This window comes from Lepeophtheirus salmonis, chromosome 8 (genome assembly GCF_016086655.4).
Source record: "Lepeophtheirus salmonis chromosome 8, UVic_Lsal_1.4, whole genome shotgun sequence".
Lineage (NCBI taxonomy): Eukaryota > Metazoa > Arthropoda > Copepoda > Siphonostomatoida > Caligidae > Lepeophtheirus > Lepeophtheirus salmonis.
In genome coordinates this window covers 29,460,852-29,605,030 of record NC_052138.2, presented here as the reverse complement: position 1 = coordinate 29,605,030, position 144,179 = coordinate 29,460,852, and the positions used below count along the sequence as shown (strand labels likewise).

At 31.4% G+C, this 144,179-nt stretch overlaps 1 protein-coding gene across 3 annotated transcripts; it reads left to right on the top strand.

Moving 5' to 3' along the window:
- The first annotated feature begins 42,814 nt into the window (after positions 1 to 42,814).
- Positions 42,815 to 139,258, top strand: LOC121123445 (uncharacterized). 3 transcript variants are annotated; one of them, XM_071890500.1, is made up of 4 exons: positions 42,815 to 43,275; positions 120,628 to 120,832; positions 134,654 to 134,811; positions 137,401 to 139,258. In XM_071890500.1, the coding sequence occupies exon 4, from the start codon at positions 137,620 to 137,622 to the stop codon at positions 138,928 to 138,930; it is 1,311 nt and encodes a 436-aa protein (XP_071746601.1). In that variant the 5' UTR covers positions 42,815 to 43,275; positions 120,628 to 120,832; positions 134,654 to 134,811; positions 137,401 to 137,619; the 3' UTR covers positions 138,931 to 139,258. The 3 variants fall into 3 exon arrangements, with proteins under 3 accessions (XP_071746601.1, XP_040574497.1, XP_071746602.1); XM_071890501.1 differs by having other exon boundaries at positions 42,900 to 43,275; positions 120,628 to 121,047; XM_040718563.2 differs by lacking the exon at positions 120,628 to 120,832.
- Positions 139,259 to 144,179: the final 4,921 nt, after the last annotated feature.

Here is a 144,179-nt window from a genome sequence, read left to right as displayed (position 1 = left end):
ATGAATGTCCTAAATTTATGATTGAGAGGACACAGCTTTTAGACAATATTCAACCTTTTCAAGGAAATCCCGTCTCCAGCCTCTTCAGTTTTTAATGAATTCTGATATTATTGGCTGGCTGAATAATGCACCATCCCTAGCACACGTTCAAGACGGACTGCATTAGGGTACCGGCAGACTATTGTGAGGGCACCAAAAGTTAAAGTTATTTTTACATGTGCTCGTACTGATTGTATGTTTTATTTGAAGTCTAGCAATAAATGTTCTATTATTATTATTACACCTTATTTGTGATTTTAAAGGCCAATATAAGATGACTTATTTATCAGAGAATAATGGGATTAAACAAATCAATGGATCGAGAAAAAAAAATTAAACTAGGAGAAGGATTTAGAATTTATCTACGTTAAATAAAAGGTGATTTTTTAAGAGTTAAGTTTTTCAGTTGGCAGCACTGCTTGATAATGGCGTCCTTACGTCAGCTGTTAAAGTGGAAAGTTTTCAGTATACTCTGCTATTTTATCATGGAAAGACTTACAAATGAGCAACGATTGCAAATTGTTGAAATTTATTATCAAAATTCGTGCTCTGTGAAAAATGTGCATCGTTTGTTACGACCATATTATGGTCGTCATAATCGACCTTGTGAATCGACAATTCGTGCTGTTATCACCAAATTTCGCACGAAATTTACTTTGCTGGACATTAAACCATCGACTCGCATGCGTACAGTGCGTACTGAAGAGAATATTGCAGCCGTAGCATCCAGTGTTAATGAGAATCGTGAAATGTCAATTCGTCGCCGTTCTCAGCAATTGGGCTTGTGTTACTCAACCACATGGAAAACATTTAAATGAAGTTATCTTTAAAACGTAAATGGCAAAGGCTAATTTATTGATTTCAATAAAATTTTTGATTCTATGCTGCAAATTTAAGTGTTTTATTCGATTCTTAAAAAACAGCTCTTAAAAATCACCCTTTATAAGTGATGTCAAATTGATTTCTCAATTTATGTAATAAATATTTCTAGGGTGAGCCCCAACAAACTTCTAGTTTTCCACGCACGCCTCATGCAAGTTTTTCTTGCACTGTAAATTGGTATCTTGTAACATAACTTGCTTACCACTTTAGGATGAAGAATCTTCAAGTTTTATAGTAGTATTAGTTGAGGGAAAATATTGTAAAACTACATATAAACTTACAGAGTATGGACCCAAAACTATTAAAACAAATATTTACGATTTCATACACATTATTTGTTATTTTGGAGCCTTATGACGCAATAAAACGATAGCTAAAACAAAGTTAAGCAATTTTTTTTTTTGATACCATGTCTCAATGTCATTACTTTTTTGCAGTAAAAAGAAAAAAAGTATGCGTGTGTTATCTCATCTGTGCTGGTGTAAGTGCGAAGAAGGCTGCAGACATCGTTAATATCTCCATCCGGGCTGCCTACAACATCAAGAAATCTACTAAAGCCCTATGCAGCTAAAATGAACCAAAATATCTAGATTAACAATATGGTAACTACTGGCCTGCCTCCATCCCTGACCTGGACACCTTCGACTTTACATTTTGAAGTATCTTGTATAAAAAATTATACCACACCTCTCATCCAAATTTGGATTGGATTTGAGCTGAGTCATTATGACAGTATTGTACGCCAAAGATCGTTCAAAGATGCCAATCTGTTCACCAGTGGTTGTTTCGAAGCTGTTATTGCTTGTGAAGGAGATGAGATTGAATGAAAATCATGGCTTAATATAGTATTTAAACCTATCGCAAATTTGGTTTTTAGTTGTCTTTTCTTGATTCCATAAAGATCCCATTCTTCTTAATTTTATCACGCAGAGGCATGTTTTAGGTCCTTACTCTGTATACATACATTTTTGTGGATTTACTTGATTATTATACCGTATAAATTGGTCAATCTGACATTTGAGGATCAAAAAATGAAGTTGATATCTTTTCTAGGAAAAAAGATATGGTACTTACAAGTTGTGTCCTTTCACTTATTTTCAAAAAAAAGAATTTAAACTTCCTATCAAAATATTTAACTTTTTCTTTTATGAATTCTTTCGGAATAATTCTCAAATAAGTATTTATGTGTCAATGATAAATTTCTTCATTTTCATAAATGAGGATATTAGTAATAAATACTCCGATGGCTTACAACCCTGCAACAACTCCTCAAGGCTACTCTTCGTCTTTAAGTGTACATAACATATGATAATGTTCAATAAAATTTTCAATTTAATTTGAATGTATTAGGAAAGGAAGTTCACTACTCAGGAGTTAAATAATAATAAAATATTCATTCTTCAGATTATTATCAATTAAAAAAACAACAACGGAGAGCTAATAAATACACTAGATTCACATCACTAGTTATAAACCTATCAACCTAAACATATGGGGAAAAACAAATGAGCAATAGAATGCTCAATAGAAGCAAATAATGCTTCTTAACGTTGAATAAATATGAATTACTTCATATAAAAGAAAGTTACAACATCTTGTCTCATCTTTGGAATATAAAGATACATATTGAAAGCGTTTAACGAACTTTTATCCGTTTTTTTTTTCTTCATTTTCTTGTGTAGATATTACGTATAATTTGATTTTTTTTTTTTGTTTCCATTAGAGAGGATTACATCAAATCAATCAATAGATATTAATTCTAACATATCATTAGTTTTATGTTAAAGCCTTTATCCTAAGAGATACAGATTTGAAAGGATGTAATGCCCTGTATGTAATGTATCCTTGACAAGTTTGAGTGAAACTGATGGCCCTACATATTTTTTTGTTTTTGTTTCTCTTATAGATGTATGTATGAATGTATATGGTAAAGACGTCATCAAAATTGATATAATCATAGAAAAATGGATGCATAGCTGTCAAGTACATGGTGTACAGTATTTGATTTTTACTTTTTCCTATTTTTCTAAAAACATTCTTCATAGTGGGATTGAAATATATATATATATATATACGGTAAGTTACGCATCGTTGGACGTTTCAAATTGTCAGACACTTAACAGTTAAGTCACAAAACAATTATTAGTACTTCAACCAAGGATATCAAAAGAGATTGCAATGTAGTCAGAAGACATTTCTAAATAATCCTGTAAAATTTCGAATTCATTGATTACAAACGATAATTATATATTATAACAAAGTGGCAAATTGTAATTTCCAAGTTTCTTAATCCTGTAGGAGCTCAGCGTCGTTTTGTATTCTTAAAAAAACATTAAGAGTTATCGAGGTGTTAGGTAGTACATTAACTTCCTTGCTTATTGATAAGTCAAACAAAATCAAACATAATCTTCCCAGTAAATGAATGAAGTCTTTCTCAACAAAGAGGATAACTTGGGTTTTGTAAAATGGTAATGCACAGATGTCTAAAGGAGATAGTGTTGCAGTAATTAATATTGATAAATAGAACCAAAGAATGTAAAAAGCAACAAAGGCATCAACAACATCATCTGTTGGAATACAAATGATAGCTCTTGATTGTTGAAGTGAATGAAGGATTTAGAGTTGTAGACAATTCCTCTTCGTAATTAATCCAACATAATATATCCCCAAGAGAATATAAAGTGAAGTTGACGAAATGAGCAAACAAAACACGAGAATTATAGCACATCTTTGCAAAGTTGATTACTTCCCGAGGTTCCGTGTGTTGAAGTGAAGCGACTCTGACTCCGAAAGAATCCATAGATACTTGACTAGAGTAAGAATCGGAGTAGATATTTAACAGTGAATCGGATATTGGAGGTATCCATGGAATAAATGGCATCATATCGTAGAACTGGGTCCATTATATTCCTTCCCGAGACGGAGTTGGTAACACAGACATGAACCTTTATAAATTATATTAGTTATTAATACGACAAAAGGAGGAGTAGTGATGATTTCTTCTTTTTCTTTTTCTAATTTCTTCTTCTAATTTATATACCGTGTTCTCATAAAATAAAATGAAATCCTCTATCTCAAGGATTGCAAATATTTAAACAGTATTTGCACTCTTATGTATATTCATCTCCTATATTTTTACAATTTCATGGTGTCTGAAATTAAGAAACATGATTCTAATAACGTCTGAAATTAAATTTTTTGATTTGAAACTTGTCCGAATTTATGAATTTTCGGCATTTTTTGATAGTGTTTTTAAATCTTTAATAACCTCTTTATTCGATCTTTTAATGAAAATATTTTGATACAAAACTTCTTATAAAAATATTTATCAATGTGTCAATTTAAAAAAATCTCATATATAACGCAAGATGCCTAGATAAAATATATGCACATAAACACCTCTTCGATATGTCTGTTATCTATTGTTATGAAAAATGATTGTACTTGAATGTAAACTGTTTTCTCAAATATCATTTTCTGCAATGGTGGTATTAGTTTACTACTCACTGCTGCACAGATAAGGAGACATTGGAGGGGCTTTATATCCTCAACATTTTTTAGAATGCAAGTTTTGTTGTTGTTGGACATTTAAACAACTTTTTATCTATATTAATGAAGCAAAGATTATGTTTATTCATAAAAATCAGTCAGAGGGTGCACTGTACAAGGATGTGCAGGTAAATTGGGACATTTTTTAAGTGCAATAACATAGAAAATTTAAATTTTACATAATTTTTTTTTAAAGTAATGTGAGGTTTGGTGTCTAGTTTAAGCACAAAATGTTTCGCTGAAATAGGTAAAAAAAAAAAAAGCAAGAGAAAAAGTTGTAAATATCGTCCGCTGTCGAAATGATTCGAGCAGGAAACAAGGCTCCCTCGATCGGCAAGACGCTATCGTACCCGAGGTCTACGGTCTATAGGATCTGCGACAAGTGAAAGCTAACTGGGCAGTCTGAACAGAAGTAACACAAAGCAAGAGACGACAAGAAGATTAACCCTACGTTTCTGACGTTCCACAAACGATCTCTTGAAGCGAACCCGGCAACACCGATGACCGTGTCTGCAAAAAACTGTGGAGTCGGCATGCAGACTGTCCAGAGGGCGGGGAAGACCGACCTGAAGTTGAGCATCTACCAGCACTCGAAGAAGTACATATTGACAAAAAAAGATGAAGGAAGTGCTGTTGACCAGGAGCCACGGATAAGCGTCGTTCTGTAACTTTCTTCAGCTAACAGAAGAAGTGGACTGTAAACATGGTATACAACCACCAAAACAAACGCTTCTTGGCTAACTAGAAGGAAAAGGTCTCCATGGACTACACAACCAAGTTTCCGGTCTTGGTCATAACGTTGGGGATCATCAGGGCTAACAGAACGGTGATGCCGCCGATCTTCTTCAACCAAAAAGAGAGGGTAGGTGTTGAAAAGTACTATGAGGTACTGAGGGACGAAGTCATCACGTGGATGAAAACCAATGATGGGGGCAACGGGTTCACCTTCCAGTAGGACTCAGGCCCCGCTCATAAGGACAAGAATACCTTCGACTTGCTCAAGAAGGAAAATGTGCATTTAACATGGCTGTGGCTAAAGTTTTTTGACATCCTACTGAAGATATTGTATTGTAGTAACAGGAAATGACATACCAAATACCAGTATCATATAATGGAAAAATGAAAGCTATGAGATGTACAGTCTTAAGTACTCTCTTAAAACGAAATTCGAAATATCTACTTACGAAGAAAAAATGAAAATTCTAGCTCTAGCTCCCCAGTCATGGAATTTAGTAGAAATTCAAGCTTTTTTTTGGCTGCACAGAGCAAGAAAAGCAAGATATCTTGAAGAAAAGGATGGGCCACTTACTGGATACCAAATAAAAGTTCGAGATGGTATTTCTGAAGAATTGATAAATGAAGTTATTGTCACGTACGAAGATGATGAAAACTCTAGAATCATGCCAAGCTGCAAATATCATAAATGTAGTATGCCAAAACGCCTAATACTTTGTACTGTGACAGAATTGTACAACACAAATGTTGATGCTAAGATAAGCTCTAGTAAATTTGCACAACTAAGACGTAAATGGTGTGTTCTGCCTGGAACCTCAGGAGTACACATTGTAAGTGTTTGTACCATTCACCAGAATGTTGTATTCATGACCTCAGCGTGTGGATTTGATTACAAAAAGCTTATGAAAGATGTTGCTTGTGATATCGACAACCAACTCTGCTCCATAAAACGAATAAAAAAATTACATAAGGTAATTTAGAACGAAAAAAATAAATTGTTTTCTTTGTATAGTATTCACAGATGTATAGAGATAGGATTTGTGCAAGGAGAAGGTAGGAGCAAGACATATGGTATTACTGAATTAAGAACATTGTTAATATCTGCTGCTTTTTATATGATTTTGGGGAAGACAATGAATTATTGCTATAAGGAAAAGAACATTCCAAATTTAATATATTATTAGTACAGGGGAAGATAATTACTATATTTAAATTAATATATTTTTATTTTATGATGCCTTTTTAAAGCAATTTTAACCAAAGATAGGATAGGATTCTTCTTTTAGCCGGAGATGTTAACACACCCACGACTTATTAATAATGAACAGAAAAGAAGATACAGCACACACATCAACCATCCGTTTTTCCTTTTCTAGTAGTAAACTTAGTTTTTTCTTTACACAGATCCCATCTTTAATGATTTACAAATACAGTATAAAGAAAAAGAAGGAGTATAACAGAGGGAGCACCGTTTAAAATGAATTAAATATCGAAGGCTCAACTCAAATTAAAAAAGAAAAAATGTAGGAAGTACTTTATAAAGATCTAAAAAAAATAAATGATTTTGACTTTAGATGACGTTTAGTAACGAGCTGAAGTACACACTGACTCTTTAAATCATATTAAATGAAAATCAAGGACAAGATTAGAGTTTGAATTTAAAAAAAAAAGAAGGTCAAAAACACTTAATCAAACATCACGTTTGAATAAACTGAGATACAACGATAAAATCATGTCCTTGTGGCACACAAAGACATATATTAAAGTAAGAATGTAATTGGTATTAAATTTCATTAAATTCAACATTGAACAATTTTGACTTTAACATAGAGAAGAAATTATATTTAATTTAGGAAAATGAACAAAGGTGGAGGTTTGCACTCTTAGAATTAACCATTCTAGTCATTATGTGGGTGCCTAAAATAATATATATGTATTGAAAAATCATCAATTACTTTGTACATTGATTATCTTCTTTAAAATGTCTCAGAGCACACCATTCGCAAATCACTCGACTATGGGGTAGTCGTGCATGAAATATAAATTTTAGGCTAGGGAAGAGTGCAATTTTAAATCCGTTTCTTATTTTTATTTTTATTGCTTAATGTTTAATTGAAATCCGGATTTTCTTACAGAAAGATAGTGAATATAGTGTAAATCGAGTAAATTTAAGGGTAATAAATAAGGTTTTGATATTAAAAAATTGCAGCGAGAATACAGACTGTCACAACAACTTACGGATATCTTTTTTTAGTTTGCTCATGCCCTATTTTCCTGGACAATTCTAGCACTTAATTTGTAGTGTAGGGTGGGGTTCCATCCAACTTGTTGCAAGTTGTCTGACTTGGTTAACAACATTTCTAAAAATAATACTAATAATTTAATAACGTTACAGTTAATTAATTTTAATTCTGCATAAAGATGTGACAGATCTACGATCATATCGGTTTGGATCTTTAAACGTAAATATTTGGATCCATATCCGAAACTCAAATTAAACGGATACTACTCTCGAATTTTAGGAGCATTTAACCCAAACTATACATCTTAATAAATTAAATCCCGATTAGAGTTACAATTTTACTCAATACTGATTCCGAAACAGTGAACAACCTATTGTTATTACTATTATAATATAATTAATAGTTATTATGTGACGTCGTTACCTTTATTGTATCTCGCAACTTCACATCCGAAAACAAACAGAAAAAAGTGTGAAAATCAGTTTATAGTTAGCCAATTCTTCCAACTATGGAGCTATTATTAAATAAAAGCTTAAAAAGAGTTAATTCTAATTCAATTGATCAACATTCAGAACATCGGTTAAGGGAAAGAAGGAAAAACATAAACAGCTGACAAAAAATGTAAAGTATATTGTTTTCTCAACTCTTTATGAATAACACAGGTGTACAATTAGGGGGAATTGTGTACAAATCCATTGAAGACATAATCGAATTTATCTACGAGTGCCAAATCCAAAACTGATCTCCGTTTTTCCCTCAGTCATCTGAATTATGAAATCTCTGGGATTATAGTATGTCAGGACTATTAGCCGTCTTTGTCATTTTTTACTCTCAAAACAATCCCAAAATTAAAATTAGGATTAATAAAACTTATGTAAAATGGTTTTTATGATTAAAAATTGTTACTAGTGATTCTGTATCTTGTTCTGAACTTGATATATTTCCATTTTTAGATTGAGAAATGAGGAAAAACAACACTCTTCTTTATACCCTTATAACTTATTCATAGTACATGTGAAAAATATCATAGCTTTAATGATATGAATGAATATTCAATGTATAATCTATAAAAAGATACATTTAAAAAATCTGCATCTCCAAGGATTTTTGTTCCATTTTGTATTTTTTTTAAGTGATTCCACATTTGATAGTGGTGAACTGTCCAATATTCAATGTTTGAATTCGGAATCCAAATTAATAATAATAATAATCAACAACATTAACCTCTATTCCATACTTCATATATATATATATAAAATTTAGCAAATAAAAAGGAACTCATACTAACTATTATAGCCCTTATATGAATATTAAAACATTTATATAATAAATATATCCCAAACTATTATTAATGTTATCAAAAGATGGGGAAAAGAAGACTATCATTTTATGGTTGAGAAATTTGTGAAAGAGAAATAAAAAGCAAGACGGCAAATTTTGTAAATCAGAAGTATGGCTAGGGGTAGCAATTTTTATACATGGTCCCTTTTTGTGAAAGTTGAGCCAAACTGCTACTTAGGTAGTGCTGTTTTAGTCTTGATTAAGGACTGAAAACTGTAGTTCCGTCCAGTTCGAGACTGGTCCCAAGGTCTGATTGGATAATTCCCAAGGACTGAACCAACACTACTGTCAAAAAGTAACTTTTTCAAATTGTAGAAGCTATGTGATAAATCACATCAACAATTATTCTTTGTGAAAATGCACCAATAAATATTTTGAAACGAGAGTTGCAAATAATGTGCTTATAAATTTAAATTTTATTGATGTTTTCTCTTCTCTCATTCTAAGTCAAGCTTACAGAATCTCTTTACTTTTTCTCAAGGATAACTTTTTAACGTTTAAAGATTATCATTTACAGTGCTACTAGAACAAGGTTCGGCAACAAGAAAATGGCTGGACAAGTGCAGCAGATTTATTAAATAAATTTCTCTCTCTTTCTATTTCTGGTGACGTCATTGGGACGAGCCATAGTTATTAATACTAAATAAATTTAACAAGTAAAAATATAAATAAATGATATCATTATCAAAGATACTCTAAAAATATACTTTTAAGCAATATTTTACTAAATATAATGTCAAAAATAAGTTTTTAAATATAATAAATCATCAAACACAAAAGATCAAAATGATGAGTACAAATTCTGGCTTTATCAGTATTGATTTTGTCTATTCGTCGAAAAGCCAAAATACAAGCCTTCCCTCTTGCAAGGCCTTTCGGGAATCGGTGGAATGAAACGCCTCTCGGGGGTTTACAAATAGTCAAAACACAGACTCTTTTAGTTTTATTTAACTTTTTCAATTAAATATATGAAACCTCAAAAATATTATGAGATATAATTTAGGTATTTTCTTGTTGCCTACCTTTGTCCTAGTAATTTTGCTACAAGCAATAGTCAAAATAAATAGTTATGCTACGTTTAATACTGATAATGTTTTTTATAAACTAGGATTGAGTAATACTTTAAGCTTTTTAAGATCAGAAAAATCCTTGGATCTGTGTCAGCGACCTGTTCTACCTATATCTAATTCCAAGTTACCCTCTATAAATGTAAAGTAATTGACGTAAAACGTCATGGAAATTAAAATATGTTATAAAAGTGCATGACGTGTTATAGTATCAAAATTGAAATTAAAAAAAGCCAATTTTATAAGCAATGTGCGTGTACACTAAGTACGTGTATAGAAAATTTATCTCAAAGATCTTTGCATATTATAATTTTCAAATCTCAACAGCTCTCTTATTCAAAAGTAAAGAGGTTTTATGATTTAAAATGTGTCTTGATTGCAGGAATAAAAATACCACGAACAATTAAGTTTTGGAAACACAAAAATAACTAATGTCGCATTTTCCCTCCCCTGAGCAAGAAACATCTTCAAACATAAAACCTTTTCATATTGAAAGGAGAAGTTGCTTAGGTTTAAGGATTATAATTTGCAAAAACCTGCGCACGGACAAAAGGTCAACCGACAGAACGTCAACTGAAAAACGTCGAATGGACAAAATGTCGACCAGGCATAACGTTGACCGTAAAATATAAAATAAGGGGCTTCTTCAAATGGTGTTGCGATATATCCCCTTCAACATTTACTGCCTGAAAAATAACCCCACGTCCCTTATACAACCCGAATGTTGGGTCTGTTTGGGGTACCCACCGTGTTCCCAAAATGGGATGAAACCCACCGCCACTATTTAAGTAACCATTAAGAGCCCCTCACAACTCCTCACTTATACCCCAAATTTTGGGGCTGTTTTAGGGTGCCCACACGATCCGAAATGAGATAAAACCCACCGCCGCTACTTACATCTACCCTCCCCCATTTACACCCAAAAGGGCCACCGCAGTTTGAGGCGGTTTCAGGTTTCATCTCGTTTTGGGAACCGGCGGTACTAAAAAGCAGCCCCAACTTCCGGGATATATATTGAGGCGTTGGGAGTGGCTTTGAAGGTAACTTATCTGACGGTGGTGGGTTTCATCACTTTTTGGTAACTTAATTTTAGTTTTATACATTCATACTGACATATATGGGAGTAATATTTATCCATTGATTAGTGTTAATATTCATGCAGATTCCTTTAAACAATATTTTTTAAATATATTGAATGCATACTGCATATTTATCTATGAATATTTAGCGAATTTGCTTTTTGAAGGCAAATTAATTAAAACTGTAATGTATTTTTTATTATTTAGTTATTTATTTACATTAATTATGCTATGAATTGCATAGACTATATTTGATAAGGGTAACATGTTTTCTATCGAAAGCCAACAAAATTATAAGGATTTATATTTGCCATTAAGGAAAGCAACTCACTCATCTGAATAATCTGAGAGCTGGCTCAGAATGTCGGATTGTTGAAAGTTTTAAATCGTGGTGAACTCCAATTTAGGCTCAGCAATCGTCAACATTCAGAGTCCCTTATTTTGTGAAGAATATTGCCCAGGAATATGTTTTCATCTATTATGATTACTGTTGGATCTGCCTAAAAAGACTATAGTCCTATCGGTCTAGTCCTAATAAATTAGTTATTCGTAGGCATGGTTCTTATCGGTCTTCTATGTTAACTACGACAGTAGAAATGACGTAGTTACTAATCGTTTCAGCTGTTCAATATAACCTCTTTCTAAGAAACAAGATAACTGAAGCTTGAAGTAGGAGGTGCGGGGCTAGAACTTATTATTATATATTCTAGCTATCATTAATTATTTCTTAGTTTTTATATTCTTCAATCCTAGCTAGAAGAGTAGAAATTAAAAAGATAGCTAGGACTAAAAGAGCGATGTATCGGTCTTTAGGACTGTTGAATAGTAAAAAAAGGAAATCAGTCCTAAAACTGATCCAATACTGAAATACATGCGTGCATGGGATTGAGAATTTTACACCAAATTGAGTTATCTTTAGTTTAATGTTATTTTTTTTTTACATAAACTTTCTGGATATTTTAGTGAATAACGTTTTTTACGTACTTAAAATAACTTTCCTTTTTTATAAAAAGTCGTTTCTTTTTATTATTTATACTCTTTTTGCAAAAATATTCCTTTGGTGTACATAATTAAAATTCTACCGAGTTCATGATCACTTGCCCCCAAGGGCCCCATAAAACAGGCCCTGTTATATAGAAGAGAGAAAATATATAATGTTCCATCTACATTTGCATGCACAATGTATATTGTACATATATTTATATTTTAAAGTTGAAGACCATTAATACTTAGGCATAAAAAAATATATTAATAGAATGTTAAATTTATATTAAAGCAAATAACAGGGGGGTGGGAGGGATTATTGAAGAAGGCTCAAGGATAGGTACTTATGCAACAAAAGGTAAATAAAAGATGTCGGTATATTCTTTAATTAATTTGCAATCAATTTCTGCGTGACCGGAAGTTACGCCCTTTGCAGTTTCATCCTCATACACATATTGTAGGATAAATGTATCTTCCAAATATAATTTAAGGTCTTCCTTTACTTCAACTTGAAGTCCTTTGTATTTAACTATGAAATAATGGCATTTGAGTAATTCATATGAAATAATTGTTGTTTCTTACTACATATAATTAATTCGAACAGTTTAATATGTTCTATTTTCAAATATATTAAAATTGAAATAAATGAACTAATTTTACACTACTGAATGCAAAAATATATTACAAATGATTTCAATAGGAGGGAGACTAATTTTAAATCTGAAATTATATGCAGAAGATAGATTTATGCTTTTAAAACTCTTTAGGTTACAACTGTATAGTTCTGCACAATTTGGGTGGTATGTATTAGGCACCATCTTGCCTGAATATGTATCTTACCTTCCATAACTTCTTTGTAATCTTGAAAACTTAGAAGAATACTTTTTCATTCAAAATTATTATGGAGTTAGCTAATATTAGCCCTTAACCTGTTTTGAACCAGATTGGTAACATCTTTTATACAGTAGAGACCAGTACTTCATGCAATAATACTGAAGCTGGATACACGTTATTCGTGACATTTCGGTTCTCAATATATATATTAGGCGTTAAAATACTTTTTAAAAGCCCAGAATACATATTAGGTGAAATTTCTTCATTTGATGGTGAAAGTCTTTTTATCAAACGCTTTTTTAACATTTAGGAGTTGCTCCACAAAAAGCAGGTGCTACAGGAAAATAATGTAATGTTAGCCGGAAAATTCGGATTATTTATGTAATGACTTAAAATAAATTGGAATATTATTGCTTAATAAAAAATGTTAATTCTGAGTACGAAAAAAAAAAATAGAAATTACTTTAAAAAAAAAAAAATTTTTTTTTACAAGAAAAGGCATCCTTATAAATATAAGTAAACTTTCATTAAACGTTTGTTCTTGCTGAAATAACACATATTTTAAAACTGACCCCTAATTCAGAAGATTTCATTTATATTGTTAATTAATTATGTGAAATCTTTTTATTCCCGAATGGACTCCATAGAATTGTCTCATGGAAACAAGTTACAAGTACAAGAAAACTCATTCGTAAAGGATAATTGTCAATTAATATTTTTTGGGAGACTATAATTTATAATTAGTTCAAAATAATATATGATAAAAGTGCAGTTTTGGTCAGAATTTTTTGAAAAAAGATGGTTCCAGAGTGTCAAACAATGATATTAAAATAAATTTTTGAAGGCAGAGTTAAAGGACAGTTTAATAATTAATTTAAACAAAGGATATTTGATTTTAAAGAAAAATCAAAATCATCAACAGTATTTTGAGTTAATAATATTTAATGAAATGGTTAAAAAAAAAACAGCCAGAGACTCTTTAACTCTGGCTTCATTTATTTGAATATCATTTAGATAAGAGCAAGACCATTTTTTTAAAAAATCACCAAAACTGGGGTTGGGTATAAATGCTTTTTGAACCAGGCATTATAAACCCTTTAGCTAATCATTTTATACATTTTGGTATATTATAAAATCGTTACCTAAATCTTGTTTCCTGGTAGTGTGTATGAGAACACAAATAAAGAACGAATTTGCTTCTTTTGTTAAGCATCAAGATAAACAAATAATAAGGATTTTTTATTTGAATTTGATCATTTTGCATATGTTTGGGATCTGTTAAGGTGTGTTTTTTATTTGAAGTTTAAAATATAATAAAATACTAAAAATTTCACATATTTTTATATTTACTCATATAAAAACTAATTTTACTAAAACAAAAGTTCAGAGCATCTTATACTAATTCAAATCCACAAGAACACAAGTGCCTGATATTTAGATCCAAAAAAAAAATGAGAATACCATTTCTTTTTTATTTTGTTATGTTTCAAAGTATTAAGTGCAAGTTTCAAACCAAATTCTAAGTAATTTATGATGTAATCATAAGTTGAAATACTTGAGTACAAAAAAAAAGAAAAAAAAAAGACTTTCATTATATGTCATTAACAAAAAAATGTATTTTATAAAAAATCTTGTAAATTTGATAATCAGATTTAGTAATACTTAACAAGCTAATCATAAATCTGTGATTTGTTTTTCCTATTAAATCTGGACTTAGGTAAGTTTATTTGTATTTTAATCCGGTTATTAGGCTTAAGTTATCTTTTGAATTTAAAAATTAAAATCAATGATCCAAATAAAATGAAATTTATTTCTTGTAAAATTGTATTCTGATTTCAAATAAGAGCTTATATTTCAAATGCAAACCTCCAATCCTGAAAGAAAATGTTATTTTATGGTTAAAAAACCACAATATCGAAAGGGTTTAGTTCAAAAAGAAATAACTTCAAAGGAACTTATTGGAAGTGTAAATAATTAGGGTTTCATTTAAAAAACAAAAAAGAATGCGGGTTTAGAAGGCTTTTTTCAGCAGTTAAATTGATTTAATTTTAAAAGAGAAATAATCAATATTTTTGATGTTTTTTTTTTTTCTTCTTAATAGAATCAAAATTGTTTCTCGGAGATATAAAAATTATATTAACCAAGACAAATTTTCGCTTTAAAAAAATTAATTAAAATCAACATTATAAACAAATTAAACCTTTTAGAATCAGATGTTCTTTTGTGAATGAATCTCTAATTATTTAATCTTAAAAAAATTCAAATAAAAAATTATGAAATACCAAATTTTAAGGAAAAAAAAATATATAATTAAAAATTAGTGTTTAGTTAGTCAAGTACTCATATAATTAAATATGGAATAGTAAATAATTTTTTTAAATTGTGTTTAGTTGTGTTAATATGTAAGAACATTTTTTAAATTTTATGGCATTGTTTAGTTAAGTAAATCAACTTAAAAAAGTACCGCTCAGTAATAACTTTTAATTATGAAGCCAAGACAAAAGTCTTAAAATGAGAGATTAAAATATGAAAAATGATATTTTAAATTGTTTAGTTGAACTAATAATGAAAATATTTGGTTAAATGAATGAAATTTCTCATAGAAAAGATGTGATTAGGATTTAGAATTTAACAGTACCAATGAAATTGAGTTCCCCTTGAAGCTTAAGCAAGAAGTTTATGTTAGCATGTCCGAATCTTTAATCTATATCCACATTCATGTCGCCTATAATGATACATGGAAGTATATCACACATAAAATTTTATAACATTAACTGTGATCTTATATTTGATCTGTAAATATTTATTAAAGAAAAGCTTAATCCATAGTAATTCTTGTCAATAGTGTGTCTTTGATGAATACTCTTTGCACAAATAAGAGCACTCCAGATTCTTAGAAACCAATGATAGAATGTATTTAGAACAAGCAGACCCAGTTAAAAATAATCAAAATCATGAAGAAGGTAGAACCCCCAAAAACTTTTACAAGTTAAAAAATGTTGACTCTTACGTCATGTAAACAAATTATATAAGGATTAAGGTTCATAACACTTTTAATTAAAGCATATCACATCTGTCTGTCTCTTCCGCCTTTTGTGTTTAGTGAAAGTTTTTTGAATGTTTCTATGAAAGTAAATATTAATCATTTAGTATTTTTCCAGAATTTTCCTTTTTTTGAGGGGAATTATCATTGTTTTTTGTAATTTATCCCTACTTTACATCTGAGGTCAAAGTGTGTTCTACATCAATAAGGGTTTATTTTTCTAAGTCGGTTTACCGCTTTCATTCGAGTCCAATGAAATATCTTGGAATGGTTAGGAGTGGTTGGGTTCATTCTCGAGTGAGAGTGAAGGCACCTGTCTTTGACTTATTTCTGCCTTCGATATCTCGTTTTCTTCTAAACACACTTTCGTGAATTCTCCCAGTGTTCAAATTTTAAAACAATTTGTTGCCAATAATGTAAAAGAACTGAATGAACTTGAATCAAAATTCACGAAAGCACTGGTTTTGTATTGAATTTCAAAATGAAAGGAATCCCCAGGACAGAAAAATGAGTTGTTGAATTGCAAAGCTCTAATTATCACAGAAATTACGAATTATGATACCTTAGTTGCGTAGGGAATAAGAGCTGTTATCATATAAGCTATTGCAAGATTACTGAACTTCCATTGATATTCCAGACTCATCTGGATAGAAAGTTGACTTTGATGTTATTCGGTATTGCCCCTTAGAAAAATATTCGGACTATTTAAACGGGGTTGTATGATCTTACAAAGCTTTTAATCAGAAATGATTTTACTATAGGGACTACCAGTTTTTTTAATGGTGAATTACTTATTTCATTTGATTCTAATTCACTCATTTTTCTGTTCTAGTTGTATAGTTGATGTCATGTGTCTTTTGAATTATATATATTGGCCAGATTTATTTAGTAATTTTTCCTTTACTAAGGAATTATGCAGGTTTTTAGGAGAGGAATAATTATATACTAAAATGTATATTTATGTTATTTTTTTACGTGGTTCTTCCTCCTACATTTATGGTATACACTGACAAGAAAAAGTTTGGAAAATATGGAGTTATACTTATTTTTCTAACTAGCTATGACTTTATAATCAGGTAATACAGTAATTAGGCTATTAATATGAAGAAAAATAATGAGCCAATATGGTTATAAACATTTATTTTTAAAAAGAAATCTAAGTATTCTTGGTTAAATTTTAGCTTCATCAAAAATTCCTCCCTTTGCCTGTCACAGATTTTGGCATTCTTGCTCTTACTTTTTCAAAATAAGCTGATGTTATATATTTCCAAGCATTCTTCAAAATGCCCCACATATAATTCTTACTTGTGGTATACTTTGTCCGAACTTTTCTGTCTAGGTGTTCCCACAATATGTTCAAATCAGTTCAATTGGATGCAAATCAGGAGATTAAGCTGGTTATTGTATAATAGATAAGATGTGAGAGGCGTCTATCTTTTCCAAGAAGTTTTACAAAGATTAGATGTATCTTTTGGGCCATTGTCTTCTTGAAAAACAAACTTCCTTCCAATTAATCTCTGTCTAGAAGGAAGGGCTTGCGTCTTCAGGATAGAATGATAACTATTCTGTTTTAGTATTCCTTAGATCTGAAAAATGTTTCCAACTCTGTAATTCCCAAAACAACCCCAAATCACCACATTTCAACCTCCAAAAACAGCTGTTTTTTAAAGAAAAATAACTAAGTAATATTTTATCGATCTATTTTTTCAACATAATTTTTCTTCAGGTTAAAGTAAAAAATATTGATAAAGTCATTAACATAAACTTTGATGAAAATGACAAAAAACTATGTTTTTTCCAAACATTTTCTTATGTCATCTGTAAATATAAAATGATAACCTATAATAAAACTAATATAACCAAAAATAAAATAAAAAATATTGCGTGTTAATCACGGTACATATATACTTTATATATTGCCCTTCTAGAACTGTCATTCTACCATAATGGCAAAATTACATTTTATAACAAAATTGCAAAAATAATTTTTTCATATTATTTTTCAACTAACAAAAGCTATATAAAAATTACATCTTTTGTGAAGTCCATACACAATATGATATATATATATATGTCAGTAGTGAGAAACTGTCCATGAAATTGGGTATTTTATTAATAAGCAAGCCATTTGACTACTTTATTCAATTTAAAATACACTCTAATACTGTATCTTACTTTATACTAAAAGTAATGCATATATAATTTTTGGTTGTACAAGGGGAGAGGAAAACTATCTTTCATTACTCTATGGACTCTTACCTATTGCTCTTATCGTTTTTAGTTGAGTTTTTAAGGAAGAAGTCGAGAGATTATAAGGGTTAAAGTCCAGAGAGAGGAACAAACAGATTGATTAATTTGATTGATGACATATCAGCCTATGCTTTGCCAAGACGTTATCATAGACCAAGGACGTCCACAGGGGTGGACTGGAGGTTTGGTAGCCCCCTCCCTCCTTTTTACTAGAAAATCATACATTTGATTTAATTTTCAAGTCTATTCTCCTAATAATTTAATTTTTTAATTTTTTTTTTAGAAAAAGTTCAATTTTTTATGAATAACTATAGACTTTTGAAAAAAAAAATTCAAGAATTTAACATTTTAATTTATTTTTCCATTAATTTAATATATTAATTTTTTTTCCAAAAAATTAATTTTTCAAATTTTTTTCTAAAAAATACAATTTGCTGTGAATACCAATATATTTTTCAATTTTTTTTCAAATATAATGACAGTGTCTGTCATGCAAACACCGAGGCACTTAAGGCCACTATCAGCTAGCACTGTGACTCTATGAAAGAAAACTTCATCCGCAGCGGGTGCTAGGCCTTCCTCCACCGCCTGGAATACAATGATAAAAGTAATTCTACATTTTATGGCCCAAACATATTTTCACTCTAGAATAAAATTGTGCTATGGTGTCGATAGGGCTTAGAGAATGAATGAATTATAAATATTATACCAATTGAAATTAATAATACTTTTAAAAAAATAATACAAAAATGTAGGATAAAAAGTACACTTGGCCCATGGGGGGATCGAACCTGCGACTTTCGCGTTATTAGCACGACGCTCTCACCAACTAATCACCAAAAATTTAAATATATATACTTTTAAGTAACTCCTTTTCAGTTATTTATAGAATGTTTCTAGGGTTTTTGGACATTGGAAGATATTTTAAATGGTAGTAATCACCATATAAACATTAATTATTGATTATGAAATGAAACACTTCAAAAACACGTCTCAGTTGTAGTAATAGCTTTATGAATTTTTTCCCAAAAAAAAAAGGAAAATTCAGAACATAACTAATTATAACTTGTGTTTGCATGTGTTGAAAAATTTAAATTGTTCTCAGGTACAAAGCATATTTTTTACATCTCTTTACTTATTTAAGATACAGGTTAACACATGGACCAGAATTATGTAATAATTTTGGAGGCGCGCTCAGACATATTTAAACAAGTTATTTGTAGTTTTCTTCAGTGTTTTTTTTATCTTTCCTACAGATGTCAGAGTTTTAATCAAGTTCCTATTGAGACTGTTTCACAAAATTGAGAAACTGCTTTTTTAATGAGACCTACGCATATTTCAACACTGGAATTTCTCCTTTTTCCCCCCTCCTGTTTAAAAAAAAAAAATAATAAAAACCCAGGATTTCCTTGATGTCATAATAAGACAAGCTTTTTTATCCCCTCTTATCGGCGACTGACTCAAGGAATAGGAACAATTTGACAAAAAAACATCTGGTAACTACAAGTGATGAGACTTGGTCCAGCACCGAATGTTTTTTCGGTTCGGTCTTAAGTTTAGATTAGGACCGATTTTTCGGTCCAGACCACGGTCTCAGACACACACAATACAAACAATTGCTCAGGCCTAAAATCATTCTTAATTCATTAACACCGGAGGAAGTGCACGTTGGTGTTTTCCAAGAGTTAAGAGTCAAGAAGATAGAAGGAATCGAAGGAAGGAATATACTTCAAACTTGATCATCCATCTCAAGAGATGTTCGCATTCCGTATTCCACGAGAGACGACTGGATTATTATTCATTTGGTCTATCTCTCTTTAAAAATCGTATGACGTCATTGTACTTCAAAATACATATGATGTCATTTTATAAAAAAATTATATGTAAATTTTGTCCAGACAGATTTTAGTGGGATTGAAACTAAACCAAATTTTTCCTAGTAACGTATCTAGATCGAGCTTTTTGTTGGATCCATCTAGACCGAATTTTTCTATGAGACCAGTCCAGACCGAGCTTTTTGTTGGACAGAAATACATATATAAAAATCTCATTTCTTTGTGATTATTCCAAATTCGTTTTTTATTTCTTGCAATTGGAGTTTCCAAGGACCCCCAAAGGAAAGTAACAAAGAATGCAGATGAAAAATATAATAATATTTGAAATTTAACTTTTAACATTTTTGTACAAAGAATTTTACTTTAGATTTAAAAAAAAACAAATATAAGATCCTGCAGACGTCCCTGTAGACTTGGGCATGACTCACTTAACACTATTTATCTTTTACTTTTAAGGCTGTTTCATCTCCTTGTGAATAATTAAAAGTAGATAATTTACGGATTGCAAACTGGAAAATCATCATTTATTCAAATGAGAAACAATGGACTATCGACAGATACCACAACATCCAGAACAAAAAATGGTTAGCTACAGAAGGAGTTAATGTCCCCACGTTTTTAAAAACAAGTTTCCAGGCAGCAACATGTCCTTTAGAGTCATTGGGAGCAACACCACTGTCCCCACCCATATCTTCTTTGATAGAAAGGTGAGGGTAGGTGCTGACAGATACTGTGATCTCCTGTCTGACTAAGTAATAGCTTGAATGAAAGCTGAAGCCAATGGTGCTCATGTTTCAAAAAGACTCGAATCCCTCTCATAGGCCTGCAAGACTCAAAACTTTAAAAAAAAAAGAAGGTGTCATATTGACACCCATACACATGTCCCTCTAACTTCCCCTATATGAATCCACTGAATAAGTTCTTTTTGAGGGAATTAGAAGGGAAGGTATCTGACAATTCACAAAACAGCATCCACTCCTTCAATGCCTCCATCATCCAAAACTGGAGAAAAGTATCCCTTAAGACGTGGTCAAACCTGCTAATCCTTTAGGCCTCATATCGAGCGAATGATTTATGAAAATGGCTAACAAATTCAACAATTTTTTTTTACGTTCTAAATAAAAATTCAAACCTTTGCTTGCTTCCCTTATGATCAGGATGAAGTTAAAGGTGGTACAGATGTACCTAAAGGCCCCTGTACTTATGTGTCCCTTTACTCCGTTCTACAGCTGAGAAGGCTAAGACAAATCCAAATCAAAAAGAAAATCATGGAATATCATCAAACAGCTCAACCAATTTTATTGGTATGGAAACGCCTAGAAAACTTAACAGTAGATGACGAAGAGATTGTGAAAGAGGTCTGGAAAACAATAATGAGCAATAATTGTACAAACTAGAAAGGAAAATAATTTCGCTATAGACTGGTAACGTTTTGAACATGAATCAAAACTCATCCTGAGTGATAAGGTTTGTACCTTCTTTAAATTGTTGGATGAGGCTTACATCCAGCTGTTCTGTAAATACCTTTAATTATACAAATATATGATAAAATTGGTTATATTACAATTAAATTAATTAGAATAATACTACAATTATGTCTCGTCGCTTAGATGAGGTGGCAGTGAGGAGTAAAGGAGACACTAGGCAAGGGATAAACATAAAATGTGACTACATTCTCTTGAGCTCTACAAGACTGTTTTAACACAAATGTGTACATACACAAAAGGTGAAACAATAAAAAGGTCGATTACTTAAAAGTATAGCATTAATACATAAGGTTAACACGGGTTTAGATTTACCAGTCATTTAATTAAAATAGACGACATCAGCCCCCAATCAAAAAGACTGTCGAGGACGAAGCTGATTCACATGGCGTATTAGTTCGCCGTCGACTATTTTAACAAACCAGACAATTTTTCCTAGCTGTCGAACCAATCGATCAGGGATCCATTTAGGGAGATGCTTTTTAAAACATTTAGGCCATACATTAATAAAGGGTAACTATTTATTTGACATTATCTTTTTAGACGCCCTTTGTTTTGTTTTGGGCATAGTCCATCCAAACGGGTACGCATGAGTCGAGCCATTAATAGCTCGGCTGGAGATTGTCCATTAGTCAGCAGTGTCGATCTGTAACCGAACAATAATTCGTCCAACGATAATGTAGTGTTTTTTCTCAGAAGATTTTTGATAATTCCAACAGCTCTTTCAGCTTGTCCATTGGACTGAGGGTCATATGTCGGAGACAATGAGAGAATCCCCCCACCCCCCCCCATTCAGACAATTTTAACCTGAATACTCTGTTTGTAAATTGTGGACTGTTGTCAAAGTGTATGACTCTAGGGAAACCAAAACGTGTGGACGATTTTTCGGTCCAGACCACGGTCTCAGACTTTGGACAGATTTTTTTTCGGTCTCGATGTATGGGTCTTTTTTTCGATCTTACCCTCTGGACTGATTTTTCATTTATTTTTTCAAAAAATAAATGAAAACTACACAATACAAACAATTGCTCAGGCCTAAAATCATTCTTAATTCATTAACACCGGAGGAAGTGCACGTTTGTGTTTTCCAAGAGTTAGAACCAAAGGAAGATAGAAGGAATCGAAGGAAGGAAGATACTTCAAACTTGATCATCCATCTCAAGAGATGTTCGCATTCCGTATTCCACGAGAGACGACTGGATTATTATTCATTCGGTCGATCTCTGTTTAAAAATCGTATGGCGTCATTGTACTTCAAAATACATATGATGCCATTTTATGAAAAATTATATGTAAATTTTGTCCAGACAGATTTTATTGGGATTGAAACTAAACCGAATTTTTCCTAGTAACGGATCTAGATCGGGCTTTTTGTTGGATCCATCTAGACCGAATTTTTCTATGAGACCGGTCCAGAACGAGCTTTTTGTTGGACAGAAATACATATATAAAAATCTCATTTCTTTGTGATTATTCCAAATTCGTTTTTTCTTTCTTGCAATTGGAGTTTCCAAGGACCCCCAAAGGAAAGTAACAAAGAATGCAGATGAAAAATATAATAATATTTGAAATTTAACTTTTAACATTTTTGTACAAAGAATTTTACTTTAGATTTTTTTTTTCAAAACAAATATAAGATCCTGCAGACGTCCCTGTAGACTTGGGCATGACTCACTTAACACTATTTATCTTTTACTTTTAAGGCTGTTTCATCTCCTTGTGAATAATTAAAAGTAGATAATTTACGGATTGCAAACTTTAAACTGAATACTCTGTTTGTAAATTGTGGACTGTTGTCAGAGTGTATGACTCTAGGGAAACCAAAACGTGTGGACCATTTGAACAGCTGTCTCAGCGTCGCTAATGTGGACGTATATTTCATATAGTCGTCTTTAATCCATTTGGATCCTGCATCTTTCATAAACGAAATGAACCGACCTTTAAATTGAGCTTAGTTGATATGTACTCTTTGCCACCCAGAGGCCAGAGGGAACATAGAAAACTCGGACGGAGGATTTGAACTGAGTTCTTGTTACACTTGGCATGCTTGGACAAAGTCCTCAGTATCTTGGCCCATTCCTGGTCACCACATATCATTGCGTGTTATAGTTTTCATTTTCACCATTGCACTGTGATTCAGGTGGAGTTGGTCTAGGTACATTTTACGGAGTGACTTTAGTACCCCGAGTCTTAGGGATAAACAATACTGTTTACAAACATAAGCCATCTCAGTCACTACAGACCAATTTCCAGTTTTTGAAACCTCAATTGCTCTTCACAGTTCCTGATCCCCTTCAACACCCGCCAGTATTGCCACCTCTGGAGAACTCATTATCGATAGAGTTCTCACCATCGTTACGTTGGTATAGTCTTTCACTTCTATAGGATCATTAATAGGGAGACGTGACAACGCATCTGCTTGTGAATTATCCACCTCCTTCACATGTTCAATCATGTAGTCAAATGACGATAGGGTCCTCACATAGCGCGACAGTCTTGCCGACACGACAATTGCAAGTTCTTTCCTAGGATCCAGTATGAATTTTAACAGTTTGTAGTCCTTTCAAATTGTGAATTTTCGTCCCAGGAGATACCGTTCAAACTTCTTGAGACCATATATAACGCCAATTGCTTCTTTGTCAATTTGAAAATAGTTCACTTCAGTTTCACTTTCAGTTTCCTCGACGCAAAGGCCACTATACATTCCATTTTACCTTCCTTTTGTGAAAGGACGGCTAGTAGACCAACAGGAGTAGCATCCGTCGACAAGAACTATGGTTGAGACGGATGATAATGCATAGGAGTAGGTGCATTAGAGACTGCATTTTTAATATGATTAGACCTGTATTTCCTTCGTCCACTCAAAGGTTGCACCTTTCCTCGACAATTCATGAAGTCAAGCCGCCTCAGTAGAGAGGTTGGGAAAAAAGTGAGCGTAGTATTGAACCATACCCAGGAAGGATTTGACTTCCATACATGATGACGGTACATGGAAATTCAAGACGGTACGAATAAGTTCCTGATCCAGCGACCTGCCTTGCTTTGACATCATAAAACCCAAATACGTCAGTTTGTTCTTCAGTATGCTACACTTCTGTGCTTTCAGACGAGCACTAGCCTTACAAATTAGATGGTACACTTCCTTTAATGTTTTCAGGTGTTCATTTATTGACTTTGAAAAGATGAGGACGTCATCAATGTAGACTTTCACCCCTGTGATTCCCTCAAAAAGCTTCTCTTGTGCGGCCTGCACAATACTAGGAGACGACGAGAGTCCATATTATAGGACATTGTATCTGAAGATCCTTAATATGGTTGTTAATGACCAAACATCTCTTTGACTCACCGTCCAATGCATACTAATCATAGCAGTGGGCGATGTCCAACTTCGAAAAATATTTAGACCCGGTGACATCTGCAAATAACTCATCAGGGAGAGGGATAGGGTATAAATGCTAATCCACAATGGGAAGATCGTGTGTATGAAGTCAGCACAAATCCACACTTTGTCATTAGGCTTTAACACAGAGACTATAGGAGACATCCACTCTGTGTCCCTATCCACCATGTCCTGAAGTTCATCAGCAACTTGCTCAGACAGAGCTAGAGGGACGGGGCGCGCACGTATGTAACACAGGTGTGCGTTGTCGTTAAGGTGGACTCTCACCTTTATGTGTTTCATATGACAACACGATTCTTCAAAAATAGCTTTGTACTTCTTTCTTAGATGTACCATTCTTTCCATGTCTTCTTGTAGGGTACGGCATATATTAGCCTGGTTGGGTAAAGTAACAAAACCAAAACTCAGGCAGCTACAAAACCCCAGTGTTGGTTTACACACCTCTGTAATCACAAAGCGTCTCGTCATGGGATTTGCAACATCAGTTCACATGCTAAGGTAGATAGAGCCAATAATGTTGATCTTTCCACCCCAAAAACCTGAATAGGCCCTGTATTTTTGTCCAATTTTTTTCCAGTAACGTAATGACTCGGAAGGATGTTTACATTGGATCCCAGATCCAGTCGAAACTTTATCCTTTGACCATAAACATAGAAATGTGCATACCCCCTCTCATCCTATACCTTTGAAAGTTGGAATGACATCGTCGATCTGGGGGACTTACAAAAATGGCCAAGTGACCTGTTTTGCCACACCAGTTACAGTTGTATCCTGTTGCAGAACACTCATACTTAATAAATACCTCTCTACCGTTGCATAAGCGACTCTCACGTTCTTTAGGTATGGAGCTTGACTTATATACTGACTTTTTCTTGAAGGGCTAGTGTAGACCTTTAGGTCCCCTTTACTCCGACAATAAAACACTGTCCTTTGTCTCCATCTCTTTGGAGTGATTAATGGAAGTTTTTATTGCCTATTTTAATTACTTCTTCAAGACTTGAGGAACCTTTTTCGAACACATTTTGAGGAAGTTTCGGGTTAAAAGTGTTCTTTAGTACATTACCTAAAATGATTTGTCTTCAAATGGCAAAGAACACCCCATACATTTGAATTTCCCGAACTAAGCTTGGCTTCTTAGCCTGATAATAAAGTCATCAATAGGTTCCCCTATTACCTGTTTTATTTCGGACAGCCTAAACTGCTCAAACATGAATGACTCTGCAGGACAGAAGTACATTGAAATCACCCTAATTGCCACTTTCCACTCATATTCCTCCATCTCCGGGGACGCACTGAGGGCCTTGAACCATTGTTCACTCCAAAAAGTGTGGTATACATGTGAAATTCGTCCATCCAGGACCCCCATCGGTGACCTTTGCGATCTCCCGAGATGTCCCTCGGACGTCTGGGACAGCTCTTTATAATTGGTACAGGGTACCGTAAGATCAAAACTCTTTGGGTCACACCAACATTGAGACTTGTGGTCTCTAATAATTGTTACTAGTTCTACCTTTTTCTTTCCTTTTAGTTCCTGTACATCCCCCTCCAATTCCATGTTTACGCACGCGTCACGGAGCTTCAGACTGGGTAGGAGTTTTACCATCCTTTTCTCCAATTGTGGTGTATTACAATGAACTAAATTAGTTAAAGTATTACTACTATGTCTCGTCGCCTAGATGAGGTGGCAGTGAGGAGTAAAGGTGTAAAGGATACATTATGCTAGGGATAAACATAGCAGGTGACTATATTCTCTTGAACTCTAAACAACCATAAAAGATAGATTACTAAAAAGTATTGCATTAATACATCAGGTAAACACGGGTTTAGATTTACCAATAATTTAATTAAAATACACGACATAAATATTCAAGGAAATTCAAATAGAACCTTAAGGAACAGACTGGCTTATAAAAGTACATCATCTGATTGTAAATATTATTTGCATAGTTTCGATAGCAAACGGAGCGTAAAAGGCGTCATGTGGTCAGAAATATGGGATTCAAAATTTCACTGGTCTACAATACCATCTTTAGGTCGTACATCAAGATCAAATTTGGAAAAAAAAGTCAATGAAAGGTCAAGGCTACACAAAACCTTAAAAACGTATTTACCGACCATAACTTGGAACAAATTGAGATGCCTAATTTAAAATGAAAATGACTTTAGGGGGAAATTTGCGCTACCCAGCTCTCATTCTAGTCTTATACATTTTACAAACTTTTGCACAATGTGCAGTATCAGTTGAAAATAATACATGGAAAATCGTCCATAATTTATATAAAAATTAAGGTTGGATTAATAAATGTTAATAAAGTAAAGTGTGTCCATCTGTTTGTTTATTTATTTGTGTATCGAAGAAGAACTCATTTTTAATAAAGTCCTCATATTATTTTATTTGTTTTTTATTTATTTATTTCGAACAGCGCCGATAAACAAAGACTAATACAAATATTAAAATATAAAAGGCAAAACATAACAAAAATGTGGAAGTGCAAAGGAAAAAAAAAAAAAAAGCAATTGTCATACAAAAAAAAGATTTACTAAAAATCGCTTGCTTGAGGTCAGCCTCACTTCCCTGGCAAAACCCAAGAAATATTTTGTTCCATAGAATAAAAGATCTGTAATAGAAATTATGCTTAAAAATGCCAATCTTTGGTTTTGGTAGGTAGATGGTGTTTTTAGTGGAGAGTCTCGTTATGTGGAATACAGGGTGTCCACGATAAATTGCAACTATCTGAAAATTCAACCTGCTTGATAAAAATGGAATTTTGAGTGTATTTGTTAATATGAAAAAGTAAGACATGATATTTAACAATAAATATATTCAACATGTCCTCCCTCAGCAGCCACCATCTTCTCCATCCTGCCCCTAAAGGATTTGCAGCCCACTGGGACCTGCCCATGCCCTGACCCTCGACAGCATTCCAACTCCCTCGTAATGGAGCCCTTCAGGGCCGCGATGCTCTTGTGAGTGACCTTGTTCATCCCTCAACTTCCCTACCAGTCACTTCTCATGTTGTACCAGGGATGTCCTTGAGCAGACTCTTCCCCATCAACCTCCCAGGCATTGAAGACCGGTACACCGTGGTTTTGGGGTAGTTAAGAAGAAGAAGATGATTTTTCTGTCTTCAGATAGCAGAGCCTGGTGGCCTTCATGGATGCCGTGTTGTTTGGCCATTTGAGCTGTACAATTCATGAGGATGGCGTCTGGACAAGGAAGTCCCCGGCGAAACCTTGCTTGTTCTATGTTGACTATTTGTTTGTTGTCAAAAAGACTCAATTGTGGTGGAGGGCTTGTGTCCCGCGCCAGCCAATTATAGTGTATTGTTTGTTGTCAAAATCAATTGCAACCAATTTTTTATATTAGTATGATTTAACCCCGAATATCCACATTATGGATCTGGATGAAGTTTAAAGTAGTTCCAATTTATCGTGGACACCCTCTAGATAGGCTTTATTTAGTATCCAGGTTGGGGGAGATAGTTTTTTTTTTTTTTTCAGTTAAGTATAATCCTATCTTTAATTCCACGTCTATGAGACAAAGTGATGAGGCCAAGTCTTTTGATTTTGCATTCATAGTTCTCGTTATGTCCCAATGAAAGAAAAAACGGTACAAACATGGCTTGCACCTTTTCTATGGAATCAATCAGTTACTTTCCTGAAGGATGCCAGATCTCAGATCCGTACATTAGAATCTGGAGGACAAAAAGATTATATAGTTTTACCATAAACAATGGGTCACGAGTTTTGAAACTTCTTTTGATAGCTGCCAAGGTTTGGATTGGGCTTCTTTATAATGTATTGAATATGCCTTTTAAATTTCAAATAACAAGAGGTGTATATTCCTAATTCCAAGTAATAATCTGCCACCTTAAGACTTTGGTGGATGAACTCTTTTTTGGAGAAAGGAAGCAGGACACATTTATTAATATTTATAGACATTCTCCAAATTGCACTCCAGTTAATAAATTTGGTATAGATATCGTCGACAGTGTTTAAATCAGAACATATGATTTTCGTATCTTCCGCGTATAAGAATGTATCTTCTGAAAGATAATCTGCTAAGTCATTAATGTAAATGTGAAAGTGCGTGGATTCAAGTACACTACTTTGTGGAACAGATGAAGTAACGCCCTTAGGCTCAGAAACAGTGGAATTGATCAGTACACTCGTTATCCTATTCGTCAACCAGGAACTAAGCCACTGTAACAACCGACCCTTTATACTGATGTTAGACAATTTAAAGAGAAGTTCCCCATGAGGGACTTTGTCGAATGCCTTGCTGAAATCAAAGTATATAACAACATAGTCTTGGTTACAGTTACGACGACTGACAATAACATCCCATAAATAAATTAGATTCGAGACACACGATATATTAGGACGGAATCCATGTTGCCTACTAGAAATAAGTTTATTACTCTCAAGGAATGATTGTAGCTTCTGGTTAACAATCTGCTCCACTATTTTACCAATATAGCTTGTATGGGATATGGTCCTGTAATTAGAATTCCTTTCTTAAATATGAAAATTACATCGGCTATTTTCCAGTCATTTGGTACAGTCATTTCCACTATGAAAAGAAAGATTAAATAGCATAGATAGAGGGAAGGTAACACTATTAACAACTCTTTTCAAGAAGGAGTTAATTCTGTCAAGTCCTGTGGAGAAAGGGCAACGGATATTTACAATTACACTACGAACTTCTTCAGGGGAAAAGAAACATTCAGAGAGAGACGGGGCCCCAGGAATCATACCAATAGAACCTGCATTTACTCGATTCAATTTGGGTTGATAGACTGATACAAAATACGTGTTAAAACAAGAAACTATGCCAACATCATCTAAGACGAGTAGACCCTCATTATTTCATATCGAACCCATTCCGTTGTTACCAGAACTTACTCTCTTCTTTCTGATATATGAGTAAAAAGGTTTCATATTAGAGTGAGAAAGTTTTGATAGTAGCTCAATTTCATTTTTAATCATATTTTGTCGAATAAGTTGTATAAAATTCTTCTCATATTTTTGGTAGCAAAGTAGATTATCTCACCCTGGAAACTGTCTGAAATTATCCCAAGAACGTCGTTTGAAGGATACAAGTCGTTTAATTTCCCTTTCCTTTTTGTCGTGATTAATCTTATGCACCCGTCACGGGACATAGGTAATAACAAGCTCCGTGCACCTATTTCTTATTAGTGTCCAGGCAGTCTCAACAATGTTTGGGTGGCGGGAAGAGGTAAAATGACCGACCCAGTCAATTGTGTAAAGTATTTTATTCATTTAGAGATAGTCAACCTTGATAAAATCAAAGTATCCTGTAGAGCTTCTTTTTTTTTTCATGAACGATAGTTTTAGTGGTCGAAATTAACCCATATTTTCCCAACTCCAATTTTTTAATGAAAATTTGTAATTTGTTGTATTTTTATGAGTATTTGGTAGATTCAGTTTTAATTTAATCCGAAAAAATAAAATGAATTTTCCAGGACCAAATTAATGAGAGTCAGTTTAAACTGACGCTCATTAATTTGGTAACAGGAGGTTATGTGTTTTTTTTCTTCCCTTCTTTAAGAAATTTTGATTATTTTATGATTGTTCATTTAATATTTTTTTTATAAAAGAAAAATAAATGTTTTAGAAGCTTTTCAATATATAGATATATATGTATATTGTCTACAGATAAATATATTTAAAGTTTTAGATATTGAAACATTATTAACACGACTTGGTATGAAAATCCTTAAAACAATCAGCATGAAGACCCACATTGCACTTTTCACAAAAATATTTATTAGTCTTAGAGCATTGAACACCTCGTCGTTGATTTCCCTTTGCAATCCAATGGTCTCTTTGATCGTAACGAATATCTATTAATACTTTTTGTATGCTTCGTGATGTTGGAAGTATAGGAGGCATGGTTTTTTCTGTTTGAAATCTTTTATAATAAACTTCGATAATTTCTCTTTTAAACCCTAAAAGATCCAGCCGTTTTTGTCCTTGATTATGAGGTTGTAATCGATTAAGTTGATATGCTTTGTTGATCGATATATCCACACAAAAGCGGAAAAGTAGCCACCACCATTTCTTGTTTTCGAAGATTTATCATGTATTTATCATCTTATGTTTTGATCCAACCTGTCAAGACCACCCATGTATCTATTATATACTGAAATTGCAATTGTTTGATCAATATAAACTCGTCAGAACGAGTTGATCTTAGATGAGTAGAAATTAATTGGTATTCATTATCCTTGATACTAGGAGCGATATATAGAAAGGATCCTATGATTATCACATTGGACTTCACATATTTAGAAATTTACATCACAGATTTTCCAAATCTAAAGAACATCAGTGATCTTCCGAGCAAAAGACCGCCACACCCCTCCTCTTTTGTTGGACCCCATTAAGCGATCTGCAGGGGAGATAAGGTTGTAATTAGTCAAAACAACTTCGCCGTTGCTATGATCATCAAGCCATGTTTCTTTTATGCATACAATGGCTGGCTTGAAGTCGTCAATAATACATCTTAAAAGTTCTAATTTATTAAAAATACTTTGTATTTTTATATAAAATATGGTTAATTGTTTTGGGGGACAATGTGGAAGATTCCTGACCTTTTCTTTATTTGAGAAAGACCAGGAGACTCTTCGTTTTTTTGAAAGGAAATCTTCTTTGATGGTGTTCTTCAATTCTCTTTGAGCTTTTGTGAGGAAGGGGAAAAACGTGTCTCATCCAACTTTTGCTTCAACAAATATTCTTAATACTTTCATCATAAAACCCGACAATGACTAGTGGATTAGTAACATTAGAGTGATTATTTTTAATTCTGAGAGCAAGTTGAATTTCGTTTGTCTGAATTTGTAATTTGTCAAACATAAGTTTTTTAATCTCAGAATCTTTAGAAAGACCATATATGATGCCTTTCCATCTACTATTTTCCCTCTCGTTCATTTCGTCCATAGACCAAATCTTTACATCCTTGACACCAACAACAGAGTGTTTAATCATTTCATTTTCAAATTTTATTTTGTCTCTCAGTTAGAGATGAGATAGACGATTCTAACGCAGAAAATTAGTCAGTGACTGTTTCAATTTTAGCTCGTAGCTGAGAGATATCCCTCATAACTAGAGAAATGGTCTCCTTGATAGCATCCGATATTATCTGTTTTATATGAGAAATAAAGGAATTAGGAGATAGAGAATCATGAAGATTACTATCAGTGTTGTTATGAACACTACTTTTCCTCCTGCGCTTGCCCAATACGAACAAGGATACCATAATACAAAGAAAAAGACAAGGGACAAAGTATTGATTTCAGTGAAGAGAGATCAACAGGATTTACCTTCGAAGTCAGTGTAAAAGGAAAAGATAGAGAGAGAGAGAAGTTTGACAATTATTAGAATCTGAGGAGGATTTCTACTAATTTCTCGTCAACGATAACACACACTAGAATATTGAAATGCTTATGTAAAAGTGTGGATCTTGACAGTATGCAAGATGAGAAGATCCAATCTGTTTTGCAGTAATAAGCACCAAATAAGAATTAGCTCACCCCGTAACACAACGAAAGAAAAATAACAATGAATATTAAAAGAAGAAAATAAAAAAGAAGTACAAATAATGAATGTGACTTCAAATGATGTTTAGCAACGAGCATGTGTAGGTAGAGCACATCCACTGTGCTTTTTATAGATCCAAGTACTCTCTGGCTCATCCTATGATCAAGTTGTTATTTTTATGCATTCATTCATGAAGAGATAACATCTGAGTACTGACGTGTAACGTGTGAGTGTGCTCATGAAAAATGGAGAGGGACTCTGATGATTTGTGAGGGAGTTATCTTCCACATTAATAAAACAAAGTTTGTAATTTAGTCAACTCCTAATAACATCCGGCAATTCCGCACCCTCTTGCTAACTTTAATATCAAAACATCGATTATTTACTTGAAAAAAATGATCTACAATTTGCACAATTTGTGTGGTTAATTTAAAAATGCAAAAATAGATGAAAGGTTTTGTTTCTTACATCACTCCTAATTTCATGTACAATCTTTTAAATATTACTTTATATTGTAAGTATTACATTTTATATGTTAAAATTGAATTAACTAAAATGTATTTTTCTAATTCCTTGCATTTATAATAATTCTTTAAAAATTGCATTTTTAAAATATTAGCAAAATAGCTAATAAAGTAAAAAGCCATCGTATATGATGAGACTTATATTAAAAAAAAGTTTAAATGAAAACTTTAAGTGTGCCCATCAATCAATCAATCAAATACAATTAACTGAAATTATTATCAAGAAAACAAAAAAAAAAAAATGTTTAAGATCTATGACCATTTATGAAAAATAAGGCAGGATTATATATATATATTTTTTTTTTTTTTTTTTTTTTGGGAGTGATTATTGATTTTTTTAAATCTAAAAACACCTGTATTTTGGCCCAGTACTTCATGTGTATAACCTGAAAGCTGGGGTGTATTTTGGAATATTATAAGGTTTCGTTGATGCTCAGAGATACGGCTGTGAGACTGCCAGTTCGGCGTCTGAATAAGAATAAAGCAACTCATCGCGCAAAAATAAATCCAACATGCCAATATTTCTTTAAAATTTTCTCACTTTATTTTTTGTTTTATATTAATCAGAAGAGTTCTTGATCCCCTGGTTAACGCTGGGCCAAACTGGGAAAAAAAAGTTCCAGCTACTCACTCCTCATTATTTTAATCCATTTCCAAAGTATTAAAAAGAAACTTGCAAATATCGCGATCGTTCAAGCCTTTTATGCTTAAAGCAATAGTTATATAACATTTTAAGTTTATTAAATAAGGGTTTAAGCTTATATAAAAGGTCAAAGGTTACAAGACAGGTCAATTTCTTCCGAATGTTCATTTTAGTGCATGAACTGGGGTGTATAATTTTTAGGGTGATCTGTTAATTCGATCTTCTGTTATATTTTAATCAATAAATAATGTTTGTAAAGTTTCAGTCTTCAAGGGGTGTTATTTTTGGTACGATATTCTCTATTTGTAAAGGCGTGGCTGGAAGTTACGCCCTGAGGAGTTTCGCCATAGGAAGTTCTGCCCTGGGAAGTTTCACCCTGCGGAAGTTTCGCCCTTATATACATATTATAGCATAAATGTGTCTTCCACATATAATTTAAGGTCTTCCTTTACTTCAACTTGAAGTCCTTTGTATTTAACTATGAAATTATGGGATTTGAGTAATTCATATGAAATAATTGTTTTTTCTTATTACATATAATGAATTCGAACCGTTTAATATGTTCTATTTTAAAATATATTAAAATTGAATTAAATACACTCATTTTACACTACTGAATGCAAAAATACATTACAAATGACTTCAATAGGAGGGAGACTAATTTTAAATCTTCAAGTATATGTTGAAGATACATTTATGCAATAATATATGTATGAGAACAAAACTTCCGCAGGGCGAAGCTTCCCAGGGCGAAACTGCCCGGGGTGGAACATCCTAGAACCTTGTAAAGGGGGATTCAGAATTATTAATTTCAAAGTTATGTTGCTATACTTTGGAAGTTTGAATTTTAAAGTTATTTTGTTGAATTTCAAAAGCTTCATTAAGTTCATTTTCTCAAGTGATATATAGAAATATAATCCTTATTTTTCATTTTGAAAAAAAAACAAATATTAGCCCAACAAAATACTTTGGATACTCAGACGATAAAAACCACTTTACTTACCTCCAAATCAAATCAAATAAGCATGAGATATGTCTTTTAAATTTTATTGATAAATTACTGTTAAGTGGATTGGCAAAAACAAATGTACACATAGTTGGACAACAGATAATAAGGGACACTGTTTATGAATTAAGAGAGGAAATATAGAATTAATGTCCTAGAAAATATAATTCAATATTGCTGATGGTATCAAACTTATTTGCTTCATTTGCAATCTATATATTAAATGGGAATGTCTGTATTTGTTTGTGTGAGTCCTGAAATCACGGCTAAACCAATGATTTGAATTTATTGAAAATTTTTAAACACGTTTTTCAGGGTTCAAGAAATGGTTGTAGTCTTTAAATATCATTTTTCATTTTTTTGACAAACAAACGATTATTTCAAATAAAACAAAAATAAAGACTGTTAAATTTAAAAAATGGTTCTTGTTGCATGTTGGTTTGTATCTTTACACACTTTTTTTAAAAGTAGTTTATAAGATTTGGAGAAGAAAAAAAAAAGATGAAATAAGACAAAGGAATTTTTGACAATAATATGAAAGATGAGCGAACGATAGTTCCAGTTAAATATTTTTTATTCTCTAAACCGTATAATCTCCTTAAAAAAGCAGAAATATTCGGAATTAATTTTAATTTCAAAACGTCCCGGGCAACGCCGGGGAAACCTGCTTTATATCTTTATAAAAAAGGGTGTAAAGTTATATACCAACATGCAGCGATAATAATTCTTAAAATTTTACGGCATTTATTTTTTGTTCTATATTAAGGAGAATAATTCTTAATTAATTCTAATTTCATAATGTCCTGGGAAACTCTGGGCAACCCAACTCTAGTAATCATTCAAAGGCAAGATTCAGGTCCAAAATTGCAAAATTGATTACAATGACCTTATGAGTAGTGTTTCATTAAAAATAAAGGAAAATGGTTTAACGTGATATTTATCTTTAACCTTTAACTAAACAAAAATTATTTATATCATCTATTGCACTACTAGAATATGGATTTTTTGCCTAATATGATTTTTACTATTCAATTAACATTTAAATATATATCTTTTTTAATAAAACATAGTGTCCCGGGTATTTATAATAATGTCAACTCTCGCTTCCTTCAAGCTACAAGGATGGTCCATTTAAGGAGTTAAGGCATTTCATTATGTGAACATAAGATACAATTTGAGTATGAAGTGAGTTGATGAAATTTGACTGAGCCTGTTGTTTGGTTGATATATATTTTCAGGGGCGTATGCTGGATAATGTTTTGAGGGGGTTATGTTTTTGGAATTTTTTTGAAAAAAAAAAAAATCAAAAATTTAAATTTTTTGAAAAAAATAATTAACAATTAAATTTTTTCGTAAACAACTTTTAAAAATCCAAAAATATTAAAAAAAAAATCAAAAATCGATAGCTATTCTCAAAAAATTAAATTTAAAAATTCCACAGCTGTTCACAAAAATTATTTTTTTGAAAAGAAATTTTAAATATTAAATTGTTTGGAAAAAATTTCAAAAACTATATTTCAAATATTAATTTTTTGGAGCAAAATTTCAAAAATCCATCGCTATACACAGAAAATTTAATCTTTCAGGCAGAAATCGGCAAAAATTAGATTAAATTTCTAATATTAAATTTTCCAGTAACAAGCAAAAATTCCTTTATTTTTTTGGGGGAGGGGAGAGGCGCTACAGCCCCTCCGACCCATCCCTTACAGACTGCCACGATTTTATACAATTTTTTTTCTTATCACAGAATCTGCTTTTAGGGAGACCAGAGTTGCCGTGAACATGCCCATAATCCAATCTTCTTCCTAAATTTCTATGTTTAATAAATAAAAAAACACAATATATATATACTTTCTTGGTTTTAATTTTTATGCATTTCATATTTTCACAAAAAAGATTATTATATTTTTTCTCAAAATATATGGATTCTAACAAATGAATAGGGATTTTAAAAAAAGGAGTTCCTATTGGAAAAATTAAAAGCTGTTTTGTGAACTTTGAGGTGCTTAAGTATGTTAGGAAGATTTTTGAAAAGTCTTATCCATAGCATTGAAAAAAATGATTTGTAATAAAAATAATACAAAGATTTTTACATTCTTATTCATTTCTTTAAATTTCCCAATTTTTACTTTTTTGTAGGAAGACCTATGATAAACCTATCCATTTAAAATTGGAAAAATGAATTCGAAACGATTCATACAGATTCCATGTATGAAACTCCTTATTCAGAAATTTTTAGCAACGTAGAAAATTTTAACCAAAGTTTGGATAAAAGAAAAATGCTTTTTTTCTAAGCAATTATTTTTCCAAATGAAATGATATAAATTGCTTTCTTTGTTAAATCAAGTCTTTTTATTAGTTTTAATTTTTAAATACTTTTATTTTCTCAAAAACTAAGTTATCTGTGAAACAAAACTTAAGACATTCATAGGTTTAGATATGAATAACTTGGTATGTTCAATGCTAACTAAAATCAGGCAATCATTTATAATTAGACAATAAATAATTATAATGCTTATATAGGTTAGATGATAGAGCTTAAAGAACATTACTAAAAATATTATTCAAAAAGAAGTACTATGTGTTGACTATTTTGAATAAGTTTTTAGAATTGTATATTAAATATTTTTTGAGTTTTTTTGTAGAATAATTATAATTTTTTTTGAGTATTAAAATTAAATTTCAACTTGGGTAAAACTATTCATAAGCATAAAAAAATGTAATTTTTTCTAAATTAATACGAAATGAATATGGACAACAAAGACGTTGAGAAACTTTGAGTTATAGACAAATCCGAGTAATGCTGGTTACTCTATCTAGTATATATACAGGGTTGATGCGATATATTTGACACTTGATATTATTGCACTTAATCACCGGTAGGTAGCAGTAAGTTACTGTAGTATTTTTCTAGTTGAGAACACGCTGATAACAATGAAATCCAACGACTTTAACCCGTCCAACCAGCGGAAAAGAATAACTGTGGTTATGATGATTCACGCCAGTTTTTAAGCACTATGGCATTATGGAGGGTGCTTGCATGGTGAGGAACACAGTGAAGACCATTCAGGGACATATATTTTTTTTCAGGCCACAAGTCCCCGATATGGCTATCCAAAAACTTGGAGGAGTACACCAGTCCCAACAGCCCCGACTACAATCCTTGTGACTTCTACCTGTGAGGCGCAGTTGAACGGGAAACCTACCAAAATCTTGTGCAACACGGTGGCTGAGTTAAAGCACCACATCATCGTGATTTTCAACAAGTTGCCCAGGGACCAGATTGAGCGCCCCCCCCCAACAGGTTCAGTTCCAGGCTGGAGAAGGTCATCGCCACTGAGGGTGCCTACTTTGAGTAGAATTCGAAGCCAGAAGCAACACCTTTCAAATAGTCATTGAAAAATTATTAAAGATTTTAAGCATTATTTTGTAAATTCTTTGAAATGAGTCAAAAAATCGCGTCGACCCTGAAGTATGCAGATTTTAAATTTAGAAAATTGAAGGATATTTCATGTTATTATTTATTTCCCAAAATTAATTTAGCAATACACAAATCTTCTGCTCTTACATATAGAGGTACAGAGTGAGATCAATCACTCAAAACAACCACCTCCAGCTTCAATCACCTTGCCCTAAACTTGGAGCACGCATTGATAAGAAACTCTTGGTCCATGTTGGCGTCTGCAATGTTATGTGCACGTTTATTGGACTCTCTCTCTCTCTAAGGTATCCCACACATAGTATATGAGGGGCTCAGATCCGGCTGGCTAGGAAGTTTACATTCCCTCCGCCCAGAACATATATGTAAGTCTTAAAAATGTTGGTTTCTTCCGAAATAAATACGGTTCAAATTACTCAATTTGGATAAACTGAACGAGTTTAAAATTATAGCATGAAACTGTACACATTGTTAACATCAATAGAAGATCTCTGGCATAATTTTCTATGGAGTTATTTGCATCCTTGGGTGTCTGCAATAATAAGAGCCGCTCAGTATTCGTATTTGTAGGACATCTCAGGGCTTATGTATTTTTTCTTATATAGTTTTTTCAGTTAAATCAGATTAGCACACATTCATAAGCATTTATCTCATTTTTGCAAAGATACTGAGCTTTAAACTAGTTCCAGAATTCAAATCCCCAACTGAATATATTTTATTTACAATTTGCGGAAAATTGTAAAAGTTGCAACCAAAAAATGAGATGAATAATTTTATAAAAGAAGGATTTACAGTACTTTACAAATTGCTAAAATATAATTATTTTATGTCTCGTTATAAAGTTCAAATGCCCACAGTGATATCACTCATAAATACATACTAACCATATAGTTTATATAGGTAAAAATGCATTCATAGTTGGTTATTAGAAAGACCAATGTTGTAATTAAATAATGCATTTTAGAAAGAAGAAATTCAAACTTCTACAATTCCCTTTTATAAGTTACGACTTGTACGTACACACATCACAACTTGTACACAACATGTATCAAATATTCATAAAATACATAATTAATAATAGATTTTAGAAAAACAAGTTATTTTTTGCTGTAGTTATAGAACAATGATTAACAATCAAAACTTAAACACAAAAGATACAATTTTGAAAAAAATACTATTATTTTTGGTTTTCTCATTTCATGAAATGGCCCATTTTACGAATATATACACCATAAAAGCACTTATTTGTTGAGTAGTAAGTTCAAGGTTGACATGAGGAGATCTCTTCTCCGTGCTCTAATTTGGAAAATATCCCACGTACTTGAGTACATATTATTAGAAATGATGGGTCATTGAGTTATCCTTTTCATTTAAACATTCATTCAATAATCCCATTATGCATAATATGTAAAATATTTGTACATATATTGAGGTAGGATATCATCATCATAATGATGTATGCATATAATTCACAGCACACTCTGAGCAAGGAGTCCTTTATAATATGTATTACCATATTTAGGGAAGGTGATTACTATATTTGTAAAAATATGATCTGTCAGTATGAAAAAATCCTCAAAAATTAAGAGTGTAGACCTTAAAAGTTATAAAACGGTTGAGAGATAGTAACGTAGCTGTCTTGATGTTTCAACAAATCAGCTACAAGCAGCTATAGTAGAAGGAAATAAACACAAATCCTACTCCATATACAGGGTGTCCACGATAAATTGGAACTACTTTAAACTTCATCCAGATCCATAATGTGGATATTCGGGGTTAAATCATACTAATATAAAAGGTAGCGTGAATTATACACTATAACTTCCACCACAATTGTTTTGACAACAAACAATAGTCATCATGGAACAAGCAAGGAGAGACACCATCCTCGAATTGGCTCGCGCGGGACACAAACCCTCTGCTATCTACAGGCTTCTTAACTACCCCAAAAGCACGGTGTACCGGGTCTTCAATGCCTGGGAGGTTGAGGGGAAGGTCTGCTGCAACGTGAGAAGTGACTGAATCCGCACTCCCATCTTCCTTGAAGGCCTCCAGAAGTCCATCAAGGTTTCGCCAGGGACTTCCTTGTCCAGGTTGGCCAAGAACCGTGGAGTGAGCAAGCAGCTGGTCTCCGAGGCTGTGAATGAGGACCTGGGGTACAGATCCTACCAAATGGCCAGACAACACATCCTCACGGCATCCATGAAGGCCACCAGGCTCACCAACGGTAAGCGTCTCCTCAATTACCTGAAGTGCCATAGAGGAAGAATCATTTTCTTCTCCGACGAGAAGAACTGGACTGTCAACAGAAGCTACAACGTCCAGAGTGACAGGTGGCTTGCCAAGGAGAGAGAAAAGGTCCCTGTGGTCTTCACCACAAAGTTCCCGGCCTCCGTGATGATCCTGGGTGTAATCCGCAGCACCGGTGAGGTGATGCCTCCTTTTTTCTTCAATCCCAAGGAAAGGGTTAACGCAATAAGGTACTGCGAAGTCATGGAGGAGTTTGGTATCCCCTGGATGAAGGATACGGCCGCTGGGAAGGAGTTCATATTCCAACAAGACTCAGCACCCGCACACATCCCCATGAGGACCACTAACCTCTTCAACTCCCACGACATCACTTTCTGGGATCGCAACACCTGGCCCTCCAACTCACCCGACCTCAATCCGTGTGATTACTACTGGTAGGGGAAGTTGGAGAGGGAGGTGTGCAAGGTCAGCCACAAGAGCATCGCGGCCCTGAATGGGTCCATTACGAGGGAGTGGAATGCTGTCAATTCCGTGGAAGTCATCAGGGCATGCAAATCCAGTAGGGGCGGGATGGAGAAGATGGTGGCTGCTGAGGGAGGGCATGTTGAATAAATTTATTGTTTAATATCATGTCTAACTTTTTCATATTAACAAATACACTCAAAATTCCATTTTTATCAAGCAGGTTGAATTTTAAGATAGTTCCAATTTATCGTGGACACCCTGTATAACAAGGACATAAGCAAGAATTATGTATTATGCAGTAGGAAAGTTTGAGCTATCTTTACAATGGTTGCATCAACAAAAATGTTGTGTGTATCCTAAACTCGGATATTGCTCTGAAGGTTAACTTGACAGATTATATCGTTGGAACAAAAGTTCAGTAGAGTATCATCCTTTTGTCCCTTTTAGACTACAAGTATGTGTTACAAGTACTTCCTAATAGAGAAAACGTTTGTATACACTCACCTCAACATCTTTCAACTCATTTTTGGAAAGATGCATTATTTAAAAAAAAAAAAAAAAACGTTGCTAAGACATCCTTAAGGTAATTACAAATAGGTTTTATGGGGACAAGGAAAGATGGTTTGAATACAAAATACTATCCGGGACTTTCGAGTTTTGCTGCCCAGTATTTTAAAACCAAAACGTAATTTGCTTCTTCTGTTAATGTATATAAAAAACAACCGTTCATATTTTGTAGGAGTGTAAATGTTTATATTAAGTATATATTATTCAATCAACAAGTAGGCAAAGAAGATTTCCTCTAAACTTCAAATAAAGGAAAAGTTGACACGGTTATTTAAAAAAAAACCCCGCAATATATAGTTCATAAATTACGTACACTAAAAGAAAACAACCTCGATGGAATTTTACGTATTGTTAATCCTTACGCCTTTTTTTCATTGAAAATATAAACTCTTTTTTTTAGCACATCAGTCAATCAATGCTATTTCTAGATATTTAATTCAAATATTCCTGATTGTGCTATATTTTATAATAGTTTTTTTAATTTTAGTTTCTCTAGATATTTCAACGAATTCTAGTAAATAATATTCCATTATAATCGGATTGTAAATGTTTAAATTCATTTCAGTAAAGGTTAATACAAAAATATAAAAAACATTCTCCAATGTAGAGTGTTTATTCTACTCTGAGTCAATTATAAATAATCGCAAACTCTACCCTGAACTAAAAATGAAAGAGACAATAATGAATCCGTTGTCGACCCTAAATTCTACAGTGAGTCCAACAAGACTTATGCATATAAGTCCACAATAAAGCATCAATGTTACTTCCCATGATTCATGAGCACACTCACTTTATACTTAGATCTACCCTCCTCAAGAATTAAACAATAATTATTGGTGTATAAAATATTACTTGCCTGTCTGTGGAATAAAAAAAATAAAACACTCAAAAATGGGATGATAATCCTAACAATTTGAAGAATGTTCGAGAGCGGAGCAGCCATGACGTCATGGCATCTTATTATTTAATTGATTAATTCCAAACAGCTATGAGACGTGGAAGTAGGAAATATACTCAAATTCCAAACTATAACTATCAAGGACGTAGATAGTAATTACTCCGATACGGATCCTTAATCTACTCCAAGTATGACAAGGACTTACACTACTTATAACTCCCCAACATATTTTCCAACTTGCATGACCTTAAATACTTTATACTTGGATATTCCCTCTGCAAGGATTAAGGGATAATGGTAACAACATTAAAAGCATATGAGACATTGATATTTAAATCTTGTATCAGCCTATAAAAAAGAATTATGATCCCTCTGAAATTCAGAATGTATACTTATTTTTATCCACAGATTGAAATATAACTAGCATTCCTCTAATGGCATATTTTGTACAACTTCTAATCATAGCAGTCAGTGTAGGGATTGCCAACTATAAAAAAATAGCACGGAGTTTAAGTCATATTTTCTACAACTCAAGTTATAGAACCCTTCAAACTCTGAACATGGAGTCCTACATATTATGTATGTATTTACATATCTACAGAATGTGATTACCCTTATTTCACGTCGTGTTCTTTCTTTTTCTTTACGTCGTCGTGGAGCGGCTCTTAGTGGTGTACATATTGTATATACAAGTAGTGTGTAGTATGTAAAAGCCGGATAAACATAATAACGTCCATAGAAGAAGGGAAAAAGGACTTCTCCTTCCTTGAAGAAAGTTTAGTCTTTATTAGTGGATTAACCTTCTATGTCATCATTCGTCGTGGAGGATCCTATCAGTTTCTTCCCCAAGTATTCGTCTGTCCACAAGTGATTATTATTCACTTTGTACAAGTATTTTTTTGTATCACTTCTTCCATTTTGTGATGTTAGTTACCGGGGCTATGAAGACTGAGAAGAAATAGAGGAAGATGAGAAAATAAGCAATAGAGAAACAAGTGTCAAGGTCAACGGTAAAAAAACAAAAAAATTAAAAAAACAAGGTGTAGCTTTTTAAAAGATATGGAACGAGGGGAAAATGAGACAGTGAGCTGTGAAAGAGTGAACTCGTCCGATTATTATTAAATCAAGAAGAATATTACTTCATAAATAATCAAAGTAAGTCCATTTTAAATACATATACTAAATATTGCCCTGTTCATATTATAAATAATGAGAAAGTGGATTTTAGGCTGTATCTTCTGAACTGCTCAAAAAATCAGTAGGATCCAATGACAATGTGTCCAATAATTATTAATTATTACTCCAGTATATGGATTGCTATTCAGCAATTAGTAAACACTTATTGGTCACTCATCATAGTTAATGGTGTGTTTTGAATGGATTTGCAAAGCAGTATAGTGAGTTATTGTGTTATGTCTATTTAAAGATAAAAAACAATCTTTTGATTTCTATAAGACATTCTAAAAATCAGAGAGTCTTATTAATAAAAAAAATGATATTTCAAAAATTTGATAGTTGGTCTGTTTTGCCTGTACAATGCAGTATAATGACACTCGTCAACAATAATACAATTTCCCCTGTCCCTTGTATTGATGTGATGTGTTTTGAAGTTATTTTACCTCTTAAAACATCAAAATGACCCAAATAAACGAAAAAATTTACCTTTCAACCAAAATTGTGCTTTTTGAAAGTTAAAGGGAAAAAAAACAAAAAAACATTGTCATGATTAAGTGTTCTTTTTTGCATTGAAAGATATAAGAAAAAAACCAACAAATAAAGCTTCTAGATACCTGTTGTCAAATTGAAAAAATCTTTTAATTATTTCCGTATCCTTTTCAAAATCGGAGGAAATGTCTAGTTAATATACAAAACAGACGAAAAATGGACCCTTTCATTGGAAATAAAATAATTTTTTTATCAGAATCGTACAAATCATAAATTGTCTTAAAGTGAAGGTATACTATTTGGTATTTATCAAGCTATTAAAGATCAGGGATAGTATATGAAATACTGTACGTTATAGGGCAGAAAACTAGAAACTTTGGGAAATAAAAGTATTTTTCATATTTCTCGAGATAAAAGCAATCATAAATACAAAATTCCAATCCAAAAGCTATTTAAAAAAAAATCGAATTACTCTTCCCTTTGAATCCATTTAAAATGTAGACAGACAACATTAATTTACCCATTTTCCCAATGAACTTAATTTTGTCGTCCTTCTTTGTACGTAACAAAATTAATAAATAAATATAGACAACATGATGAAAATGGATATAAAAAACTCATTTAAAAACCATTAAAATTAGAACGCACAAAATTAATTAAATAGAATATCTGGAGGGTTTATGTACATATATTATAATGATTACTCTAAAACATAAAATACATATGTATATATATTGAAAATATACATACTTATATGAACCTACTTTGACTCGGAGTTTATCATAGTCATTAATCCCCCCCCCCAAAAAACGTTGTCTATTTTGTAAATAGGTACATATATTATGTATATTACATACATAATTCAATAAAGCATTACACACATACAAAAAAAAAAAAAAAATACAAAAAAATCTCGGGTTTGAAGAAAAATACTACAGTTGTAATAATGTAATAGCTAGTTTCTTTTATGGGTTGTAAATACTAACAGGAATTGAAAAGCTAATTACTATTCAAAAAGAATAAATTAGGAAGGAATTTGTTTCCGTTTGTGCGAGGTACTGTCTATAATATTAATAGTACTGTTTGTGTTTTGTATTCCTTACAAAATAAACATTGCTTTAACTACGAGAATCACGAGGGACAAAAAGGATGCTTGTGTCTTCAACGGAAGTATGAATAGAGTCAAATCCTGATAAAAGAAACTGCTATTTTTCAGATGAAAAGTTGACGTTATAAGATTTTTCAGAGGTATCAACAAAAACCCTCATTTTTGGATACTCATGTAACAAATGAGGTAAAAATTCTTGGGCCTTAAAAAATAAAACACGTTTTTTTTTTAAATTCAAAATTGCATTTTTGAAAATAATATTATTTTTTCTTTTTATTTGCTTTATGGAGCGGAGGCTCCATAACACTTTTCAAGCTAATGCTTAGCTATGCAAATGTCACTCAAGTAGTTTACTGATGTTTATATATGTAGTAACTAATACGTTCAATCATGTCTTATATTGTTAAAATATCAATTTTGGTGTTGGAGTGAATAAACACCGCAAGGAAATATCCATATTGATTATTATTATAATTTCGGGAAAAGAAAACTCTTTTTTTTTCTCTAGTCTTACTTTATTTATTATCTACCTAAAAAGAAAATGAGAATATTCGATTTACTACTTGTGAAATTATTAACATTTCTCTCCCTTGCATAACATTGGTTCTGATAACTTTCCAAGAACTCGAGAATTATATAAGTAAAGAAAAAATCACTAATATAAAAGAATAATTTGAAAAAATAGGGAGTTTTTATGTTCTAAAATGTACATACCGATTTGTAGTTAAGTATGAATTCTTTTTATGAGTACGTATTTAATGACCATCACATCATCTTTGTTTTTTAATCTATATATAATTTTTTTAATGACGTCATCGATAATATTATAATTCAAAAGTGATAGTATGTTGGGGGCATAGAGTTGAAGTATGTGCTAAATTAATGTGTAGTAAAATAAACCTATTATTTCTTACGATCTTTTTTTTTCTTCAATAATTTTCATCCTCTTGGCAATCAAAACATTGCTTCAATGATGGTAGGACTCGACGATATCTATTGTTTTATCCACATTTCCCACAATCGCCCTTGCCTCTTTGACATTAAATTAACAAAATGGAATCTACCTGACCTAACTTGTACATGATTAGCAGTAACATAGTATGGGGCCATAAACACTATTCACATTTTCAGCCGCCTGGTTCCCGTTTCTGCCTTGTTCAATAAAAAACCGTAAAATATTGCGTATTGTCTCATTGTTGGTGTCCATCTTTGACGACCACAAAAACAATGCTGAGTCAAACAATCACAAAACTGTCAAATAAGTGTTGTTGTTTTTTGTAGAAATCTTATCTTTCAGAATATGCATAAACTGATTGGACTTATATAACACGAGATACACATTAGTAAAGCTATCTATTGGAAAAATTATGGATTTCCTGTTACTAAACCTAATATATAAATATGTTTAATAAATAAAATGGACAGATTTACCCAAAATATATTAAAAAAACTTTATCTAATGACAGTGGTCTAAATATATTAAAAAACCTGCTGTCCTTTGAATCCGCTCCTAATTAGTTTTGTTAGTGATAAGACAGGTTATTATTGGTCTTTTCAAAGAGGCTAGATATCGACTGCTATTTAAAAAAAAATCATTTCAGCTGTTTTAATTAATTGTAATAAGTTAACTCTTGTATGATTTAAAGCAACTGTCTCTACGTATCAGGAACTCGAAAAAAGTCTTACATAGGATTTGGATTGTTGTATTAATTTATAGCAATCAAAGGCCTTTGTTTGTAATTAATTTATTATTTTTCAAGTTCTATCATTGATACTTATCAGGATAAACTTACCAATTCAATGTATATAGTAAGAAATTACTGTTCTCGTAATAATCATTAACAGTCGGCAGCAATAAAAATAGGGAAGACTAACTGCCATTTTGTTTACTTCAAATTTTTCTTTTACCGTTTGACAGCCGAGGTTGAGAGTGGATCGTGACCTTATGTCTAAAGTAGGATAATAATTCTTTACTTTCTTTGTTGTTAAGTAAGAGTGAAAATAATAGAAATATGGGTTATACTGAAGGACAGACGAATCAGTCCTTAGTAATGTTGAATGGTGAAAAAGATTGGACCAATCAGGAAAAGACTGAAATGTGGTGAAGGGTAGAGACTGATTAGGAATGAAGTTCTAGGACCAATAATAACCAATAAATAAACTAAACACCTGTTTGAATACTACTCCATTTTAAAGAAAAACAGTAATATTGGGATAAAATCAGATATCAAAGTAATTATTATAATCCCTATGAAATGGCTAGATTTTTTACATTCATTTCGTTGATATTATGGATGAGAAAAGTAGGGATTATAATTAGAGAAAACACCATAATCCTTGGGAATGTAAAAGTTACTTGACTGCTTCCACTATGTAAACAAAAAGGCATAATGATGCAATTAGATACCTTAAATACTTAATATAACCTAACATAACATATAGTGACTAATCATCTTCTCCCCCCGTCCCAGGACAAGTACTCTTTGTTATATCAAATTGAATGGTTAATTACATTTCGATTTGACTTAAAAATAAAGTTAATATTTAACCCTTTGTTAATGAAGAGGTTGAAAATCCTTTTTTAACAATGTTCTAATGAACAATATTGAAGAACACTTATTTAGCTGTGGATTGCTAAGAAAAACATTGTCCTCGTCACAAAAGGTCATCTGAAAGTAGTCTGGGACCTCGAGGAAGATAATTGGTAATGTCTACATGCGGTCAAGTTCGGTAGGACCTCAAGCACTCTCAAGGAGCAGGCAGGAGACCACCCATGTCGGTCGACCGCCTGAAGTTGGCCTTCAAGAAAAAACCGATTTTATCAATTGCTGACATGGCCAGAAAGATGAATAAGTCTTCATCCGCAGTGTCCAGGGCTTTAAAAAAGGCTGGAGGAAACAGGGAACATGTGAACTCATTTCGATCTTTTCTGATGAGAAGACCTTTACTATTTACCCTGTCTTCAACAAGAAGAATGATCGAATAATGAAATTTGGCTATGAAGCAGAGGAGCACCGATATGTTTCCAACACCAAACACCTAGATTCAGTAATGATGATAGGAATGGTTACAGGGCATGAGTCCTGTGTGGTTCCCTTTAGGATACAGGATGAAGGCTGATGAGTACGTCAAAATTCTGGACACTAAAGTTATCCCATGGATCAAATCCATCGTTGGCAATTCTCTCGGGGTATTCCAACAAGACCGAGCACCTTCCGCTCACACCGCAGAAAAAAACTCAAGAGGAGTTCCAGGCCAACATGCACTTCCAATATACCTCAGTTCCTAGACTATTCCATCTAGATGCGTGTGGAGTCCAAGGCCTGCAGGAGACAACCCTTGCGCCCTGAAGACCTCTGTTAACAAGGGCTGGGCTTCCGTGAGTGCCAAGTACACCTAGAGTGTCTCCGGCAGCTTCCACCAACCCCTGGAGCTAATCATCAAGTCTGAGTTCGGATACACTGACAAAACATGTTCTTTGGGTTTCAATTAATAATCAATATACTTTTTTCCTAACTCACTGAGGATCTTGCCATGGACTTCAATACTTTGTGTGTTTAAATAAGTAAATATTAATGGTATAATGCAGTTTATGAACTGGGTAACAAAGAGTCTCAAAAATAAAATGTATTCAATTAATTAACTTAAATTAAGGTTAAAAGATTATATAATTACGTCATTCAGATTTTGAATCTTTTTTTTCCCCATGATGTATAGGTGATAAATCAATTTCTAGAATTTTATGTTCATACATTAAATTATGTGAAAAATTATTTTTTTCGATAATATGTAATATGTATATGTTTTTGTACATCGAATCAAAAAAACTAACTTACGAATAACAAAATTTGACAGTTTGGCATATTTAACAAAATACATAGATTAAGAATTAATTAAAAATAAAGACATGTTTTTTTAATGACCTCAAAGAATTTGTTGATAAAACTTTTTAAAATTATACATAATGTATAAAATCAAAATAATTGTGCAAAAAAAAGTCCTTCAAACACTTTTCATTTTTATTATTTCTAATATGGAGTGAGAGACTATTCCAATATTTCAATACCGTCAAGAAGAAATTCTCCTGAGTCGAGCATTTATTGATTAGAAGAGGCTCTATGGGACAGCTAAATGATCTTCTATTCATGTATGTAGAACTACAAAGATTTTCGATACAATCAGCCATATTGACACAAAACTTCCCATGATAAAAACTATGAAACGTTAAAATATCCTTTGTGGTCCTTTAATCCTTCTGGGCTATAACACCAACCTTTCCGAGATTCTCTCCGTGGGAATACCCTCTGTATTTTGGTTGTACAAATCTCCTCTGAACTTTACCAATTGCAATGATGAAGTAAAATTGCGTTAAAAATTAATATAACAAGAATCAAAATTATATATAATATAGACATTCTCAAAGTTATACCATAACGCGTATACGACTCATGTTTGACTTCCATCACGCTTTTTAATATTGACGTCATAGTGTATGAGTGGTTGCGTGTTTTCTCAAAATATGTTTTTCTTATCCAGGAGTTGGTACGATACGTTAAATTGAAAATTCTAGCAAGCCCGATCACATGATAGTCTAACCTTGTATGTGTATTAACCTTGGACATTCTTTAATTTTAAAATATTAACTATGAAAAATAAGGCCTAAAACTGTTACTGATTGATCCACTTGTCCTTAACACTAAACGTTAGAAATATATACTTTTAATAGATGGTAAACCTTATGCCTTTCTTTACTGCTGTGAGTCCCATTATAGCATCCAAGTACCCTTCAATATAGATCACCATTCTCCTGCATCTTGATTAAAAAAGAGCTTTTATTCTAATACAATTTAGTTGTTTACCACGTTGTTACCTCATTAACACAAAAATATACACTTTATTTTATTGTCAGCTGTCTGCTTCTTTTACCCTAATCAGCGTTTTGAACGTTGATTGGTTAAATTTGAAGTAGCTTTTGTTCATAAGAAGAATTATCCACATATTTGTGCCTTTTTTATATTTCTCTTTGAAGGCAAAAGTTGTGAGATACAATTAAGGTAATGTCTAGAGTAGGCCCAAATTTCATTTTCCAAAAAAAGTCGCTCAGGAATTTTTTTTTCCTTCCCGACTTAAAAAAAAAATGAATGCGTATCAAAATTAAAGGAGACACCATTTTGGGGGCCTAAAGTTGATATTTTACTACATAAAATGGATACATTTCCAATAAACCTTGATGAAACTCCATCAAATGGTTTTATGAATAAAACAGTACTTAACACTTCGATTGAATACCATTTAATGTCAATGATAAATATTGATATTTGAATAGGTGTAATCAAAGTAAAATAAAATCTTATTCCTTCCATTTAAATAGTTAATTTAATGTCTATAATACGGGAATAAGATTCTATAACGATGTTATAACGTATTTTTAACACATTTTAGGGTCAGATAAAATAAGGCCAATTGAGCTATAAAGTTTTTGAAGACTATAAAGCTTATAAAGTTATTTTATTCGTTGGTCACATTTTTGAAAGTTAATAGTTGACTAATTTCTTTATTATTAGTGAAAAGGGGTTTTTGTTCTTATAACACTTGGTTGTTTATGCCTCAAAATGCATGACATCACGTTTGTGGCGTTACATAGTTGACATCAACTATGCTGACGTCACATCAAAACTCTCTTTTTGCAATAAATAATCATTTCAGCCTGTCATTTCGCATCCCCAAGTTATTTTTGTCGGTATCATTATTTTAAATGAAAATAATCAAATTATATAATTATTTTTATATACCTATGTATGTAGGAAGGGGAAGGGGGGGGGGATACATTAGACAGAGGAGAAATAAATAAGAAATATATTTACAATATACATTAAATAATGTTGAAACATATAGTAATATGATTTATTGTATCATAAATCTTTAATTTCTTTCTCATGTTAAAAATAAAAGAGAAATTAGGTAAATGATTACCTTGTTGCTCTTGTTATTTAGGTTGATATAGAGAGCATTAAGGAGAGGTTTCGGGGAGATATGGGTATTATTTCCTTGGGACTGGTTCTTAATAGTCAGTTCTTGGATTTTTACAAAAGAGGTCGACGGTTTGTTAAGCTAAATAAGAGAAATGTATTAAAAACATTACACAATTTTTTTACTCAATTTATTTGGTCCGTAAAAAATGGAACAATAGACCTTTTGCATTTCGTTTTCCTTGACGAGTGGCTCATTGGTAGGTTCCATTTTTGAAATGGTGCTCTACAAATTAGATTCAAGGCCAATCAGGTGGTTTTGAAATTTGACTTAGCCCTCAACCATCCTCTAAAACTTAATAATGGGAGCTCTGTTAACTACCTGTTACACCCCAGAGAGACTCGACAGGAGTGGGTTTTTGGGTAGCCACTGTTGACATTTATAACCCAACAGTGTTTATCCAAACACGACATACATACAATACCTCATATATTGTTTTTTTGTTAGCAAAACAGTCTGTAAATGGATGTTATTTGAAATTTGGTTCACAATTCGAAAAATTGGTAGAAATGGAAATTGTGGAAAATTTTGAAGTAGTGATTCTTCTGTCCGATTGGTCATTCCCTACTAGACAACTCTCCCATTCCCACCAGTGGAGAATTCCCCACTGGTTAAGAACCACTGATCTAGCGTTATATGTTTCAAAGAAATTTCTTTTTCTTTCATAAAACAAGGAAACCGTACATCATTGTAAGCATCTTATACCTCCTGAGACACCTGTCAACAAAACGGTGTTTTAAAAAAATAAAAAATTAGGAAGCTGTATGGCCTCACCTTGTCTTATTCAAGATGATATTCATCATTGTGATCAAAAATGAGGAATTTATTAGACTTCTTAAGAATAGTTATATTTTGTTATTCTATTATTTAGAAGAAAAATACACAGAAATAAAAAAATACTTTTTGAATCTGGAAATATGCATTTATAAACAATATTTTTCGTCTTTTGTCATATACTCACATTGTTACAGTCAAAAAATAATACCACATAATGTATGTAAATATTAAAAAAAAAAAAACTTTTAAGAAAATGTATATCACAAAAGAAATTTTTTGAGGTATTAGGCTAATTTTCTTTTTCTAAATGTAAAAACAATCAGGGAAACATTATATGAATACAAAAAAAGGAAAGGGGCGAATGTTTGTCACCTCATTTAATTGTATTACCTTGTACAACCAAAACGCTCCAACAGTCAAATATCTAAAATTTAACTATCTATATTGATGAGGCTCTCTCTTTTTCAAAATGGTTTGTGTAAATCAAAAGATTGTTTTTTGAAGCAAGCAGAACACCATAACTTAATATTTTTCCTGTGAGTAACATTCTATCATGGAGTATTAGAATCTGAAAGGAATGGGATCTCTGTTGTTCTTTTTGTTTTTTTTTTTTGATTAAACGGGCATTAAAAAAAAAAAATCCATGAAAAAGGATGTGTATAAATATATACCAATATTACTTTCTAAAATACACCTCATTAAATTAAATAATGGCATAATTTAGGGCCTAAAAAATGTAATGCGATTACAAAATTATTAATAAAGATCTTTGATTATTCAATTTTGTTGAAAAATATAAAGCAATATATTTTATTTTCCAAAAAAAGACACATCATATCAGATTTGGGAAAATTGAGTTGCTAGTCGAGAAACTAAAACAATTATTGACCTCAAAAAAAAATCCAAGCACCAGCCCTGATTGAAAAATATTTGAAACCTTTTCCTTTGAGCTTATAATTTATATAAGTATTGTTATATCAATCAGTAGCAGCGGAACCTATGGCTAAGGGCCCATTGTCACCTCCCAATTATGAGTATTTTATAATATTAGCAATACAAAAATCCGTGTACCTAAATAATTTTCAGTCTCAAAATTTTCAAAAATTTATTCATTATTTATCTTTTATGAAAAAAGGTCCTTCGTTTAAATAACTCTAAAATTAAAAAAAAATATGTGGTCTCAATTTTAGTATTTATAAAAAACTCTTTTGCCAAAAAGCATAAACAACAAACCTAGTCATGAGCCACTAAATTAGTCCTACGGGCATCGACATTACGTCATTATTGATTAATTTACTCCCTCCCCCCAAAGTGCAAATACCTACATTCGGTCATATTATTACACACCTTTTCCAACCCCTTAGTCAAAAATTCGAAAAAGTTGATCGAACCCCTCAAACGACCAACCCTAATATTCAACTTCGTACATCACATGTGACCCTTCATCACAAAAGCAAGGTGTAATTGTTTTTTCTCAAAATTAAGGCTGCACCATATTTGTCGGCTTTGACAAATTATCCTCAATTTTTATCAACAGACCCGTTCTTATTAAGCCTTTGTGTGTGCTGCAAATCCCACATAGAGTAGCCAAGTAAAACAATGAGAAAATAATTGATTTAATTCGTAAGGTCATATCGGGGGTAATATAAGTCTAATAACTCAAATGAAGAGATTAAATTATAGTTCACATTCTTGGGTACTTCATCTCATCCCAGTAATTTGAATACGACCCCTATAAATTATCCAGATATGTCAATGAAATTTTTGTTATGTGCATGTGTAATGTAAAAATTATAAATAAAGATTTTCTCCGTTTCTGGTGTTTTTCAAGATTGATTTTTATATTAAGGTAGCACATTGTTAATATATATATGACGTATTTGCTCAATAAGGAAATGCTTTTATATTTTGTGAGAAAAATTTCAAATATTAGATTTTTTGGAGATAAATTTTAAAAATCCATAGCTTTTTACAGAAAATTAAATTTCAAGTATTAAAATATTTGAATAAAAATTTCAAATATTAAATTTTCTAGTAAAAAGCAAAAGTTCCTTGAGTTAGGGAGGGGTACAGCCCCTCCAGCCCACCCCTTACGGATACCCCTGGTAGGAATTATGTTTAGGTATTTTTCAGTACCTCCATGGTAGAGATACATTATATTATATAAGTACAGTGTATGTACATAGTTCATATTTATATCCTCTCTGATAGAATTATGTATATGTTATTTTATGTGCCATGTATACAAAGAGATAGATAGAAAGAGAGAGAGAGAATGGAAAATGCATGTCCTTGAGGACAACTCGGATTATTCAAAAATATTAATAGTAAATAACTCTACTATAAAAGGCTGATCTAAATCCATTTATGTTATATGGTTTTACAATGTAAAATATTGTAGGATATGGCCTTACTATTTATTTATGTATGTATAAGAGAGAGGGTCTTTTTTTATATTTTTATATTCGTTATTGTAGTTATCATTACTTGAACGATCATTTATATATTCATTCACCAAGGATATGATGAATAAGAGTCGTTATTGTATTTTGAATATCCATTAACTAATTTGATGCATAATTTGACTTTTAAAAGAGTGATTTCCTCTTTGAATATGTTATTATAAATCACCTTTATTGTATCCCGCAACTATAAATTCCAAACAGAAGGCCTAACGTCAATCGCTTATCCAATTCCTCTTCTCAAAGATTAAATCAATAGTAGACAATTGTTAAGGATTGTTTACAGTTTAAAAAAAGCTAATTCTAATTTAACCAATCAACGTTCAGAAAGCAGATTAGGGAAAGACACGGAAATATTGCCCGTTGACAATAAAGTGCAATGTACATTTTTGTGTTAGCAAACTTATGTGGCGAAATATACAGAGTGTAATCTCTATTTAACAACCTCCATGATTTTTTTAAAATGAATTTTCTCCTCAACTCATCATCTGATTTTAATAAAAAGCATTGACAAATGAAAGCTGAATTATATAAAAATGTTATTATTCAATATAATTACCCTACTAAAGGCCTCGTCTCTACTTTGGAAACAGGAGCATGTTTGGAGGACAATCTGATGTGGCAGATTCCGGAATTATTCCCGGATCCTAGAAATTACATCGGGATTTGTGTTTCAAGAGGATCTGTTGGCGTGAAACATTTATTCTTCAAAGTGAGCTTAAAGTAAATAATACAAGGATTAATAATTAGAATATGGCACCGAGTAATATCATTATAAATAACCCTTCAATTTAATTTTCACATATCCCTCACGTAATAAAAAATAGTTGATTATATTTTTTGGCAAACTCTTGAGTCTTTTTTGCAGGAGTCCTATTTGCACGTTTGATGGCATTCATCCACAACTTCCTTGGATTGATGTATTTTGGAAAATTAAAAACTTTGAACGGCGATAAGCCTGGAAAACTTTTTACTCGAATTTGACTGTTATGACAATACACTATAAATTATATTGCAATTAATAAGTATCATCTAATTACGATAAATAAATAGATTAAGCCAAAAAATTAGGACATATATTGCCTTTAAGAGCTTTACAATAGAACTTATGACAGCTGACAATTTTAGACCAATCAGTAAAGAGAAGAAAAAATCATGCTCTGCTTCTACTGAGTGTCCACTCTTTCCTTTGATTCCTTTACTTTGTACTGTACCTTTAAAAACGGCATAATCAAACTATAAAAAAACTTGAATGTCCGTAAGATGTCATAGTAAACAAATAAGTATGAAAAAAACTAATAACGGCTTAGGTGGCACCACTATCCTCATATATCTAAACAAGTAATGATTAGTAAACAACGCTTATATCCCATTATTATATTTATTTTATTTGATGAAAGTATTTGATTCATTTATATGAGTCAACAATCACAGCTTCTTACATATAAGATCATTTGAAAATAAACCTTATAAGCCATGTTTCATCCATGCAAATAGATTTATTTGGAATAAAATTGGCATTTTTCATTTTCCCACATGAGTAAATTATTTTTTATGTACACAATAATAAATTAGAATAATGTATATTCTATTTAACATTTGTGAGGCAATTATAAGAAAGCAGCATACGATTGTTTTTCGTAAAATTAAGTCGATGTTAGTTTTAGTATTCTTTTTATAATGCTCTACAATTTATATTATTTAAATATTTTAACTAACCCTCTGTACAGTGCACAAATTAGGGTTGATTATCATGGACATATCCCGCTAAAAAATATATAGCTATAAAAGTTGGTACAGCTGAACATAATGGGAGGTACCTTTATTATTAATGCGTGGAATAACAACAAGTCTTGTTAGATCTGAGTTGAATCGTATAGCAAAAATCTAAAATTTCAACAAAATTCAATTGTTCAAATTCGTCAATTAAATTTGTGCCACGTCATTTTGTTTTGAATTAATAAAATATGTGTGTTCCGGGCAAAGAGAGTATCTTGTCCAAAATTTGTTTCCAAGCTGTTAAGAGATATTTCATATAGCTAATGGTTTTTGCTTCTCAGTATTAGTTTTGACCGTTATTTCCAGGATTGTACGCTTTTGAGTAAAAATAATCCGTACTCCGAACTGCAAAGATCTCATGTATATCATCATCTGAGCCTCATTTCTCCCAAGATTATAATATATTATTTTTATTTTTAGCTTAGAGAACTTTTTAAGAATAAAATAATGAAATTCCTGACTAGAATGTATTAGAGAGATATAACCCAGAATTTGTAACTATTATTGAATTTATAACGTTTACTTTTTAAAATCATATCATTTCAAGAATATGAATCTTAAATTATACTACAAGTAAAATATAAACTTAGCTCTCTGAGTTCAATTAATTGACATTATTAATGTTATCTTTTCATTGAATATTTAAATTTAGTAATAGAGTTAACAAACAGGTATGAATGCTGCCTAATGGAGTATTTGTAAGTTCCAAATGTGAATTCTCCCTGGACCCCTATATCTTATATAGACATGAGTAGTGAATATTTCAAGTTATATTGCTTTTGTTTTTAAAATAAAATGTTACTTACCTACTTAAGTCATATTATTACTTAAACATGCATTCAAAAGTCCGAGTACATTTTATTTCAAAGTGTGGGAATATCTGTAATAAATGGTTTTATACTTTATAATAATAGAATATATTCTGATCTACTTTTAGTGATGTTATACTGTACTCCATTTTTAATTAATCTATATGTTCTCTTGATGCTTATTACTGATAATGACTCATAAGTTAACAATGACTTTTACACCATTAGACCCAACTATAACATGAGTCATCGTATTATTTGATTGTCATGTTAGGATTAGATTTACAAAATTATATCTTGTGGCTTATTAGAAAATAGATGTATGAAATGATTATCTTAATTTCAATATATATATATTATAATGACGATATAATTGAAGTTCAAAAACCCTGTAGGTATAAAGCTAAATTTACCTAGATTAAATGCTCAATAAGCATTACTTCTTTACATCTCTGTATAGATATATTCTTATATGATTAAAAAATTACACATAAATTCAAAAACAAAGCAAAAATAACAAATACAAATATATTAATGCTCCGTTTATTATTAATAACAACGAAATATGATATTATATATGATATATCACATAAATATGTACTAAAAATTTCGTATTGTTGCACCACCAAAAAAATGACAATGGAAAAATTAATTATAGAATTCGTTTCACACAGATTTCCTTAACATATTAAGCTCGTAATGGATTTAAGTAAATAAATAATTAATAGTAATCACTTCATATCAAGCAATATCGTCGATCACAATATGTTAGTGATCAAGAAAAAGTTGTTACTATATTTTAACTACGTTAAAAAAGACGTCAATTACGTAGACGAAGAAAAAAAACCGAACACAATGATATGGAGGGAAAAATGCCATTTGTTGAAAATTCGAAATGTAGAAGGAATTATCTAGAAATAGTTTTCAAACGGCAAATTATTAAAAAATTCGTTACATAAGACAAAAACCATATTTACATGCTATATACATTAATTCCATCCAGACGTTATCAACTGTGTTTCGTACATATAAATCTTTTGCAGGATTTTTAAAATATTTTTCTCTGCAATGTTTACAATTTCCACATTTTTTTATCTCTTTCTTCAAATATTTACTCCACAATCTACATATTTCGCATGAAAAACACCTTTCTTTTTTTTTTTTTCTCCATGTGATTTGAACACATCAGTTGCATACTCTTGTGAGAGTCCTTGTTCTGGATCAAAATAGGTTGATAAGTTACTTGTACACTCAAAATAGTATGCTGAGTCTAATAATAGAAAAGGGGTAGAATTCAAATTCATAAAATTAAGGAATTTAATTAGTAGTGATACCCTGTAATGAATTAGCTGATAATTTTTAAGGAGTATCTTCTCATATCAATACAACAATGGCGTCGAAAGATTCGAAATAATAGAAACATAATTTCAGATCAGCCAGTTAAAAACCTAATCTTACCAACGTAATCTTTAATTTGTCCTTATAGTCTGATTTAATTCTATATCATCTTTAAGAGGCCATTGCGGCTTTTTTGAAAATGTATACTTTTAAAAAGCGCATTCAAACTAAACTAAAAATTCTAAGCAATGCGGTTTTCTATGCTGGTTTTAGAACTATTATCCAAAAGTGGTGTATTTTTGTGTAACAAGAATAGTCTTTTCTTTTCTTATGAAAAAAATATTCAGAAATGGAAAAGTCTTTTTTCTCCTTTTCAAATATTTTTTTACTAGCTGATTTCTCGTGATGGCCTCACATTTTTAAAATATCCGTAAACAAGTTCCAGTAAAGCTTGGTCTTTCTGACATTTTTATTATCAAAAAAATTTTAATCTTAACAATTATTTTTGACAAAATTTTTAAACAATAACGCATTATTTACATAGATATTGTGGAGTGTGTTTATTTTCAAATTTGTATTAACGAAGAGTGTAACTAAATAAAGATGATGCACAAGCCACTAGAAGAAGAATCTTTGACTTAAGAAGGGAAAAGAAGGAGAGAAAAAAATGACTTCGATAGACTTCCATACATTTACAACTCCATGTCTCAGCTACGCCCTTGTCAAGGGCACTCCATTTTAAGGGGTTTAAATATATTAGTTCCTCATTATTTTATGTTTGACAGGTATAAATTAAGGATTGAATTTTCCATTTAGAGATTAAATAGAGGTGTGACTGCTTTCTTCTTTTTCTGCGGATGACAGGCGGAGGGGGGAAATCAGTTTTGTGGCATTAATGGATTTACTTTTGTAACATTAACACTGTGCATTATAAAAAATGAACTTTGAAAGTTTTTGACTTCCCTAACCAAACTACCACTTTGAATATAAAGTTTATATTTTATAATGTATATGAGTAGAATTTTGACAACTTTTATATACTCGGCTAAATGTTGATATGATTGATATTTTAATTGTTTTTTCTTTTCTTGAATGCTCTTTTATAATCTTGGAAAAAATCATATATTTGAGTGAGAGTATATCGTGTACTTTATAAATTATGTTGCGTACTACTTGTGAATTCAAAGCAAATGGTAAAAATGTAGGCTTTTTAACGTGTATTTATTTCTTATTATGGTATTTTACTGATCCTATTATCGCTTGTGCAATATTATAATGAAATGATACACAAGCAAGTATTGAATCTAGACTTATTTTATTTAACTCCCAACTATACAGAATGGGGACCCAAAATTCACAGAAGCATGCCTAAAGTACGAAAAACGTCATTTTTATGGAATCCAGACACGACAACTCAAAAGCAATTTGTGATATGTTGAAATTCAAGATATCCTTCTCCACAAACAACTTGTATACACCGGCGAATAGATCGGCAGCTTTTGACGCTGAATGACTAGTCTATGGCGTACCACGCTTTCATGATGGGAGCTCGGAATAAATCTAGAGATTCGTCGTCAGGGAAAAAGGAGGGTCAAATGGAGGCAGAAGTTAGGCAAATTGTTAAAGCAGAAGTTTTGGTTATTTTTTGATGTATAGGGATGTAATTGACTCCTGATATTGTAAGTCGTTAGGATGGAGATGCAAATGGTCTCTACAGTCTTCACGGCTCTGACACCGGTGCAGGGAAGATAACACACGTATTGGCTTTATTGTTGTTGTTCCGACATTTTTGCAATTAGAGACATGGAATATAAGAAGAAAATGTTTATTTCTGTTTCAGTTGCCTTATGGCTGCATTATGATGCCTCCTTTTTTTTTCTAACGTAACGTAACGTTATTCATATAAGATACATACTTTAAATTAAAAGTAATAATTAAATCATCCAACAATACTTCTACTAATAAAAATGTTTATATCAATAACATTGTTTTTGAGTTCATAATAGGTAAAGCCAGCTGTTTAAATCATACAAGAGTTCAATCATATGAACAGCTGAAAACAGGAAATACACTGTATCTTTTCTTTTTTGAAGAAGGAAATCGTGTTTCTGCAAGGGGTATATGTTCGGAGCATATTTGAAATCAATACTTTCTCACAACCTCATAGGAAATTGTCCAAAAATCTTTAAAAATGGAACTTTTGAGTGTCGGATATACTTAGACATTCCACATTCATACAACTTGCGGCCGTTTCTTAAAAACAAACTTTGGTGCATACACAGGTAGGACGGTATTTGTTGTTTTGGCGGCTAGCCAGAAGTATTTGACGCCCTTTAAAAAAATGACAACAATGAAGGAAGTATTTATTCCACTATCGTGGAAAAGGCAGACAGTCCTGGTTACGATCCGTGCCGGATGAGACAATGTTGAGATTGCAAACTTCTTATGCCTGAGCAGATCCTACATATGGAGATTCAGGAAGGAACTGGAAGAGTTTGGAGGTGATTATGAATCAACAGCGAAGCGTGCTGATCACTAAATGAAATCACTTTTTTTTTTTTTGACTTTGTTGGATCAAGTGCTTGGCCTCCAAGCTCAATGTACCTCAACCACATGGACTACTTTATGTATGGGACAGATGAGCAACATACCAACAGATTCTTCTGCGGCACAAAAGCTAAACTGATGCTCAGGATCTGGGAGGAGTTCTGGAGTATGGCAAACGAGGGTGTCATCAGGACTTGCTTTCGTTTCCGAGGTCGAGACCAGGTCGTTAATGATGCAAAAGACGAATATATTTGATAATAAGAAATTTTTTTATGCATCTTTCATTTGACATTGCTTATTATTCAAGGAGGGTCATTAATCATTTTTTTTTTAAATCATGTTGGTTATTAAGTAGAGCTTCCACCCTTTACTTTAAATGGGCATTTTCTTAATAATTTAGATGAAAAATAGTCATGGCTCTACGGTGTAGTTTGTTTGTACCCATAAATACATTTGGATGATAACAATCTCTTGTTATTTTCCGTTTAGTGCATTCATACCTACAAATGTGTTTTCTCATCTTTTCAAAAAAAGAAAATAAAAATAACCTTTTTCACGTGTAATTATGGTTGGAAATTGTATGCAATTACTAATATAAATTATATTTTTTTAGGCCTTTTTTGATTCTAAATACGATTTATTACACAAACTGAAAGATTTATTTGATTGTTTATCCATGTTGCTTCATTTTCCCCACAATTACATAGATATACCATGTAGTAATGATGCATATTATTCAAAGTGTTTGATTATGATGTGAAGTGTAGTTTTATAATTTATTTTTCATTGTTCTAGAGATTCATGCAAATTGGAAAAAAAAAAATCCGTATTGGCTTATACAAGACTCAGTGTCTACAGAAAATATATTTGTCAACGAATGCTTTTTGTCCAAATATTACGAGGTAAAGACGATATAATTTTCATGAATGTTTCGTCTGCTTAAAAAAATATTTTCTTCTCTTGAAGAAATACAGATGAGATTTAATTGAACAAACACTGAACGAAGTTTAATATTGTATATTGGTACAATCGTTATTACAAGTGTACAAACGACATAAAAAGTACTCTGCTAAAATGACGTAATACAGGGTTTGGCAAAAAAAACTTTAGTTTTTATTATGCATGGCAATCAACCTGAAGAAGTAATAGCAAATTGGTTGTGATTTGACAAAATATTTAAAAAAAAAATTTAACTCATTTAAATTTTGCTCCAAAGATTTTATTGGTGCAATTCATGAAATCAGTTGATTGCATCAATTTCAAATAACTTCACGGATAATCATAATAGAAAAGTAAAATTGGTATCATCAAAGAATTCTACATTAGTGCGCCGTTTGTCCAAATTGGGTAATTGAATATGGGTTTATTCAGAAAAAAAAAAATTACTTTGCAAAATTGCCAATTATCAATTATCTTATCATTCACAACTGTAAAATAAGCCAATTGAAAGGAAATCCTGTTTGTGATGAAGAAACTAAGTTTTCTAAATTAGAAAAAGAAAAATAATTGTTGCGTTTGCTCTGTTTTCATTTTTCTTCATTATTTAGTAGGTCATCCGTGTAACCTTATGACTAAATCCATGTAGTCTTTCACTGAAGTAAATATTCTTCGCCTATTTTTTATGTTAATTTATTTTGAAAATACAAACTAAAATAAATATATATGAATTTAAATATAATTATAGTTTTTTCTTGCACTAATACTATTTAAAATGTAGAAGGTTCCCCCTCTCTTTATCACTAATACATTTCCCCCAAAAAACAATTAGATTACAGGTCATAAGGGTCATAATTCAGTATCGCTATAAGTCTTGCTCAGCCTTCTCCTCGCGCTCTTTAGTCATAAGGTGGAGACACGCCTTGCTGCAGCTTCTTGCAATTCTTTTTTTTTTTTAAATTATTTTATGAATTTTTTGTGCATTACGTCATAGAAGAGAAAAGGGAGGTTCATATAGCGAGTGCTTTTAATACTACGTTACCTATAATAAAGTCCTTTGATATAATAAATTAAAAAATGACTACATTGTGAAAACTGAGGTAAACGGCGTGATATGTCTGCAACTCTAGAACGGAAATTTGGACAAAATATAATTAACGTGTTGCAAAAATATACCTAAGAAACATTATTTCGGAGAAACTTCAATTTTATACAGCATTTTCCCCTCTTACAAACAAGAAACTTTCACAGTTCAAAGAATCCTTCAATTTAAAAAGGAGAATAATTGTTGACGTCTATGTTTCTTAGAAATATTTATTCATAGTGCAACGACTGTATTGTTTAGACAGTTCATTTCTCTAGTCTCCTCATGGTATCGCAGCTGTGCTAATGAAACAAAATAAAACAAATGTCGTTAGGACATGGAATTTAATATATAGGTTATATATTTTTTAGCTTAAAGTTTTTAAGCTCCCATAAATTATTAGCAAAAAAATAATCTAAGTATCAATTATGCATAATGAGTAGTTCTACCATATCTTAAGCACAAAAATATATAAAATAAATACTTTTATCATAATATGCATTTTTAACTTTAAAAAAAATGAATTCTTTAAAATAATTGGATTAATTAAAACTTATCTTTAAGTATTGATAAAAAAGTTCATAATAGAAATTTGTCAGATTCTTTAAAAACCATATATTCAACTTGGGCCTCCATAAAGCTCTTACTCTATGGCTGTGGCTTCCAGGGATGAGTATTACACGCCCCATACAATTATTTTTTTTGTCAAATATGTCGAAAAAACAGCTGTTTTAAATATAAATAAACAAATAATTATCTGTCGGCTATTTGTTTCGCCTGATATAAAAAAGATATCATTTTTAAAATTACTATTTTTTTTAAATAAAATACAAAATATTCTGGCAAAATTGTTAAAAATTTGTCTAGAATATCGCCTCTGTCTATAATTGTAGGGAAGGGTGTTGTTCCATGAAAATAATCATATTTATTTTTACCACAACTTTCATAATGTTTTTATATCTTGAGAGAATTTTGGTGACAAAAATTTGAAAAAAAGTCCAAACTCCTTAGCCTGGAAATTAATTTTTGAATCTCAAAACGCTCTTACTTTTAACACATTTTCAAAGACAAAAGGTCACATTCGTGTATATTGAGACGAATAACGACATACTATAGTGAAGGAACAAGTTAAAAATACTGGATTTTCAAAAACACATTTTTTATGTCAAATTTTTGAGTAAATGTAACAATAAAGGCAATTTTACTCTTATTGTTTTTTCTTGGGTGGGTGTTATGTTTTATAAATACATATTTAAAATGTTTAAACCTACAATTAATATACATCTTAATACTAAAATGATTAAAGTGTATATTTTCAAGGGTCGAATAACGTTATGTTGGTAAGTGTGAGAATTTACAATTTTTCCAAAAAGTAATAATTCAATCTCATTAATAAAACTCCTAGGAACTGTTTTGTCGGCCCTTATATAGGACTAAGGACCACTGTCCTGTCCAGGCTCACTTGTTGGTCCTTAAATCAGATTAAATCAATTTCTTGTGACGTCTATGAGGGTGTTTTCCTTCTTTTTTTTTTCAAAATTTATTCCGTATTATAATGAAAAATATAATATTGTTTTGCAAGATATGTGTAATAATCTCAATACATATTTTTTTATATCTTATTTGACTTCCTACACCATTGGAAAAAAATTCATGGACCGATCCCAACGATCGACAGTCCTATGGACCAATCCTAAGACTGTACTGGACCGCCGAATAAATAAGGACCGACACATCACCCCTCCAGGGTATTTATGATATCATCAACACTTGCTTTCTTCATTCTAAAATGATGTTATATTACGCATTTTATTGTGTGAACATGATATATAATTTGAGTGAATAGATAATTTGACTGAATTGAGTGAAATATTTGTTCTTTTCCATAAAATATTCCTATTTACCGTGAAAAAGTCTTAAAAAAGTAACAACGATTCGTATTAAAAACCATCTGGAGAAAAAAAAAAATATTTGTTTGTATGTAATAATGAAAATATATGTTATTCATATTTTTGATCAAAAGAAATGACAATGTATTAATATTGAAATATGAAATATTGCGGGCGTGTGGCATGTATCATTGAGCGTGTTTACTGGGTGAACTATATATAGTGCTTCCTGAAGCTCTATATACATTTTTTTGTTCTAAGAAATAACAATGTAGTCATATTAATGAAATATTGTAGGCGTTTTGAACGTAGTATTGAGGGTGTGTAGCTAAGGACCAGCCAGGTAGAACTATAGAGATTAAAGTACTCCCTAGCACACCAGTTATAAGTTTATAACTTCATTCTTGGGAAAAACCCATCTATCATCCATGTATTGACTAACTACGCGTGAGTGTGCTCATGAAAAGCAGTGAGTAACCCTGAGGATTTCTGGGCAGTAATTTTCTATATTTTTGAATAAAGTTTGTCTGTTTTACGACATTTAATAGATCCAATCAATGCCAGCTACTTTTTTCCCCCATTCATATTTATAAGGTTTCTAAAAATTAAACGTTTCACCAGAAATTGAAATTGTTGAATGGTCACTACTAATGTAGTTTATTTGAAAAAAAAATGTGTGTTTCATTAATATTTCCTCATAGGGTAATGTTTATAGCTTTTGAAAAAAAAAATGACCTTAAACCCGTTTGAATTTTTTTGTTTATATCAATTTGAAAAATGGATTATCCATTATTTTTGAGGAGTATAAGTATGTGAGCACATGAATGACGGAAATAAACACTGAGGATATGTTGGATAGTTATAAGTAATAAATGTGGCAGTCCTCATTTATTTCGTCCACTGCAGTCTTAGGGATGGTCCTATAAGTTTTTTTTAGAGTTAGTTAAAAAAATAAATAAATAAAGACGTGTTTTGTCATAAAGGACGGAACTTTACAAGTTTTAGGACTGATATGCAAGACTGAGCCAGGCTGGACCGAGACTGAACTGGACGGTACTGCAGTTTTAGTCCCAAATAAGGATCAATACTTTAATCCATCTTGGAATAAGGGAATCAATAACAGAATAATTCATATTTCGAAGGTTGATGACTACACAACTTTAAAGCCTATTAAGCACACTGTCGAGTGTGAGAATAACTATAGTCCTTATTACTAAGGTTCTGCCCGATTCCGGTTCAGCGGTTCTATCGGTCCTGGTTCATAAAACAAGGGGTGTTGCCAGAAAAACTTGGCTTAGGAAATCATTTTAGATGCAAATATGGTCACAACTACTTTATACGCAGAGTTCATAGTTTCCCAAGTTCTAGGAGGGGCCTCGAAAGCCAAGGTTGCTGAAGACAATGATTTTTAAAGTGGGCCGTGAAGGGAGGCTAGGAAGGTGTATAATTGAGGACGACTTTCAGTCTACACATACATATTACACACTACACATCTTTTGTATAGAGGGGGCCTCAGCTAATAATATATTAATGGTGGGGGGCCTTAGTATAGTAAAGTTTGGGGAAACCCTGCCTTAAGAAATATTATAGTTAACACATCATGGGGCCCCAAGAAGGTTAGTAGCGTACCTGGATCCATAATCTACCCCACCCCTTCCCTCTTTTATTTACACCGTCTGCTGCCTAAAATCCCTTTTACAGATCCATAAACACCCTTAACTATTAAGAACTCAGATACAGCTGTATCATCCTGACAATGTAAAAAAAATCATTGGAAAACGCTGCATGTGCACAAAAAAAAACTCAAAAAAATGATTTATTGATTAAAGCTAATTTATTTTTTACTATATATCTTGGATTTTCTTAATTATCCTTTTCCTTTTATGTCATCCATGCATGTTATAGCGGGCAAAACATTTGCAGCTTTTATATTTAGTATGTAGTATAAAGAAATGGGAATAAAAGACAAATGACATATATAATTTGTATCAAATATATAATTAATATTTTTATAAAGATAGTATTTCCATAGATTGTCTTTGAAGTTTATTTCGAACGGATATATAAATGTATTTTGCTTAAAAAAATTTTGTTTTTATTTATATCCTAGAGCTCAGTTGAAATGAGATTTTTAGAGCATACTTTGTTTTTTAAGTAGGTCGATAGACTTCCCCTCATTATTTGTAATAGGAATGCTTCAAACATTTTAAAAAGGTCTCTGCTTTTTTGTTAAGATATTTTAAATTGGAAAAAGTAAGAAGACTATGTACGACACATGCCCTTGTTCATGTCATCCCTCAACATTTTTCATTAAGTGGATTATAAGTAAGGTTTGAAAATTAGTTGGTTGTTAGCTAATTACGTCAATTAATTGTTAGTCAACTTTATTTGGAATAGTCTGGATATTCACTTTTTATAAACATATTCTTGTTCAAATAACAAAATCCCCGGCGGATAACCCTTTCCTCCTACACCGAGACAAAACCCTTCAAAGGACAATACCCGGCCTTCCAACGTAAAAAATTAAGAGAAAAAAAATCAATAGATGGCTTTATTAATGTGTATCTTGCATTGTACAAGTGCGATCAGTTTATGCTAGATGGCGTTCGAGAGATAAGATTTTGTACTAAAAAAACTTCTCAGGCAGATTTATGCTTCTTTGACTCGGTATTTTTTTTTCTTTTTGAGCGGTAGTCAATGATGCGAACTAGTAAAAAAATTAAAAAATAATACTAAACAACCCTATGGGCAATACTGTTACTTTCTTTAAAAGTAACATTGCACTGATTTTATATGCAATAAACGGTTTACACCAATGCACATTTCGGGTGCTAAGAAACTGAATTTTTGTTTGAGTTTTGACCAATGCTAAGGTCTCAACTACAAGCTCAATTTGATATTTGTTAAAAAAACAAAAAAAAATCTATATTTTCGCCAATCAAACTCCCAAATACCAAACTTTGTTTTATTTATTTTCATTTTTTTGCTATATCAAAATAGTTTAATGTAATATTATTTCTTGAAAATAAGTAAACGAAGGAAGAAAAATTGCAAGGCGCTTTATATTACCCTATACCATATTTCTTTGATAAGGTCCACAAGTGTAGTGAAAAAAAAACCGTATTTTAAAAAAAAGAATATTTTTTTACTAGATAAAAAATATTTTTTTACCTTACAAAAAAAATTTTTGTATGAAAAAATCATTTTTGGAGAATTTTTATAACTAACCGGAAGTAGCCCTTCAATTTTTGCTGCATGGAAAAATATTGCAGGACATTCTTACCAATATTATATCTCAACTCATGGTAGAAACAGATTTTGGATTGGTAAAAATTGGTTTCATAAGACACATTGCATTTGCTCAGGATTGGATGTGAAATACAAACCCATATTTAAATTATATACAATTTTACAGAGACTAAAGTTATTTTCTTGTCAATTATTGATTTTTTTCTCATTCAAAAATAAGCTCAAACTTATAAAAGGATAAAAAATACTCAACATATCATCATCAAAAACTCTTGAACCCCAGATTTGCTCTGAAAATTAAAAAAAATAAACAATGCAGATTCGTGCTCAACGTGTAAAAAAATAATACATATAATTAGTTATAGACCTTAAAAGATATTTTTTAATTTGACTTATCTTATCGACGTAAGGATGATATCATTGTCTCAAAGACCAAGGTTTCTTTAGTTTTTCTCAACCTAGTGTTAGTAACAAATATGGGCACTTCAAAAATTCTAAATTTTTAGCCATATCTATAACATATGTATTTTAATTATTTTATAACTTACAACCAATTGGTAATGACATAAATTGGATATTAGATTCACAACCTGTGTTTATTATCCTCAAAGGACTTTTTTCTGATTTATATGAATAATGCTGCAACTATCAATTTTAGCTGGATACGAGTAGATAAGAACATGAAGGCCTCACTTTCCTTCCCACTTTGATAATAACAATTGAAATCAAGAGATAAACATCCCATTACATATATAGAGTCATAAAAAAACTTACCATTCGATTTTTGATTTAAATTTTTAAAGGTATATTTTTGTTTTCTTTCAATAGAACAGGAGAGCTGCTGTTTACTTATATTGTTTATAAAAAAAGCTACAAAGAGTGGCGCCGTCTTGTGGCAAAATAATACAGTTCCCTGAATGATAATACTATTAAATAAAAAATAACATATGAGTATGTTTCTCACATAGAGGGCGCTATCAAAATTATTCTGAACATAGGACTTTTTTACACAACAAGCTACAGACTGTCATACCAGGTTGCATATAATATATTTTAGTTTGCTCATACTTTATTGGAAAAGTAAAACCTTTCTATCAAAAGTTCAATGAGAATAAGGGAATAACCTAATTTTAAACTAGATAGATGTAGACTTATGTACTACTACTAAACGCAAAATATATTTATGGGTAATTGAATTGATAAATGAGAAGTGGGATTGAGATAAAGTTTGGAGTACAGCTACGACGTAGATACTCAAAATAAAAAATATATAAAGATATATCAACATAATAGTGATTTATAGCAACCTCATTTATATCTTTAAGTTGAGGGCATCGATAAAAAAAATGCACTCAGTAGTTTGATTGATGAGGAAAAAAGCCAACCAGTAAAAGAATAGAGCGTTTCTACGGACGTTATAGTTTGACAGAGGTTTGTTTAGTAGAGTAGAAGCTCAAGTCATGTTTTCATACCTTTATTAGGAGTAGTAAGTAGTCTTGTTGACAGTCTTAGCAATATAAATAAAGTTAAATTTTGAGCAATAAGTCATGCTACATACTGGATTGTGATTAAGTCTTGCACCGCTTTTTAACTTTTTATTTTAGAAAGATGTAGAGAGCTTCTATCATAAATTTGTGCACATTCATATAATGAGACTGATGTTATCGTTCAAACGAGATATTGCAAACAAAAATATATCACGTCTGGAGAAAGATGGAAACAAATACGTTGGAGATTGCAATTTTGATCAACACAGGCCATCAAGCATCGTCAAGCATCTCATGGGCGTTTATAAGAAGGGCATTCCTCAAAGTAGTAGGCCAGTTAAGATAAGGGGAAGTCAAAGTGGTTTGAGGAGCGACCATTTTTGACAAAAACATCAAAGATTTTGTATGAACCGTTGTAGGAGTATTCTTAATTACCTCTAAATCAACTCTTTGCCACCCCAGAGTCAAGTTCTCTACCTGCTGGACTATAAAATATGATGGTAAGTAGAGTCTAAACCCTTTCGAGTACGCCACAGCCATATTGCCAACCTCAAGTCCTCCGGTGAATAAGGAGTGGATGAAGATCAGGCGCAGCTACCTATCACATGTGTACGCTACTTCCTGGTCTGCATGGAGGCTTTCATTCTTCCAATAGTGCCCAAGTTCACACATAAATATTGTTTAATATGCCTACCAATATAGTAAACTATGCAAGGTAATGCAAGACTTATTCATTATCCAGTATTGTTTTTTTATGGGAGGACCAATCTATATTAATATTAGTGATGGGATGGGTACTGCATATAGTTATCGAGTTTTTGCGGTATCAATTTTGTTTTAAACAGATACTTACTTTTACAGAAACATAAAATTATTGTTAACAATTCTTTGTTATGCATAGAACATTTTCATTGACGTCAAAAATTGCAATTTAATTCAAGGGACCTCCATTATTTGATATTTGAATAAAATAAAATTGAAAAACTTTCAAAAAAAAAAAAAAATGTTGAAACTTAATGAATCGGATGTAAAAGTGAAAACAGATTAGCCCCTTTTATTTTTATATCTAAAAAGGGACCACAGTCATTCACTATTTTCCATCTGATTAATGATGCAATTTTTATTTTCTTAACAAATTGTGTTGATAAAACCCTAAGAGGGGTAATATCCAAAATGTTTACGTCCGTGTAACGTTTTCTCTCTAATTACATTATATTTATTCATAATTATACAAACTTGCAAGAAGTAAAATATACTTTTTTAAAGATGTTTTTTATCAAAAGGGGGAGAAAATTTCCTTGCAGGTCATTTCAGACCACCAAAGGCCATGAGATTAATAGTATATATATCAGAATTAGCCCTTTTTTACATGGAAAAATAGAGTAATAAATTGTATATATTTTTTTAGAATTTTCCTACATTCCAGGTGCTAAAAAAATTAAAAAACATAGGTTTATTAATTTTAAGAAATATAAGTATTTAAAGATAGAAAAGTTAGAAAAAATTATTTTCCTCCAAAAAAGACGTTGATTTTTTTACTTCAGACATTAGAATACCCATTTTTCATATATGTATACAAAAAGAAGTATTTTTTTATGAAAAAGTAGTACTAATCAAAATTTATGAACAAAATTTAAATCCCCCACACCTCTTGTTTATATGGAATCTATTTATATGAAAAATATTAGGTTCTGATGTAAGATGGGCCTGTCGATAAGGTTTTGGTTTTTTATAGAAAGCAAATTTCAAATCTTAATACCAATACCTTATTTTTTTTTTTTAAAGTTTCAATGGCCTTTGTTAGAAGGGAAATTTTAAACTTTTACTCTAATGAGGTTTTTTTAAATAAAAAGATGACCTTTTTTAAGAAGAAAAACATAAAATGAAAAAAAAACATAAAATGACCTTTTCAAAAGAGTAAAATACGAGCCCATGCATAATTTTTTCCCAAATGACCAGTTATAATATTTATTAATATAAAAGCTATACATTTTGCGTTCCCGAAGCAAATACCCCTAATGTTTCTTAAATTTTGTATATATAGACTCTCTATATCATAATTGGAATGAACTTATAAAAAATTTATATATCCAAAAAAAAAAAAAAAAAAAACCCTGTTGCATGGAATCAAAAGTTTTTATAGTTCAAAGGTCTTAAAATATTGTTTTTTTTAAAGTTTTGTTTTGCACGCCTTTAAAAATCATATCTTATAAGTGACGTCCCCAACTAGTTATACACTGAATATTTTATATATTTTTCTCTTTAAATAACTTTCATGAAGAGGTTTCGCAGGGATAGTTCATCTTACGCAAACAAAATGCAAAATTTAACGGATAAATTATCGTATTTTATTTTTTTGGACGATTAATTGACTAAGAAATTAGTTTTTGTGATTCTGCAAAGATCATAAAAATGTTGTTTTTTTTACACAATAAACCCTGTTTCAATTGCTTAATTTGAACATACTGCAACAATTAAGAATAGCACTGAATTAAGCCCTTTGTATAATTATATGTGTATATATTTGCGTTTAAAGAATTTAGCAAAGTTCAAATAATGAAAATAAATGGAAAAAATGGCTATTTTTTTGTGTAGATATTAGAAATTGAAGTAATTGACTGATTTTCATAAATCGCAGCAATAAAAACTAAAAAGTGAATTTGGAATTAGTTTCATTTGATAAAATACTTGGTCGAACCACTTTTTGGATATATTTATTTCCGACGGCAAACGCAGGTTCCTCACTTCTCCTACTGTAGTTACAAGAAAACTTTAGTATCTCACCTTTAGAATAAAACCTCGCCCACACTACTACTTCTACAACCTGATTTCAAAAAAAAAAAAAAATGTTGTTGCAACCTGTACCGGGTGCGGCGAAAATATCTTTACACTTTCAATCTAGAACTTTATCAGGATTTATTTCCACAACCAGTTCTAATTGGGTATGCCAATTAAATAAAAATAACTAATATGATGTCTTGACTACCCTAATCATCGATATAGCACCCCTTGGTAGCAATTATGGCTTCCAGATGACCACAGAAGGCCTTGCACTTATTGCAGATGTAGTCCTCGAACATACCATCCCAGTGCTGGTTGATGGCATCCTTAAGGTTATTGATATTTGGGTGACGGACAGTGCAGGCCTTGGACTCATCATGCACTCAAAGAGTGAACTCCAATGGGTTGGCATCTGGTGAATAGGGTGCTACATTTTCTTTGGACAGAAAAGCACTTCACCTCTGGGCCTTTTCGGAGGTGTATGCAGCCCCACCATTCTGCTAGAAGACTACATTAGTAATTGGTCTGGACTCATAGTAACAGCTTTTCCTACGTTGTTTTATTACCAGCGTCAAAAAGTGTGCGGATCAGAATTTGATGGTCAATTTTAGATGGCATTTTCTCGGCTTCTAAGACACTTGGAAAGATCTAACTTTGTCTGTTTTTTTTAGTAGTTGACCGGAACAATTTTACCTTATTCCCAAAAACTTTGATAAATGAGGCAAAAACCAAGTGTAAAGATTTTTTCACCACGCCCGGTATAGAGCAAAAATTTAAAAAAAGTTTGAACAAATTTAAATCAACAAAAAAGAAGGGTAAATGTACCTTTTAAATTACTCTATTTCGTTCATACTATGAACATTATTTTTCAAGTCAAACTGACAAAGTAACATTGAGAAGTTCACACTAGTTATAAGACATATTATTCAATCTGAAGTTTTTTTTGTTTTTTTTTTGTGCCAGCATATATAATAACTTTTATATTCCTAGTAATTATATCAGCATTATGTTGTATATGCCTATGAAAATTAATGGGAAAAGAATGCATTTTTATTATTATTATTAATGACGAATTGAAATTATATAACATAATGCTAATTATAATTTACAAGTAAATGAAACATTATGAAAAAAAAAAAATCTGCATAAAGTATTTGTCATCAAGTTTTATTAATCCATCATACAAACAGCATATTGCGTATTTTAACTTTTTTGTAAAATAAATAATATCCTAGGCTGCCAATACTTCATTATTTCAATGGGAAATATATAGCAAAGGTCTTACTGTAGCGACTCAGTCCAAAAACAATTTTGAGAAGATGATTAAAGGAGGGAGACCCCGTGCCTATATTAATATTAAACGATTGGATTAACAAATTTCTTCAAAATATTCAGGTGGATGACCAAATCCTTGGAATCTGGCTGGGGGTTGTCGAAATAATAGTGAGGACCATATCATTATTATATATGACTCGATAGAATTATATGAAATATGACTTGCCAGCATGCTAAAAAAAAGACAATTCAACATAATAAATTTAATCATTTCAATAATATTTGTGGGAAAAGAGGAACTCAACTGGCATGACTTGCAGTAAACTAACTTTAAAGTAACTAAAACTGTTAACTACTCCGTATCTAGCAAGGCCATGGAATAGAATTGAGGGTCGATATTCGAATAATTCCTGTCTGAGCCTTGCAAGGACTTGCGCTTGTAATCCCCTCCTGTGTATTTCTTTATCATCCATGAGCACACAGACTTTATACTTTGATCACAGAAGGTGAAGAAAAATATGAGAAAAACCCCAGAAACATATGGTATTTGCCCTGTGTATTTTTCTTTTTGCCAATTACACTATGCAACAAAATGAATGCCTTGGAGTGCCCGCAGCCTGAAACCCACATTTAATATTGTTAATTACACCCTAGAACACAATTATGACCATTAAGACTTTTATCCGATAAAGGTTTGGCCTTTAAAGCCTTTTTTTTAATCAAGTTTTTAGGTTATAACTACGATTCAATGCAATATCTTGACATGAAATAACTAAATATATAGATGAATATCAAATTAAGTAAAAAATTGACACAAACATTTCAACATCTAATAAATGAATGATGTATTACTTTATTTTAATTACAATTAATAAAAAGTATATATATAAGTACCCAAAAATCGAGTTAGATGAGGGCTTTTGATTAGGAGATAATATCTTTTTTATTTTTCCTTCAAGTGCTTTATATCTTAGCAGAAGTGTTAGAAAACACCTTATGTTTCAAATTTGGAAGGAAACCATGTAAAAAGTTTGATTTTGATTGATTTTGGGCTAGTTTAGTATTTAATATTTTTTAAGAAATTTAAATATAATACGCAGGTTAGACTGCGTGAATACAGTTTATAACAATATTCCAGGTGAAAAGAATTATTCGCTTCTGAGTTTATAACTATCAATTAATCAATTGTTTTGAAATGTTATTGTAATGTACATTAATAACCAAGTATGCTCCGATGATATTTTTATGCACCTCCAATATGATTAAAAGGCTGTTTTTCATGGAAATAAACCCTCATTTTCCTTCGCTTTTTCTTTATCTCTCTCATTGGCACCCTCCTTCTTTACTCCTTGTGTCTCAAACTACATCCCTCTCTCTCTGGCTCTTTTCTTTTACCTTCATTCTTTGTTTCTATTACCCTCTATTGAGCCTCCAATGCGGGCAGCCCTTGCTAATATTATAAACAATGCAATTTGAATGTATATATCAAAAGGTAGAGTCGGTTGTTGCTTTAAATCATACGTGAGTCAACTCATAAAATAAATTAAAACAGCTGAAAGGAGAGTATATTTAAAGAAGCAAGCCCTGAGATGTTCCCTCCTCAAGAATTAAAAAAACAATCATAAAACGAATGAATATAAAAGTACTTTTTAGAAAGCTACTATAAAAGTTCTCACACTTTCTTTTAAATCATATTTTGTACAACTCTTAATATAATCACTTATTATATGACGTCATATCATTATTATATATGAATTGATATTTATAGAGGAGAAGAATGGGAAAAAGAAAGAAAAATAATTTAACAGTAAATAATTACATAATAATAGGAGGGAAGAAAATTGACGCCCCGTTGAGCTAAAGAGGTTCTTTTATGTGATTGGATTAAATATATATATTACTATTATGATATTAAATGTAATGAGAAAAAAATATTGCAAAATATATTTATAATATTTTTTTTATTGCTTTTAATTTCTTTGATTACATACACTTTGTTGGTACGAGGTATAGATAGTATGTAAATGCTTATATAGGAAGAGATAAACTCCATCAAACTGCTCATTGGCTATTCTTTTATGACTGTGGAAGTGTATGTAGAATCCTTTTGTTTATATGCTATCCCGTCTTTTCATTTATTGTATCACGCAACCTTTCTTCCGAAAAGAAACAGAAAACGGGGCAAAATCAGTTTGTAGCAAAAATTCATATTACAATATAAAAGAAGTGTATTTTGGTAACTTGCAAAACATTATAACTCAGATTCTAATGCCATCAGTAGACCAAAAGCACTGTATCCAACTCCGTCAGAAGATATTCGTCTATCAGAGATACGATATTATGACTAGGGGGGGGGTGAATAATGTCTGTAGAATTACATTGAGTGTACAACCCACGCCTGAGAGAATATCAGAAATAATGAGGTAACTTTCATTTCTGCTAACACTAACTGGGATCAAAATAGGGAGGAATCTATATTAATAAACAAAAGTTTATCTGTTGGTCTGTGGATGACTTATTTTTAAGTGTAAGCTTAATATATTATAACGGCCTGACTACTTGATCTAAGAAATACCAATGCAGTAACGAGTTTGTGTACTTAAAGCATAGTGTGTCATATAAATAAAAAAACAAAGTTTGTCTGTTCCTCGATACCTAACAACTCTGAGCAATGTTGGGTAATTTATATGAGTAACCTTATCTTGCTCTTACTTTTTTTGTCTTTACGTTCACCGCAATTTAGACAATATTCACATCCCTATTTATGACAATATTTCAGGTGTGATTTTTTATGCTCACCAGGATTCAAACAATTTTCAGATCTCTACTCATATCTCAGGTAATAATATTTGTATATACGATAAGATATAAAAAAACTTCGTTTTAAAATGTAACCAAACCTTTCATAAACGGTCCTTTCTTATCTTTGGGTATACAAAGTCTTGGTTATTATTGATTATTAAAGGTCAGTTCACTGGTATGAGTAAATGATATTTTGTATAAATTTTTTTTTTATTTGTTATTTATATCAATCTTGGATAATTTATCTCAACCCCTTTGTTGATTTGTCATTATCGAAAATGGTTCACAGCACATTAATAAAAGCTAATTATACGTTTTAATTATACAATTAATGTTTTGAACACTGGTTAATAGAAAAGAAGTAGAACTGACAACAAAATATAACAATTATGTTTTTTGCTTCCGAGGGAATTCTAGATACAGAAAATAATCACGTAGGTTTTAAAATATGTTTCTTAAAAAAAAGAAAAAAAGAGTCAAGTCATTGTTTACTACGTTCCTTCAAGAGGAGAAATAAAGGAAAAAACAAGCTTAGCTGCAAACGTGATTATTCCATACGTCTAGAATTCCATAAGGAGTCCTATGTATACTATTTTGGGTATGTTAAAGTATTTTTTTGAATTCGCCAAATGTTTCTATAATTTCTATAAAGCAGATCAAGCGAAGCTTCTATATATTAATAAAGCAAAGTTTGTCTAATTGCCTGTCTGTCGACAACTCATTTCTGACTATGTGCTTAATATATTAGAACTACCTGACTAGTTGCTTTACGAAATATAATTAACAATTAATCAACGAGGGTGTGTAGCTAAAACCCAGCACTTTATTTTAAAAAAGAAATGAAAAGAGGAATATATATATCTATATTATTAAAACAAAGTATGTGAGTATTGTTATCTGTTTGTCGACGAATAATAGATTCCATCAATGTATCATACTTCTACTAGTAATAAATAAAGCAAATGTTGTCTGTTTGTCGAGCCCTTACTTGTGTGTCCTTAATATCGTATAACTTCCCCACTTCCTGTTGAAGAATAAACATTAGCAATACAGCATTATGTGTTTGTTGCTCAACCTTTAATGTGTCATTTTAAAATTAAAGAAAACTGTCTGTGTTCTTGTGGGTTGGTTGATTGCTAATAGCTCCTACCAATGTCATGTACTCTCACTAGTAAATTTGCATTATCTCACTCTACCTTTAAATCTTCGAAAGGATAAATAATAAGGCCCCAAAAATAAAATGGATTGTTAGGCAATCCTTTTTTCCAATGGTCAGACTATTTTTCTATTAATATACCGTTTTGATGTACCGTCAGCATTGAGCATCTATGAAGAGGCATACAAAATAAAATTTTATGATTTAAAAAAAACAAACTTTAAACAATAAATTGATTAATGAATAAAGTGAACTACGGGCGTGTCATAATAGGAATTTCTCCAAGGATTGAAAAAGGCAGATTGAATTTGATATGATGGTGATGTCCGGACCTATCAAGGAACAAACAAGTTGCAAATGCTAATACAGTAGATTTGTGTAATATATATGAAATTTGAATCACATTTAAAAATTATGAAGATATAATAAGCAGAGGAATTATCATACATTTACCAGGTAAACAGTTCTCAGTTTAGATTGTTAAGAATACACAGTTTATCATGTTGATCAAGCCTCACAAATATATATCAACTATTGGTACTTTAGAAGGATACATTTTTATTTACATGGGGGTAGTCTAGCCAATAAATATGCTTTTATATTTGTAATGATAATATATTTTTTCTTTAACAACCTTATTTTTCTCCCCATTTTTGATCCAAAACATTTTTTTTTTTTTTTTTCAAAAATTTAGCATTTTATTTTAGGTTTTTAATACTTGGATATTTGTTTTCATTCAAAAATGTACCCATGTATCAAAAATCTTTCTCTTTAACGTCCATTTTTTGTTATATATCAGATTCAAATATGCATTAAAAATATGTTATTACCTCATACATTCTTTTGTATATAATTCAATTACAGTTGCTTTTCTTTGACGTCAAGATGTATACAAAAAAGGTGTTTAGTTTGTTTTTAATTTTAAAGCCGTTTGATCAAGCCTATATATTTTTTTTTATTTACTCATTTTATTTAATACAAATATAAACCCCCGAATGACTAGCTTTGTATTAGGATGTCAGTTGTTCATAGTTTAGCAATAGCTTAATCCACTTTTATAATAGGAAAAATACATAGAAGTTGTTGATGTTTTTACCATTGTGTGAAATATAAAAAAGATTTAAACATTGTTTACATTTGTTGTTTGTTTACTGAACCCAGGATCTCTGCGTCATTTTGTGCTTGGAATGCGTTTTATTAGTTTGCTCATGTCCTATTCTTTTGTTTTGTTTTTGAACAAAATATTTGTTATTTTGAACTTTTTTTAAATATATTAAATCAACATAAAAGCAAGCTGAAATGTTTTTTTATCAAAATGAAGTTAGGAGTACATTTTTTTCTTTAAATAATTACGTTCATTTCTATCTACGACTTATTTAATGAATTATTTAGGTGTGTCGCAAATTGTACTGAAAAAACATCGTCTCATTGAAAGAATTAGAAATTGATCCTTTTTATTTAAAGTTTCTAAGCTATACCTAACATCCCTTTTTTGATATCTCAACTCATCCGAACAAATTGAATACAATACTTAAAATTGATGGAAATATATTAATAAAATGACTATGTAGTTATGATGTAAAAAAAATAGGGAATTTTTCGTTTCTTGGTATTTATGAAATATTATTTCTGCGTTTTACATAACACTATGTAACCAAATGAAGATCTTTGAGCACTTGCCAATAAAATTCCCGGGAAAAAATTAATCCCTTTTGAGCTAATAAATATCAATTGATCAATTATTTTGAATATGAAGCATCTATAAACTTATTTTAATCCCTTTTGCATCTAATTTATCAATTATTTTATTATAAGTTATAATAAAGGGTTCAATTTCCCCTCGGAATTAAGAAATTTAAACATAATAAGCTGGTTAGCTGCGTGAATATGAATAACAATATTATATTCACGCAGCTAACCAGCTTATTATGTTTAAATTTCTTAATAAATGTTAAAACTAAGTTGACCAAAAATCAATCAAAATCGTTTTTTTACAAATACATTTTTTTAAATTTGGAATATAAGGTCTATTCTATAACTTCATCTATGATATAAAGCACTTAAAGCTAATAAAAGATAGTAGCTTCAAACTAAGGTCCTTCATTTTACTCGATTTTTGGTAGTTATATTAGGTATACGCCTATGAAGTGAGACTTTCGCCTATTGGTCCCTAGGTGTCGCTGGTTAGACATTATAAGCCATTCCAAAAATCTAAATGCTTATTTCGACATGTGTCAACTGTATTTAATTCATTTTTCCTATAGTTTAATTCAATAACGCACTTTTTTTGATCGTAAAAATGTCTAATTTTGTGGCTAAAAACTACAATGTTACCAATTGAAGAAAAATGCTTCTCAACCCCATCAAATGCTTGTGAAACCTTACAGTAGACATGCTCTAAGCAGAGCATAGTGCTTCATGGGGTTAAAAAATTCCAAATTGGTGATTTTGACGTGAGAAATGAAGAAAGCAATGCTGTGTGTGTTCAGGTACCAGTGTGGTGTCATATGGTATGACCTTCTACAAGCAATCAAACCATTAATGGTGATCGCTACCAACAACGATTGACCAATTTGAACAATGCTATAAGTCAAAAACACCCAAAATATGAAGCCAGGCAACACAAGGTAATTTTCCTTGATGACAATACACAATTACATCGCTCTATAGCCACCCACCAGCTTGTTGAATCGTACATCTGGGAACCTCTTGCTCATGCAGCTTACTCACCAGACCTGGCACCTTCCAATTATGACTTGTTTGCGTCGATGCGCCACGCACTCAATGCCAAAATGCTGAAGCCAAAAATGGATTTATGGGTGGTTTGCAGCATAAGACGATTTTTTTTTGGAAAGGCATCTATAAATTGCCTGAAAGATGGGGGAAATGTGTAGTTAGCGAAGGGACATACTTTGAAAATTAAATTTCTAACCATTTTTTCACAATAAACGTTCAAATTTTTTTTTAAAAGTCTCATTTCATAGACGCATACCTTGTATATATTTTTCATTAATTGTAATTAGGATAAAGCAATGAATAATTCATTTTTCAAATATTGAAATGTTTGTATCAATTTGTTATTTACTCTGATTTTCATCTAGATTGTTCTTTTATGTCAAAATATGGCACTGAATCTCAGTTATAGCATAAAAACTTGATTTTTTAATGAGACTCTAATGGGAAAACCAGTAGAGGTTGAAAGTTTTAATGATCATATTCGTATTCTAAGGCTAGCATAACAATAATAAATGTGGCTTTTAGCCTGTTTTATCAGTTGTATGCTATAGTAGATGAAATACGAAGTTCTGAGCGGTTTTCCTCCTTATTTTGACAATAAAACTAATATAGATGATCAGATTTAGATGGTTCCAAATAGTTTTCTGCCTACTTTTCAGTTCCTTGGCAAAGAATAAGTATATCCATGCCGATTACCCTCGACGATTTCCATTGTTTTGTTGTAACAAAATAAAATTATTTGATTTCTAAAATGCTGTTTATAGCTAATAAATATTAAAGTTTCCAGGCAGGAGTAATGTAAAATGTAATTTTTACTGGAGGTGTTCCGATACATTGAAATAGGCAAGAATCGGCGTTTTTTGAAGTATTAGAATCGGTGATCGAAATCGAGTCAATAATTCCGATTCCCCCGATATCTATGCATAATTATTTATATTGATAATATTACTTATTTTAGTTCATTTATGGAGGCAAAATTAGGGTTGTAAATCATTAAAATAGCTAGAATAGACAACGTATTTCAGACAAATTTAGAAAGGAGATTGAAGAGGGGGGGGGGGAAGTACATAAAATAATTATAGAAATTTGCAGGTAAGAACAGGAAATTTGTTTGAAATTAATCATTTCGAAATATCCACATTTTTACTGCACCATACATTTGAATTGTATCATGAGTCGTTCTAAAAGTGCATAATGGTAGTCGTTGGAATAAGCTGTTTACTCTGAAACCAATCAACAACTTTTTTACAGAATATTTCTTTTTTGTATGTATATTGAATAATATTGTTTATAGCAGAACTGAAGTTCAAGTTCGAGACAACAATATCCGTTTCGGGTCCATTAAAAAGACTCGAGTCTGGATTCTAGCACTGTTGTATACATATTTCAGTTTCTAGGGTAAGCATATAAAACTCAATTAGGAACTGGAGACAGTTCAAGACAATTTAATCTGATGTCAGACGAAACAGGTAAATAATAAAAATATACTGTCGCAAGCATTTTTTTTCTTCTAACAGTGACGCAGTTGAAATTAGATCCGAGGCTGAGGGACGAGGAGACTGACTTTAATTATCTAACCCAAGAGGAGTGGCAATTTCCCTAATATGAGCCAATCAGAAATTAATTAACTCCTGAGTACGGACAGTAATTAACTTTCTCGAATTTAAATTTATTAACAACTAACTATGATTGACAAAATTATTTATTGTTTTTTCCTATCTGTGATTCATAAAAAGTGAAACATGAAAACCATTCATCAATTTTATTATTTGTGTATAAAAATCATTTATTCATAAAAATAAGTCAAAACCGTCCATAAAAATGTATTTGAACCGGAATCAGTTGAAAATATTGTATCGGTATATCCCTAATTTTACATATTATTCAGAATAAGGAGTGATAACTTTTTATAGTTTATTTGTTAGACTAATATCGATATCTCTAATTATTATCGGTAAAAAGTAATCAAATCAATGTATGTATATATTGAATTGATTGTATTATTACACATCTTTCATGTTTTACATAAAGTGTTCATCACTTAATCAACAGTATTGGGAACAATCAGGTTCTAGTTAAGAAATAAAAATACTCTGCTTACCAAAAATTATTATATAATTATAAGCGTTTTGATGGAAAAGAAAAACACTATAATTTCTGCCTATGTCCTTACAATATAGGGAGTGGGACTTGTGTATAACTACTTTTAGTTAATGTAATGAAACGGCATGATAGCTAAATTGCTTTCTTCTCAAGCATTCTTCAAATTATGGAAATTACCACGTTTTATTTTCGGTATCTTTTTTTTTTACATACGAGTAGACCATATTATATACAAGTTTATTCATAAATTAGTCTTTTCATGCGATATTATGTACAAGTTATTATATAGCAATTATAAATTATAATTGCTATATACTAATTGTATCATCACGTGCTTAAAAATCAGTGTATTTTGACATCACTAGTCATCATGGACAATAATACATATTGGTCTTTTTGTACTTATAAAATAACTATGAGACCTGTGCATTAGTCCTTTGAGCATTATTATTGTAACATAATGTATGTCGCTGATGATAAGGACATATGGGGTCCGTCAACATCTAACCAATCTTGAAAAACAGTCAAGAAAAGGAGAAAATCTCTATTGATTTATAGCCTAATATTTCATATTTTAATCAATTAACGGCCAATTATTCAAATTTGTTGGATAAGTTAAGATGCTCTATAATTTCAGTTGAATTTTTAAATCTTTATTTGATTTAAGAGACTTGATTTGTCCCTCATATGGTATATTTCGATTCAAATACATCAATTTCTAATTACTTTACTCTAATTTGCAATTTGAGAACCATGCAAAGAGTTAATAAAAATAACTTGTTGCTGAAAAATGAATGATAATTTTTTCAAGAGTACAAATGCAGTATAAACTCCATTTTAAGAAAAAATATTCTAGCTTACTTTTGTGATGATGATGGATCACATATTATACATATATCACAATAACATCATTACATCCAAAGGACCCATGGGGTCTTATTTTTGTCTCTTTCTCTTGTTTGTTATGCGTGACAGACCTTCTTTTCATCAGTGAAAAAATGGGCAACCTATTGGATTTCTTCTTGTATATTTATAAAGTCTTTATTTTTCTTGTCATACAAAATGAAAACCCTTCAAAAGATAGATTTTCTATCATTTGTATGTGTCATTTTTTATATATCCAACCGTGTGGTACATTGAATATTGTACCACACGGTTGTAACATTCAAATACTTTGTAAAAGTGATGATCAAGTCAACAGAGTGTTGTTTTTTTTTTCCTTTGTATGTTTTCGTTCGGTATCCATTTCTTCTTTTTACCTAAAATAGATGTGCATATCAATTTTACTCTTTGACTTCAGACACTAATATATAGAATTGTAAATTCTAATCATTTTCTAGCGTGGTATTTTTTTAATTTATTTTTTTGTAGCTGGCGGCAACCTGAACCATGTTTATTTTTATTTTCCAAAAGGTGTTATGATTATTTTTACATTCTTGAGGAGTGAACATCTGAGTGTAAAGTAATCACTAATATGTGTGCTCATTCAAGACGCAGTGTAACAATGAAGATTGGTTCAGGAGTTATAAGCAGGGCTTGACAGTCATGCTAGTCACTAGCCAGTAAAAATAGAGTTAGGCTGATGTATAGTGGCCTGTATCTCGTCCGTTTGGCTACACAATGATGACCTTTAACGAGTGATGGGCAAGTTACCTTATATTTTTAACTAATTAAGTTAAAGTTAATTAGTATTTTATATTTTAATATCTATTAGAGTTAAAGTTAATTTGGATTTCAATGAAAATTAATTAGTTTAGTGAAACATACTTTTGAGTTGTTTTTTTTTTAACTAATTAAGTTTAAGTTAATTAACTTATTGAACCATGGTTAAGTTAATGTTAATTTCGATATTAAAAATAACTATTTAAGTCAATTGAGAGATTTATCAAGGCTACATAATAAAGATTATTCTGTTTGTCTGGGGGTCTCTATTTCCAATTGAACAATCAAGAAAAAAATACAGATTCAAACTCCCAACAGCTTCTGTTTTTTGAAGCAAAATAACAATGCAAGGAAAGCTTGCTTCGTATGATAACTACCGAAGTAGACTTATGTGGAATAAAACACGTTCAACGACGTGTCTGCTGATTTTCACTTAAACTTAAACGTAATCAAGTTAAGAAAATGCAGTAAAAAAATGAACTAGTTCAGTTAAAAGTGAAATTTGATAAGTAAACAATGAACTAGTTAATTTATAGTTAAAATAACGCTGTTTAAAAAATCACCTAGTGGAATTAAAAGGTAATAAACGTTGCTAAGTTAAGTTGAGTTAAATTAACTTGACCAACTCTGACCTTATCCCATTAGTTCTGATGGGATGTTTAAACACATCAGTATTCAAACTGGACTAAACATTAAAAATATCAATGCATATAACTTTTTTGAATTATTTATCTTGCTAACGACGCTCATGATGACCTAGATCAGTGATTCCCAACTTTTCAAATATTGTGACCCATTTTAAAACAAACAATCGGGAAACGACCGTAATTCTTAAAATATCTTATATATATATTCATTTATTGTACAAGAAACTGCTATATATTACTATTGACGATTATTTATTCGTGGAGTAACTATACATTGCGTAAATTTTTCAACGATGAAGAAAATCCCTCAGTCCTCAGGAAGTTTGAAATCAATGAAAATACTCCTCTAACGCTTTATTTGGAATTATTGATACTCTTGAGTCTAGAAGGGCCTCGCCTCAAATCTCTTTGACTTCTGTCCTATAATTGTCTTAATATATTTTAAGTTATAAGTTTAGGTTATAAGTTTTAAATAATATTCTTATTAGGCTCAAAATCAATTAACATCCCCATTTGGGGTCAAACATCATGGTGCTTTTCCCTCGAATATTCTTCAAATTTTCAGGGTTACCATATCAATTTTCGGGTTTTTTTTTTGTAACAAGTCCATAGTGCTTAGGATTTACAACTTTAGTACTAATATTTCACTCAATCCTCAACCAATCTACTGCATTAAACTATTAAATTAACCATAAATAATTATATTATCATAATATAAAATGGGTGTAAAAATATAAACAAATATTTGAAATTTAGAAGAAAATGTAAATTAAGCATGAAAAAAAAAAACTCAACGTCTGAAAAACAAAAAAATGTGTCACAGCTCATGTAGTAATACACTCAACGCCCTCAAAGAACTGTAGCTAATGCAACGCTAATAGATGATAACTAGACGTAGGATTTGTGAGCGATTGCTCAATTGCTCAAAAAAATTACCTACGTTGAAGTTTTAGGTGAATATTCATTATTTTGCCGCGTTTTGTGTGAAAAGTGCTCATTGTTCTAAGCTGTTATGTAATAAATAGAGAAAATTTGGATTCAAGTTTGATTACACAACATCTTTTGATGATTCTTTTATAATATTTTTCGAGGGAAAATTCACCTGCAAAAACTTTCCTTCATTAGGCTCTCTTTTTGGAAGTAAAAATATGTATATGATGTAATTAAAAGATTGGATATGTGATAGAGGCAGATTCCCAATACAGCCAATTAAAGGAAGGGGATATTTGGCTCAAAATTGACTGTAGAATAATCCCTCTTGCATTTTGCAACAAATGATATATACTTTTGCACCAAACTGCATAACCCTGATCTTCCATTAATGCAAAAGCTTGTTGTAATCAGTGGCGGTGATGATGAGATACATCCATCCAACAAGACTCTTAAAGATCTTACCAACTTAAAATATGTTTCAAAACTATTAATGTGCAGGTCTTTTAGTATGTTTAAAACTGCCCATACCGATGGAAGGTAAAAATTAACGGAAGAAAATATTTCTAAAATCTTGATTAGTCAATAAAATATAGCAAAATTTCTGAAAAAGTTATAATAGATCTAAAACAACTCTAATTGTTCTAAATTACCCTTATAAAACTGTATTTTTCTTTAAATATAAATTGCTCAAATGTGATATTTTTGGTATTCAGTTATCATAAGTTTATGCCTATTTCTTTGTTCCTTTTAGGCAAAAAAAAAAACCAGAAAAAAAATCCCAAGTCTACTGATTACTTAAGTACTCTTCATAGTAAGAAAATCCACCTTCCCATGCTAGCCCTGCTCTTCCCTTACTTTGTAAAAGTGAGGATCAAGTCAAGTACGTCTTTACTCTCTTGAATTAATTTTATAAGCTTAGGAAAAGTAAATAATAATACCTGTGTGGTTACATAATTAAAAAAAGATTAACCAAACTTCTATTAGCTCTTTATCTCGTATTTAAACTTAAAATATAAGGAGGAACTCCTTCTTCTTATTTCTTTACTTCGTTTTATTTGATTCTCAAGTGATTTTCAGAAGTAGGATTTATTCTGACTAAAGACCAAAACTTTAAATACTTAACTATTGTATAATATTATATATTCGTTTAATCCTCCCAAGGAATACTCTCTATACATGGATCATTGAACAACAGTAGTCCTTCCACATAAAATCAATATGGAACGAAAATCTCATTATATTTGTTTTGTTCTTTTTTGGAGTTGGATTCGAGTATTACTTGAACTCAAAATTACTCTACATAAGTAGAAACTATTTTTTTTTTATAAATTACTCAAACTCATCTAAAATATCTTTTGAAAAACTCAACATAGTTTAAACCCTAATCTCAGAAACTCCAAATATTTATATGAATATAAAGTAATCAAGGATTTAGTTATTTATTTTCGATATCAAGGAACATCTAATATTTGCTGTGAAATACATATATATATATAACTATTCAAAATAAAGGATACTGACGGTGTCAAATTTTAGAAGAAAAAAAAATCTGTAATTTTTCATAACAAAGGATAGGAATGGCGCCATAACTTACATAATATAACAAGTTTTAAAGCCCTCCACACTATAATAGTTTACAGTTTTTATTGAGGAGGCCAAGGGTCATGGAATATTTTTATATTATAAATTTTATGTGTTATTTAAGAATCAATATTTAGATCAATCAAATGACTAGCTAAAATGCTGGAACATTAAAGGAAAATTATTGTTTCAGTTACACATTAGGTATTTATCAATACATGCAACTTCAGTTCCAAGAAAGAGTGTCTTTTCATCTGCGGGGAAATAGTTTCTAAGAAGAAACACAGGATTAGTTAACATGTAGCAGATATATAATAATTACCCTTCGTGATAACTTCGATTAATAAAGCATGAAAAGTATAGAGAATTCAATAATTATCAGAACTGATGCATCCACTGTTGAAATAACTTCCTTTGTGTATTATTAAACATAAGGCAGTAGTATTAAATGGGATATACATATATATCCCATTAATAAACAACATAACGTATCTTATTCATGTTATTTCTTGAAAGCAAACTCGAACTCGACTTTAGAAACTTGAAGTAAATTATGATTCTCATACCCTAACTCAAAATAGAATAGACTTCAATAATTGAAATCTCAAAGTCGACTTTAAATATACGTGAGATCTAGTGTATGGGCTATCAAAACTAAATTATAATATATGTTCTAGCCGAGTGATATTAAAAAAAAAAACTCTGAATAAAATCATTCTATGTATAAGCCTTCTCGAGTAAAGTTCCTTCGTTGGTGATCCGGACAATCACAATGCCTAGCAATCATAAGAACAATCAACCTCAAGACATTCTACCTCTGAATTGATAGAAAAGTATTTCTCCAAAATTCCTCAGATCTTATCCTGAACTGTGGTCACGAGTGTTGTGATATTACTTATTTATTCAGTACAATCCAGTCTTAGGACCTGTTCTATCAGTAGTTGGGGTCAGTCATTAATACCTTCGGTTCTTCAGACTGTCAGTACAAGAACTGAATAAAAAGAAAGAAATCAAGTTAAGGACCGAACTTCATAAATTTTAGGGCTGATATGCAAGACTGAACAGGACGGGATTGCAGTCTTTAGTTCTAAATAAGGAACGACACAGCCCTAGTTGTCATTATCATTTAGTTCCTGAGGAGTAAACGTCCTTTTCTATCACATTCAAGTATATTGAAAATTGGATGGAGCATACGCTTGTGGTCATAAAAGACGTAGAGTAAACTTGATAATTGGTTGCAGGGGTATAATTTTCAGTACTTGAGTAGAATTGAGGATGGACATCGGAGTAAATATGATCAATGTCCTGGTATATTTCCTTCTCCCACTCCTCCCTTGCCACAGCTGATTGTAGGTTATCTATTGAAACGTCATGACTTCTCTACTCCAAAACATTCTTCCAGTTGTCAAAACTACTATGTTGTTGTTTTTCAGTTTCCTATTTTGTGGCAACGTATACCCACTTGCTTCTCCTTGATGAAAGTTTGCACCAATAATTCCTTTACAACTTTAATCATAAACCTACTTCTAAAAGTTTTACATTATGTATCTTTTAATTTTATGCAAATATTTAAAACAGATTGTTGAAGCTTTTTGATAGTAAACATGAATCAAATTAAATACATACATACATAAAAGTACATAAATATGAACAGTTATCCTTTTCTTCTTTGATATTTTTCCCCCAACTCTGTTACATGTAGTTATTTGTAACATAGTGTTTATTTCAAAGTTTTTTCTTCTTGTTTTTTGTTGCATGCAATGAATATTTCCTTTTTCTTCTTTAGTACAACAAACTCTGTACGAACAACGACTTGAAGTGCTTTCTTTTAAAGAAAATAGAAATAAATAAAGTCTTAATAATATCGATAACAACAATATTGTTCCTCTTGTCTCCAGAGAAAGTGAAAATGTAAATAACTAATATGTACATTCATAGGTGGGATATGCGAGCTTATCTAATTAACTGAACACAAATGACCAATAAAATATATTTAATTCTTTTCTTTTTAATGTGTTTTCATAATTTGTAGATTAGGGTGTACCCCAAAAAGATTCAATAGAATTTTGTCTACTTCTATTGATATCAGCTACACAAATATGAAGAAATAAATGCTTATTCTGAACAAGGATAAGTAACAATTAGAGGTTTTCAATCCCCAGTATTCTGGGAAACATTTAATTAAATTTTAGGAGCCTGTTATTTAAAAATAAATGTTGCAGGGCTTCAGAGTCGATGAATAAAATGCCCGACTTCGACTCCACTATTTTGAAAGTCATCGACTCCGTCTCTAATACACAATTTTTTAATGACATATTTTATAACGTATATAAAAAATAATAATAACTATTTTTGTATTGCAAAAGTAGACAACTATTTGCTAAGGTATATATTTTTTTTTCTCGATAATTCACCTATTTATTTGGGGAGAGGGGGGGAAGGGAAACGAAAAGAAGAAAAAAAATGAAAAAAACTTTTATTTAAATTTTTTTAATTTGTATACATGTTTAGAAACTTCTAATTAAAAATATGAATACTACTACGTAGCATCATTTTCTTGTGATATTATAAAATTTGCTTCGAGCTGTGATTTTTCACATTTCATGAATTTTTCAGTCATAACTATCGTTTCATATCTTATTAAAATTTGGTGCAAAACTAGCATATTTGTTATTTTTCCAAAACCACCATAAATTTAATAGGCTAATTATTTTCCTCCGTATTTTAACAAAATATCTAATTGTAGACAAGAATACAGTTGTATAATTCTGATCACGATCCGAATATTTATTCTCCGTCTGTCAAAATAAGTCAAGGGGTCAAGTAAAAATCCTTGTCATCTCTATGTAATTACACAGAGAGTTCAGGGATTCTGTCTGTTATCTAGTGACGTCATTATAAGCACTCCATTTATTTAAGAGGAATGTCCTCAAAATTGACTCATTACAATGATTTTTCCACTGTTTTTAAACAGTACCTAAAATTATATACTTTTTGAAATATAACTGCAATGAATAAACTAAATTACTTAATATCTTGTCTTTGTATGTTATACTGTTTGAGAGACCGGGAGCAGATGAAACTCTGCACGCTTTGTTCAATTACTAGAAAATTATTCATATTAGACATACCAAACCTTTACATGGATGCCTACATCTATATAAATAAGTCACAAACTACATAAATGCTTTTTCTGTAATTTCCAATTAAGTATTCAATACCATGTATTCTTTCATATTTGTGTAGCGAAATTTTAGAATAATAAATACAAATGATAGGTCTGCATGTCAGATTTGGATGAACAAAAGTACTGTATACCTTTAAAAACACCCTAATGTACATATAAGAAATACTTTATATGAAAAAGAGATTTAAAACTAATTTGTATTGTTGCCAACTATTTTTATAGAAATGGTTATTTTCATTTAGAATTTTAATGCTAAATTTATAAATATATATTTCTCCTTTTTGTCAATTCAATTCCTTTGAATCATGAGTACTTGTGGCATGTTAAAAAAAAAAAACCCAAAAATCAATATGGATACCCTGACAATTTGAAGAATGTTTGAGAGAAGTTTCATGACTAACAATCAATCTGCTGACAGAGATCAATATAAAAGCTAAAGTGCTCTGTTCTCACTTATACGTAAACAAGAGGAAATATAATATTGCAGGATAATAACCTATACTTGAAGGAAAATGTATTCTAACAAAAAAAATTTACAATTTTCATATTTATTATAGAATTGTAAAGAATCTGACCTTTGACGATCGTGACGCTTTTTGAGCGTACGACCTGAAATTTATTTTTCATGTTCGCAAGCTGTTAATAGAGTTATTCCTTAATTCCTTCATATGACTTTGGTCAACACTGAGTCAGATATCAAAGGCGTCCGCAGGGGGAGGGCTGGAGGGATTGTAGCTCCCCACCCCCATTAAGAATTTTTTTATTCTTACTAGAAAATGTAATATTCGAAAAAAAAATTCAAAAACAAAAATTTTTGAAAAATAAATTCAAATATTGAATTTCTTGGGGAAAAAAAAATTCAAATATACTATTTGATATTTATAAAAATTTTACAAATCCATAACTATTCACAAAATATTTCATGGTTACTACAAAAAATTAAATTTATCAGGAAAAATATTCAAAAATCCAAAGCTATTCATGAAAAAATAATTTTTTTGAGAATAAATTCAAAAATTCACAGCTGTGCACAAAAATAAAAAATAGGGAAAAATATTTTTAGAAAAAAATTCATAAATTATTTAAAATATTAAATTTTCTATTTAAAAGGAAAAATTCCTGAGGAGGCGCCAAATTTTTTTTCATAAGTTAGCAAAATAATAAATTGTTATATACCAATAATAAATGAGAATCAGAATCGCAAATTAAACATTATTTCCCCGATGCTGATGCCAAATTCGATTCCAGAAAAAACTCCCAATTCTCCGATTTCAAATTCTCATTAATGCCCCATCACATTTTAATCTGAACTCCTTAATTTTGTATTAAGTACAATGAATATTGTAATGATTTTAAAGCCACGTGAAGGAAAGTAAGTTTTATAGAATGCTCTCAAAAAATCAGCAATAATTAAAACAATTAATTTATATACATATTTGACCCAAAAGCAATCTAGTATAATTTTTCTCAGAATGGAGACTGGATTATGTTCGAATTTTTGTTCAGTTTTAACAAATAATTATGCTGATTAATCTTTTGGCAAGGTAAAAATTGCACTTAAAGTTGCAAAAATTAATCTTCACAATTATATAATGACAAGTTGGTAAATTCTATTTGACAAGCCATTTGGAGATCAAATTAAGTTTCATAAACAAAATTAAGTCTCTAAGCTATAGGTAAAATTCTTATGGGATATCTAAACACATCCTAGAAGTTTGAATACAAAGACTTATGTTGACCTAAATATTAAAATATACTGATGTATGGAATGTATGATATAAAAAAATAACTTTATATTTCTCCTTTTCTTGATTTTTATTCAAGATAGTTTTTGTGTTAACATATCATTTAATATGTAGTTTTACATTTCCTTAATTAATGTTTTACAAATAATGTAAATAGAAGTGAAATATAAAAGAAACTCTTCAGGTACTAAAAAAAGATGAATAAAAATGATTCAAAACTGAACCCATTTAACCCAAAGAAATACAATATATATATAATTACAAAATTTAGTACAATATGTTATACGAGTATTTAAAAGTCCCATCAAACTTTGACTTCAGATCCGACTCATAATTGTAAAATTGACACGTGAACATCTCTGTTCTAAATACAGAAGTACTTAGAGTTGCAAAGGGGTGGAAAGCTTATGAAATTTCCATAGAAACTTTGGTTCAGAAATTGCCAATTGAGGTAGTTATGTGCTTTCCAAAAACAAGCCAAGAAATCTTTGTTTTTTGGTACTGCACTTGATCAAACACGTTTGAGACCACCGAAGAGTGGAAGAAGGGTCTACATTTTCTTAAAAGTAAATACATGGATAGTAGCAAACTATCAGTGGACAGTGAGGATAATATTCTAGGAAAAACGACTTAAGGGATCACGTTTTTATATAAATATTTGGTTTATTTATGTTAAAAAAATTCCATTTTATAGAATTTTCCTCTACATTACTCACACAAGATACTTTTTTTTTACATTATGGGCACGGTACTTAATGTCATTTTTAAGAAAAATTATAAATATTTTTGTAAACTAGTATTTGAGACTGAGTGTCAGAGGGAATAATTAACGAAGTAGGTACATTAAACTTCGGTCTTATGAGCTTTCAATCATATCAACCGCATAATAAGTACACGTAATCAATACTTCAAATATTTTAGTAAAATTTTAAATAATGGTAGATTAATTTGTTTGTTTATATAATAATATAGTTATTAATATATTTTTTACAAATAATATTTATTTTATTGTCTTCAAAATGGGAAATTCTTGTTTTAACACTGTTTTTAGTGGAAGTTTCCATTTTTAAAGATTCCCAGAATTTTGAAACAGTAATATAACTTCGGATTAATATCAAAATCCTTGTCAGAATAGTATTTCTAGAGTTTTATCTATTGATGCAGTTCTCCAGTTGAGTCCTAGTCTTATGAAATGTGAAAACATAAGATATATATAAGGAATAAATGATCTGAGGCAGTTTTTTGCATGTATGGAATTATTTTACAAATAAAAAACAAACTTTATTTATATAAGTGACCAACAAGACAAATTTAATATTTAAAAAAAAAAACTTTGTGGTTTTATATAATTTAGAAACGCTAAACAAATAATATTATTGTATATATATATATCAATTTTTTACACCCTCAAAAAAAAAAAAAGTTAAGATAAATATAACCATATTCTAAATTCTTTTAAAATGTGCTTCCAGAAACACGTGATTACAAAGAGGTGTAGTAATAATAAGGTAAACTTTTTTAGTTTTGGAATTTTATAAATAAACTAACAAGGACATTACAAAATTTTAAGAATAATTAAAAATGTCATCTCAAGATAGTCAAACTTGCAAACTTCAATCCAATAGTATCAATTAATTTAACCCATCGAAAGTGAATTGATATTTTGTATATCCATATTTATAAAATTACTTGTAATCTGTTTAACATATATTTTATTCCTGGAATTTTTGGCATGCTGCAGAAAGATCTTTTAGAATAAATGCAACTTTTTACAGTTGTAAAAAGATATAATCTTAGAATTTTTCTGAAATTTTGCCATTTTTAATCAAGGTTTAGTGAATTTGATGGATTCTATGCTTTTAAGTCGTTCTTTTATTTTCCATATTTCACTTTTTTCAATTTAAGTTATACATGTTGTTACAAATGTAATATCAGCTGTTATTCCATTTATCACAGTCAACATCATCAAATTTAAAAGAGTACATTTTTAATACCTAAAATTCGTTATTTGTAAGTAACAAATGTTTCCAAGAAGTTTTTAGGAAATTGTAATTTTATAAAATGTAATAATCTCAAATTATATCTTGTTAATATCCAAATCTAATGTTGGTAAGATTAATTTTTTTTAAATAATGTAAGTTTTGTCTCCTTATCTTGAACTCAAGCAAGTATTTTTTGCATTTTAATTGATAATTGCGAGTTGAAAATGGATGGAATAGTTGAACAATATTACAAATGGAAAAAGTGTAATTTTGAGTATATGTCGATAGTGTATCATGTAGTAAAATCAGCTGAATATTTGGATAACGTTTCATTATCTCCGTGAATAGGAAGCTCACTAACAGAGGGTTAGAAATAATATCCTTTTTAGAATTTTTTTTTACTACAAATATAATATCTTGAATTGATAAATAAAACGTCCACTTGTGCCAATTTATTTAATGAATATTTTTATCGCAATGAAATATTGAAAAAAAATTTTAAACCGTAACTAATTAAAAAAAATTTACGCTATAAATATAATGTTTCCTTGCAAAACCCAAACGATATAAATCATAGCAACCTAATAATAAATGCACTTTGGTTTTATTTTATATTGAAGAAAGAAATTAAGCACAAAAAAATAAGGAAAAAAGAGGTATTTATTCTTCAGAGATATCCATTAGAAAATATTGTTGTTTTTTTGGTGAAATTTTCTTAATGAAATTCTGTAGAACAGGCTTTAAAGTGCATTAATAATACTGCATGTCGTTAATGACAAGACCTGATATCGCTCCTTAGAAACTTCTTTCTAGCCATCAAGATCATCATATATGTTTTTGATATTGTTATTATTTTTCCTCAAGAATCATTTGATAAGCAATAAAGCTACACACTTTTTTACAAGTATACAAAAAAATAGGGCGAGAGTGATATCCTGACTTTGTTCAAGCATGATTTTCTATGGTATTGTTTTGGATGGGTTTGAGGTCAGCTTAAAAGAAAAATTAGAGATATGTAATTGAACTTGCACTTGGTTAAAATCTATCATTAACCAGGCTATATAGTGTCCGTAATAAATTTTAGAACTCTGAAGATTGAAAAGGAAAATAAACGGCGATCACTCTTTGAGAAAAAAAATTTGAACAAAAGAACAATGAATAGAAAAACAATACAAATGGAGTTTAATTTGTCGTTTATTTTCTTATTGTTCTTATTGCATATCATTTGCTAATCACTAGACTATAGAATGGTCGTGAATGAAATATGTATTCTAGGCCAGGTTAGAGTACAATTTTCTACATACCCATTTATTTCATATATTTATTGCTCAATATTTCATTACGATCTGGATTTTAAAGGGTTTTTCAATAAGGACGCTCACATTTTACGTTGATAGGTTTCGAAAACGCTGTCATATTTGTTATTGTTTTTTTTTATAGCTGTGCTCAGAAATAATTGTAGTTTCATCATGGAGCAGTACACACTCAAGCAACGCTTGCAAATTATCAAAATTTATTACAAAAATGGTGAGTCTTTGACCCAAACTTTAAGAGTGCAACGCCAATTTATGGTCAACGTAATCAACCTGCAAAATCAACAATTCAACGTTTGGTGAAAAAAATTGAGTCCACATACACCCTACATAATGTTCCTGTACCAGTGAGACAAAGAAATGTACGAAGTGTAAAAAATATTGCTGCCGCAACCGCATCAATTCAAGATGACCCAAATTTGTCTCTTACACGGCGTTCCCAATCGTTGGGCATATCTGTGACATCGTTGTGGCGAATTTTGAGAAAAATCTTGGCTTACACCCGTATAAGATCAAGTTGACACAAGAACTGAAGCCGCCTGACCACTTCAAACGTCGGGAATTCGTAAAATGGGCTGAAAGAAAATTCGAAAATGATCCTGATTTTCAACGTAAAATCCTATTCAGCGGTGAGGCACATTTTTGGCTCAATGGCTTTGTTAACAAGCAAAATATGCACTATTGGGCCGGGAAACCCCCACACGTGATTCATGAGGCGCCATTACATCCCCAAAAAATTACTGTTTGGTGTGGATTACATGCTGGCGGTGTCGTTGGGTCGTACTTTTTCGTCGACGACACTTCACACACAGCAAATGTTACAATCGATTTATTGAAGAGTAAGTTTGGTGAGCGTCTTATCCCCAGAAATGCACCAGTCAATTGGCCGCTTTGATCGTTCGATTTAACGCCTCTAGACTATTTTCTTTGAGGTCACGTGAAAGCCCTGGTCTACACCAATAATCTGTTGACGTTAGAAGAGCTCAGAACAAATATTCAACGCGAAATTGCTGCAGTTTCAGCCAATTTATGCGGAAAAGTAGTCGAAAATTGGGTTCAACGATTGGACTTTGTAAAACGTGCACGTGGTGGTCATTCAAACAACATCGAATTTAATTCATAAATTAACTTGAATGTTATTCTACAGCAAATAAAGAAATCGTCGATATCTCAAACCGTTTTCGTTTTATTTAAAAAAAAAAATGTAAGCGCTGTTAATGAAAACCCCGCTATTTAACAATGGACTGAAAAGTTTTGGGCATCATAGATAGATGTAACCATTGGATATTTTCTTTAATTCACCTCATTTTCAGCTAGTACCAACCTTCATAAGACATATGTCAAAATTCCAAGATAATTTGTTCTTCAGTTTGTGAAATATTGGGCTAAGTAATAAGATACTTTTGTCATTTTCAAAAAAAAAAAAAAATGCTTCCATTTTACAAGGGTTATTGATGAAAAAAATACCGTTCATGCTATGCAATGGTTTGAAAAGTGCTATAAGGACTCTAATCCAAAAATGGAATAAAAAAGAGAGTTATAATCCTTTTTTTTTTAAATGAACGAAAAAACAAGTATGTTCTTTGTTAATCCCTAAAGTTTTCAACCCATCTCAAGTAAGATGGTAAATATAGTATAAAATCCATCAAATGCAAGAAGACGCTTGTAAACATGTAAAGTAGCAATTTATAGGTGCCCCAAAACTATTGTTCTCAGATTATGTATCATCAGAGAAGTGATTTTATAACCACGGAGGTGATAAAAGTAAGATTTTGACATTTTAAAATAATGTAATAAAATCTCTAAACCTTATATGTACACTATTTACTATTCTAAAGGCTTTATGCTCTAGCCATAACAAACAAATTACAAAAATATATAGAAAGGGGTTATCAGGAACATAATGCAAATATAAAAAAAGGATCCCATATCTTAATAAAAACCTTTGGACTCTGTTTCCTATGAGAACCTTAATTCTACAAAGAGTTGGCTAATTAATAAAGCTTCCTTCTTTTTTTTTTAAATAATAAACATATGTAGATAATTTATATAATTAATTGAATGAACTTTTTGTATTGATGATGATTTTCCGTCCGTAATATCTTATAAATGCTGACTTTGAAGAATAAAAACAAGGAAGCCCAACTCAGTTGAAAAGCTGTGGTTACAAAAAAGTTTCTCTTTTAGTTATTAATATCATTGGTTTTACATAAATTCTCTCTTATCAAGAGGATTAATTCGATTTCAGTGAGAATATAATAAAATGTCAACTCTCAAGTCTTGCTCATTATGACAAGGGCTTTAAATGCAGAAGCCTCAGAACGCTAATACAGTCAAAATTGTATTAAGCAGTTAGGCAAGGAAAACTGAAAAGGCAACCACTTGGTGCAGGTCACCTCATTCCAAATTTTACAACAATTCTATATTTGAAAACTGGATGTGACTGCTTAATGCGGTGAGCCACTTTAAACAAGTGGCCGTTAAATTAGGTTTGACTGATATTTTTATAGGAATTAACAAGGGTTATATTATGATAAAATTTTATAAGTCAAGGAAAACTGAAATGAATATGGAACGCTCTCGTGTTTTTGTGATTGAATATAGTCCAAAATATTTTTCTCATATTCATAAAGTAAACGAATTAAATTTAAATGTAAACAGCTCATATATTGCCCCTATATAAAAAAATAATAGAATTATTTTTCATAGAAAGTTTAAGCATTAAATAATTATCATTTTCAATTACATAGATTACATAAGTATTTTTTTTTATCCAATCCCGTTTTATAATAAAACACATTTATCATGTACAATATATCTTATTATTAGACTTAGGATTTGTGAGCAATTGCTCAATTGCTCAAAAAATTGCCCTCATCATTTTGACCTAAAGTAGAAAAAATGCGTATTTTTCATTTTTTATTTGAAAATTGCTTATTTTTCCAGACTGGTATGAAATAAATATTAGAAATTTTGGTTTTTAGTTTGATTACAAAAAAAGCTTTGATGATATTTTTGAAGGAAAATGGACATCAAACCCCTTCTTTCATTAGACACGAAAAAAAATATAGAAAAAACAATCCAAGGTTAATAGAAATGTATTTCAATTAACCTTGAAAATACTTTTGGAGGGAGAACTATATATATGATGCAATCCGGTTTCTGAATACAAAAATGATTATGTGTGAAAGCAAGACTCCGATTACAGCTAATGAGAAGAAGGGAAAATTTGGGGCAAAATTTATTGTTGAATACTTCCTTTTGAATCTTGTAACAAAGGAGAAATACTTTTTGCACCAAATTTTCCCTAACTTGAATACTAAAAAATGATGTAAATAGTGATTCTAATATATTACTTGAGCTTTTACCTTTGAAAAGTCCAAATCTTTACGACTTCAATGGATTTTAATGAAAATATGGACATTATTTTTATTCACACTGCGGACTCAAAAGCTATTTGTTGTAATTAATGTCAAAAAAGAATCGAAGCTGACAAAAAAATGCAACCAATAAAGACATTTCTTCCCCGTCAATCACAAAAACAACCTTCAACTTAAGAGAAAAAAATTGCAAATGCTAATTGAATTAGCCTTAAAACCGAAACCTCAAAAAGGAAAGTTTGAATCTTTTTTTTTGAAGCCTTAAATAAAGAATTGTTAGTAGCTGACATCCCATTAAACAAATTGGATAACAGTATTATAAAATTAAAAGACGAAAATCTTCCCAAAAGATTAATTTGTCGTTATAATACTGCAAAATTTATGAATAAATATTAAACAACACTAATTACTTTAAATTATCCTTGTAAAACAATGGTTTTCTTTCATTTCAAGAACCTCAATATGGGATTTTAGGTGCACATTTTTCAAAATTTTAGCGCTCATTTTGGTCAAAAAATTTGCTCCAAAATTCTATGTTCTATATTCTTTACATGCTACGTGTTTACTTCAAGCCCATTATTGAAAATGAGCGAGAGAACATGAATTTCCTATCCAATTAACATAGTTTCAAGGTAGTAATTCTACCATACTAGAAAATCAGAAAATAATTGTGAAATATCATTATGATGACTAGATTATACAAGTTTAGGCTTTTAAACAGGCACCTGCCCCACCTTTAGTCGTTTGTGACATAGAAGATACTAATAGTTTATTAGGCGATTTTACAAATTTTTGTTGAATAATATACTAAATGGGTTTTTTTGTTGGACATGTTCCACATTTGCAAAAAAGGATTTAAAGCTTAATATTTACCTAAGCACAGGAAAATTTAGGAAAATTAACCTAAATCTAGAAACAAAAACTAAAAATGGAAGATAGTTTTAAAAAAAATATATATAAATATTTATTTCATTTGCTTTGGACAATCATCGTATACTAAGCATTACGTTCATTTCAAATCAATCTTTCAATAGATATACACAAATCTAGTTGAAAAGAGTTTAGAATTGAAATTTTGTTTCTAAAATACTGCCTATAAAAAGTAAAATTGAAGAACCTTTTACTATGCACCGATGCCGCAAATGCAATGAAGTAGTAAATAAATAGTGACATTTTTTAGAATTAAATGATAATTTTTGCGGTATTGATCAATTTTGACAATTTCAATCTTAATTTATTAATATTTATATAATTCTTAAGGTGGATTACTACATCTATCGTGTGTGTATACGTATAAAAAACTTCCTTTAATCAACTAACAAGAATTAATAATGGAGCTATATATGATTATTATACATGTATTGTACATGCACGATCGATGAGATAACCTGCCTTTAGACACATTCAAGACCCAATGTGAATGTCCCTTTTTCCAAAATTTCAGTAGATTTGTGATCCAGCTCAATATTAATTGCAGCAGTAAGACCGGTATTGCGCGGAGTTATTAGGGATGAACGAACAGACAAACGTTGTTTTAATAATTTAAAATATTATTCCCAAAGAAATCATCAGTGTTGCTCTCCGTTTTTGAGCACACTCACTCATAGTTACTCAATATTGAGATGTTCTCTCTTCAAGAATGAACCAATAATATTATCAGTTTGATATATTTTTTGACCTGCAAGAATGTTGGTTTTTTTCATATACCGTTTTTATACAGCCTTATAAAAATAAAGCTTATTTTTGCGTCTTTTTTAATAAGACGTGCACACTCGCTAGTATTATTATTTATTAGATTCAGTATCTATCTAGTCCTAAGATATATTCCAAAACAACTATACGTCTTAAATTTACACGTACATCTTATTTTTATTCTCTAGAGGGCTCTTAATTTGAAATAAAGTAACTTTTTAAATACTTTTCACGACAAACATGAAAAATAAACGCAGATGTTTCACTCAATTTAGTCAAATTGTATTAACTCAATGAATGAGCAAATTGTATCTCATGGTCACTTTTGTTTCTGAAGAGGTGAAGTAAAACAAACCATAAAAGAGGACCCAGAACGAACGAGAGATTAAGCAAGACACGCTGAGGAATAATATATACAGGGTAAAGATTTTAAATTTGGAAAATTTGTGGACAATGTATATTCAATTTATTTCCCAAAATAATCACGATCGAGCAATTCAGATATCTCTTGCTCTTACATAAAGAGGCCATTATAGAGAAGTCAATCACTCAAACCAACCACTTCCAGCTTCAACCTAAGTCTCTAACCTGGCCCTAGACATGGTGAAGGCATTGATTAAAAACTACTAGCCATTGCCACTGCCTCAAGACTGAAAGCCCACAGAACGTCAACAGTGTGATGTGCATATTTATTGGACTCTCTCTCTCTCCAAGAATCATGGCTCACACATAATAGTCCAATGGGTTCAGATACCGTGAGCTGGGAGACCACCTTTCCTTTGTTCTAAGCAAAATGTTATAGATGATGGTTCTTTTGGAATAAATCCGGTTCCAATTACTTGATTTTGACAAACTGTACCAATTTAAAATTCTAACATGTCAACGGATCTATTAACATCAGTGTACGCTCTTTTTCAAAATTATCGTTCGAGTTATTTGCGTCCTTGGGCTTGTGTCTGGCTTGGAGGCACACAATAATCCCCGCACGACGTTCGTATTCGGATAACATCATAGGGATTTTGTATTTATTATTATAAGGTTTTTTCTGGTGAATCCCATGAGCACACTTTTATAAACATGGTCCAAACTTGTTCCGGATTTTAAATACAACCCTTTATAGTGTATATATGTACCTACATATAGCAATATATAACATAAGCAATATAGATGTCACGTCACTCTGACAGATCAAGGAACGTAAATACTAGTGATGGGACGATCATTCAGAATCGGAAAATCGGGGGTTTTTCCAGAATCTGGATCGGCAAGGGGAAAATAATGTTTAATTTGCTGGTAATTTCTATAATTTAGAAATGGAATTTATTTCATTTCTAAGTTTTAAAAAAAGCACCCCCCTCCCCCCCCCATAAAGGAATTTTTGCTTTTTACTAGAAAATGTAATAATTGAAATTTAATTTAGTCTTACAACAAATTTTATTTTTGTGAATTTGAAAAAATTTTCTCCAAAAAATTTAATCTTTTAATTAATTTTTTGAAAACAGCTGGAGATTTCTGGAACTTTTTCGGGAAAATTTAATATTTGAATTTTTTTTTGTTAATAGCTCCGAATTTTTGAAAAAATTTGAAATATCAAATTGTAGATTTGAAATTTTTTTATGAAAAATTAAATTTTTCAATTTTTTTTCAACAAATTTTTTAAAAAAACCATAAAATATAATCATATGGACGCTTTTGAAATAGTAATTTGTAACTATTATTTAAAATAATATAGAATTGAAATCGACATCTGGGATTTTTACTAGAATCGCATCGGAATTGGCATCGAAATTTTTTTTGAATCGTCTCATCACTATTATAATATACACTAAATCCACATAATAAAATGCCCTAAATTTCTTTAATGGAACATCCTTTTAGATTGAAGGAAGCATTAGTTGAATTACATATTATAAATACACAAGAGTGTACCTTCAACCGTCTATACAGACAAATGACTTAAATTACAATTGCACATATGTGATCATTAAGACCATACACAATAACAAAAAAAAAAGTTTGGCACCAGCCACACCCCCTAGTATACATATACGCATTAATTAAGTGACCATCTACATATCGAGTGTATATATGCTATGTCCAAATTTTACATTTATTTCAAGCATGCTCATAGTTGTATTTTGAAAAATAATTATATATCCAATGAATATGAAAAGATGGTGTACGTGTGAAGAATGAGAGTAAATGATTGGATAAGCAAAGAGGGAAAAGAAGCAAAGAGGGAAAAGAATTAAACGAAAATCTAAAAAAAATAACTCCTCACATATGTAATTGATATTTCTAATGTTCATGTTATGTGTCTGATATGTTAACACATGATATGATATGTTTATTTATGTATTAATCTGTCTGTTTTATATCTAGCTGTTATATCTGCTTCTCGGAAGGATCTTTCTGAGCTCTTTTTGTTTCTTTTCAAAAGACATTTTATACTGCAGGCAGCAAGAAGTTTCTTATAGAGTTGTATAAAATATGACTTTACATGAGTTGTATTTTTTGGCAATCTGGAAAGTGTTGTATGTTTTTCATTGCTGCTATACATATTCTTTAATTCGTAATGACGTAACATCTGAATACTAGTGTGTGTGTGTGTGTGTGCTCATAAAATAAAGAGAGTTACACTGAGGAATTGTTGGGGTCGTTAAACTCGAAGTAGAATTGAAGATCAATATCAGAGTATTTCCAGCCTTATTATTTACTTCCTCTCATGGATGCTAGCAGCTGATCTAATAAAACATCATGACAGCTAAGCTGCTCTTCTCCCAAACATGGAAGCCTAAAAGGTTTTTGTGCACTTATGAATTATTCCTCTCCAATTTTGAAAATTCAAACGAATTAGCGAGCAAGGAGTATTTTAGTATATTTAGATATCCCTGTCAGTAGTGTTGTGTCAATCCTTATGTGTTCGGTCAAATCCAGGGTAATTACCGGATCTATCAGTCCTTGGGACCGGTCCATAAGTTTGTTTGTCCTTCGGACTGTCACTACTAAAACTGATTAGAAAAATAAGAAATAAAGTTGAGCAACGTCATCAAGAAGCAAACGCTATAAATTTTAGGACTGAACTGGAGCGGAACGATACTGAACTGGACAACACTACAGTCTTCAGACCTAAGTAAGGACTGACACAGCATTACCAGTCAGCATATATGCCGTCTCTCAAAGTTACTAGCATACTTATTTTTCGCAAGGATTTTGATAATCGTCACACCTCAAAATGGTAGGGCATGGAGACGGTATTCAATGGCAACTGCTGCCAATCTGCTCACGACTGTATCGATGCTGTTATTCCTTGTGTAGGAGATGGCATATTGAATTTTAAACAAATATCTAAATATAGTGGTTCAACATATTACAAATTTGTTTCAGTTGTATTTTCTTAGATTCCATAAAAACCCCGGTTTTTGTAACTTAATCAGGCCACTGCACGTTTTGTGTCCCCACCCTGTACAACTACGATAAGACCAAAAAAAAAAAACAGTTCAGGATCTGAGAATGCAGGCTTGACCAAAATGTTTATGCAAATCCGTATCAAAAACTCATTTAAGAGCGAACCTAAAAATAAATCGCCCCTGAACCGAGTCTCAATACGTTAAATTAATTATCATTGGGTAAAAATTATCATTCTTTTCTTAAAATTTTTTTTATTTAAAGGAACAAATACTTCTTGTCCACTTATTTTTCCTTTATCACCACTATTAACAAATATATTTTCTGACATACATACACATATAAATTTAGGTAAAAACTTTTGGGGAGAAACCCCCATCTCTTCAATATGTGCATGTATACATATCTAAACTATTCTTATTTGCCTTTACATAGATAGGCACGGAAAACAAACATAAACTGTGTATTAAATGATTTACGTTGTCTCATAATTCATAGTCATTCCCCTCTCCATTTAGATAAATACCAATGTACATAAGATACATAAAAACAAGTGTCATTTCAGGGAGGTATCTCTGATCATAGCGGTTCTCTTATCCATTGGTGTGTGTATTTATTACTTATTTGTTGTTTTAGAAAAACTAAATATACACCTTGGATTCCAAGACATTTAGGTCGTTAGAAAGGATTTTGAATTTAACACGGCGTGGCACGACTTTTAAAGGGGAGCTTTTGTGTATGTAAGTTCTTCCAGCCGTCACAAAATGTGATGTTAATATATTTCATGTAGATCTTTCTCATCTTTATTTTGGAAAAAAAGAACCTTTGTCGGTTGAATAGGTACATTTCCTCTATTCTTCTCAGACGTAATTAACACCATTATTGACATATGAATTTAAAATGGTTAATGAGGTTATAAGTAATAGTATCTAGTAATATATTTTACTTTGCTACAGGGTGGCCCATCTAGCGGTTGCATTTTGAACTACCACTTTTTTGACGTCTGACAGCTGTAGTAACATTTTCATTGTGTCTAATATTTTGTAAAAGGTCTCCCATTTACGAAATGGTTAAGTTTACGCTCGAAGAAAATTGGGAAATACAGAAGACTTACTTCCAAAATGGCGAGTTCAAACGAAACTGCAAGAAAATCACGCACGGAATTCGGTCGAAATAAAGCGCCTTCAAGGCAGTTTGGGGATAAATTTGTGAAGCGTGTCCGCGAAACTGGTTCGTTAATAGATCAAACAACGCGTTCCCGCGTGCGTCCAGTGCGCTCAATCGAAAACATTGCTGCTGTTGCCGAAAGTGTAAGTGAAAACCCATCGAAATCAACTCGACACCCTTCGCAGGAATTGGACATTTGTCGCACGTCTCTTCAACGAATTTTGACGAAAGACATCGGCCTGCAGCCATACAAAATCATCTTAAGCCGAAACGGCAACGTCAACTGGCCACCTCGTAGCTGCGATTTGACTCTGTTGGACTATTTTTGTGGGGAACCGTCAAGGATAAATGTTACGCCAACCATCCAGAGACGATTGACGATTTGAAACACGGAATTGGAGTCGCCGTTGCAGCTACTGCAGCTCACACAATCGAAAATGTATTGAAAAATTGGGTCGACAGAATTGGCTACTGTAAGGCCAGCCACGGCAGCCATATGAATGAAATTGTCTTCCATCATTAACAATTATGTTGAGGCTTTCAAATAAAAATAAAATTTATTGAAAAATGTTAATTTGTATTTTTTTATAGCAATATCAAGAGGAAAAAGTTTCGTGGGTCACTCTTTTTTGCAGAATGTCTCTTTTTATAAATATTCACATCCGTAGTTTGAAAAGGAAGATTTTTTTTTTTTTAATTCCACACGGAAACATGAACTCAAGACCATCATGTCCTCAACAAGAAAAAGTTAAGACTTAAAGTCATGTTTCCATAAAAAAGATTTTTTTACAGGAAAGCAAGAAGAAAACTTTCAACCCATCCCCTATGCAAAACCAATCCAGACTATCAAACTCTGAAATAACCTGAGCATCAATGTATCAGGTTTTATACATTATGGAAATATTCAAATTTGCATTTTCTTTTACCTTTCTTAATCTAAACTGTAATAACCAGAAATGTGAATATTGGCTAAATTGTAATGAGTGTATATATACAAAAAGTTATATCAATGCTCTTATTAAATATTTCTCCCTATTTTGAAAATTGGGAAGTAATTTATAGTGATCTCTTTGCTCAGATATGTTTTCTCTCAAAGTCATCATATTTTTATGACATTCTTTCAGATTGTTTTTATACCCTCTGTCATTTAGACGATATCCCCCTCTTACTATTAACTAATATGTAGGGATCGAATTTTAGTATAGAAAAAAGATCAGATATCGAGTAGAACAGTGGAAACAGTTGAAGCATTTTTTTTTTTTTTTTTTTCATTTTTGTCAATTCAGTAATACGTCGTTGTTGTGTTCACATCTCCTTCTGAAAGAAGAATTCTTGTCCATTCTTGCTTGAAATTGTTTTAAAAAAGTATATTAAACTAAATGTATATAGTAAATACTCAATTGTCATTAACTATCAAAAGCGATCATAAAAATACCGTCGACTAAGATTAGCGTGTTTTTAGAATATTCCTATATTTACTGTAAATAGATAAGTCACCGTAACTAGAACTCCTAATCATTGCTAATGTCTCTTGTGTATCTAACTTTCACATAAGTTTATTTTGTATGTTTAGGGTACGTTTTCGTGATAGTGATAGTAGCATACGGTAATTGAGTAATTCCCGATGTATAATCATAACAAAGGGTGATTCAAAACGAGCGGTTTTTGGATTGTAGAAATAAAACACATAAAATATTATATTACAGTCAAAACTTTATCATGAACCGAAAAAACAATCCTTTATAATTATTTCTAGAAAATAACCACCTTCATATGTTGGCTGCAAATGGTCTTTAAATGGTCCATTCTTTTGCGCCAATTTTCGATGACGCGTTCGAACATTGTGACCAGAATCTCACGAATAACTCGCTCAATATTTGCTTCTAATGCTTCAATCGTCGCTGGTTTATCCACATAGACTTTTGCTTTTACGTAGACCCAAAGAAAAAGTCCAAAGGTGTGATATCCCACGATCTTGATGGCCAAATCACCAGGCCAAAATGTGAAATTAATTGCTCACCAAAATGATGCCCCAACAAGTCCATTGTTACGCGCGCTGTGTGGCAAGTGGTCCCGTCTTGTTGGAACCGGTTATCGTGGAGACTATGTGCTTCAATTTGAGGCATACAACAAGCCAAGTTGTTGAGAGCGGTGGCGAATCGATTCTTCACGATCTTCGGGTACACTCTCGGTTACGCCGCTAAAATTTTCTACGCTACGAGCTATACGTAGCCTATCAGACGACAGGGACATCCCAGCAAGTTTCTGCCCCTTCAAATTTTTGATTATTCTTGCAAATTGTGGATTTTGAAGGTCGATTATGTGGACCATAAGTTGGGCGTAATTTGCGAAAAACTTCTTTCACAGAACGCTGATTTTCATAGTACAATTGAACAATCTGTACACGTTGTTGTGGCGTATATCTTTCCATGATGAATTGTAAAACAATACTGAGTAAAAATGACGTATGAATTTGACAGAACACGCGCGCGCCTGTCAAAAAATCCTACTGGAAAAAATCGCTCGTTTTGAATCACCCCTTATTTTACCTGCAATAATGGTATTTTATTTATAGAAATTCTCCTCTTTATAACAGTAATTCATCTCTCCTCCCCCCAAAAAATATCCTATAAAAGACAAATGATATTAAAAAATATCCTTATTTAGTCATCACATAAGTTTTGCTCCAGCCTTTTGCTCGCGCTCTCTATCAACCCACTCCCTACTAATAAGCATAGATGAAAATAAAATTATAATGGAAGAGGGCTCGGCTTTTTGTAGTTGCTACTCGACTATACATAGGTTTTTGAAAATTGTTTTTTTAAAACTAGTTTCAATATTACAAGTGTTTATGATTGATGTCAATTTTTCAATCACTACTATTGACAGTTATATCACATATACATATACTAACCAAACAATATTGGAATTAACTTTAAAGCCTTTGTAATAGAAATAAAGGATTAACCGATAAAGATTTTAAAAAGTAATAATGCAAGATAGAATAAGTAAAATCAAAAACCTTTAGTTTTAGAATCCACGGCTAGTTCAATATTTTCATTTTCTATTCCAACATAGAATTGATCAAACGTTGCGTTACGAATATATTTCGGAGGAGACTCGATTGTTGTAAATACAAGGGGGCATAATGGTATCATACAACTAATAGAGAAACTTTTTGGTCATAGACTTTTCCGAATAGTATGTGAACTTCAAACTGATAAATTATCTCTATTTCACATAATAACTGAGCTCGATAGTCCCAAAAAAGGTACTAAATCGTTTTCAGGTTCGTTAGATTGGATAAATAATGAATATCAACTTTATTATGTGTTTACTTATAATATATATTGAAACTTGAAAAAAAGTATTTGTGGTAACATTCACGAATTAGAATTTGGTTATAAATTCAAAAATATTAGGTCAGTTTTCCCCCTGCGTGAAATTTCGGCAAGTGTCGTTGATAATTTGTCTGATTATCAATTTTATACTTATTGTACTACAAAAATGGTTATCATAAGAATTTCAGATGAATTCTTCTTCAAATTAAAATAGACATTGTTTCACATTCAAGATGGCTCACAACGGCACAAGATGTTTAATACATCTCAAAACATGGGGTTTGATGGAGATGAAGCTAAAATATTGCACGTTATCATAAAGTTCATTGTGATTTTTTACATCTGTATGTGGCTTGAGATTAATCCAGTACAGATGATATGTTATTCAATTTACCGCTACTTTTAAGAAATAATTATTTAATCAACATTCGTCATTTATATATATTTGTAAAAATTATTTACAGATTATTTTATTATTTATTTTATCGTATTACTCAAGAGTCTTGCTCGAATTGAAAAAAAAAGTGCAATTCAAAATTATGGCTTCTTGTAAAAGACAAATATCTCAAATATCAAGTATAAGAGATATATATATATATATTAAATTTCAATTATAAATGTTATCGTGATTCTTAATGTTACTCAAGATCCATTTCTAATAATTTCAATTTTTTTTTTTTTGCATTTTTATTTCATTTTGAAATTAGATGGTTACAAATTTAATATCTCGGTAGTAGTTGATTTATAATTATATATTATTTTCTTTGGGAATACCTTTCTATTACAAAATATTAGAGAGAGTTTCAAAGATGTTCCATTTTCTAAGACGAAAGGGTAGAATAGAGTTAAAAAAATATGTTAACCTGAGATTTCAAATGATAAATATCTTCTTACATCTAAATAGTACTGATACTGGCGATAAGTACATATTTTAACCTGATCTTTTTTGGGTACCATTGGCCTTTTGAGATAGATTCACTATTATTCTCCTATTTTAGTCATAAATAGATGAATTAGGTACAGTCCTGAATTTTTTCCGACTGTCCTAAATAGTTATCGTCTGTAATGGGTTAAAGGAAATTCAAATATTTTAACCGGTCCATTGCATACGTTACATTAAATACAATTAATTCAGAATATGAAAAAAGAAAAAAGAGGCTCTTTAAAAAAAAGTAAAAAGTATCACCATCGAATTTATAAACACGCACAGAATCACTATAGAGTAACAAATAAGTTGGAGTATAAAGAAATTCAGCATTATTAATGGACTTTTTTTTCACATTAATATTTATCTTCTTGGCATTCAAACAGTGCTTACAGGACGATAGAACTCTATGATTCCCATTATTTTATCCACATTTTTAACAATTGGCCTTCCATGCATCTTTGGCACCAAAATTATCAGAAAGGAATCGACGAAACTATAATATCTCATTATCGGCTTTTCAGTTTCAATACCATAAATACTAATCACGCTTTTAGCTACTGGCTTGCGTTTTTTGTCTTATTCGAATAAAAACTGTAAAATATTGCATATTTTCTCTATGCTTGTGCCCATCTTTGCCGACTGCTCTAACAATACTAAGTCAAATATACCAGTAGTTGCATTAATACGCGGACTAATTTATAAACACTTATATCTCGAGGTTCCATGACCAGAAATAAAAAGTTCCAGCACATGTATCTCGGTAAATCTTTTGGGTTTGTTTTCGTTTTTCTTACTCGCATCAAAAAAGTCGTTTACGATGAATGACAAGGCCAAACGTCATATGGTTGCCACTCTCCTCCGCACCGGTAGGTCTGTCTACTTGGAGATTTTGAAGGACAAGGTCCTTCCATAGGCCCTCAAAACCTCTAATGGGGCCCCTTTATCTTCCAGCAGGATGGGACACCTCCCCATACCTCTAGAATGACTCAAGATTGGCTCGCTGTCAACATGCCATTTTGGAACAAAAACATTTGGCCACCTCAATCACCTGATTTGAATCCCCTGGACTACAGTGTGTGGTGGCAAATTGAGAAGAAGGCATGTGCTAACTGCCACCCGAATTTGGACTCATTGAAGGCCAGCGTCAATGAGCAATGGGCAGCCATGGAAGACCAACACATCATTAATGTTTGCAATGCCTTCCGCGGGCGCTTGGAGGGTGGCATAGCAGCTGATGGCGGTTATATTCAGTAATTATATTAAATTTTATACCAGAATAAATTCTCTATTTTATAATTCTAAAAAAAATATACGTCATACGAATTTTATTACACATTTAATTATTTGCCACAAATAGTCCACGTGTTTATGCAACTACCGGTATATGTGTCGTTTTTACACTCACCACAATTACAGAATATTCCCTTCCCTGATCGTAAATAATATGTAGGGATAGTATTTTTGTAGAGAAAAAACACAGTTTATTCTTTTTTGTTCATTCTTTAACATGTCGTAATGGTGTTCACAACTCTCTTTAAAAGAAGAGTTCTTGCCAATATTTGGTATAAATTGTTTTTAATTAAATTAATATAGAGTGTAAATACTCTGTTATCTTTACTTGTAAAAAACTATAATAATACCATTAACTAAAAATAAAGAAGTTCTGAATATTCCTGCATTTACCAGGTGTGGCGAAAAAATCTTTATACTTCGTTTTTGTGAATGTAGTTAAATTGTTCAGGTCAAATACTATTTCAAAAAAAACAACTAGGTCTTCCTAAGTTTCTTAGAAGCCAAGAAAATACGATCTGAACGTCACTAACGTATTTCAGTCTGCACACTTTTGAACGCTGGCAAGAAACTAATAGGGATTACATAGCAGTTAAGGATCTCCAAGCCAAGCGTCTATGCCGTTATAAAGTCAGAGACGGTGGACAGGAAGCTTAAGTTGGGTAGGAAAATGAAATTGAATCTGAAAGAAGTCAAGGAGACTGCCCAGGCCAATCCTTTGAAGTCGATGCTGGAGCACTCCAAAAACTTTGGCGTTTCGAACCGAACCGTCCGCAGGAACATCAAAAAGGCTGGTGGCAAGAGCCTTATGAGGGTGGAGAGGCCTTGCATAACACCAGTCATAAAAGAGACCCATCTCAAAAGTTGCAAATCTCTGTTGAATGACCTGAAGAAGGCCAAAGCCAGTTGGGTTGTGGTCTTCAGTGATGAAAATACATGGGCAGTGGACCCCGTGCAAAACCACCAAAATGACAGATATTTGTCCTTTGGGGAGGCTCATGAGTCTCTCTGTACTCTCACTACAACAAAGCACCATACATCTGTCATGTCCCTGGGCTTTGTAGGCTTGGATAGCAAGGTCATTCACCTCACATGATTCCCGGTTGGGTAAAGGCTCACGGGGCCGACTACGTGAAGGCATTAGAGGAGAAGTTGTTACCATGTGTCCAGACGAACTACCCAGACATGAACGTGGTGTTCCAAAAAGGCTCAGAAGTGGTCGGAGGATAACTTGCCTTTTCTGTAAAAGAAAATGTGGCCCCACTACTCACCAGATGCCAACCCATTGGACTTCCATTTTTGTGTGCATGTTGACTCCAAGGCATGTAACGTAACTCACTCAAATATCAACAAACTCAAGGCCACCGTCAACCAGCACTGAGATGCCGTGTCTAAGGGCTAAATTCGCAATACGTGAAAGGCCTGCTGTTGCCACCTGGAATCCATAATTACTGCTAAGGGGGCTGCATCGATGATTAGGGTAGACAAGACTTTATATTATTTATTTTGTTTTATTGGCATACCCTATTACAACTGTTTGCTGAAATACATCTTCATAAAGTTCTAGATTGAAATTGATAAGATTTTTTCACTGCAACCTCTTCTGTAACAAACATGCCGTCGTAATATGAATCCTTCATTCATTCAACAAGGCTTGAGTGTAACTCACTTCCGCAAAAGTTTATCTTATTTATTAAAATTAAGTATTGTATATTTAGATGACGGTATCATGATAGTTTTTGATAGGTAACGGTAATTGAGTATTTACTGTAAGTTATTTAAATATAACAACAATGTTTTTTCTCTACTTATTTTATTCTAAATGTAGAAAAATTTCCTCTTTATAGCAGCATTCATCCCTCCCCCTGAAAGAAAATCATATAACTGGGAGCTGATATTAATAAAGGCATTTATTTTAGTAATACCATAAGTTTTTCTCGCGCTCTCCAAAAACCACATCCTTACTACTAAGCATAGGTGGAAATTATAATGGTGCCTTTTTTCTTTCCTGGTGTCCACTCAAACAATAAATTTAGTCAAGCAATCACAAAACTGACAAAGAAGTTTTATTAGTAGGAAATCTTATCTATCTAACACCATCCAGTGTAAATCGATCACATTTTTAGAATGACAGATACACATTGATAAAGCCATTTATTGGAAAAATAATTGATTTCTTTTTATTAAACCTATTATTAAATTTATTTTTAAAAAGCAAGCTCTCAGTTAATTTTGATTCAAGAGCATTTTTAATATTACATCCTTCTTAGATTTTGCTCGTTATCCAAGGCATTACCACATTGAAAATTATGACTGATACTTTTTTTCTTCATTGCGTATATTTATTCATGAATTCCAATTGTTAATTGAATAAATTTAAAAATTAGTTTCTGAAATGAAACCTTACAAATGGAAACTTTCTAGTATCAAGCCAAAAAAAGAAAATTATGTGAGAATATTTATGTAAATATACTTGTATATTTATTTGTGAAGATTATACAGAGTTTGAAAAGTACGTAGGTAAAATTTTTTGTATGTAACTTACTGTTAGAAAAATACATATATTCAAATATTTGATTTGATTGTTGTCACTTATTTCTTAATTACATTATATTATGTTGAAAGAGTTTTTCTGTTCTTGGGATCGCAGGCGAAAAAATGGTAAATTTAGAGATACACTCTTATATAACCATAACTTTAATAGTCAAAATATTTCCAAAACTTTTAAGAGTTTTTAATATTCATAGATGTATATTTTTAACGATTTACTAGACAATTTATGATACAATCGATCTTTTATGTCCAATTGTCCGTATTTGCTATTAGCTCAAAACAACAGTTTGCGCTACAATAAGTCGACAATAACTCAAAGTTTGAGAAGGGCTTATAGAATAAAAAAAGATCTTAATGTTTTTTTTTTAAATGTATAAGTAGAGATGAAAATCTTATAATGGTTTTTGTATGTATTTTCTAAAATTAGTTAATTTTGTTAAAATGTGATTTTTTATATAAAATACAAAGAAGTCAAATTGACTATTTGTAAGAAAAAGACTTTGTTGATCTACACATTAGTATTCTGTCATATTATATGTATTATTTATACAATTTTCATCTAAAGGCCTTGCAATTTAGTCATTTTAACAGACAAATGCATAATGTAAATTTTCTTTAAATACAAATTTTGTAGATATAAGCATTTTTACTTTCCTTAATCAAATCATCGATGCATATTAATGGAATTCAATTTAAAAATATGTAGAAACATTTTTTTACAAAAAACTCAACATTTTATCAAAACTTAATAACTTAAAAAGCATTTATATAAATGTATCCCGATCAAAAAGGATGAGAAACTACTTTTTTAGTTTTTCCTTTCATAAATAGTATTTTAAAATAGAAAACTTTTTGAATAGCTCTTTTAAAAATCTCTCAATAAACAGCAACTTTTGATCATATATATTTATTATGTTGTCGTATTACAATAAAGAACTTTTTTATCAATGTCGTAATCTCTTCTTCAACATTAATATATATGTATACGATACCTTTACAATTTACATACGTACAAAACAAACTGTTAACAATAAATTTTATTATTTTTTTTGTTAACTGATTTGTAAAATGATTATTTTCTTTATTTTATCCTCCTTAGAGTATTTATATCAAATAAGCAAAGTTTTTTTTTATCTGAGGAAGACTCATTTTTAACAGCGAGCCTGTTTAGCTAGAGCTCAGCGCCTCATATTAAAAAGAAAAAGGGAGTATATATTTATTAAGTTGGCAAAAAAAATTCTAGGCCGACAAAGAGATGGAACAAATAATATACAATCATTAAATTTTTAGTCATTATCAACCTTCAAATTTTGTCAGCTATTCGACAATTAGTTCGTGAACATTGATAGCATTACGAATGAAACAATTTTTATTATAGTTTAAAAAAGGTATTTAAAAAATCCTATATTAATGAAGCATTGCTTTTTTGGCGAGAAAAAAGTTTGTTGAAGCCAAGGCTTGTCTAGATAAACATTATTCTGACTCTGCACCAGCGAAATTAATGCTTGAAAAAAAAATTGTTGCATTTAAACTAGGTGAAATGAGCATTGAAGACGCTGTATACACTGGACGTCCGACAGAACCAGTTACCGAATAAAAGATGAATTAGTCCAAAAATTATGCAGGGATGTAAATCCAAGGTATTCTTAGCTTGCGAGTTTTGATGTCGTTAGCAACCTGAACATGTTTTGTTTTAATTATCTCTGGCTGTTATCAATTTTTTTCCTTCTTGGGCGGAGAACATCTAAGTAACTACGTGTGAGTTTTCTCCTAAAAACGGAGAATAACTCCGAGGATTTGTCGGGGATTTATCTTCTATTTCAATATAGAAAAGTTTGTTTGTTTATCATAGATAAACAAACATAGACTCACAACGTTGGAACAGATTAGGTGTTGGAATGAGATCGTTGTTTCAGGGGTTAATTCTGGAATATACTTTTTACGATGAAACAAAGAACCAAATATGGACCCAGAGGTTGTTTCAAAAACCCAAGGATCTAAACGACTATTTACACAAAAAAAACAAGGAGGTCTTTGCATGATCGACATCGGGATTCTGCTGATTTTATGGCAAAAGAGGGCAGCGTCAGGTGAATTCATGTAGAGAACAGTTATGCACGTTGCCAATGAAAATAGAGTAGAAAGATGTTATATATTCGCCATGTAGATCAATGCAAAGCATTCCTGAAGAGACCAAAAACACATTGGGTCGAAGTTAGGGAAGAGGCCTCATTTTCTTGAGAGTGAGCTCATCAAAATAAAAATTCCTGAAAGTGTGGGACGTAGAATAAGATTAATTTAGGTGAATGGCGTGCTTCAAATTTGATAAACTCATTCACTAGTGAAATTACTCAAAAATTCCCTTCAACAATACTCTTTCAATCCAAGAGTCAACCAAGGATATCCATATAATATTCTTTTGGGGATCCGGGATCATATTTTCAGTCCAAGCCAGATGTATCTATAATATAAAATATTGTCGGTGTGTTATTTAGAGGAAAACACTTATGCTAACAAAAAGAATCCCAGATGTATCCAAGGGTGCAAGTTATTCAATAAAATAATGGAAATCGTCAGGAATGGGATAAGGAAAAAGAGTGGAAGAATCCTTTCTTCACGCGAACATCTATACGGTTTAAAGTGAATATGCGAAACACTTTGTACTATGTTATAAGAATGCTATACTTCTCATAAAGTAGTGAAGTAAGCTCTGAGTGAGTTTGAATTATGTCAATAAGTGGTAGTCTTAATTTGATGAACTTAAACTATTACACTGTGATATCGTTTTTTTGTTTTCCTTGAGTTTTTTATAATTTAATTTTCTAGAGTATCATTTATTACATTTTTTTAAGTAATTATATTATCAGGTTTTCTCGTGGGGTTTGTCTATGTATGTAAATATTTTAGTATTTATGTTGTGTTTTTATGTAAGTGAGGTATCGGTGTGACATGTACTGAATACATTAAAGTAGGAAAAGAAACATGGTCGGTGAACAATTATTCACTTTATTTGCAATGTTACCTGCAATATTTTGTACGACAAAATGATCCAGGCATATTTATTGAGACTTGAGAAACAAAATATCTATAACGATGATACTCTGTTTCATTTGATGCTCATTAAGACCACAAAAATTGACATTCACATCCAATCCATTGTGAGCAAGCAGGCTAAACCACAGGTTTCTCAAAAGGTTTAATTAATGTTGCCATTATTGAGCTATTTGGACTAAGTTTTTGGAGAAACTCTTTCATATGAAGAAGTTAAAATTCATTTTTGCACATTATTTAAGCAAAAGTTTTGTCTTTGTTACTTATTAAGGACATGTAGTATGGTTTTAAAATAGTTGTATGTTGGTAAATTAAACTTACGAATATCAATACATATATGTGTGGCGATAACATAAAAGAAAGCTGGGATACTTGATCTCAACATTGCGAAAGTATGATAAACGTATCTGTTGATATGAGTACTATAGTTTATATTAATTCAAAAATGTGATACATTTCTTAGGAGCTGCGGTTTTTAAGGTTAACTGAACCTGATAAAAATCGGTTATTTGGTAAGACTGATCATAAAAGATACTGAGACGTTATGACGTGAAAATTATTTTTAAAGAAGAGTGCATAAGTCTTCACGTTGCGGGAATAACAAAAAGAAGAAAGGGTTCAGCTGTTTAAGAATATACCTCACCAACTGAAATTAATTATATTGATGAAATCAAGATAACTTTTCAATGATTTATTATTGTATTTGACTCTTTAAAAATTCCTCTTCGGGTTTCCATTAAATTAAAATTTAATAAAAACGTTTTTCTGTGTTTCATCTAAAATATTCCATATCTCTTTTACATTATCGCCACACATATTATATGTTTTCTTATTGAGAGTCATTTGCAGTGTCTGTCATATAAAGTTATTTGAAGTGCATGGTCATGTGGCCCCCCAATGATAGTTCAAGACTAATTTGGCCCTCTTTATTATGGATGTTGCCCATCATTGGTCTGTATATATATATATATATGTAGTCCATCAACACAAGATTAATCTTGAATTATTTTCCTCGAAAATCTATTTATACTTCTCAACTGATTACATTTTTGGAGATGCCGCAAATGGGACTTAAAGTCGCAAAACTGTTCGTTCACAATTAAAGAAAAAAATACAACATGTATTTGAAAGATTATATTGGTAAATAAACGTATTTTAAATAAATCCAAGATTCTAGAAAATAGTACCATTCCTGGATATCTAAAAGCATTCCAATAATTTGAAGAAAGGCTAGAGGCGTCTGCATTAAAATATATATACTTTTTTACAAGGGGGGATTAGTTTAAAAAAATTAAAGAATTACATTTTTAGGAAAAAAATTTCAATAATTATACTTGAATATTAAATTTGTTCGCAAAAAAATTCAAAGTTCCCCATTTTTTTCACAAAACATTACATTTTTTGGAAAAAAATTTCCAAAATTAAACTTGAAATATTAAATTTGTTTGAAAAGGATTTTAAATTTGTTGGATCAGGATTTAAAAATTTCATATTTTTTTCACAAAACATTTAATTTTCGGAAAACAATTTCAAAAATACACTAAAATCCCAATAAAAATTCCAAAAATATGTAGCCACCTACAAAAAAATTAAATTCCCTGCGAAAAAATTTCAAAAGTCTACAGCTTTTCATATACAAATTTAGTTTAAAGAAAAAAATTAAATTCCAAATATTAATTTTTCTGCATGAGCTCATTCAGACGTACCTACTCAATACATAGATATCCTCTCCTGAAGAATAAAATAATAATAACAACAGCTTGAGAAAAGTAAACTTAAAATGATTTGATGAGCCAGGGAGACCGTAAAGCTTGGCTGCTTGGATGTATCCAAGTTTCATCTACAGTAATTAATCGGCATTATAACTCAAATTTATTGTGCTTTCAATGCCCCAACAGAACGATTCTTGATTTTATCCATTTTCATACAAACACTCACACCAATTGCCTTAAGCAACTGTTACATAACAACTGGTCCTTCAAAATGAGAGGCACTTTGGTGAGTAAATGTCAACAGATGCTAGATAAATGTGATTAGCTTTTTACTTACAAGGGCTTTCATCTTCACGTTGAGGTCCGAATCTTTTCAGATCATGTCCGTACATATATCATTGTTTCTTCTATGTCAGGACCAGAAAGGGGCGTTTCTTGTAAAACAATCAAATAATATTGATTAAGAATGCCCTCAAAATATAATTTATATGTATATATAACATAATATCCCTTATATTCGACTCAATAAGTTGCATGTATATTGTATACAGAAGGAAGAACGAAAATAAGATATTAATGCTTGCATTTAGTTTAGATAATTTTATCTTCTTTTTGCAGAAGATTTTATGTATTACGCATCAAAATCTTTTGATTTATTAGGGTATATAAACTCTTTTCTATATATATTAGGTTGGAGAAAAAGTAATTTCGTATATTTTGCATTATTCCAATGCTTTTTAAGAAGTGTTTCAATCATCCAATTTGAGCCAAGTATACTTTTTTCTATTTGATAGCATTTTGCCAACAAGAATCCAACTTCATAATGCTCTTTCGTAAACCCCCCTGTCCCTATTGGTAAACATCTTGGACAACCAATTTTCAAAAGCCTCTTTTAAGGCCAAATTTATAGCCCCAAGTTTTGGCTATAGACAGGAACAGGTGGTAGTCACTTGATGCAAGTTTCACACTTTAAAGTGGAGGCATACAAACTTCCAATCCGAGCTCCCGGAGCAACTGGCGCGTCATCAAAGATGTGTGCGGCCTGGTGTTGTCTTTATGAAAAACGATTCATATCCTATTCGCCTATGCTTGCCAGCATCAAATGGTGGAGTTGTTCACAGTAGAGGGCAAAATTGAGCTTTTGGCAATAGGGGAGCAACTCAGAGTAGATTATTCTCTGTTAATCCCACCAAACACACAGTAACACATTCCTGGCAGCCAATCGAGGATTGGTCGGGGCTGATTGATTTTTCATCGCCAAGTAAAAATCCTCTTCAAAAATGGATCAATTTTTTTTTAAATTATACAGAAATTCGCAAATAGAAATTTGGTCCATAAGATTTTTTTGTGTCAGGCTCGTGTGGTCCCAACACATCGATTTTTTTAACCAGTCTTCTGTATATGTTTAAAAACGGTTCTGTGATCGATGTTTAACTGCTGGGCGATGCAACAATAGCTAATTTGAGAGTCTATCTTGATATTTTCTATGATATTATATACATTTACGTCGACATGCCTGCCAGTGTGTGGTGCATCATTCATCTCCCCACACCAAAACGAAAATCGCACGAGCCACTGTTGTACAAGACGAACCGAAGGAGTACTGACTCCGTATACATAGAAAATATTCTTGGTCACTCTCGACGCGTTTGTAACTTTCATTTTGTAAAAATGTAAAATATGACAAATTTCTTTCTTTGAGACCTCCATACTAGATGCACAGTAATTTACGACTAAACTGACCAAGTGCAATATTGTCCAAAAGCGTTAGTAGTATACACTCACACCCATACAACACCTTACCGCATGATCCGATGTGACCAATAATGAACGAGATATACTTAGTTTTAAAAAAAGACGGGAATTACGAAATTACTTATTCCCCAACCTAAAATATCCGTCCGTCATGACTACACAAAATTTATTACCCAAACTAATGTTTTTTTGCACGACGATGACGAGAGGAAATAGTTTTTTTTTTGAGGGGGTGGTGGATTTTTTGTCTGACTAAAAGCATCACTTGTCTCTTCTTGATTAAATAAACAAGAGATTTAGGCACTTTCCAAACGGCAACGTTTTAAAAAAGAGGCTAAATTAATTTCATTCATTATCAAACTTTGGACTATAAGTTTGCCAAGTAGTTAGCCGCAGAAAGTTTGCAGCCAATATCGAGGCTGGCATTTTGTTCCCTGTTGATGCATCCACACCCAAAATCATCATGGAAGCCGTGTGTCTTTTTGATGCAGTGAAGCATACTGGGTGTATCCGCGAAGCAGAAAACATTTTCTGAATAGTCTTTGATTTTTTGTTCGACATAAAAACACTCAGTATGCCACAACAATAGAAATTTTGAATATCTTTATGTTCATAGGAATAAAGGCATTCAGAATCATATGAATTACAATATCAAGGACACCTCAAATTTAAAACAAAAAAAATAGGAAATCACACTTTTATATAAACCGTTTTATTCATCTTTCAATCATTTGGATATAATCATCAGGCAAAAGCGTTCTCGTGGATATAAATTAGTATAAGATTCTCTGAATTTTTGAAATAATGAAATTATTTCCTTTTTAAATATGACATAAATAACAATATGTAAAATCTTTAATATATTTTAAAATTCCAATAAAAACACACCTTAAGTTATACCAGACATTTTCACAAAAAAGCCTAAACGTTTCCTTTGATGCTTTAGAAAAAAATCAAATTCGTTATTCATAAGTCATACCATGTTAATTAAAAGGCAACAAAGGTGGACCCTTTGTAGAGTTTTTTTCTAATTTTACTGCATTACTCAAGCAAAACAGGGCAACTCTCAAATTTTTAAAATGTCACTATTTAATGTGTTATCCATGAATCCTAATTTACAATTAAAAAACTATTTGGAAATTATTGAAATAGCATACTTTTAAAAAGGATTTACTTTATTTGGTTAAACGAGATGGGAAGATGGGGAAGATTAACAATTGCAAAAATGAAGTAAAGGGGAATCAGGGTTCGATTCCGAAGAGAACCCCTAAGGAACGGCTACCACATTTAAGGAAGGTTGATGGTATTCAAATTACTCAACGGTCGATGACAAAGAAAGTGACGAAAAATAACAAAATCAGTCTCATCCAAGGTCCGGTTATCGCATTTAATAGAAGTAAAATCATTTAAACAGGAACAATTAGAGGTTAAGCTTCAATAGCATATATTAAATTTCATACGGTCAAAAAGGTCATGGTTTCATTTCGGTGTGTGTATAGGGGAGCATCTTATTTGATGTAACTGCTGCCTTGTCTTGCTTTTGTCAGACTAGTCTTACATCAAATTGTTCGAAAGTTCAATATTTGGGTAATAATCCAGTCAATTTTTCGTTGTTTTTGCGGTAATACATATCATTTAAATTATCGATTATTTTGCTATTGGTTAGTTAAATTGTATCAACCTTCAAAACTCAGTCAGGAATTTTAGATATTGTACCGTTTGGTTATAAATTAAAATTCAAAAATCCATAGCTTTTCACTCAAGAACAAATTTTCTTGAAAAAAATTCAAATATCATATTTTAAATAATTTGGCCGAATGACGAAAAAATGTACTAGTAAAATGGAAATATTCCTTAAATTGGGGGGGGGGCTACAGCCCCTCTAGCCAATCCCCTGCAGACGCCCCTGCCTTCATTTTACTCGAAAACACGTGTCTATATTGCATCTCTTACATAATAACAATGATTCTAAAGACGCAAAAAACAACACAATATTTTAAGGAAAATACAAATTTGTGTAGGGTTACAAAAAAAATTGCAAATTAACACTCCCCCCTCCTAGGAATAGCTTAATTATGATATAAATGTTAATTACCAATTCATCAACCAATATTCATTCGGAAGACATAACCAATGCGACCTTGCATTCTGGCTTATTAAATGTTCAACCATTAGAGACTCCGATAAGATCGTTTCTAACAGGACCATTTCTACCCTCATTAACATCAATAACTATCCCTAGAGGCCACTCTGGTTGCCCTAATACTTCATCCACTACTACCACTACATCATCTATTCCAAGATTTATTTGTGGATTTCTGCTGATCTTGAATATAGTCTCTCATCCTTCGTTTCCGAATAGATTGGAGCAACGTTTTATTTTTCTCCATCAATTATTAGGAGTGTTGATTTCTTGTTCAAAACTATCTGGAAAATCAACAATCTTGAATCCCTAGCAATTAAGGGGGTCAAAATCGGAAGATAAAGACACAAGGGGTATACTATTCATAACACACTCAATCTCTATTAGGCATGTATCTAACTGCTCATGCGATAGCTTTACATTCCTAAATTACCTGTAAAATATGATTTTCGTCAATTAATCATAGACTTCCAAGCCCCGTCTGGATTGGAAGCCCTGAGAAGAATAAACTTGCATTCAGTACCCCATTTTATTAATTTATCTTTTTCAGACTTCATAAAATTTGTAAGTATATTTGAGCATCGTACAAAATTTCTACAATTATTTCTACACTTTAGGAATATCCCTACGACAGATAAATCTGCAAAAGCAATCAAAAAGTCTTCTGCACTCAGTGATCTTGACAACTCAACAGGAACAGCCTTAACGGCAATATCTGCAAACAGACATATGTATGTTGTTTTTTTTAGTGACAGAACGCCTATTGGTGCTCTATGTTAGAATTGGGCCCGCAAAATCAACCGAGAAAAAGCTGGTTCCAAAGAAGTCCTACATTCCGATAAATTGTCCATCTTTTGAAGAATCGGAGTCATAGAACAGTACGACATTTTATACTGTTGATGTGATGTTGTGGATTAATCTTATTCGATAAGTTTAACGGACGCTTAGCATTAAAAGGAAAATAATGAGCAGCTTTTAATCTTCCATCGACAAGCATAACTTTTTTGTCATCATCCCAAATTATATCGAATGAAGTAATTTTGTTCCGTGTACGGTAGAAATTTCCAGTCTTCGCCAACTTTTATTTAACTGGAAAAAATTGTATTTGTGGATGTCGAACTAGGAAAATCGTTGCCTTTTGTCTTTCCAATGCCGTCAATGGGCTATCAACTAGTTGCCTTCTAAGTTTCCACTGAATAAAACCTATGATCCACGCAACATATCTCCCAAGTTTACTATATGAAGACAAATGTTTAACTAACAGGCCGATTGCATCCCTGTCGTCACTAATTGTACATCCTAAGACATTTTTCTTTCACTAAAGCCACCAAGAGCTACCAATCTGTTCGCCTACAATTCAAGCCTGTTATTGCTTCTTAAGGAGGACATATGAAATAATAAATGTAGTATGTATTTAAACAGTTCACAAATCGGTTTTGAGTTGTATTTTCTTCATTCCATCGTTTTTCGTAATTTTGGCATACTACTGTAAGTTTTAGGTCCACACTCTGTTCATATAATGCTAATTTCTTTCGTGTCTGAGTCAAACTTACCAACTATTAAAAATAAAGAGTATTTTGAGTACCCAGAGTCCCTTTTACCTATTTTTTAAGCTTATTAAAAAAGTAGTTTGTATTATATCATATCATTAAAAGTTAAAAAAAAATTTTTTTAATACATTACTCAAGTTTTTTAATACATAAATCAGAGTATAATTTAAGAGAAAAACTTTTTTTTTAAATTTAAACAACAACAGATATTTGTATCAAAGATTAACTTAATCCCTGACATTTTTCTTATTTCGATACATTTATTAAGCTATGTTTTGCTTTTTCTTATATATATATGGATCAATTTAGTTTTTATACTTAATACTCAGAGATGTATACATTTTGTCTTAGATTGCGGGAGGGGACTTTTCTAGTTATCAATCTGAAAGGGGTTTTTTATTTACCAATGATTTTTTTTTTTTTTTAATTCTTGAAGACAAAACCCCCAAGTATAGGGTAATAACTAGCGTATATGCGCATCAAAGACAAATAATAATGAGAGTTTGCTCGAGAGTTATAAGTCCTTTTTGGACTTGGATTATAATTGAGGATCAACATTGGACTAATTCATGCCTTTATGCCCTTGCTATATACGGAGTGGATTTGTGTGTTTATTTCCTTCCTCTCACGGCTGCTTGCAGCCAATTAAACGCCATGACTGCTAACCTGCTAACTTCTCAGACAATTTTCAAATTGTCAGGATTGCCCATAGATATCAAACACATAGAGTACTAATGTGAATAAGAAGTGGACGCCGTTGTAGTTGTCCAGAGCATTCAAATTGTAGTAGTCTATAATGATAAAGTAAAGTTTGTCTTTCTGCCAGTCTGTCTGTATGAATAAATGAAAAAGAGTCACCGAGTACACTGTATCTATTGCTCCGTGATGTATATCATAAACATATTTTGATATAAGAAATATCAATGTAGTTGTATTCATGAAATATTACAGGCGTGTGCATATAGCATCGAACGTGTACATAGTGCTCTCTGATATAATGATGTACATATTTTTGATATCAGAAAAAATAATATTGACGTATTAATGAAATATTGCAGGCGTGTCCTTGTATTACAAGAGTACTGCTTCTACTCGTTTTTATTATTATTCTTTTATGTGTAGTCATAATACACAGGCATTTATAGTACATGTTAAGATTTTAATCAAATACGAACGCTGTTTTGTTAAAATGAAATTTTTAGCTTGGGTCGTGAACTAGCAAAGGAGGTTCTGATGAACTCCAGGTTACTTGTTAATAATCCCTTCACGTCTTTTAGAGAAAAAGGGTTTCCCTATCGAATTGCAGCCTCATTTATTTTCACTTATAAATCCGAGGGGGATAAAGAGAACAGGATGCACTCCTTTTGCAGTTCAGCAATCGAAACCTCGAGCCATCTATTTTATAATTGTCTAAGAGTCTCCCACTTTGTAGCTTTGGACTCCGGGTTGCTGCTAGAAGCGTATGGGACTCCAATCTCATTAGATGAGTGGCTAGTATTGTCTTCTACCAGCCATAAAAAACTACTTTAAACGAAAAACAGTAATAATTACAGTTTTACTAAGGCTTTACGTGGACAGGTCTTAGCAATTCCAACATACCTATAGTGCTGAATAAACTCATAGGGAAGTTCATCTCCATTTTAGACGCTTTTAGGGAGGATAACTTTTGCTGAGTTCGTATAAAGCTTAACGACGGACCAGGGAGTTCTGTAGAGATTCGAGATGGCTCTATTTAGTTATTATTGTATTAAATAAATTAACAAGATTCCTGCTTCGTGACGTCACGTTGATCGATACTACGTCATATATGTATTATATGCATAGTTTATACTGAATGATATATTGGAGAAAAGGAAAAGAATGGACGAGGATCTATAGAGGAAAGAGGAAACACGCCTTCAAAAAAAAATGACGTACTTTTTTAGTGAGTCCTCTTAAGACTCAAATACTCATTAGTCATCCGAATATATGTAATATATATTTTTTTTCTCCAACTCTTATTTTTATTCTTTCATTCTTGAGATGGGAACACCACATTCATTTACATCTTATTTTATTTTTACATACGGGCAGGACATATTTTATGCATCACTCTTCAAACTTATATCCCAATATGAAACTCATTCTTTAACCACTTGACAACTGATTAGAATCAGGAGCTTTTAAATTACAATATGCCTATCCTTTTATTCGGAATATCTATATCTCTAATTGTCTTTGACTAAAAATAGAACGAGATATATAAAATATCAATGTATCATGTCGTTTATTTTTTAGACAGATGGTTGAGACTATAATATGTACCTAAATAAATAAACATCAATTTATTTCGCATGGATAAACATTCCAAGGATTTTGAGTAAGCTTACTAATAATTCAGTCTCCCAAATTTGAATGTCTTCACCTGCTATAAATCCACCATAAATTGTAACGAATTGACTTTCAATTATATAGGCTCTAAAATATCAAATTCAAAAACAAACATGATTTTTTACTGACAGTTTTTACAATTTTAATAAAAACCAATGGCAATTGAAGGTTGAATCAAGAAAAAATTATTAGTATTCAACTAAATTCTTCTCGGAGATGACATTTGAGCTCTGATTTTGTGTTGAAGGAGGACGTAGCTCAATGACAACTATTGAACTTAATCTGTGTAGGTTGGCGTCTCGGTCATTAGGTAATATACTTAATGCATAGAACTTAAAATAGTATTCCAAGGTCAGACGGAGTAAACCTAATACTAAAGGGTGATTCAAAACGAGCGGTTTTTGGATTGTAGAAATAAAACATAAAAAATATTATATTACAGTCAGAACTTTATTCAGAACCAAAAGAACAATCCTTTACAAATATTTCTAGAAAATAATCCCCTTCATATGTTGGCTGCAACTGGTCTTTAAATGGTCCATTCTTTTGCGCCAATTTTCGATGACGCGTTCGAACATTGTGACTAGAATCTCACGAATAACTCGCTCAATATTTGCTTCCAATGCTTCAATCGTCGCTGGTTTATCCACATAGACTTTTGCTTTTACGTAGCCCAAAGAAAAAAGTCCAAAGGTGTGATATCACACGATCTTGGTGACCAATTCACCGGGCCAAAATGTGAAATTAATTGCTCACCAAAATGATGACCCAAAAAGTCCATTGTTACGCGTGTGCTGTGTGGCAAGTGGTCCCGTCTTGTTGGAACCGATTATCGTGGAGACTATGTGCTTCAATTTGAGGTATCAAAAAGTCTATTAAAAGTATGGCTAAGGTAGCAAATCGATTCTTCACGATCTTCGGCTACACTCTGTGTAAGATATTTTCTACGCTGCAAGCTGTACATGGGCTACCAGACGACAGGACATCCCAGCAAGTTGCTACCCCTTCAAATTTATCGATTATTCTGCGAATTTTGGATTCTGAAGGCCGATGATGTGGACCATAAGTTGGGCGTAATTTGCGAAAAACTTCTTTCACAGAACGCTGATTTTCATAGTACAATGGAACAATTTGTACACGTTGTTGTGGCGTATATCTTCCCATGAAGAATTGTAAAACATTACTTAGGTAAAATGACGTATGAATTTGACAAAACTCGCGTGCGCCTGTCAAAAAATCCCTACTGGAAAAAACTGCTCGTTTTGAATCACTCTTTATAATGTTTACTTAAATTTATTAAGTATAACTCCATCTGACAAATCAAATGAACATAATAAAAATTTAAAAACGGGAGCTGGTCATAATGATAATCTCCTTTGGCAGATTTTTTAATTCCTATCAAATCCTGGACATGGGCTTGTACTTTGTGTTGGAAGAGAATATGTTGGTTTGTCGATCAACTGTGCAGCACACAAAGAAGTACAGGAAGTTGAGGTTCAGTGAGCTTAGAATTAAAACACTGGGTCCAACAGAGTTAAAAATATACTGACAACCAAGTCAACATTTTCATTGCAGTGTGGCATGGAGTAGACTCATAATCATCTATTGACTCTCCAGCTAAAGGCCCTGTCCTGGATTATTAACTTTGCAATCCCAACATTGTCTCGTCTGGCAAGGATTGCAACAAGGACATTCTTCTTTTTCCACTCTTTTAGAATTAATACCTACTTCGTTGATAGACATTGTTATAACTGACGCCAAACACTTCTTGTTAGTTGACAACACAACAAACAACGTTCTACTTGTGCATACGTAGTTGTCGCATGCGCTCAAAGTTATTTGTTAAACAACAGCCGCATGCCGTATGTATTTAATATAATATCACGTGCAGGCAGTAGTATTATAAACATGGGAATCTCCTATATTTTTATCAGGTTAAGATAATTCCATTCGAATAATAACTCTTATTGCGAAATCTACTCATCCGGAGCAAAATCATCTTAGTAAATACAATGTGCCAATAGATATAACAGGCTCGGACTGGAAGGACTCTAGCCCCCCCCCCTTGACTTTGATTTTGAAGAATTACATTTACTGATGATTCTTTTCCAAAAAATAAAGATCATTCAATCAAATTATGCAGTGGGGCGAGCAAAAATCATAGTTATTTTATCTTGAAAAAAACCAAGCCCTCTACCCCTCCTCAAAAAAAAATAATATATATATATAATCCCACGGGCGCCCTTGTATACTTTGCAAGATCATAATCACTTTTTTATAGTTGACAATTAAATCTTCATCCTTATTAATACTATACAACTCACTATTAATAAAGTTCTAGGTAATAAAAACTTTCAACATAAAGATATTAATTAATCATGCCTATTGAATGGGAGAATCACTTGGCCTCACACTACAAAAATACATTAATCTCCTGAAATATTTATATGCTAGAGAAGTAGTTCATAAATGGGGGTACGTGTACCCTTTGAGAATGTTGGAGGCACTCCAAATGTACTTATTTTAAGATGATAATTTACAAGTGTTACATAACTCAGGGGCGTCCACAAACTATAGCCACTCCCCCAATTAAGGATTTTCATTGTTTTTTGATTTTTTTTTCCTACAAAAAATGTAATATTTGATTTATGTTTTTGCTATGGATTTTTAAATTTTGTTCAAAAAATTCAACTTTTGAAAATATTTTTCAAAAAATTGAAATTTTTTTGATTTCTTTTACAAGTGGTACGTACATCACTAAAAAAAAGGGTTGAGAATCCCTGTACTAAAGTTAGAACCCAACATTGCCCGGAGTTATTAAATGCTAATTATAACTGTTTGGCTTCAGTTATAAAAATAACTTCTATCAACGAAGTATTAATTCTACAAGCGTGGAAAAGGCAGAGTGTCCTAGTTGCAATCATAGCCAGACTTAACAATGTTGAGATTGCAAAGTTAATAATCCTGGACTCCTCGACAGGGTCCTTGTTTGGAGAACCATAAATGGTTCCACTTATGGACCATTTATGAACCAAAATCTCAAATACATTTGAAGGCACTCCAAATGTACTTGAGATTTTGAAATAATATTTTACAAGTGGTACATAACTCAGGGGCGTCCGCAAGCTATAGCCCCCCTCAAATTAAGGATTTTGTTGTTTTTTTACAAAAAATGTAATATTTGATTTTTTTTTTTCCAAAAAATGTATTCTTTGAAATTTAATTTAATTTTTTGTGAAAAGCTATGGATTTTCTAAATTTTTTTCAAAAATTTAATTTTTGAAAACGTTTACATTCTTTTACAAGTGGTACGTACATCACTAAAAAAAGGTTGAGAATCCCTGGTCTAGAGGTAAAACCCAGCATTGCCCGGGGTTATTAAATGTCGACAAACATACAAATTTTACTTTTAAAATTGAGAACGTAACAAAATACCTTGGTATTTATTTCCCTTTTTCATAAACATACTCACATTTAGTTACTCAAAACGGGCACATTCTCTCCTCAAGAATAAAATGATATTTTTTTAAATTATGATTTGATGAGCAAAGGCATACTTTAGCTCGTTGCTAAACCTCATTTAGAGTCAAATTCATATTTTCCAATTTTATTAAAAGTATATAATTTCAATTTTCTATTTGAATAGGAGTTGAACAAAACTCCTGGAAAATTTCATTCATTCTTATATACCAGTATTTCATACAACTCTGAACACATACTGTCGATGTATATGAATTTATGATATACAAACATCAGAGAACAATATTATATAGTGCTCCCTATATATTATACATCTTTTTTTTCTTTAAACTGTATAGGTATATGGTATATATCAGGGTGTACTATACACAATATAACTTGTATATACGCTATATGTAAAACGGCTGCGTGATTTCATTAATATGTAATATAAAAAACCGAAAATCAACATGGTAACCCTGATAATTTGAAGAATATTTTAGAGAAGAGTAGATCAGCTACAACAGTAGCGAAAGAAAAGGACCAAGGATATTGGTAATGATTGATATGATGTCGTGCTTCAATTCTACTTACGTCAAAGAAATAGAAATATTTACATTAGGAAATATTTGTCTTGTAAAAAACCATCATAAAATGAAATTCTTTCAAAAAGAAGAACTTCAAAAAGTTTGGTGAAGAAAAATAATAGATCATCATTTTCTGAGAAAAACGTTATTTGATAAATTATTAAAAATAATTAATTTTTACTCTTATTGAGCTTACCAAAAAGTAAGTTAGTCTTAGTTAAGTATACACACATTAGACTAGTCCATTTTAACTTTTATTTCAGAAATTTTGAGCTCTCAAAATATTAAAAATATGAATTTAACAAATTTTGAAAAGGTTTAAAAGTTGCTCATGCCCCGAAATTTTTTTAATTTGTAGTTTTTTTGGAAAATGTTGTCGTCTTCATTAATTATATCCCATTACAAGAAGATATCATTAATGATTTCTTCATAACTTTTTTACAGAAGTAGATATATTAACTTTGAAAAATTATTAATACTATTGTGTTCTTAGATAAGTTTCTTTGTTTTAAACGGAATTTGAGTTAAATATTGATTTTTTTAACCTATTACTCACAGCGCATTATCTATTTTATTTTTTCAATTAAACAGCAATGTTAGCTAGGTCCGCTATTCCTTAGCATATATAAACCATGTTTAAAATGGATACATCAGTCTTATTAAGACATGACTAATTGTAAAAAAAATGCCATTAGACATAGCAGATTTAATTAAAAAGCTACCTATAAATATTACATAGCATACCTATTAAAAGTGTTGTGCTGAATCGACCCAAATTCTGGTTGATATATTGCAATTTTTAAAATTGAAGAAGTTGACATGAATGGTTTTGACATTTCATTATTTTTATTTGTAAGATACTCATTTTTTTTTTCTTGCAATTTTGTGAGAAAGTGACTTATGGTAGGATTCTTAAATAAACACTTTTTGTTAAAAAAAAATCAAATATTTTTTCAAACAAATAATGCAGTCAAAAATTATCCAGTAAAATTTTGGGTATCAATTGTTTTAATTGAATGATGATGATTGCATTATAAACCAAAAGGAATGAGAAATTTTTCAAGAATCTTGAAAAACTTAACATTTACATATATATTTTGTACATTAAAGCAAAATTTCATGCCTCCCAAACGTAAATATATCAAGTTATACATAAAATAGTGTATTAATAATTGATATATTTAATCAACATTTTATTAGAATCCTTTAGAACTATTCATAGATTTGTAGAAAATAGGAGCTAAAACGCATGCAATATTTTTGTAGCTGGCTATTGGAACAGTTTTTTTTATTTTCCAACCTGTAATAACTATTTTTTAATTCTTGAGGAGGGAACATCTCCGTATAAAGTTTGAGCAATGATGATTTGTTGAGTAGTTATAAGTGCAACTCCTTCTTGGAATCTGACAAGAATTGAGAATCAGCACGGGAGTAATTCCCAGGGGCGTCAACAAGGTGTGGGTTGGAAGTGTTATACACCCCCCCTCCCAAAAAAAAAAAAAAAAAAAACCTGGAATTTATACGATTATTAGCTCAAAATTATCGTTTTATTGAAAAAGTTATATTTGAAAAATTATGAGACAAAAACTTTTAATGATATATTTCCAAAAATAAAGAGATCAAGTATTCAAACTGATCAAATTTTAACTTAATTTTTTTTTCCCCAAAAAAATATTTTCACCGCCCTTGATTCCTGCATATGTACTTGCTTCTAGATACAAAGTAGGATTGCTTTTATTTACATATTTCCTAATGCCGCTCATAGTTGATTGCAACTAATCTAATAAAACGTCTAAGCTTCTCTCCTTATAAATATTGTCAGGGTTACCATGTAATTTTTGGTCTTTCTTATATATTTCATACAACTTTAGCAATTGACAGTCCATTTCAGGAGGATTTGCAGGATTTTTCTATGGAGTATGGCCAAACTCAGACATTTCAGAACCAAATTTTTGTATTCCTTTTTTTTAAATGCAGGCAAATTTTGTTTGGAGTCTAATATTTGTCATAAGTGGGTCAATTTTGTAGGATGTAGTGAAACTTCATGCATGTGTTCCAATAGTAGTTTAGTATAATGCTATTTTAAATGTGGTAGTACTCCAATATCATTTTATGTGGTATCATCAGCAGACATTCACAAAACAGTTAGGTAGATAAAGAAGAGGGATAAGGCATGGAGCCTAGTCTATCCTTGTTAGGTAGGTGGTCATTTCAAGACCACGTAGACAAGAATAATATGTCAAGACTGGATAATTGACGTCATCAAGAAAAAGGAATAGAAATTTGAAAAAACACTTAAATCAACCTCTTTCGTTTTGAAAAAAGATTTAATTTTTCCTAAATTAGTACAAATTACGGAAAATATGTTTTTTTACGTAAAAAAAAGGAAAATAGGGTCTGGCCTTTTTTTTACTTTATTTTTTTGCAAAGGGTTAATTAATAAAACAGGGAATGTAGGGAGTATTAAGAAAATAACCATGGGGGAACAGGGGGTAGTTTAAAAGTGAAGTGAAACATTATATGAGTTGACAACAACAAAAAATCTTACACACTAAAAAATACTTAGGATAAACCGCCCTAAATATAGGACCTCCCTTCTTTTCTTTAATATGTCGATCTCACCCTACACACGCTCATGCTAAATCCCATTTATATTATACTACTATAATCTTAGGATCAAGTGCACCCGCTACAATAGTACTAGAAGAACTGATAAATTACTTGAACATAAGTTCAGAAGGCCATTTGTCATATTTTATGGTGGGAAAAGTATTTATTAGATTGAAATTGTAGAATATATACCTATATGTATAAATAAAATAAAAATAGATCTGTGAAAGTCATATATCACAGTTTTATAAAATTATTAAATTCCGATATCAAGTCTATCCTAGGCTTTTTTTTGGGGGGGGGGAAGGGGTGTTTATATCCGAGTATTTAACTCATTTAGATAGGATTTCTCTTCATAATAATAGTACAAATGGCCTTTTGACCTTATGTTAGGTTACTTTTGTATTATACACTCTAGTCACACACCTTCTATGACGTAGTTACTAAGCTACTTGATTGTATTGATGTCGTTACCATAAAAAACGATCATGACCGATATTATGAGATTTTGCAGGCCATTGCATAATAGATAAGAAGTGAGAGGCTTCTTTCTTTTCCAGAAAGTTTTTCAGAGTTTGGTTGTGTAATTTTGCACCGTTGTCTTTTTTGAAAATCAAACTTCCTTCCCATTAATCTCTATCCAGAAGAAAAGGCTTGTGTCTACAGGATAGAATAATAACCATTCCGAAGGAATAAACAACTAATCTCTCATACTTGCCAGAGAGAAACATTACATATGCAACTAAGTCTGACCAAAATAGGTGAACCTTTATAAACTAATAATAAAAAAATATTTTATCAATCTATTTTTTTCATAATGATTTTTATCGGATTAAAGTAAAAAATATTGATAACATTCCTGAAAATGAGGAAAAATATTATTTTTACAAACTTTTTCTTGCCAGTATAAGTATAAATTAATCAGGAGTGCATGTGCTCATTTCTGACAAAGAAAAACGCTGAGGATTTGCTGGGAATTTATGAGAGTAAGTCCTTGTTGAATTTAGAGTAAAAAAGAAGATCGATATAAGAGTCATTCCTCCCTATATCTTTACTAGAAACGGTGTAGTATTTATACTGATTTCTTTCCTGGATTGGAGTACCACTAATTTTTCAGTTTCCTTTTTTGTTTTAAAAATCTTTATTTATAAACAAATAAATATATAAATCATTCTTAGTCATGTTCCAAGTTTTATATTTTAAGAAAATAATTATTTAGAATCGATTTATTTCCAATAATAAATACGGCTTCTATTAACAGACAAGTAGAGGCTAAATAAGTCATAATTCATTGAATGATACTATGGAAAGGGCTTCTTACCACCAATCTATGTACATTGTACACCTTCATTTATAATGAATCTGGATGTCATCTGAGAAATGAATTTATATACTCCCAAATAATATCCAAAATATGCTTACGAATATTACTTTTTAATATATTTGCATGGAAGTTTGATACGCATCAGCAATATTGAATCATTTTTCTACGAAATTTATTTTTTGATTGTATTTCTTACTTTATTTACCATTTCCCTCATGATCGGTTGTCCACCTATGTGTAGACTTAATTTTAATAGTAGGGATGAGCTTTGATATTGATATGATTCGATTTGGATGTCAGTAATATGCTTTTGATTGGTTAAATATCTAAAATACTTCGTTGAGTAACAACTTGTCTTTCTTTAAAAAAGAAAAATCAGGATTATATTCTTCTGTATCAACTGAGAAAATGAACTCTAAGGGAATTTTTGAAATTCAAATCTTGGAATCCCTTTAAAAATAGAGAATGTCATTTACAAATCGTCCTTTTCAAATGGCTATAGAGGTCACAAAAAGCTCTATATTTTTCATCAATATACCAACAAACATTATATTCATTCACACTAAAAATGTATACACGCTAAGAGAAAAATCATAAAGTAGTTGACCTTTTTTGACCTTTAATATGACCTTAAAATATACTTTTTAAATGTATAGAATATTATAAAAATATTGCTTTTATTATAAAAGGGCATTAATGATCACATCATATGCGAGTTTTTCCTTATAAATTTAAAAAACGGTTAAAAAACCGTTTTTATGGTTTGAAAAAGTAATTTTCAGGGTAAGAAAGGGGGTTTTGCAGTCCGACTTTATTATATTTCCTGCTCCCATTTTCCCAAGATATACCTGCATTAGAAAAGTAGGACAAAAATTATATCCCCTCCTTTTCACAAATTAACACTCTCCCGATTTTTAAGTTCTAAACATTTTTTCTTTTTTTCTGTTTTCTCATTTTTTGAATCCTTTAATTAAATCCTCTTAAAGTATAAAATTACATTTAATCTCATCAGATTATTTAAAGCTGCTAGGATTTAATTCAATTTCCCTCAATTTTATTATTGTTCTATATTTGTTTCATTTAAATTATGTATAATCAACTGAGAAGAACTATTCTTGATCTCTATTTCCTTATTATTATTTCTTTACAGATATTCAAATTACACATCCTTATCTCCGATTTCACCTATGATAATAAACCACATACAACAATATTTTCAAAAAATATGCTTCTAGCTATGTATTATGGATGTCTTTATTCGCGAAAGAAATGCAACTCTGCTTGGAGAATTGAACAAGAATTAACGAGGTGATTATTCAAAAATACATAATACATAATTAAGCTGTTATTTTTTGAGACTCTCTTGTAAAAAGTATTTATTTTCACAGAGGTTTAGTTCATTTGAGCACACTTACAAATTGGGTGCATAATTTTGATAATATAGATACTAAATATATCAAATTATCTTCTGTAACTTCTTAATTTTTTTTAGTATTTTTAATCAATCAAAGAGCATTTAAAACTTTTGTGTGTGTGTGTATTGATTTAATTGATCAGACAAAGATGCAGTGATATAGAATAAGTGAACATTATAGTATAAAAATTAAATATCTTACCTAGGAATTACATTTGAAGTTCATAATGTACATTAAATACATTTCCTTCTCTAGGAACGACCGAGACGCGAACTGACGCACCTTGAGTTCAATAGAAATATTTCTTGATAATGTGGTGTCCATTGAGCTATGACGTTCTATTTTAAAATTTTATATTGAAAATATAAGTTTGAAGCTGTTGTTTTTTACCACTTTCATAATTTTATTTCAATGTCTATTTCCTTTATGGATTGAGCATTTTTTCTGTATTATTTCATTGTATGGGATATTGTACAAAGTATACACAGAAGTGTTCGGACATTTTTTAATCCCCTTCCCCCCAAATATAGAACAAAAATGTATTTAAAGGTAATTCACGTGTACTTACAGGTGGCGTACGTGGCTAGCACAGACATTTGATGACCTTTTTTAAAAAATGTCTGAAAGATGATGTCATTTACTGTCACATGACAAAACAAAGTAACATTAGAATGAATAGTTAAATGTATATTAGGGTGTCTCATATTACACAAGTTACTCCCATCCCTTGTCGATTTGGTAAGTTTGTCTAGTGATAAATATGTTCTATGGAATTGAAGTCCAGAGACTGGCTAGGCACTCTGAAACCTTAATGTGGTTCTTTTTGAGCCACTTTCTTATTGCTTTGGTCATTGTTCTATTGAAAGGCATATTACACAACCCACATTCAATTCCCTGCCTTGAGGGAAGGAAGATTTCCCGGGAGGATGGATCTTTCGATGTAAGGAAGCCGTAATTCACACCTAGCAGAGAAACATAATGTTTCCATCCCCAATCTTAACGGTTAGGATATTGTTCTTGGGGTTATACAAACTGGTCCAATGAAATATGACCACTTACTAGTTCAATAATTATTGAGGGTTGAGTGATTGAAATTAATTTATATTTCGATATATTAAAGCATAAACAATTAGTCACAGAAAGAAAAAAAACCTGATCTGTCTAGGTTACGTTCAAGTCGAGAAAAGGACATATGAAAATGATCGACACATTTCCATTCGTGCAATCCAAGCAGTTGTGTGTCTCCAAGGCCACTGTCTACGCCTTCAGCAAGTCCAAAACGTTGGAAAGGAAGAAGGTCTCTGTCAAAAAGGTCAAATTGGACTCGGAGGAGTTAAGGGAAATAACCCAGGCCAATCCACTAAAGTCCATGAGAGCCCATTCAAGAAATCTCGGGTTTTTACACCAGACTGTGAGCTATCAAAAAAGGAGGTGGAAAGAGCATTGTGAGGGTGAGATGTTCTTTTGAACACTTTTGGCGGACTTCCCTGATGTCAAGCCCCTCGACTACACCTTTTGGGTGCATGTCGAGGGGACATATTAGACAGCACTTTGACACCATGACAGAAAACTACATCCGCAGTGGGTGCCAGGCCTTCCCTCACCGCTTAGAAGCCATCACTGGTACTAAGGGCGGTTGCATTAATGATTAAAAAAGCTCAGGGACACTTATATTTATATAGTATTTATTTTGTTAAAATTCTATTATTACTTAATAAATTATATCTTCTTGAATTTTAAAATTCAAAGTGTTCATATTTTAGTTGACCACTCGGTACTTAGTATTTTCCTTCCTCCAAACACTTTCTTTGATGTTCATATTCTTTCTCTAACTGTTAAAATGAACCTAGCGTTAAATAATTATGGAGTCTTTTCAGTTATTGTGATTGGACAAACTTACAGAATCGTCAAGGGATGAAATACCTATTTTCTTCACTCTAACGGTTTGCTGAGAGAAATATACATAATATGTAGATAGATGTGGAATTGTCATTGACAATCTATGTACATTCATGATGTATGACAAAGATGAGGTAACCCCAAGATGATAAAAAATATTAATATAGGCAAATGTATGAATGTACTGATTAATAAAGATGCATTTATCAGTTCCCTCATAATACTGGTCAATGCTCCTCCAAATGACTGCCTCTTTGCCATCCTTTGACAATTAAGGCATGTTTCCTTTCCTTCCATCTTGTGTACGTCTGTACATAAGAATGATTAATGATATAAGATTTATTACTGTACATATATGTATGTACCTAGTGCCCACATAAATAAATATGTAAAGGCTTCCTGCATGAACAAATAGCTAGCTAGATGTAACAATTGCGGAACTCAAAGAAATAATAACAGCTGCTGGTTTTTTTCCCCCTTCTTTTGTCCAATAGGTTTCTTTCTCATCTATTTTACTTTATATGTTAAATAATGTCCTATATGTTTACATACAACTAACCCTTATGTTTCTTCTCCATTTCAGAATGAACATACGACTAAAAAAATGATGAAGAACGTATGAAATATGAAGAGGATCCTTCACCTCACTCACAGATTCTTAAAAGGCGCAGAGTGGTTGCTGTCGTCAATCATTATCTAAAGTGAGAATCGTCATCCATGTTACCCTTTCGAAAATTGATATACAAATGAGAATTATATACAAAAGGAGTGTTATTTAAAGGGTTTCGGCTCTGAATCTTCGATGGATGATGTTTGGTTAGTAATTGGCTTATTACTATTTGGGAGCCTCTTGTTTTGCCTTTGTTGCTACAAAGTAACGAATCTATTATACATGCTTTATCATATCGATGATACAGAAATAGAAGACTTGGAAGATTGCCCCATGGTCGGTGGAGGATCGGGCTCAGGAGTGACTGCAAATGCTGTGGCATCGGGGGATGAAATAAAGGACTATCGTCTCCTCAATAACGTGGCTTCATCAACAGGACTGGGATGCAATCACCTTTACTCAACTTCTACCCCTCCATCCATGCCCCAAAACTTGTACACGCACACATTCTTTGAACCTAAGAAAAAGTCCACTTCTGTATCAAGTCTCTCAGTAGGTATTCAATGTGATGTGCTGAGTCTCTCCGAAATAAATCAGGACTCATCATCCTTCTTGAAAGACTCGAGAAAGTCTCTCATTGGATCTACGCCATCCATTTATCGAAGAGTAGAGGCGTACCACACGGGAAGACGCTCCCGTTTTCAATCATCTACCTCTTCACTCAACAAAAGTGCAATCCTTCACCAGCAACAGCTCCTACAACATGAGGGAGGAGCTGTAGATGAAACGGACTTGAATGAGCAAAAAGGACCGAGTTCCTACTTAATTGAGGAGTGCAACTTTAGTGAGGCAGGCTCAATCCCCTGCCAGAGACATAATCAGCCACAACAGCTGCTGCAGAATCCCCCACCTATCGAACAAGGACATTTCTTCTCTGCACATCTTCTTCAACATTCCAACAGATTGCCTCCTCTTGTTGGGAATCCCCCCTACACTGCCGATCATCGCTCTGTGCCTTGCCAATATTCTTCGTTTGATTGCATTCAACCCAACTCTTCATCCACCTCTTCCTGTATCCCTAACAATAACAATATTAATAATAGTAACAATACACGGACTTGCTGCCCAACTCACAATGGACCTCATTATCATCCTCAGCGCTACAGAATCCTCACGAAAAAGTCAAACTCCATCAACAACTTGAACAATGAACCACACTCCTTTCGTAGCCAAATTGATCATCAGCATCACCATCCAAATATAAGCGATAGCAACAACGGGGGATTTATCATTATTCCACCTCCAGTTGATTTCAGCGCAAACTCCAAGTTTTCTTATAGCAGTCGGCTCCATACCAAGGCTAGAGAGGAGGAGGATGAAGAGGACGAGGAGGAGGAGGAGGAAGAAGAAGAAGAGGAACTTCTTCTTCAAAATGAGTGTACGGATTTATCCGATGATCCCGCCGTTAATCCTTATACAAACTCTCCGACTTCTCTTTGCTGACGACAATATCAAAACCTTGGAAGAAGAAAAGGGTTTTTTATAGCATTGAAGAAACACTCTACATATATAGAATACAACCAAATGAAGGTTAAGGAACGTTCATACAACGTTTCATATAAATATATAATATATGTACATTTATACGAATGAGAGTAATTACTATATTATTACTAATACTCTGATATATCAGTAACACTTCAAGTGTCAAGGCCATATACAATATAAATATAACCTCCATATATATTTATATAAACTATTTTCTTTTCTCGTTATATTGTGCATGGAAATACTTTTATATACATATACCTAATACATATTTATTCATAACTAATATTTCGTTTCTACCACTTTTTCAAATGATATTTATTTTATATATACATATATTTTTTTTTGAAAAAAAAAAAATTAGTACCAGAAAGGACGTCCAACAAAATGAAAAAAAAATGACGATAATTCAAAAAAAAAATCAATTTTGAAAACAAAGCTTTCCACAACAAAATGTTTTTGTTTATTCGCATGTTTCAAATTATAATACATATTCAAGCAATGCTCTCAAGTCTCTATTCCTGGAGCACGCACTCTTTCTTTTCCCTATGTTTTTTTGACCAAGAATATTATTAAATGAAAGGGAAAATTGAATAAATAGAAGTGATTCCCAACCCTTTCATCACTGGAGAGCCTCTAGACCATGGATGGTCAACCTTCTAATATATTGCACCCCATTCCCAATCGAAATATTTAAATGGGTCTATTATTTTAAATGTCATGAAAAATTGCTTCTTGAAACAAAAATATTCAATACAAATTTATTTCAACTTAAGGTCATATCTAATTTTTCAAGGCAAACCCAGATAAAAAAAGGTCAATCTAGTAACCCTGTTAGAGTTTTCTGAAAATATAGTATGACGTCAAGTATTTTTCGCTGTTTATACCTATTATGCGTTTTTATGACATTGCGATAATTTTGTTAAAATAATACAGCTCGAAATGAGAAGGAAAAGTTGGTTGTACCTAAACATTAGGCAGCCTGCAATGTGACCCGCAGGCCATAAGTTGGACATGCTTTCTCTAACCCAATGGTCCCCAAACTCGAGTCCATAAGTCAATCAGTAGTGGGCTGCACAAGAATTAATTACTTATTTACATTATATTTATCATACAAGTCTGGGACGATAACAATGGGGGACTTATTACTTAATCTGCAGTTAGTACTTGAATAAGAAAATATCAAGTATACATGCAAATTACAAAAGATAATTAATTGTGCAATGTAGTTGTTCAATATTGTTGAGTGGATAGTTTTTTGCTGACTCATTGGATTACATGTTACTGTTCCAATTATATTTTATTCGCGCTATTTTGTCATTTGAATTCATACTTAATATTTTCTTCTAGCCCAATTTAGTAGTAAATACCCCTCTAATATAGTCCATGTCTAACTTGAGCTGTCTTTTATTTTGAAATGACCGTATTCCCCTCACTTGCACGCCAAAATTTACTATAGCTAGCAAAATGGGTAGGAAACAGGCTCTCATATGGTACCATCTAGGTGCAAAGAAATAAGGTTGGGTTCTTAATGATTTAGCATTACCGACAGTTTTTTTGTTTTCATAGTATATCTGACTTAGAACAATTGTGTGAAGAATTTCTTAATAAATTATAAGAACTTATTCCTTAATTATTAGTCTAATTATATATAATATATACGTCATACCCCCCCCAAAAAAAAAATATATTATATATATATTTAATTCCTCAATCATCGTTACTTATCAAAAACGGTCATAATAACCCCCTCAACTAAAAATAGAGTGTTTTTAGAATATTTATACATTTAGTCTAAACAGATTTGTTGATGCTATAAGAATCCGGGAGCATTCCTAAAGAGTCGAGCTAATCTCACTTCCACATAATTTTCTTTTGCCCATGAAGATTAAGTATTCTATTTTGAGAAGACCGTATTATGCCGCCGGGACTACGCAAAAGGGGCAGGAGAGCTCATTTAGATAGGCTGTCCATATTTTACTATATAAAAAAATGAATTGTGGCCAATTAGAGTAAGTTGTAGGAAATAGTATAAATATTTTGAAATTATTAAAATTAAAGGTTAAATTTTGATTCTTGTATATTATCTTTGATTTTGAAAAAAAAAAACTGATTTGAATCTTTTTTTAATAACTGTCTTTTATTTTACTACCATAGAAAATTTCTATTGTATATTTGATTAAGGACACCAAACGTCCTTTTTTGCACAAGTATTTTCTTTTTTTAACTCTCGAAAATCAACTAACTCCATAAAAAACCGTTCATTCCATCAATTTATATAAAATAAATAAAAAAACAGTTCCCTTGACACTATCAACAGTATGTAAAATAAGTACATGTCCGGGCAAATAAGTTTATTCAAAATATGGCAGCAAATATAATCCTTTTTTTAGATTAAAGTGATTGGCCCCTCCACTTTCAAACACGGCTCACAGAGCCTATTATAATAGTTTTTGATGAGTAACGGTAATGGAGTATAAATTCTACTCTAAAGAGCCTTACGTCTGTCAACAAAAAAGAAGAAAAAAAGAGTGCGCGTTACACGTATAGAGTAAGTAGTATTGCTTCATATAGTATACATACATATATAACAATTTTACCTATGATCAAGTTTGATAAGCTAACTAAAATTAAAAACCATTTATATACATATTCTTCAAAAGTTGATCAATTATTTCTTTTTCCGAATATTTGTTTAATAATAATTACTACCATAACCATTTATAATATATAGTTTCATGTTTAGCTGTCAAGACATACATTAACATATAGGATATATATGCAACTGTATGTACAGATGGAAAATAACCAAATATTCAAAAATTATGCGTGTTAAAAATGTTCTTCCTTAATAGTCTACATATATGTAATTGGTAAAGAATTAATCAGTGAATTAAATAGTGACAACTCGATACATAAAAGTGGAATTATATAAAATACTATAGACTATTTTTTTGTAATTAATTAATTTGTCTTGATTCAAATAAAAATTTATTCAATCGTTCATAGCTCTGCTCTCAATATATATATTTTTCTACGAGTACTTAAATGATATGCAATAATAATCTTTAGAAATGTTACAAATCATTTTCCTTGGATTGGATTAAAATTTTATTAAATCGCCCTTAGCACAGGTTTTCTCAACTTTTCAAGTTCGGCCCTTAAAATATGCGGCTAGAAAATGTGGTCCCCGAGACCTGTCATTAAGAGAAGAATATGTAATTTGATAAAATTCAACCCAGAGGCAAATAAGTTAGATTATTTGACTATATTGATCAAAAATAAAGATTTTAATTCAAAATATTTAAAAAAATTAATAAATACAACGAAGAAATATTGGAATATATTGTAAATATAAAATCAGCTATTTATTTACTTCTTGAAATGATTTTAATACTTTATATTTTATATATTATCTTTTTTGCAATAAATAAAGTTTAAGTGAGACTCATAAACAAACAACATTACAGTCTGTGGATGTGCAAATAGGTTTAGAAACGAATCAAATTCTTAATTTGACGGATGCACACTGTTCCTTGAGAAAAGCACGTCTTTTCTAGGTTTAACTTTACACACAGCAACTACAAGATTATCCCTCACATAAAGCTGCAATCTGTATCTGTTTTGGATATAAGTTAATACCAAAAAGGTATTCTTACATTAATAAGATGAGTCAAATGGTATAAGTCAATCTAAAGCTGCTTTAACCAGCAAAGGCTATTCATTCTGTTACGGAAATCCAGAATTTGTCAAGTGTTTTTAAATCAAAATCTGTTTTTTAGTGTTTGGTCAGAGGATATTTCGATAAGTGCATCTTTTTGATAAGACGACTGATGTTTAGCTGGTAGCAGTATGAGAGGAGTATCCAGTTAAGTTTTTGACTATAATATAAACTATATTCTTCTTTTTGGAAATCATCTTGCAACCCCTCCGTTGTGTCACCAAATGGATCGCTTTGGGAACCCCTGCCTTACTGAAATGGGATATAATACACCCCAAGATATATAAAAATCCTTCTAACCCCTATGAATCCACATTTTATCGTCAATACTTTCCAGAATACTCCTTTACCAATCATTCATATCATATACAATTCTACGTTTATCTTCATAGTACCTTGCTTAGGATTTATTCGTACATTTAGCAATTTCATAATCTAGGTTGAGTGAATTTCATTCACTGTTTCAATTAAAAGTCATTTCTATGATTTTCTTTTTGACTATTCTTATTTTTAATATGAGGACTCATGTGTACAACGATAGCTACAAAGTTATAATACTATTTTATATATTACACACAACCTCATCAAAGACTGATGGGCACTAAATTGATTCACAAAATTTGTATAAAGTAATGAATATTTAATAGAAATGTTTTTACTATAAGAATAACAAATTATATCTTTTTAAAATCCCAAACTCATCTTGATAAGATTTTCTTGAAATAAGAATTTATTTGTTCTCGTTTCCGTATATTCAAACAAGTATTTTAATTGAAATGAAGGGGTTCAAAAATTATACAAATTTAAATGATGTAATTATTATAAATGTTCAGCTGACTGTTATATGATTTTGTGAGGAGAAAATTAATTACCCCCATAAAGAGGAGAAACTTTTACACTTTAAATGGCATTAGTAAATAGAAAAAATATTACAATTTTATTTATCATTTATAAAAACAATCTACACGAAAGATTGGCGATAATGCTTTGTTCAGAGGAGAAGTTAAGAACGCGATTACCCATTAAATAATAAACAAAAAAGAATTATGAGTATATTCAACAACTGTTTTCTTTTTGATTTCTCGAAATAGTTTCATTCTTCATAGTCTATTTTTGTAATTTAAGGTCTAGTGTGGAACAAGTAACGGGAGAACCACTTTGACAGAAATTGTCAACTGATTTGGTAACTTTGCATAACTCCCGTGGACCTATTTGGAGTCGTTCTTTTAGATGGTGGCCCAACTGCTCGTAGAAATATTTTTTTTAAATTCAAAGTGCCCAGAAGTCCTCACCAAGAATCAAGCAAGAGAGATTCAATGATTTCCAGCTTGCTTCGGTATTTATTTAATTTTTTTGTTTAACTCGAATAAAAATATTTATATAAGTTCTCCACTAAAGGATTATTGTTTAATACATTCCTTGTCCATATTCAACACAATTTTAATTCATATTTATTCCCAAATGCTTACCCCATTGATGTTCT

Bases quoted from the DNA above. Each gene is read 5' to 3' on its own strand.
- LOC121123445 (XM_040718563.2), top strand. From the start codon at position 137,620: ATGGATGATGTTTGGTTAGTAATTGGCTTATTACTATTTGGGAGCCTC.